Source organism: Aulonocara sp. 'chitande type north' Nkhata Bay, linkage group LG9 (assembly GCF_057382095.1).
Source record: "Aulonocara sp. 'chitande type north' Nkhata Bay isolate Kocher_YH1m ecotype deep benthic linkage group LG9, A_spYH_male_GT1.1, whole genome shotgun sequence".
Lineage (NCBI taxonomy): Eukaryota > Metazoa > Chordata > Actinopteri > Cichliformes > Cichlidae > Aulonocara > Aulonocara sp. 'chitande type north' Nkhata Bay.
The window spans coordinates 10,053,545-10,197,723 of record NC_141352.1 but is presented as its reverse complement, the minus strand read 5'-3'; the positions used below and the strand labels follow the sequence as shown (position 1 = coordinate 10,197,723).

The 144,179-nt window shown below is 43.0% G+C and overlaps 5 protein-coding genes and 1 pseudogene across 15 annotated transcripts; all 6 read left to right on the top strand.

Annotated features, from left to right (window-relative positions):
* The first annotated feature begins 6,943 nt into the window (after positions 1-6,943).
* LOC147321622 (uncharacterized) lies at positions 6,944-14,855 on the top strand. Its single transcript, XM_086305656.1, has 2 exons — positions 6,944-7,506; positions 9,281-14,855. Exons 1-2 carry the CDS (start codon positions 7,489-7,491, stop codon positions 11,720-11,722), a joined length of 2,460 nt encoding a protein of 819 aa, XP_086161782.1. The 5' UTR covers positions 6,944-7,488; the 3' UTR covers positions 11,723-14,855.
* A 15,186-nt stretch (positions 14,856-30,041) lies between these two features.
* On the top strand, positions 30,042-39,740 carry LOC147321621 (uncharacterized; annotated as a pseudogene). The gene is made up of 4 exons (XR_015130991.1): positions 30,042-30,311; positions 32,738-32,813; positions 33,024-34,292; positions 38,253-39,740. The product of XR_015130991.1 is annotated as an uncharacterized LOC147321621 (transcript).
* An 18,577-nt stretch (positions 39,741-58,317) lies between these two features.
* LOC147321620 (uncharacterized) lies at positions 58,318-89,993 on the top strand. 5 transcript variants are annotated; one of them, XM_086305698.1, is made up of 5 exons: positions 59,312-64,197; positions 65,438-65,513; positions 65,718-66,878; positions 84,771-85,971; positions 87,517-89,993. In XM_086305698.1, the coding sequence occupies exons 2-4, from the start codon at positions 65,496-65,498 to the stop codon at positions 85,968-85,970; spliced, it is 2,379 nt and encodes a 792-aa protein (XP_086161824.1). In that variant the 5' UTR covers positions 59,312-64,197; positions 65,438-65,495; the 3' UTR covers position 85,971; positions 87,517-89,993. The 5 variants fall into 5 exon arrangements, with proteins under 5 accessions (XP_086161821.1, XP_086161824.1, XP_086161822.1 ...); XM_086305695.1 differs by lacking the exons at positions 59,312-64,197; positions 84,771-85,971; positions 87,517-89,993 and adding exons at positions 58,318-58,956; positions 68,614-71,080 and having other exon boundaries at positions 65,718-67,068; XM_086305696.1 differs by lacking the exons at positions 84,771-85,971; positions 87,517-89,993 and adding an exon at positions 68,614-71,080 and having other exon boundaries at positions 65,718-67,068.
* A 2,608-nt stretch (positions 89,994-92,601) lies between these two features.
* Positions 92,602-119,958, top strand: LOC147321619 (uncharacterized). 2 transcript variants are annotated; one of them, XM_086305690.1, is made up of 4 exons: positions 92,602-93,019; positions 105,461-105,536; positions 106,737-107,585; positions 117,828-119,958. In XM_086305690.1, the coding sequence occupies exons 2-4, from the start codon at positions 105,519-105,521 to the stop codon at positions 118,401-118,403; spliced, it is 1,443 nt and encodes a 480-aa protein (XP_086161816.1). In that variant the 5' UTR covers positions 92,602-93,019; positions 105,461-105,518; the 3' UTR covers positions 118,404-119,958. The 2 variants fall into 2 exon arrangements, with proteins under 2 accessions (XP_086161816.1, XP_086161814.1); XM_086305688.1 differs by having other exon boundaries at positions 92,605-93,019; positions 117,825-119,958.
* Positions 119,959-125,417: 5,459 nt separating this feature from the next.
* Positions 125,418-135,187, top strand: LOC147321618 (uncharacterized). The gene is made up of 4 exons (XM_086305727.1): positions 125,418-125,722; positions 131,055-131,160; positions 131,597-132,277; positions 134,649-135,187. The coding sequence occupies exons 2-4, from the start codon at positions 131,143-131,145 to the stop codon at positions 135,051-135,053; spliced, it is 1,104 nt and encodes a 367-aa protein (XP_086161853.1). The 5' UTR covers positions 125,418-125,722; positions 131,055-131,142; the 3' UTR covers positions 135,054-135,187.
* Positions 135,188-137,707: 2,520 nt separating this feature from the next.
* On the top strand, positions 137,708-142,184 carry LOC147321617 (uncharacterized). Of its 5 annotated transcripts, XM_086305709.1 has the most exons (5): positions 137,708-137,888; positions 138,001-138,113; positions 138,435-138,558; positions 139,628-140,383; positions 140,519-142,173. In XM_086305709.1, the coding sequence occupies exons 3-5, from the start codon at positions 138,541-138,543 to the stop codon at positions 140,936-140,938; spliced, it is 1,194 nt and encodes a 397-aa protein (XP_086161835.1). In that variant the 5' UTR covers positions 137,708-137,888; positions 138,001-138,113; positions 138,435-138,540; the 3' UTR covers positions 140,939-142,173. The 5 variants fall into 5 exon arrangements, with proteins under 5 accessions (XP_086161835.1, XP_086161836.1, XP_086161837.1 ...); XM_086305710.1 differs by lacking the exon at positions 138,001-138,113; XM_086305711.1 differs by lacking the exons at positions 137,708-137,888; positions 138,001-138,113 and having other exon boundaries at positions 138,526-138,558; positions 140,519-142,178.
* The last annotated feature ends 1,995 nt before the right edge of the window (positions 142,185-144,179 follow it).

The window sequence follows — 144,179 nt, the reverse complement described above, 5'->3', positions numbered from 1 at the left end:
AAAAAAGTATTTAGTCAGCCACCGATTGTGCAAGTTCCCCCACCTAAAATGATGACAGAGGTCAGTAATTTGCACCAGAGCTACACTTCAACTGTGAGAGACAGAATGTGAAAAAAAAAATCCATGAATCCACATGGTAGGATTTGTAAAGAATTTATTCGTAAATCAGGGTGGAAAATAAGTATTTGGTCAATAACAAAAATACAACTCAATACTTTGTAACATAACCTTTGTTGGCAATAACAGAGGTCAAACGTTTACTATAGGTCTTTACCAGGTTTGCACACACAGTAGCTGGTATTTTGGCCCATTCCTCCATGCAGATCTTCTCGAGAGCAGTGATGTTTTGGGGCTGTCGCCGAGCAACACAGACTTTCAACTCCCGCCACAGATTTTCTATGGGGTTGAGGTCTGGAGACTGGCTAGGCCACTCCAGGACTTTCAAATGCTTCTTACGGAGCCACTCCTTTGTTGCCCGGGCGGTGTGTTTTGGATCATTGTCATGTTGGAAGACCCAGCCTCGTTTCATCTTCAAAGTTCTCACTGATGGAAGGAGGTTTTGGCTCAAAATCTCACGATACATGGCCCCATTCATTCTGTCCTTAACACGGATCAGTCGTCCTGTCCCCTTGGCAGAAAAACAGCCCCATAGCATGATGTTTCCACCCCCATGCTTCACAGTAGGTATGGTGTTCTTGGGATGCAACTCAGTATTCTTCTTCCTCCAAACACGACGAGTTGAGTTTATACCAAAAAGTTCTACTTTGGTTTCATCTGACCACATGACATTCTCCCAATCCTCTGCTGTATCATCCATGTGCTCTCTGGCAAACTTCAGACGGGCCTGGACATGCACTGGCTTCAGCAGCGGAACACGTCTGGCACTGCGGGATTTGATTCCCTGCCGTTGTAGTGTGTTACTGATGGTGACCTTTGTTACTTTGGTCCCAGCTCTCTGCAGGTCATTCACCAGGTCCCCCCGTGTGGTTCTGGGATCTTTGCTCACCGTTCTCATGATCATTTTGACCCCACGGGATGAGATCTTGCGTGGAGCCCCAGATCGAGGGAGATTATCAGTGGTCTTGTATGTCTTCCATTTTCTGATGATTGCTCCCACAGTTGATTTTTTCACACCAAGCTGCTTGCCTATTGTAGATTCACTCTTCCCAGTCTGGTGCAGGTCTACAATACTTTTCCTGGTGTCCTTCGAAAGCTCTTTGGTCTTGGCCATGGCGGAGTTTGGAGTCTGACTGTTTGAGGCTGTGGACAGGTGTCTTTTATACAGGTGATGAGTTCAAAAAGGTGCCATTCATACAGGTAATGAGTGGGGGACAGAAAAGCGTCTTACAGAGGACGTTACAGGTCTGTGAGAGCCAGAGATTTTCCTTGTTTGAGGTGACCAAATACTTATTTTCCACCCTAATTTACGAATAAATTCTTTACAAATCCTACCATGTGGATTCATGGATTTTTTTTTCACATTCTGTCTCTCACAGTTGAAGTGTACCTCTGGTGCAAATTACTGACCTCTGTCATCATTTTAGGTGGGGGAACTTGCACAATCGGTGGCTGACTAAATACTTTTTTGCCCCACTGTATACCCATTCTGGCTTCTAATGCTTTCAGACCTGAGCTTGTGTTAGTGTGACAGGCCTCAATTTCCGGAAATATCTTTTTTTTTTTTAGCTTGACCACTCTGAGTCCAGTCTTTCTCTGTCGCCAAAAGAATTCAAAAGAACGGAATTTAATAAGGCTGACACACTGACTGAAGACATTTAGTTTGAGTGGTCCTGACTCTTGGTGGCGCTGTCACTTGGTGTTCGCTCGCTCTGCGGTATAGTATCACTTCCTGTTCCTGCTCAAACACAGTGGTGTTTCTGAGTAGCTTATTTGCTTACCAATTTAATTAACAACTTTTAAATACATTCTTTTTCATAGTATAATCTTCACGTGCTTCATCCGAAGCACACTTTCTGTGTACTCACTACCTAATTTATAGCCAAAGTATTCACTCACTTTCTCTGTACTGTTTCGCTAGCTTAGCCTAGCTCGTAGCCGACTCGTTAGCACCATGGCTACTTCACCTGTCCCTCCTGCTCTTTCTTGCTCATTCAATTCAATTCAATTTTATTTATATAACGCCAAATCACAACAAAAGTCGCCTCAAACCCAACAATCATATGACCCCCTATGAGCAAGCACTTTGGCGATAGTGAGAAGGAAAAACCCCCTTTTAACAGGAAGAAACCTCCGGCAGAACCAGGCTCAGGGAGGGGCGGCCATCTGCTGCGACCGGTTGGGGTGAGAGAAGGAAGACAGGATAAAGACATGCTGTGGAAGAGAGACAGAGGTTAATAACAGATATGATTCAATGCAGAGAGGTCTGTGTCAGATGTTTAGTTACTCCTCGGCCTCCTTTAGCAATAATGATATCTGTAACAAATGTAGCGTATTTGCAGCTCTGGAGGCCAGGATTACTGAATTGGAGACTCTGCTTCGCACCCTTCATTCACCCATAGCTAGCCAGGCCCCTGTAGCTGGTGCAGCCGAAGATGGCGTAGGCCCCGCTAGCTGTTCCCCGGCAGACCCCAAGCAGCTGGGGAAAGATGGCGGCTGGGTGATGGTGAGGAGGAAGCATAGTCCTAAACAGAAGCCCCAGGTACACCGTCTAACCGTTTTTCCCCACTCGGCGAAACACCCGCTGGGGGTCAAACTCTGGTAATTGGTGATTCTGTTCTCAGACACGTGAAGCTAGAGACACCGGCAACCATAGTCAATTGTCTTCCAGGGGCCAGAGCAGGCGACATTGAAGGAAATTTAAAACTGCTGGCTAAGGGTAAACATAAATTCAGTAAAATCATAATTCACGTCGGCAGTAATGACACCCGGTTACGCCAATCGGAGGTCACTAAAATCAATATTGAATCGGTGTGCAACTTTGCCAAAACAATGTTGGACTCTGTAGTTTTCTCTGGTCCCCTCCCCAATCAGACCAGGAGTGACATGTTTAGCCGCATGTTCTCCTTAAATTGCTGGCTGTCTGAGTGGTGTCCCAGAAACGATGTGGTCTTGTTAGGAGAGACGGCATCCATCCCACTTTGGATGGAGCAGCTCTCATTTCTAGAAATATGGACCAATTTATTAAACCCCCCAAAATATGACTATCCAGAGTTGGGACCAGGAAGCAGAGTTGCAGTCTTACACGCCTCTCTGCAGCTTCTCTCCTCCTGCTACCCCAAAAACCCATCTCCATAGAGATTGTGTCAGCTTCCAAAAAGACAAAAAACAAACTAAAAACCAAAAACAAACAACTTAAACATAAACAATTACAAAGAAAGAACAATACAGTATCCACATCTGAACCAAAGAGTAAAACAGTGAAATGTGGATTATTAAATATTAGGTCTCTCTCCTCCAAGTCTCTGTTAGTACATGACTTAATAATTGATCAACAAATTGATTTACTCTGCCTTACAGAAACCTGGTTGCAGCAGGATGATTATGTTAGTTTAAATGAATCAACACCCCCGAGTCATTCTTTTTTTTTATTTTATTTTTTTTTGCCTGTCCCGTTTGGCTCTTTTGCCATCAGAATTGTTGTCTAAAGGCAAAGAAAGATGCCCAACGGATTTACTTTACCAAATTGACCATCCCAGCCTTGCCGTAATGGTCCATTTGATTCACCTTTTATTGTTTATTTTATTTTCACTTACTGAATACGGGACAGACTTGACTGGGGGAAAGAAGGGGAGAAAGAGAGAGGGAAAGAGAAACAGCTGAGAAGAGGGACGGGGGAGAAGGGCAAAAGACAAAAACCAACAGAACGGGCAGAGAAAAAAAAATGCATATATCAATCACCTGGGTCACCTGCTGAGAAAGAAAGAAGAAAACAAGCAGAAGAGAACAAGAGTAATAGAATAAACAACATCACAATGATATATGGGAATATGACAGTAAATACTAAATATTAAACATTATTGTGCAGCACATAAGATCAACAGAACACAGTGTGCTTTGAGGTAGGAGCCAAAAAGGGTGTAGTTTGTGGGTGTGATCACCCGTGTGTACACCTGTGAGCATGGACGCGCTTGTTTTTTTAAAAGGTTCCTTCATGTAATGATCTGCTAGAGGGTGTGGGGGGGCCACAGCCCCGTCCTCCAGGGCATGAAGCAGGTATGGAGGAGATCAAAACTCCAGACATCCAGAGGCCCCCAGAACACAAGAGACCAAGGAAGACCAACAGAGGGGCAGCCGCGCCACTGTCCCAGAAAGAGCTGAGGAGAGTCCCAGATGAGGGCTCACTCAGCAGCCGCGGAGCAGAAGCCCGGGGGAGTTGCAGTGACGCGCCCGTGAGCTCCGCCGGCAGCCAGCCGTGCCTGAGTGACCGAGCCCCAGGCCGAGAGGCCGGGGGCACCCCACCTCCGAAGTGGCCCGAGCCAGCCCCAGGCTCCAGGCCCCGATAAGCGGCCGTCAAGGAGTGAGCCGGTGTGTACCTGGACGCCCACCCCCGGACACAAAGAACCACCAACGCACCGATGTCTGAGGGGGTCCGCCACTGGCAGGGGAAGTGGTGGTAGGGGGAGATAGGCCTCCAAACCTTGGAGGGCCTGAGATGTCCCCAGAGAGGTGGCGCCTGACACCCAACCTGACATATAGACACAGAAATACAGGCACACACATATACAAACATCCATTCCCACCCTCATGCTCTCATGAATGACTTAGTTAGAATGACTCTCCCCCGAGTCATTCTAACTACCAGAAATCTCGAAGCACAGGCCGAGCGGGCGGTGTGGCAGCAATTTTTCACACCAGCCTATTAATTAATGAAAGACCCAGACAGACTTTTAATTCATTTGAAAGCCTGATGCTTAACATTGTTCACCCCAGCTGTGAAACTCAGAAACCAGTCTTACTTGTTATCATCTATCGTCCACCTGGGCCTTACACAGAGTTTCTGTCTGATTTCTCAGACTTTATATCTAATTTAGTTCTGAGCTCAGATAAAATAATTATTGTGGGTGATTTTAACATCCATGTAGATGCTAAAAATGACAGCCTCAACATGGCATTTAATCTGTTATTAGACTCAATTGGTTTCTCTCAAAATGTAAAAGAACCCACCCACCACTTTAATCACACTCTGGATCTTGTTTTAACATATGGCATAGAAACTGAACATTTAACAGTGTTTCCTGAAAACCCTCTCCTGTCTGATCATTTCCTGATAACATTTACATTTACAATAATTGATTACACAGCGGTGAAGAGTAGACTTTATCAAAGTAGATGTCTTTCTGAAAGCGCTGTAACTAAGTTTAAGAATATAATCCACCCACTGTTATCATCTTCAATGCCCTGTACCAACACAGAGCAGAGCAGCTATCTGAACGCTACCCCAACAGAGGTCGATTATCTTGTTAATAATTTCACCTCCTCACTACGTACGACTCTGGATACTGTAGCTCCTGTGAAAACGAAGGTCTCTAATCAGAAGTACCTGACTCCGTGGTATAATTCTCAAACACATACCCTAAAGCAGATGACTCGTAATCTGGAGAGGAAATGTCACAAATTTAGAGGATCATCATTTAGCCTGGAGAAATAGTTTGCTGCCCTCCGCAAAGCCAGAACATCTTACTATTCATCACTGATTGAAGAAAATAAGAACAACCCCAGGTTTCTCTTCAGCACTGTAGCCAGGCTGACAAACAGTCAGAGCTCTTTTGAGCCAACCATCCCTTTAACGTTAACTAGTAATGACTTCATGAACTTCTTCACAAATAAAATTTTTATCATTAGAGAAAAAATTACCAATAATCATCCCACAGATGTAATATTATCTACAGCTACTCTTAGTACCATTGATGTTAAGTTAGACTCTTTTTCTCCAATTGATCTTTCTGAGTTAACTTCAATAATTACTTCCTCCAAACCATCAACGTGTCTTTTAGACCCCATTCCTACAAAACTGCTTAAAGAAGTCCTGCCATTAATTAATTCTTCTATCTTAAATATGATCAACCTATCTCTAATGATCGGCTATGTACCACAGGCCTTCAAGCTATCATTAGAAGACATAGCATACATTTTCACTGCTATGCAGATGACACCCAGCTCTATCTGTCCATGAAGCCAGATGACACACACCAATTAGTTAAACTGCAGGAATGTCTTAAAGACATAAAGACCTGGATGGCCGCTAACTTTCTGCTTCTTAATTCAGATCAAACTGAGGTTATTGTACTCGGCCCTGAAAAGCTTATAAATATGGTATCTAACCAGATTCTTACTCTGGATGGCATTAACTTGGCCTCCAGTAACGCTGTGAGGAACCTTGGAGTCATTTTTGACCAGGACATGTCCTTCAACGCACATATTAAACAAATATGTAAGACTGCGTTCTTCCATTTGCGCAACATCTCTAAAATGAGAAATATCCTGTTTCAGAGTGACACTGAAAAACTAGTTCATGCATTTATTACTTCCAGGCTGGACTACTGTAATTCATTATTATCAGAATGTCCAAAAAACTCACTGAAAAGCCTTCAGCTAATCCAAAATGCTGCAGCAAGAGTCCTGACAGGGACTAGAAAGAGAGAGCATATTTCTCCTGTTTTGGCTTCCCTTCATTGGCTTCCTGTTAAGTCCAGAATTGAATTCAAAATCCTGCTCCTCACATACAAGGTCTTAAATAATCAGGCCCCATATTATCTTAATGACCTTGTAGTACCATATCACCCTATTAGAGCACTTCGCTCTCGCACTGCAGGCCTACTTGATGTTCCTAGAGTATTTAAAAGTAGAATGGGAGGGAGAGCCTTCAGTTTTCAGGCCCCTCTTCTGTTGAACCAGCTTCCAGTTTGGATTCGGGAGACAGACACTATCTCTACTTTTAAGATTAGGCTTCAAACTTTCCTTTTTGCTAAAGCATATAGTTAGGGCTGGACCAGGTGACCCTGAATCCTCCCTTAGTTATGCTGCAATAGACGTAGGCTGCCGGGGGATTCCCATGATGCATTGAGTTTTTCCTTTCCAGTCACCTTTCTCACTCACTATGTATTAATAGACCTCTCTGCATTGAATCATATCTGTTATTAACCTCTGTCTCTCTTCCACAGCATGTCTTTATCCTGTCTTCCTTCTCTCACCCCAACCGGTCGCAGCAGATGCCCTCCCTGAGCCTGGTTCTGCTGGAGGTTTCTTCCTGTTAAAAGGGAGTTTTTCCTTCCCACTGTCGCCAAAGTGCTTGCTCATAGGGGGTCATATGATTGTTGGGTTTTTCTCTGTATCTATGAAGCGCCTTGAGGCGACCTTTGTTGTGATTTGGCGCTATATAAATAAAAATTGAATTGAATTGAATTTGAGCTTTCCATCACAGCTTCTTTTGGTCAAGGATGAAATACATATAAATATATTTTTTGTTCCAGCTGATCATCAGGAGGCGATGAGCCATTTAGATTCAGCTCAGCCACTACAGAGGAAACAATGACTTCAACCCAAAAGGTGAGCAAAAATATCTCTGTTATTGAAACTGTGTGCACGTCACAACTCTCATTGTAACTCATAATTGTAATGTGATAATATCACCAGAAGGTGGTGGTAACACACCTACGACGTGTTTGTTGACATCTTTGATTCCACTAATGGAGTTTCAGTTTGTTCCACGACTGCATTTAACTTGAGACTGACATGGCGGGAGCATATTGACCGGATTGAAACAAATGCAAAAAAGTTATTAATGTTATGAGGTGTGTAGCTGGGAGGGGTTGGGGAGCGAGCTCTTCTGCTTTGAAAAGACTTTACCAGGCATTAATTAGGTCGGTCTTTGATTATGGGTGTGTGGCATATGGTTCAGCAGCTCCCTATGTGTTGAGAAGTTTAGATGTTCTGCAATCGGAAGCCCTTAGAGTGTGCTGTGGAGCTTTTAAGACGTCTCCAGTTGGTGCCCTACAGGTGGAGATGGGAGAAATGCCCCTAGATCTTAGGAGGAAGCAAGTATCGGTGAATTACTGGGTTCATCTTGGTGGTCATGGTGACGCACATCCCACAAAGGAGGTACTTTTGGAATGCTGGGAGTATGGAAGAAGTCAGAAGGATCATTTTGGAAAGGTGGGGAATCAGTGGGCTAAGGAGTGTCAGGTGTATGAATTTAAAATATGTCCTGCAGTAGTGTTCTCTGTGGTTCCCCCATGATTATTGGAGACCCCTCCTGTGGACTCCTGTATTCATGTGTTCACGGATGGTGCTAAAAGTCCAGTTACTGGAAGTACAGGGTTTGGAATAGCAGTTCCGTCAAAAAATATTGGAATACACAGACGCACTTCAGATGGACTGGCAGTATACTCGGTTGAAATGGTAGCAATTTTGGTAGCATTGAAATGGGTAGAGTGTTCGAAAATCAGGCAGGTGGTAGTGTGTTCTGACTCGGCAGCTGTTCTTTCAAGTCTACAATCATTTTGTTCGAAGACAAGGCAGGGCATGCTGTATGCTATTCTGGAGACTATCAGCAGAATAAGGTGTTGTGGTGGCAATATTCACTTTCTTTGGCTGCCAGCTCATGTAGGGATCAATGGAAATGAAAAGGTGGATAGGTTGGCGAAAAGAGCGTTGACTAAAAATAGGACTGAGATGGAAATTACAAGCAGCGGATCTGAAGCAAAAGGTATTGTTTGGAGGCAGGTTGTTCAGGAGTGGCAGAAGCGGTGGGATTCAGGGAGTACGGGCAGGCAATTGTATCATCTTAAGAGGGAGGTGGCAGTGAGTAGGTTTTATGGGGGTAATAGGAGAGATGAGGTGGTCATTACCAGGCTTAGACTGGGACATTGTGCATTGAATAAAACACTACAGATGATAGGAGAACATGAGACGGGGCTTTGTGGAGTGTGCCAGGAGGAGATGGAGACAGTAGAGCATGTAATACCCTTACACCGCAGTAAGGGTTATGATGTGCAGAGGAAAGTTCTGCAGAATAGATTGAAGGAGTGGGGAATTGGGGAATTTAATCTGAAGAGTGTGTTGGAGGGTAGTAGGGCACAGGTGAGGGAACTGGTGGGGTTTCTGAAGGATATAGGTGTTTATGAAAGAGTGTAGGGTTTTTTTTGTTTTTTGTTTTTTGTTTTGATACAGCTTGTAAACTCACTGTCTGACCCATACTCCGGAACAGTAAGAGGTGGTAATGCTCCTTTACGTTGGATGTCAACTGCCGTTAAACACAAAGAAGAAGAAGAAGTAGACTGCATTTCACTCACTGCCTCTGTTTGTATCTCTGTCACTGCAGGACCAACATGGAGCGAGAAGTCAGCGCTCTCAGGAGGCCGACAAACCTCACAGAAGAAAGGGAGAGAAAACATACAGCTGTGATGAGCGTGGGAAGGATTTTACCAAGGCTGAACACCTGAAAACACACCAACTCATCCACAGTGGAGTTAAACCGTACAGCTGTGACTTGTGTGGAAAATCTTTTACCCTGGCTGGAAACTTAAAAAAACACAAAATCATCCACAGTGGAGTTAAAGCATACACCTGTGACTTGTGTGGAAAATCTTTTACCCAGGCTGGAAGCTTAAAAAGACACCAACTCATCCACAGTGGAGTTAAAGTGTACACCTGTGACTTGTGTGGAAAATCTTTTACCCTGGCTGGAAACTTAAAAACACACCAACTCATCCACAGTCGATATAAAGTGTACACCTGTGACTTGTGTGGAAAATCTTTTACCCAGGCTTTTAGCTTACAAACACACCAACTCATCCACAGTGGAGTTAAAGCGTACACCTGTGACTTGTGTGGAAAATCTTTTACCTGGGCTGGAAGCTTTAAAAGACACCAACTCACCCACAGTGGAGTTAAAGCATACAACTGTGACTTGTGTGGAAAATCTTTTACCCAGGCTGGAAGCTTAAAAGCACACCAACTCATCCACAGTGGAGTTAAGGCATACGCCTGTGACTTGTGTGGAAAATCTTTTACCCTGGCTGGAAACTTAAAAGCACACCAACTCATCCACAGTGGAGTTAAGGCATACACCTGTGACTTGTGTGGAAAATCTTTTACCCAGGCTGGAAGCTTGAAAACACACCAACTCATCCACAGTCGATATAAAGTGTACACCTGTGACTTGTGTGGAAAATCTTTTAACCACACTGGAAGCTTAAAAAGACACCAACTCAGCCACAGTGGAGTTAAAGCGTACACCTGTGACTTGTGTGGAAAATCTTTTACCCACGCTGGAAGCTTGCAAACACACCAACTCATCCACAGTGGAGTTAAAGCGTACACCTGTGACTTGTGTGGAAAATCTTTTACCCACGCTGGAAGCTTGCAAACACACCAACTCATCCACAGTGGAATTAAAGCGTACACCTGTGACTTGTGTGGAAAATCTTTTACCCACGCTGGAAGCTTAAAAAGACACCAACTCATCCACAGTGGAGTTAAAGCGTACACCTGTGACTTGTGTGGAAAATCTTTTACCTGGGCTGGAAGTTTAAAAAGACACCAACTCATCCACAGTGGAGTTAAAGCATACACCTGTGACTTGTGTGGAAAATCTTTTACCCAGGCTGTTAGCTTAAAAACACACCAACTCATCCACAGTGGCGTTAAAGCATACACCTGTGACTTGTGTGGAAAATCTTTTACCTGGGCTGGAAGCTTACAAACACACCAACTCATCCACAGTGGGGTTAAAGCGTACACCTGTGACTTGTGTGGAAAATCTTTTTCCCACGCTGTTAGCTTAAAAAGACACCAACTCATCCACAGTGGCGTTAAAGTATACACCTGTGACTTGTGTGGAAAATCTTTTAACCGCACTGGAAGCTTAAAAAGACACCAACTCATCCACAGTGGCATTAAAGCGTACACCTGTGACTTGTGTGGAAAATCTTTTACCTGGGCTGGAAGCTTAAAAGCACACCAACTCATCCACAGTGGAGTTAAAGCATACACCTGTGACTTGTGTGGAAAATCTTTTACCCAGGCTGTTAACTTACAAACACACCAACTCATCCACAGTGGAGTTAAGGCATACACCTGTGACTTGTGTGGAAAATCTTTTACCTGGGTTGGAAGCTTAAAAACACACCAACTTATCCATAGTGGCGTTAAAGCATACACCTGTGACTTGTGTGGAAAATCTTTTACCCAGGCTGTTAACTTACAAACACACCAACTTATCCACAGTGGAGTTAAAGCATACACCTGTGACTTGTGTGGAAAATCTTTTACCCAGGCTGTTAGCTTACAAACACACAAACTCATCCACAGTGGAGTTAAAGCATACACCTGTGACTTGTGTGGAAAATCTTTTACCCACGCTGGAGGCTTAAAAACACACCAACTCAGCCACAGTGGAGTTAAGGCGTACAGCTGTGATCAGTGTGGTAAAGCTTTTGCTCGCCATACCTACTTACAGCATCATCAAGTTATCCACTCCGGATTTAAGGCGTACAGCTGCCACATTTGTGGAAAAACCTTCCGCTGGCTAAGTAGCCGAAATATTCACCTCCGCATTCACACTGGAAATGACGTTTACTGCTGTGACCAGTGTGGTAAACTGTTTGTGAAATATAAAGACTTACAACACCATATGTTTACCCACACTGTTGGGAGACCTTATAAATGTGACGTTTGTGATAAGACCTTTAAAGCTCCACGTTACCTTAAAATCCACCAACAGATCCACACCAGAAAGAAACTGCAAGTGCAGTTACTGTGAGTTATGTATGTATATTGTTATCTTCTTATTTAAGACTGACTTTTTGGATCAACTCTTCGCATTAAATTGTGTTTGCATGTAGGGCTGCGCCATATTATACCGTTCACGGTAATACTGGTACAATGCTAGGCAACGATAAGAAAATGAAATATTGCGGTAGAATATGGGTAGACCGTGCATGCGCAGTGACGAAAAAGCACGGTGGTAATTGAGAATGAGAATGGGGGGGAAAGCAGATTGTTGAGTGAAACGGATGAACCAGAATTAGTTTGTAAAAATGGTGCAACTTAACTGGTGTGGTGTTTGTTCGTCAGATAGACAACAAAGCACATTTTTTTTTGCACTAAGGTGCTTGTAAATCTGGGAGTAATCTGGGTCCTAAACTCCTTTAAGGTCCCGAAGTCAAACGAATATCACTAGGAGTTAAAAACTGTCTAAATTCTTCCATCTTTAATAAAACAATCAGCGCTGTTGCTTTACCAGGTGTAACTATGATGTTTAACACCCAGGCATCCATGAAAACAGAATTCATTACATTTAGCAGAGTTAGAAGTTAGCAGGAAGTTAGCGGAAGTTAGCTCGCTAGTTTCGCTAGTTACCTAAGCATGATATAGCATGTTCTGACTGAGAGATTTCTGAAAAAATTCAAACGTACAGCTCTGCTATCACTTCCAACATAAATGAAGACAGGAAACAAAACAGCAGTGACGTTTGTAGGGTTACTGAAGTTTGGCTAGCTGGTATGTAATGTGCTACATGATCGCTAGCGACACAGCTATGTTAGCATAACATAAACAGAAAAGCTGGAGGATGAACGCTAACACTTTTCCACTCAATAAAAGTTAACGTGAAGGTTCCTGATGGTTAGAGACAAATGCAATCGCATGGCAGGATGCTGTAAACAGACCAAACTTCAGTCAGGAGAACAACTAAGATAATCCATCCACAATATGAGGTTAGTCATTAATATACTGCAACAAGAATCAGAATCAGAAACTTTATTGTCATTGTCACAAGAACAATGAAATTAAGAATGGTCCCCGATCATTGCATCATCCCTAGCAATATCAAAATATAAATAAAACAATAAAATTCAATAAATAAAATAGATAGAATACTTAAAATACTAATAAGACGTAACAGTAAAACATTCACATACATTCCCACACACATGCTTCAGACCGTGCATAGATTAACACAAGAGTGGCGTGATGGACATTTTTTTGTAGTACTCAGATGTGTTATTGCAGTTGGATAACAACTGTGTTTGAGTCTGTTAGTCCTTGAGCTGATTGCCCTGTACCGTCTGCCTGAGGGCAACAGTTCAAACAGGGAGTGGCCAGGATGTGAGGTGTCTTTTATGATATTTTGGGCCTTTTTAAAACAGTGGACGTTGTGTAGAACTTCCAGTGTGGGGAGAGAGCAGCCAGTGATCTTTTGGGCGGTGTTAATGATCCCTTGGAGTGCTTTCCATGAACAACATGAGAATAGAGCAGCTGTGATAGAATACAGAATTAATGAATCAATGGTACAGAAGTAGAGGAAGCAAGAAGAATGAGTTGAATAGTTTGATTTATCTGACTGCTTTGTTTCGCTTAATGTGCCTAATAATCCCATGCACCTTGTGGTCCGAAAAATACATATTTGACTTTTTTATTTGGCACACTGCAGTTTAATGTAGCAAAGCACCTCTTTTTAACTTCAGTGGATGTTATACATGGTTATGCTCAGGATATGTCAGCCCATTTCTACTGGAAATGCCTTTTGGTTAAACTTTCAGAAAGGAATTTGCATTTGCACTGTTAAATATTTATATAGCTTTAATACACATAAAAAACAGCTGCTTGTTTAAGTAAAATAAATGGATGTTTGGGGGTTTTTTTGCACTGTATTTATTTGCCCAAGAGTAAGTTTGCTAATGATGTTGGTTGAAGCTAATAGAAGCAGTCACGAGAACTAAATAATAGCGCTGTTTTAACGGCACCCTCATCATAGTGCTCTCAAATGCAGCAGCAATCCATTTACTCAAAGTCATAACAGATAGAAAGCAAGGCAGTAGCCTGTGTTCAGAAAAACCCAAAAACATTTTATTCAAATATAATAACCACAATGGTGGAGAGGGAAACAAAGAGAAACTGGCTTCTTTTTCCAGTATAACCATGTTTACAGGCTGTTCTAGTGTTTATGTTTTACACGCTTGTCCAAACAACAAATAAGTTAAATTTCAAAAGGTCTTTTCCAGCGAACATAAGAAGAAAATAAAAGTCTGGCGTAGAGTTAAGTCTTCAGTGTGATTTAGTGCATCTCAAATAAATGAATAATCCAAAAAGTATTGTTAGGATTTAAATATATATATATTCTTAATGCTTATTTTCTGATTAGATTGTTTCATGTATTTTAATAATAGAGGCCTTTATAAACCAGGCCCAGAGGTGACAAAGATCTAGGTCGGAAGGTGACAAGTTGCCCTGGCAACAGACTTTAGAAAGGAGAAGTAAAAAAAAGAGGAAGTTTAGTGCAGAGCTGCACCTGAAATCTGACACAAAGAAAGAGGAACTGAGTAAACTGAGGGTGTGTGTGTGACGTGCAGCGGAAATATATATAACCATGCTGGCTGCTACTGCTTTCAGACCTGAGCGTGTGTGTTCATGTGTTCGGGTCTCCGTTTCCGGAAATGTAAAATAAAGATAATTTTTTTCAGCTTTCTTTGCTGCCAAAAGAATTCAAAGAACGAAATTTATAGTATCTTTATTAATACTGGAACAAACAAGCAAATAAGGTAAAATATTCCCTCCAAACAAAACGTTTAAAAACATACAAATTTGACAGGAAATCTATCTGCACCTTCCAGTGTGCAATGTGGCAATAAGTTCGCCCATGTTTGGACTTCTTCTGTGTTCCGCAAATCAGTCCGTGGATGATTACATTGCTCCGCCCATCAAAAAGTCTACGCATGCGCGAATATCTCAGTTAGTGGACTGACGATTGTTGGTTGGAAAATTTTTACATTTCACCCAACCTTACTGGGTAGTCTAAAGAGCACTGAAAGGAAGGCAACTGGACTTCCTTGAAGATGTTTCAACTATCTTCCGAGAAGCTTCTTTGGTCCTAAGAGCAATTAGGTCGGTTTACCAGGTCCCAATTCAATTTGATTTTGACTCTATCAGAAATATTATTCTTATATTATAATATTATAATTATGATCATATAGCTTGGATATATATAGTGTAGCCCTGACAGAGCCCATCACCCACTGGGAACGAGTCCTTATTGCCGGCAATGCGAACCAAGCTCTTGCAACGGTTGTATAGGGATCGAATGGCCCGTAGCAATGGGCCAGACACTCCATACTCCCGCAACACCTCCCACAGGACACCCCAAGGGATTGTTCCTCCTGTATCCGAGGTTCGACTAGCGGACGAACTCTCCTTTCCAGCACCCTGGCATAGACTTTCCCAGGGAGGCTGAGGAGTGTGATCCCCTGTAGTTGGAACACACCCTACGGTCCCACTTCTTAAAGATGGGGACTACCACCCCGGTCTGCCAGTCCACAGGTACTGCCCCTGATCTCCACGCAACATTGCAGAGGCGTGTCAACCAGGACAGCCCTACATCGTCCAGAGCCTTCAGGAACTCAGGGCGGACCTCATCAACACCAGGGGCTCTGCCACCAAGGAGTTGTTTAACTGCCTCAGTGACCTCGCCCCCGGAAATTGGCGGGTCATTCCCCTCATCCCCAGACTCTGCTTCCTCCTCGGAAGACGTGTCAGTGGGATTAAGGAGGTCCTCGAAGTATTCCTTCCACCGCCTGAAAATTTTCTCAGTCGACGTCAGCAGCGCTCCTCCAGCACTATACACAGTGCAGGTAGAGCACCGCTTTCCCCTCCTGAGACGCCTGACGGTTTGCCAAAATCTCTTCGAGGCAGTCCAAAAGTCTTTTTCCATGGCCTCTCCGAACTCCTCCGAACTGTTGAAGCTCTGCCGGAGGTGTGCGTGTGTGATCTCGCGGACTGGGGCCTCTGCTAGATGTTCCCAGCACACCCTCACTACGCGTTTAGGTGCACCAGGTCTGTCCAGCGTCCTCCCCCGCCACCTGATCCAACTCACCACCAGGTGGTGATCAGTTGACAGCTCAGCCCTTCTCTTTACCCGAGTGTCCAGAACATATGTTTGCAGGTCTGGTGATACGATTACAAAATTGATCATCGACCTACGGCCTAGAGCGTCCTGGTGCCACGTGCACTCTTATGTTCGAACAAGGTGTTCGTTATGGCCAATTTGTGATTAGCACAGAAGTCCAATAACAAAGCACCACTCGGGTTCAGATCAGGGAGGCTGTTCCTCCCAATCACGCCCCTCCAGGTCTCGCTGTCGTTACCCACGTGAGCATTGAAGTCTCCAGGTGGAGCACCTTCCAGCACCCCCCCATGGACTAAGGCACCACCAGACACTCGCCTTGGGCACCTTCCCCGGGCCTGGCTCCAGGGCGGGGCCCCGGTAACCCTATCCCGGGCGGGTTAACTGTTCGCTCGATGTTCTTTTCATAAGGGTCTTCTGAATCGCTCTTTGTCTGGTCCCTCACCCAGGACCAATTTGCCATGGGAGACCCTACCAGGGGGCAAAAGCCCCCAGACAACATATCCCCTGGGATCCCTGGGACACACAAACCCCTCCACCACGCTAAGGTAGCGATTCAAGGAGGAGATTTTCCAATTGGCTAAAAATTACAGGGGAGAGGGATGCTGCTAGCTAGCCAGTCCTGTATAATATGGCCTTAAAGCGAGCAAAAAAAGGTAATTCCTGGACTTTTATGCCAATTTGGACAGAAGACTGGGGTTTTGTGCAACAGAAAGATCATGCTATATGTGCCCTTTGCCTTGAGAGTGTTGGTTGCCAGACCTCCAATGTTAAACAACAGTTTGAGATGAAAGATCAAGAAGCTTCAAGTATGAGGCAGAGAAAGTTGAATCAATTACACGTGCTGTGTCAAGATATGAGAAGCAAGCAAGTACTCTTGCACGTTTTTACAGCTGCTAAACATCATGGACCATAAGTAAGTTTTCGTATTGGGCAGTGCATTGCTAAACATGGAGAGCTGTTTACAGACGGAGAATTTATTAAGGAGGCTTTTCTCTCAAGCTCAGAGATGTTATTTAATGGGCTTCCAAACAAAGATGCAATTAAAGCAAGGATTCAAGACATACCTGCATCAGCCAGAACTGTGGAATGATACATCCAGGAAATAGGTAACAATGTCAGAGCCCAACAAACAGCTGCTTTGAAAGAAGCCCAGGTGTTTAGTGTAGCTTTGGACAAAAGCGTTGATATCAGTGAGGTTCCACGTTTGGCTGTTCTGGTAAGATCCTGTGATGTGGAAGTACAAGAGGAACTCTTCTGCTTAACCCCGATGCCTGAAAAAACGTGATGTGGGGTGTGGTGAGGCGTGGTCGGCGACGCCGTGCAGGTCTGCAATCACGTCCGCCGTGTGAAAACACGCTCTAAATGATGATCTGTGGTCCCGCCGTGCCTTATTCACACCACGTGAGGGTATTGGCAAGGTTTTTAAGGAGTGTTTTGATGAGCGAGGCATTGGCATTACATTGTGCTGTGACAAATAATGATGCACCAGCCATTGCTGGAAAACACAGGGGTGCTGTTACCTTAATTGAGGAACAAGTTGGTCATCTCATCATTAAACAACACTGAATAAAAGAGTTAGAAAACCTTTGTGCCAAGATGTCAAATTCAGATCTTCATGACGCCATGGCCACAGTGGCAAAAATCGTGAACTTTATAGTTAAGCGATCTGCTTTGACACCGCCAATTCCAGTCTGTGCTCGACGAGATGGATAGCTCATGCATAGACATCCCACTCCACTGTGCTATCAGATGGCATAGCTGTGGAAATGTTCTGGAACAATTTGTGGATTGTTTTGATGTGGTTAGAAAAAATCCTGGCAGAAAAGGTGCAAAGCCGTCCGAAGTCAGAGACGAGAATTGGGTTGAAAAACGGGACACTTCAGCGAGTTACAAAATGTGATCCCCAGATAACACAACTGGCAAATACAAAGCAGCGGCAGGGATCACATTAACCTGCAAATCCCAACATAACTCTTCCAAAATTATTAGACACCCAAGCAATGGCACTGGATTCGCTACTGACGCCAGGTGAACTCCAGGAAGCTCTGATAAATATGCCCAATCATAAGGCTCCAGGTCCAGACGGTTTTTCAACAGATTTTTACAAAGAATTCTGGACGATTGTGGCACCAGCTTTTCACAGGATGTTGCAGGAAATCAAAGAAAATGGTAGACTACCACCATATATGAACTCTGCAAATATCAGTCTCTTACTAAAACCAGGCAAAGACCCTGTATTTCCTTCAAGCTATCGTCCAATATCCCTTATTAATGTAGACCTTAAAATAATCTGCAAAGCTCTCTCAAAAAGATTAGAGAAAATAACCCCCCTTTTAATTCATCCTGACCAAACTGGTTTTATAAAAGTTAGGCACTCATCAACAAATACACGTAGATTACTTAATTTAATAGACCACTCATGCAGTAAAAACATTGAAACCATAATCTTTTCTTTAGATGCAGAAAAAGCATTTGACAGAGTTAACTGGAAATTTCTATTTGCAACTTTACACAAATTTGGTTTTGGATCCTCTTTCATAAACTGGTTAAAAATATATAATTCCCCAACAGCTTGTGTCAGAACAAATGACCAAACATCCTCCAGCTTCCCTCTCTTGAGGGGTACCAGACAGGGATGCCCACTCTCCCCTTCACTGTTTGTAATTTTTATTGAGCCAGCAGCAATTAGACAGGCTACAACAATTACGGGCATAAAATGTAAGAATGTAGAACATAAAATCAGCCTTTATGCGGATGATGTGTTACTTTTTCTCCAAAATTCACAAACCAATCTCTCTGGGGTAATTGCATTGATAAATTCTTTCTCAAGTGTCTCAGATTATTCAATTAACTGGTTGAAATCAACAGTTCTTCCGATTAATTGCTCCTTCCATAAATTCTTCTCCTTCCCCACTGCAATCTGGAAATATAAAATATTTAGGTATTAATATCTCTCCTAAGCTTTCACACTTAACTAAATTAAACCACATCCCACTTCTAAAGAAAGTAGAAGGCGATCTGACTAGATGGAAATCTTTACCCATATTACTCATGGGAAGGGTCGCCGCTATAAAAAAGATGGTCTTGCCAAAAATAAACTATTTATTTTCAATGATCCCAAATAAGCCATCACAAGATTGGTTCAGATCTCTAGACTCGTATATTTCTAAATTCCTTTGGAAAGATAAACCCCCACGTATCAGCTTAAAAACACTACAAAAGACCAAGGATAAAGGAGGATTAGATCTGCCAAACTTTAATCACTATTTTTTAGCCAATAGGCTTCAGTTCATCTGTTTGAGTACTTGTTTGACTACTTACGATTGTTTTGTTTTTTTGTTGTTGTTTTTTTGTACTTTTCATATTTTACATTTATATTTATTATTGAAACTTGCACCAAGGGAGCGGCACTCCAATTTCGTTGTACTCTGTACAATGACAATAAAGGCTATTCTATTCTATTCTATCTCTAGATGGTTTAAACACACCCTCTTAGATGAACCTTGGATAGATGTAGAACAGGCACTATGTAATAATCTAGAAATTTCATACCTACCATTTTTCAGCTCAAACATCAAACGACATGAATGCTTTAAAAGCATCAACATCAGCTCTTCTCTGACAGCATGGTGGGAGATTCTAAAAATGACAGAGTCTTCATTAATCCCATGCAAACGTACACCTATCTGGAACAATCCGGACATATTACAAAACAATAATATGATAAACTTTCCAGTTTGGAATTTCAAATGAATTAAATACTTGGAACATATATTGGAAGGAACAAACTTTATTTCATTTGACAGACTAGTTACACAATATGGGATCAACAAGAAACGATTTTTGGAATATCAACAAATTAAATCCATAGTAAAAAGAAATGTAATCCTAGTGAAGCTGAATTACAAACACCATCGAGTGTGGTACAATTTTTTAGTCTAAAAACCCCCAAATTATTGTCTAATATATACAGAACACTTTCTAAAATAGATGAATCAATATCCCTTCCTTGCAAAATGGGAAGCAGATTTATCGATCAGCTTAGACCAAAACCTTTGGTCTCAGATATGCTTAAAAACCTTTCAATGGATCAGCAATCCTAGTTTTCAATTAATACAATACAAAATATTACATAGAGTGCAATATACTGGTCATGGGATGTTCAAGATGGGCTATACGCTGTGAAGATCAGAGAAATATTTTACTGCTATTGTTCATGGTCATCATCACTACCATTGCATTAATAACATTAATAACATAATCTACAGCATTGATATTGTATTCAGATGTTTAAACATATTGGCACCCAATTAACTTTTATTACAGGTGCAGTTATAACCACTTTAAAGTGTTGAGTTAAATCTATAATCTTAAATGCTTTTGAATGCTTCATAATGTTAAAAGTTTATATGCAGATTATATTGCATTATAAAAGAAAGCCCTAACTCTGAGTACACTCTGTGCCAAAGTAGACAGGAAACGTAGGCTTTTGCAGAGCGTGCTTGTGAAAGTGAAACTAAAGCAGAGTCTAAGTGTGAGTTACTTTGAGAAGCTGTTGGGAGGATGCTATTTGAATAATCAGGTTATTCATTATTATCTTTTATTCATTTATATCTTTTTATTAAGCTTTGAGTAGTGGCATTCATTTACAGCATTTATTCAATATATTACATATATATATAGTAGGGGTGCAACGATACACAAAATTCACGGTTCGGTTCGGTTCGATACTTTGGTGTCACGGTTCGATATTTTTTCGATACAAAAAAATGTTCATGCATTTTTAATTTGTCATTTATTAAAATTATAAATATATATTTTAACTCAAAAGTACAGTTTTTAAATTTAACCCTAACCCTTGTGCGTGTTTTTTATTTTGACAGCGAATGCGCACCTGCGGACCACTTATGTGCAGCCCTGGTTATTTAGCTCGTCATATCGCAGCCACAGAAATTCTTTTGTCCATGAAACCATAAAGCTGCACTTTCTTTTTGCCTTATAGTCTGATTTGTCATAACTTCTCCGTTTTGTGGTAAGCTTTTCTTTGGCTGTCACTTCTTCACCCTGACCTGTCTTATTTGGCTCAGCAGAACTGAAATGCTTTTACATGCACTCACATAAGCTCAGCGATTCTCTGCGCGATCAACCTCTCACATGTTTAAGCTTGCTGCGGGAGATTTCACTTGTCATGTTTGCATAGTAAGCTAACGATTAATAAGACGATGTCAGAGGAATTGGTGCACAAATTATCATCACTCACAGATCAGTACTGTCGCTCTCTATACACAGTTCGCACGATTGCAAAGTGAAAGCAAAAAAACGAGCGCAAATTCAAACGCGACTTTAATATGTCACATATTGACAGTGGCTCACCGATGCCAATGACATAATTACCCAGCTACATTTCTGAAAGAATGCAAAAGCATTGACATATATTTTTCCTACAATAGCCCGACGGGCAGGGCAGAGATAGATTTTGGTAGCCCGACTGAAAAAATCGCTAGCTCCGGGACGTCGGGCTAGCGATATTGCAAGCCCTGTATCTGATTGAGGAATCACTCATCTTTGGAAAAGAGAGTTTATTACAGAGAAATGGCTCTTTCCAAAATAAAAGCTATACTATCCGCTTCTTCTGGGCTATATTCTCAGCAGCATAAGGAGAATCATGTGCTAACAGCTGTCTAAATGACTCGGCTAAAGTTAGTAGCATGCTTGCTTTTTTTTGTCTGCTTCCACTTGTCTTTGCACTAGGATGATGTCGGCGTAAATGTGCAGTCATATTCGTTGTGTTCCCACTAGTGCTTTCAGGTTAATCTCGTTGAAATGACCTTAACGCCACAACACGGCAAATCTCCGTTAACGAGCTACCGCCGATCGCTCTGTGCATGGGGCTAGACGGCCAACACGTTAACGAGCTAACTGCGCTAGCACACTAGTTCACACCAATGTAATTGAGCATTGCATGGCACATCCAACATACTGTTTTACTTTAGTCCATGACTCGCTTACCTTCAGGGTCATACGTCACATGAAAACCAAAATAATTCCAAACGCCAGATCTGAATGAGGGTGGGGGAGGTGCCCTGCGCTCTTCCTTCTGACTATGCTGTCTGTGTTGAGCGCTCAGTGGATCTGCGCTGGACAGTGCAGCCTAGGCGGAGTAGTCGAACACAGATTCACTGAGCGCTCAACACAGACAGCATCGTCAGAAGGAAAATTGATAAAATAAATTACAAATGTTGTATTGTTCGATACATATGCGTACCGAACCGAAAGCACTGTATCGAACGGTTCAATATCGATACGAATATCGTTGCACCCCTAATATATAGTTATAGTAAACTGCTACACATCTGAGAGTGGCCTCTGTCTGGTTGTGAGCGTTAGTGGGTGAGGTGAGAGGTGACACAGAGTGCCAATTGAGGTCAGGACACACACACACATACACACTGTAGGTAGGCTTATGTTCTAGGTGAGAGTTCAGACATATTTTGCTTGTAACTGCATTTTTGTGCGTGCAGAATTTCTAGTTTGTTGCAGAGCATGGCCCGAGGTTTTGGAGAAGCGAGAGCGAGCTACCGGAAGCACCTGGCGTGGAGGCGAAGAAGATGCTCTTTCAAACAGTGTTAAAGTCGTTAACGGAGCATTTGTGGTTTTGAAACTTATGCATGTGATGATGCATGAGGGGGCGTCATAAAATTAAACCCTGATGGTATAAAACAACTGCTTGTGTATTGTAAGGGAGATCGATGCTGTCTGAGTACAGTGTTCATCTCCCACACGTGTGTTCATTAAAATCATCATTTGACTCCACCCGGCCGGATCAGTGTTTTATTTTGGAATTCCTCCTGTATCCCTCCTCAATATTTGAACCCTTAACAACGCCTTCCAACAACTGCTCACACTGTCTAGCAAATACACCGGACAATTACATCCACGCTCTTTGGTTCTGTCCACCAGTTCAGAAGTTTTGGCGCGAGATATGTGAAGACTTATCAAAGTGTCTGAAATGTAACATTCCAGCCTCCCCTTTAGTATGCGTGCTGGGCAACTTGGATGAGGTCACTGCAGAAATAAGCATGTTGTTTTTACGGCCCTATGCATTGCCAAGAAAATGGTCCTCATTAACTGGAAAAATAAAAATAATCCTAATTCTAACCAATATAAAAACCATCTAATAGATCACATTAGTCTTGATACAGCCTCTGCCATCACATTTGATCAATCCCTTTGGGCTCCTTTGATCGGCTTCATCACCTAGTGGGGGTGGGGGGTCATGGTTTGGTCCTGCCTTCGCTATTGTGGTTGATATGGGGGTAGGGAAGGTCTTAGGACGTCTGGGGAGTCCCTAGGGACGTTTCCCTAGAGGGACTAACCTGGGGGATGTGGCCATGACCTGGTTAGGGGCTCTGGTGGCTCTTAGATTGTGTTTTCCTTGTGGCTGCATACAGCGGAGATGGGGGAGGGTCTGTGCTGGCGGATGTTGGTTACTGGCCTGGTAGCCTGGCTGCTGCTGGGTGGGTCCGAGATGGGCGTGGAGGCTTGGGGGTCTGGGGGTGCTCGGCCCCCGGTCTGGGGTGCTGGCTGGGCCTTGGGGGCTTGGGTCCTGGCTGTTGTGTCGCCAGAGCTGTGGGTGGGTGGGTGGGTGGGTGCAGGTGGGGCTTAGCCCCAGTGCAGGGGACCTCTGATGCATCGGTCCAACTAGGGGGCTCTCTAACTGGTGGGGAGGCTGTTATATCTTTGCAGGTGGTCTCCTCTCTACAGGAGCTCACTCTGCAGGTGGGGGAGAGATATAGGAGAGGTGGAGAATGAACTCAACCTGGATGTCTATTGTGTTGTGTAGTTCGGGAGATGATTGGATGATGGGGTGCAGTTTTCTCCCGGGTGGAGTCGGGTGGGCTCCCCCGGATTCTGTGGGGCTGGGCGCTGCTGCTGCTGTGGGCCCCGGTCCGGATGGGCCTGGGCCCCTTTGCCCTTCCCTCCCCATCTCCAGCTGCCTCCCTCTTCCCGCTCCACCACAATCACCCACACATTCAGGGCCTTGGGTTAAAGGTGTGTCACCAGGGTGCAGGGGAGGCATCCCCCCCTCTGTCCCCTTCTGGCTGCCTCTGCCTGAATTTTATCCCACAACTTAGACATTCACATTACTCACACTCTCATTACACATACATATAGGATCTTGGGGGTGGGCACGCTACACTGTTTCCAAATTACCATCAGGGTGTACAACCTCACCCCTGGCGTCGTTGCCCACCTCCCAATTTTAAATACATGTAGACATTGAGAGCTAGCAGGAGGGGCTGTGCGCTTACCTGCTGCTCTCTGGCAGGTAGCTCCATGCCCTCCTTGGTTTTAAATGCACCTTAGAACACACATGCATCAACACTACAATGAGCGGGTGGAGGGAGGTTTGGAGTCTTCTCTCACCCCCGTTCTCTGCGGCCTGCTGGAGCGGGGGGGGGGGGCTAGGAGGAGTTGGCCGTCCGACTGCGGTCTGGAATGTGGGGCCTCCCTGCTGCTGCCGAGCCGGGGCAGTCTGCTTCTCTCCACCCCAGGGAAAAGGGTTACACTACCTGGGTCTTGGTGCAGTTTCCCCCTCCGGGGGCAAGGGTACCTAGCCCTGGGGCTTAGAGTACGCTTGGGGAGTGTGATTGTGTGTACAGCGTCTCTCAATGTCTGTCTCCACATTGGGTGAATGTTGAGTGCATATGAGAGCATGAGGGTGGGAATGGATGTTTGTTTCTGTGTGTGCCTGTATGTCTGTGTCTATATGTCAGGTCAGGTATCAGACGCCACCTCTCTGGGGACATCTCAGGCCCTCCAAGGTATGGAGGCCTATCTCCCCCCACCACTTCCCCTGTCAGTGGCAGACGCCCGCAGACATCGGTGCCTGGGGATGGGCGTCCAGGTACACACCGGCTCACTCCTTGGTGGCTGCTTGTCGGGGCCTGGAGCCTGGGGCTCGGTCACTCAGGCACAGCTGGCTGCCGGCGGAGCTCCCGGGCACATCACTGCAACTCCCCCTGGCTTCTGCTCCGCGGCTGCTGAGTGAGCCCTCATCTGGGACTCTCCTCAGCTCTTTCTGGGATAGTGGCACAGCTGCCCCTCTGTTGGTCTTCCTTGGTCTCTTGTGTTCTGGGGGCCTCTGGATGTCTGGAGTCTTGATCTCCTCCATACCTGCTTCATGTCCTGGAGGACGGGGCTGTTGCTCCCCACACCCTCTAGCAGATCATTACATGAAGGAACCTTTTAAATACGAGCGCGTCCATGCTCACAGGTGTACACACGGGGACTCACACACACAAACTACACCCTTTTTGGCTCCTACCTCAAACCACACTGTGCGCTGTCGATCTTACGTGCTGCACAATAATGTTTAATATTTAGTATTTACTGTTACACTCCCATAGATCATCATGATGTTGTTTTTTTATGTTGCTCGTTTTGTTCTTTCTTCTGCTTGTTTTCTCTTTTTTCTTTTTCAACAGGTGATCCAGGAGATTGATATATGTATTTTTTGTCTGCTTATTTTGTTTCTATTTTGTTTTTTGCCCTTTATCCCCGTCCCTCTTCCCCGTTGTTTTTCTTTCCCTCTTTCTTTCTCCCCTTTCTTTTCCCCAGTCAAGTCTGTCCCGTATTAAACAAGTAAAAATAAAATAAAATGAACAATAAAAGGTGAATCAAATACACCATTACTGGGATGGTCCATTTAGTAAAGTAAATCCGTTGGGCATCTTTCTTCGCCTTTAGACAATAATTCTGATGGCAAAAGAGCCAAACGGGACAGGCAAAAAAAAAAAGAAAAAGAAGAAGGATCTAAAACTTGGAGATATAGTCATTATAATGGATTCTTCTGCACCATGTGTTTCCTGGCCACTTGGAAGAGTTCTGGAAACCATTCATGACAAAAATGGACTTGTACAATCTGTACTTTTAAAAACAAAAACTAACATTCTTGAAAGACCTGTAACTAAACTTTACCTGTTACATTAGACATTGGTATAAAAGTGTATTTAAATGCTCTGTTTGCTTTTGGTTATTTATGTGACTTTATATGTCTAAAGTAGACTGTGTGAGTGGCTCCTTATTTTCTTTGTGATTAGAATTGCCATGTCTGATAGCCATTACAATTAGTGGTTGGGGCGTAGGAGCCATTTTTGGGTTAATAACATATGTGGCCACCAGAGGTCACCTTTTTCTGTTTTGGTATGGTTTGTTCATGTAAAGGTATTTAAGGTAGACACACTTAGTCGGCATCAGGTGTGTCGTTAATTGTAAGAAGGCAAACAGTTTGTGACCGGCAGTGTTGGGTAAGTTACTTTAAAAAAGTAATTAATTACTAATTACTTAGTCAGTACTCTACAGTACGCAGAGGTAGCATCTCTTCCACAATGTTGCCTGCAATCATTTTTTAAAGCTCACCTTCAGACGTTTTCTGTGCTGCTGAAGTAAAATCCAGCTTTGCCTGCTTAGCAGGAGTTGCCATGGTGTTATCCATGGATGATGAACAAGAAGTGTTCGTCTATGCTCTCATGTCATGCGCTTCATTAGATTACTCATGCTATTAACAGCTGCTGATAGTTTTTTCTCGCCAAGACATATAGCTTACATATTACTGTAATATTCTTGTCTGCTTGTTTCAGAAAAGTGAAGAGACGGGAATATGTCCATTTCATAAAACAGCCACTCGCTTCAGCCGAGTCCGACATCTTCCGCTTTAGAATACAACTATGCAGCAAACTGGTGCGAAATGACACGCACCTACACTACAGCAATGTTAAAGCGGCAGAGTTTACTTCTATGTTTAGAAGACAAATTATTGAAATTAAATAACAATATTCAGCGAGTTTAATTATTTTACAATGTAACGCAAGTACATTGAACAGTAATTAGTTACTCTACTTTTTCAGTGGAAAAGTAATTTAATTACAGTAACGCGTTACTTAGTAACGCATTACACCCAACACTGGTGACCGCTGCGCTGTTATGTTAAGATGATATTGGAATAAAGACCAAAAAGGAAGAGATAAGTACTGCTGGAGCTATTGGACTGTTTAATTAATTCATGCATACCAGGGACATCGTGTCACCCCCGTTAACGACCACCTCAGTGGCTTCAAGCGTAGGCTTTGCCTCTACAATTATTCCTGTTAAATATTAAACTCCACTGAGACAGCTGGTGACACAAATCTGAAGGCTAGACTGTCCCAGTTTCCAGCCTCGCATTTCCAGCCTTCTCAGTCTTCGAAGGATCCTGCCCACATAGACCGCGAAGGCTGGTTCCTCTGAACAATGCGGCTTATGTTTTGGGATACACAATTCATAGCGCGGCGGTGGGTGTGGATAATTTTTCCGCAAAATGCAGCAGAAGGGAGCGGCCGAAGAGTGAACTTCGCATTTATTCATGTGCAAATGTTTAATAATGAAGAACATTAAAACATTACTGTTGGCCACATGTGAGCAAAGTTATGAGACATTAGTGATGTTTGTGCTAGAGATGGCACGATACTACTTTTTTATGTCCGATACTAATATCTTAAATTTGGATATCTGCCGATACAGATATGAATCCGATGTAGTGTGTCTTTTAATTAATAAAATAGTTTTTTAATATCTTGCTGCATTTTGTATAAGTTCATACTCAAGTTTAAATAAACAACAACACTAAAGCTATTCTGTTATACCTGTATGTAAAAAATACACTGCACCCAAAATATTTCATAGTTCAGCAACAGTGATCAATCTAATAAACTTAAACCTGCTCCATCTGTTGGGTCTGTCTAGCACAGGCCCACCGCTGGAACGAGACAATTTAACTACACAGCAAAAGCACCGAACACCAAGTAAGCAAAGTTCTTTGTGTTACTCATGCATGAGGGAGACCGGAGCCAGATGTCGTTCCGCCCACTTGACCTCTGTCGGACTCTCAGCCAGGTTCCCCATAGCACTAATTTTATTGTGGTTAGATGAATATGCATAGGTTCATCAACATATGACGTCTACATACACACAAAGAGTACCTTGCCTGTGCGTTGTGCAAGTGTGTGTGTGTGTGTGTGTGTGGGGGGGGGGGGGGGGTCAGTTATAGTGTGACCCCATAAACGACTTCCCTAAACCTGCTGGCCTGGAAGTCCAGCAGTTCATCTAAAAACCATGGCATTAATTATACAACTATAAGCATACAATCAGTAGATATCTCTAAGCATAAATGACAATCAACAATACAAATCTAACACCATCCTTCCTATTCTGGTACGAATAGGGTTGCAAACTCCAAGCAAAAGAAAGAAAATAGGGAACCAGCCCCCACCCTCCACCTCGTGATGCTTAATCAATGTAATCAACTTTAATTTGATGCAGTGTGAAAAAAATGCACATAAATAAATTATTTTTCAACGATAATTAAATAGATTCAGCATCTTTCTTCAACAGAATTGCAGACTGCACAGATGGTACCTTCCCAAAGGAAATAGTACTATAACTTACTAGGGTATATTAGACTTAACAGTTACTATTTACAGTATTGGACTTCTATACATTTTACATCAGATTAAAACTTTGGGTGTAAGATTTAGATAATTATTTATTAAAAGCTAGACATTTTAAAACAGAATAAAAAAGAAAATTATGCCTTTGTGCCCCCCTTTTCCCTGTTAATGCCCTATCGGCCCCCCTGGCTAAACTTACCAGCCGTCAGTTACGTAGAAAAAGATCCTGGTCTAGAAAGTAATATTAAATAAATTCTAACAACAGCTTATCAAGCTTAAACGTTCTGCTGTTGTTCAGCCGCTGGTTTCCTCTTTCTGGCGCAAAGTGGACCAAAAACAAAGATAGAAGGACTCGCGACAGAAAAGCCGAAAAGCTGATCATTAATCAGTTTCACGATGGAATTAGCAGCAGGAGAGGGAGGGAGAAGAGGCACTTGCTCCATACATCGGTTGTTAAGCTTAACACGGGAATGCTTTACAAACATTCAGAGATGAACTTACTCACTTGCTTTACTTCTCTCTGGGATAACTTCCTCGGAGATGAAATGCCGCATTGCTAGCGAGGCCACAAATACACACAGCCGCTCTGTCACGAGAGCACACTGCTGTGTGGCCGGCATAGTGTACAGGAACATCTGTGCCGAGTATAACCTGGAAGTCCCGAGGTCAAAATGGGAGATGCCCCCAAGGGTGGTGGAGAGTGACCGAGCTAAGATCCTGTGGGACTTCCAGATACAGACGGACAAAATGGTGGTGGCTAACCAACCGGACATAGTGGTGGTAGACAAACAGAAGAAGACGGCCGTAGTGACCGATGTAGCGGTTCCGAATGACAGCAATATCAGGAAGAAGGAACACGAGAAGCTGGAGAAATACCAAGGGCTCAGAGAAGAGCTCGAGAGGATGTGCAGGGTGAAGGTAACAGTGGTCCCCGTGGTAATCGGAGCACTAGGTGCGGTGACTCCCAAGCTAGGCGAGTGGCTCCAGCAGATCCCGGGAACAACATCGGAGATCTCTGTCCAGAAGAGCGCAGTCCTGGGAACAGCTAAGATACTGCAGGACCCTCAAGCTCCCAGGACTAGAGGACCCGATATATATATATATGTATAATTGTTATTTACTAACTAATCTTGAAATGACTGTTCAGTACAGAAATAAAGCCCAACAATCATGTTTTTACAGTCTCGTGGTCTCAGCCTCAGATACTCAACTAATCAAAGTGATGTCATGACAAAAATGAATGACCAACAAAAAAAATTTTCTCCTTCATTTCTGTCAAACAAAGCTGTATCATCATCATAGTATCATGGTTGCTAGGCAACCTGAACGGCCCGACGAAGGCTAGACCGTCCCATTTCACAAGCCTCTCACTTCCGCGCACCGTACGTAGTACACGTAGTGCGCGTATTTCAAGCGTACGGTGTCTTAATTGGGATACAGCCATTGATACGGAGAGACTAGTGTAAGGCTGTTCCAATTCTCAGCACCGCTCTTCTCTTTTCCTGTGTCCTTAGCAATTCTCCTTCCCATGATGACGTTTTCAACGAGGCCCAGGAAAAGAACAGAGGAAAAGGAAAGAGGAGGTACTTTTGGAAAACACCCCACCTACTCACGATGTGTAGCGCAGTCACGTGACCACACAGTAACAAACCACAGCAGAGTCGGAAGAGTGGGGCGGAGCAAATGTGTGCAGGACGGGAGTCGAGCAGAGAGAGCTGCTTTGTCATGAAACGGGAGTAAAGTAGTGAACTTAGAGGAGAGAAACAAACTAAAGCATCGATCATAAACCACTACCAACGTCCTGATCGATATCTGCATCGATCTGCCCACCCTTGTCTCCTGGATCGTAGCTGAGATCAGCGTGAACCACGTGGGTCTCTGCTCCCTGATCTGTTTCCTGTGTTTGGAAAGAGTTGCAGCTTCATCGCGGAGTTTCTCTCGGTTTGTGGGCTCATCTAAAGGTAAACACCGAGTCTTTTCATTGTCCCTGAAGCTGTTTTTCTGCCTGCACCAAACCTCTACAGCCTCGTTTCTATTTGAAGTGATAACAGGAAGTCAGAGCGATCTGCTGCAGTATCAGGGTCACAATAAACTTTATTGTCCAGCTGTATGGGCTCAAAATGTGGTCATAAATATTTTGTACTTGTAAAAAAGATTTGTATGTGTAAAAAAGATTTGTGTGTGGACTTAGGGAAAAAGAACCCTCCAAGTTACAAGTACGGATTTTGACCCTATTTTTCTTCCTTTCATTTGATTGGTCAATGTCATGTCAATCACAAATGTAACAATCCAATCAGAGAACAGATGGGTTTGGCTGTCGGAGGGGCGCTTTTTTGAACTGCAGGTCCTTGAAGGGTGATACAGTTTGAAGCTGGAGGATCGCTATATAAATATCCGATAGCAGCTAGGTCCCCTAACTTTCAGTAGCTGTTGAAAGGAAAAAGTTGTGGTATGTCAGTGGTTAGAAATACCATTATTACTTTGGGATTAGTTTAACACAAAGTCAGGGCTGACCCAGGACCATTGCTGCTCACATCGGACGCAGGATGTGCTGCTAATGCTAACTGCTAACTAAGAGCAAAGGATCCAGAATTTGTTGCTGGCTGCTGGGCTCTGTGGGTTTTTGCAGCAGCTCTACCTGTACTAGATGCACCTGCTCCTTGTCTTTTCTATCTCTGACTTTATGTCCTCTACAAGAGTTTGTTTTTTTTGCTGGTTCTTCAAATGTTCAATAAAAACATGTATGCTAATTCATAACGAAGAAAGCTTTGTAATGAAGACTGTCATTTCCAAAACACTGCCCGCCCCCAACCCGCGGTCCGCAGCGCTGTTGAAAAGGCTGTGGAAGTCCCTGTATTAAACACGTAGTCCTGTGACACAAAAATCACCAAACTCGGACGACCACAGACTGTTTTCCTTCGTGGTGATGAAGGAAAACGCTGGGTTGGCATGTAAAAGGGCATTTATTCCCTTCAAAGACCTGCAGTTCAAAAAAAGCGCCCCTCGACAGCCAAACCCATCTGTTCTCTGATTGGATTGTTACATTTGTGATTGACATGACATTGACCAATCAGATGAAAGGAAGAAAAATAGGGTCAAAATCCGTACTTGTAACTTGCAGGGGTTTTTTTTCTAAGTCCACACACAAATCTTTTTTACGCACACACAAATCTTTTTTACAAGTACAAAATATTTATGACCACATTTTGAGCCCATACAGCTGCTGTGGATGAACACATGAGAGGAAGTGAACTCCTACAAAGTCTCATTTTAATGAGTGTGGCTGCTGTAAAGTGATGCACAGGAAGATGTTAACAAAAACTAATGAAACAGAGATGAAAGTTCATATTTGAAAGCGCTGTGAATTAAAATATAATGTGGTGGTTAATGTGCAGCTCTTGGTTAATGTGCAGCTCTTGGTGAGTTGGGAGAAGAAGAATGTTTTTAATCCTGTTGGGTATTGTTAGGATTTAAATATATATATTCTTAGCTGTGAACCAGAGCTGGTCATTATTCTAACTCACCCTGGTGTGTGATGCTGTGCAGCTTCCTCACAGAAGCTGATGTCACAGCATCTCTATAATAATCCAAATTGTTGTTAACAATCCTGAAAACCTGCCAGTCGGTGCAGTCCAGACACACCTGCAGATTCTCCACAGCCTCATCAGTCCACTGCTTCAGTGTCTTCACAAAAGCTTAAGACAGTTTCAGTTTGTGCCTGTTTGCAGGGATCAAGTGAACCATGACATGGTCTGAGAATCTTGATGTAGTGTCAGATGATGACCCTCTTACTATCAGCTCACCTTCTGTTTTGTAGAGTATTTTTCTTTTCCTTTTTTAAAATAAAATCTATGAGGTTCAAATGAAGCACCAAACTTCTTTTACTCAATCAGTGGAGGTTCATTAGTGCATTTTCTCACCACTGTTTTTAACTAGAGGCTGTTACGAAATAAATATATATCCTTAGTCCTTATTTTCTGATTATATTGTTTTTTGTGCTTTGTAATAAAGTCTGTGAGAAAGAACGAGGTTAGAGGGTGACAGGTTGCCTAGCAACAGAGGCTTCAGTAAGGGGACGTTAAGAAACAAGAAGTATAGAGCTGCTGCACCATATTAATAAAACACAGGAAACTAGATGGAAAAAGCGTGTGTTAGTGTGACAGGCCTCCGTTTCCGGAAATGTAAAATGAATATCTTTTTTTTTTTTTTTTTTTTAGCTTGACTACTCTGAGTCCAGTCTTTCTCTGTCGCCAAAAGAATTCAAAAGAACGGAATTTAATAAGGCTGACACACTGACTGAAGATATTTAGTTTGAGTGGATTTGAGCTTTCCATCTCAGCTTCGTTTGGTCAAGGATGAAATACATATAAATATATTTTTGTTCCAGCTGATCATCAGGAGGAGACGAGCCATTTAGACTCAGCTCAGCCACTACAGAGGAAACAATGACTTCAACCCAAAAGGTGAGCAAGAATATCTGTTATTGAACCTGTGTGCAGGTTACAACTCTCATTGTAGCTCATAATTGTAATGTCATACTATCACTAGAAGGTGGTGGTAACACACCTACAATGTGATTGTTGACATCTTTGATTCCACTAATGGAGTCAGTTTCAGTTTGTTCCACGACTGCATTTTAATCACTGCCTCTGTTTGTATCTCTGTCACTGCAGGACCAACACGGAGCGAGAAGTCAGCGCTCTCAGGAGGACGACAAACCTCACAGAAGAAAGGGGCAGAAAAAATACAGCTGTGACGAGTGTGGGAAGAATTTTACCCACGCTGGAAGCTTAAAAACACACCAACTCATCCACAGTGGCGTTAAAGCATACATCTGTGACTTGTGTGGAAAATCTTTTACCTGGGCTGGAAGCTTAAAAACACACCAACTCATCCACAGTGGCGTTAAAGCATACATCTGTGACTTGTGTGGAAAATCTTTTACCTGGGCTGGAAGCTTAAAAACACACCAACTCATCCACAGTGGCGTTAAAGCATACATCTGTGACTTGTGTGGAAAATCTTTTACCCAGGCTGGAAGCTTAAAAACACACCAACTCATCCACAGTGGCGTTAAAGCATACACCTGTGACTTGTGTGGAAAATCTTTTACCCAGGCTGGACGTTTAAAAAGACACCAACTCATCCACAGTGGAGTTAAAGCATACACCTGTGACTTGTGTGGAAAATCTTTTACCCAGGCTGGAAGCTTAAAAAGACACCAACTCATCCACAGTGGAGTTAAAGCATACACCTGTGACTTGTGTGGAAAATCTTTTACCTCGGCTGGAAGCTTAAAAAGACACCAACTCATCCACAGTGGAGTTAAAGCATACACCTGTGACTTTTGTGGAAAATCTTTTACCCAGGCTGTTAACTTACAGACACACCGACTCATCCACAGTGGCTTTAAAGCATACACCTGTGACTTATGTGGAAAGTCTTTTACCCAGGCTGTTAGTTTAAAAAGACACCAACTCATCCACAGTGGAATTAAAGCATACACCTGTGACTTGTGTGGAAAATCTTTTACCCTGGCTGGAAGCTTACGATCACACCAACTCATCCACAGTGGAGTTAAAGCATACCGCTGTGATCAGTGTGGCAGAGCTTTTACCCACAGTGGCCTCTTACAGCGTCATCAAGTTATCCACTCTGGATTTAAGGCGTACAGCTGCCACATATGTGGAAAAACCTTCCACTTGCTAGGCAGCCTAAATATTCACCTCCGCATTCACACTGGAAATGACGTTTACTGCTGTGATCAGTGTGGGAAACCGTTTGTGAGATATAAAGACTTAGAACGCCACATGTTTACCCACACTGTGGGGAGACCTTATAAATGTGACCTGTGTGAGAAGACTTTTAAAGCACCACGTTACCTTAAAATCCACCAACAGATCCACACCAGAAAGAAACTCTGCAAGTGCAGTTACTGTGAGGTATGTATGTATATTGTTATCTTCTTATTTAAGACTGACTGTTTCGACCAACTCTTCTCATTAAATTGTTTTCGCATGTTAATAATTCTACTGGACTCAATGGCATCTACTGGAATTTTGAAAATGTCAGTAAAGAACATAATAAGTCATCAAACTAAAAACCATGATTACTGTAACTTTGCATCCATATTTGAGGATTTGCAGTTGCACTTTCATTCAAATATAATAAACACAATGGTGGAGAGGGAAACAAAGAGAAACTGGCTTCTTTTTCCACTATAACTATGTTCACAGGCCGTTCTAGTGTTTATCTGTCTTACACAGATAAACACAGATATCTGTCTTAAAATGTGTTCAATGTGCTGCCCATTGTGTTGGATTGTCAATGCAACCCTCTTCTCCCACTCTTCGCACACTGATAGCAACACCGCAGGAGAAATGCCAGCACAGGCATCCAGTATCCGTAGTTTCAGGTGCTGCACATCTCGTATCTTCACACCATAGATAATTGCCTTCAGATGACCCCAAACATAAAAGTCTAAGGGGGTCAGATTGGGAGACCTTGGGGGCCATTCAACTGGCCCACGACAACCAATCCACTTTCCAGGAAACTGTTCATCTAGTGATGCTCGGACCTGGCACCCATAATGTGGTGGTGCACCATCTTGCTGGAAAAACTCAGGGAACGTGCCAGCTTCAGTGCATAAAGAGGGAAACACATCATCATGTAGCAATTTCAAATATCCAGTGGCCTTGAGGTTTCCATTGATGAAGAATGGACCCACTATCGTTGTGCCCCATATACCGTGTTGGGAAGGTTACTTTTAAAATGTATTCCATTACAGATTACAGAATACATGCCCCAAAATGTATTCCGTTACGTTACTCAATGAGAGTAAAGTATTCTGAATACTTTGGATTACTTAACATATTATCATGCTTTTTACAACTATGTGAATGTACTATTGCTGTGTGATTTATTACTGTTACTGAAGGTCTGCGGCTCTGAACCGTAGTAAAGGGACCTCTGACTAATATGGGTTCCGTGTCGGGCTCATAGCCGAAAAATAGCTTTACTTTTTTTTTGTGGGTCAACTTTTCTTGCGAGAGACAGAGAGAGGCGTTGAAAGGCTGCTCCAACAGAGCTTATTGTTTTGGAGGAAAACACGAACACAGTGTACATTCGAGTCTTAATAGCTTACTTGCACACAATGCACCCGACCCCTATTGCGCCTCCTGCGGGTGGTGGGCCTGCGGGAGGATAGGCCCATGTCTCCTCTTCGGGCCCCATGGACTAAGGCACGGCCACCAGACACTCGCCCTCGGGCACCCTCCCCGGGCCTGGCTCCAGGGCGGGGCCCCGGTAACCCTATCCCGGGCAGGGTAAACTGTTCCCTCGATGTTCTTTTCATAAGGGTCTTATGAATCGCTCTTTGTCTGGTCCCTCACCCAGGACCAATTTGCCATGGGAGACCCTACCGGGGGGGCAAAAGCCCCCAGACAACATATCCCCTGGGATCCCTGGGACACACAAACCCCTCCACCACGATAAGGTAGCGATTCAAGGAGGAGATTTTCCAATTGGCTAAAAATTACAGGGGAGAGGGATGCTGCTAGCTAGCCAGTCCTGTATAATATGGCCTTAAAGCGAGCAAAAAAAGGTAATTCCTGGACTTTTATGCCAATTTGGACAGAAGACTGGGGTTTTGTGCAACAGAAAGATCATGCTATATGTGCCCTTTGCCTTGAGAGTGTTGGTTGCCAGACCTCCAATGTTAAACAACAGTTTGAGATGAAAGATCAAGAAGCTTCAAGTATGAGGCAGAGAAAGTTGAATCAATTACACGTGCTGTGTCAAGATATGAGAAGCAAGCAAGTACTCTTGCACGTTTTTACAGCTGCTAAACATCATGGACCATAAGTAAGTTTTCGTATTGGGCAGTGCATTGCTAAACATGGAGAGCTGTTTACAGACGGAGAATTTATTAAGGAGGCTTTTCTCTCAAGCTCAGAGATGTTATTTAATGGGCTTCCAAACAAAGATGCAATTAAAGCAAGGATTCAAGACATACCTGCATCAGCCAGAACTGTGGAATGATACATCCAGGAAATAGGTAACAATGTCAGAGCCCAACAAACAGCTGCTTTGAAAGAAGCCCAGGTGTTTAGTGTAGCTTTGGACAAAAGCGTTGATATCAGTGAGGTTCCACGTTTGGCTGTTCTGGTAAGATCCTGTGATGTGGAAGTACAAGAGGAACTCTTCTGCTTAACCCCGATGCCTGAAAAAACGTGATGTGGGGTGTGGTGAGGCGTGGTCGGCGACGCCGTGCAGGTCTGCAATCACGTCCGCCGTGTGAAAACACGCTCTAAATGATGATCTGTGGTCCCACCGTGCCTTATTCACACCACGTGAGGGTATTGGCAAGGTTTTTAAGGAGTGTTTTGATGAGCGAGGCATTGGCATTACATTGTGCTGTGACAAATAATGATGCACCAGCCATTGCTGGAAAACACAGGGGTGCTGTTACCTTAATTGAGGAACAAGTTGGTCATCTCATCATTAAACAACACTGAATAAAAGAGTTAGAAAACCTTTGTGCCAAGATGTCAAATTCAGATCTTCATGACGCCATGGCCACAGTGGCAAAAATCGTGAACTTTATCGTTAAGCGATCTGCTTTGACACCGCCAATTCCAGTCTGTGCTCGAGGAGATGGATAGCTCATGCATAGACATCCCACTCCACTGTGCTATCAGATGGCATAGCTGTGGAAATGTTCTGGAACGATTTGTGGATTGTTTTGATGTGGTTAGAAAAAATCCTGGCAGAAAAGGTGCAAAGCCGTCCGAAGTCAGAGACCAGAATTGGGTTGAAAAACGGGACACTTCAGCGAGTTACAAAATGTGGTCCCCAGATAATACAACTGGCAAATACAAAGCAGGGGCAGGGATCACATTAACCTGCAAATCCCTGAATTAAGAAAAGTCATATATGCCCAGTTTACTTTTTTCTTATCATTGTTTTACCATCTGCATTTTCTGTTGTATATTTCCTTTGCTGTTATGGTTAAATGTTATGTTATGGATAAAAAGTGTTTTTTGAAATATAGCAAATATAGTTCTATAAAGTTGTTCTGTATAGTGTGCAACTGTTGATATGCAGCATTATTAAATTTATTGTTAATAATAATAATAGATACTTTATTGATCCCCATGGGGAAATTACTTGTTTTTCTCTGCATTTGACCCATTCACTCAGTGAAGCAGTGGGCAGCCCACTAAGCAGGCGCCCGGGGAGCAGTGTGTAGGGACGGTACCTTGCTCAGGGGTACCTCAGGGTAGCCGTTAAGTGGATTCGAACCGCCGACCTTCTGATCATGGGGCGACCACTTTACCTACTGAGCTATCCCTGCCCTGCGATGACACATTGACTTTTGAGGAAATTTTAGATGCCATTCATCATCAGAAAGGTTGCCTACGCCTGCTCTACAACAAAGACCTATTGAGTCTCAGTACCAGGTCACTTTACTCTAGCATGCAAAGTGCTTTACCGTGTTGTATAAAGCACTTTGAGTGCTCAGGCAGAGTAAAAAAGTGCTTTATAAGAATCAATCCATTTTACTTGTATTTACTAACTGAACAACAGGAGGGTCATCTAACTAAAACCAATCAGTGTATCCCACCTGACCCCCTCAGAATCAGCTTACTTTTAATAGTTTGTGAGTTTTATTTAAATGTCCTCAAAGTATGGTGAGAGTCTGTCTGCAGCCAGGGTACCAGTGCTTGTTGCTGTTCCTCTACATCAAAGACATTTATTGTATCCCATTAAGCTGAGTGTTATAATGAAAACAGTAAAGTGTAATTGGACATTGGCAGAGATGCTCTTTATTTCAGGCGACTTTCAGAATTAAAATGTTGAAGGAATTCCCCGACTTACACTGTCTTTGTGTCTTTGTTTAGAAGCAGAGTGACACAGATGGATCCAGTTCTCAACCCTGTCGTCGCTGTGGTGGTGGGAAAGACTTTGACTCTGCAACAGACCCTAAAAATATATCAACGTAGACACAGTGAAGACAGAACCAACTATTGCAAAGAACGTGAGAGGCTTCCCCACTCGAACTAATTTAAAAATACATGAACTCATTCACAGTGGGGTTAAAAAGCACATCTGTGACCAGTGTGGGTCATCCTTCACCTTTGCAGGTCACCTTAAAAGTCATAAACAAGTCCACACCGGAGAGAGACCATACAAGTGTAAACACTGTGACGGAAGCTTCTCACGATCGAGGCATCTTAACCTTCATGAACGTACACACATGTAAGATAATTTACCTGTGACCAGTGTGACCAGAGCTTCAGGAATCTCAGTTCATACTCCAAACACAAACGATCCCACACTGTAAATAAACGTTTTCACTGTTGCCAATGTGCAAAAACATTCACTTCATTATCTGCTCTGTGCAAACATCAGCGTGATCATGCAGGACTGAAATCAGTAAATCAAAATGAATCTGCAGAGGCAGAAAGATCCTCTTCTGGTTTTGGGGTCAGACTTAAAAACCTTGAGATCAGGCTGCACAGAGTTCAGATGGACTCCTGTAAAGAGTGTCAGCTGATGTCACACGTGGATGAAGTTATTCAGTGTTTTTATAGTTTTGTATTTTCATTGTTTTGAAGTCTTAATTTGTATTTTACTTTTTGAAATTTAGTTTAAAGCTGAACTGGGGCTGGGCGATATTTCTATGTAATACTAATTTATTCCACAAGGTGGAGCTTTATTTGATCAGCCAAAGACCACATTCATATTTACAGTGGTGGCCTGCAAAAGACAACACATCTTTAGAAAAATTGGGGTAAAGCAGCAAAACACTGTTAGAGGTTAAAGTTTGCAGATTATTGATGTTGTTCATCAGCTCTAACACAGTGAGACCAGTCATGGCCCAGTGCTCGGGGGTTTTCTTAAATGCTGTTTAATTGTTTCTACTCTGGTTTAGTGTGATGGCCATGAGTGATGTCTCTGTCAGCAAAAAGGCTGTAACACTGTCCGTGATAAAGATGCTAAATAGAACCTTCAACCTCCCCATTGTCTTTCTTCCTTCCTGCATTCAGATGAATAAATTAGCTTTTTGTTTTCTCTTATGTCTGTAAAGGTTCTCAGTCATCCAGGTCGTCGTAGTCTAAGGAGCTTGGAAAGAAAAGCATTTGGATTTCTTTAAGTTGCTTGAAGACGTTTCACCTCTCATCCTAGAATCTTCTTCGGGTCTAAGGTCAAATGGTGGAGAGTTCCAGATTTAAGCTCTGTGGGAGCGTCCCCCCGAGAGGGACTTCCTAATGATCCTCTACCTAATCACACAAGACAAGATGTGAAAACGGGTGTAGGTAGGATACAATTTAAACAAGTAGTATAAAAGAGGTGATATTTTTGGTGACAATGCTGGTGTGAAGATTGTGCTGTTTTGATCTCAGCACTGGAGCCCCCCAGGGGTGTGTTCTGAGCCCCCTGCTGTACTCTTTGTACACATATGACTGTGTGGCCACTACCAGCTCTACCACCATCATCAAGTTTGCTGACGACACCGTCGTGGTGGGCCTGATCTCTGATAACAACGAGACGGCCTACCTGAAGGAGATTAGGAATCTGGAGAACTGGTGCCAGAGGAACAACCTCCTTCTAAACGTCAGTAAGACAAAGGAGCTGATAGTGGACTTCAGCACTAAGCAGGAGAGGAACTACCAGACCCCCGTCATCAACGAGTGCCCAGTGGAGAGAGTGGACAGCTTCAAATACCTCGGAGTTCACATCACGCAGGACCTGTCATGGTCCTGTCACATCAACACCATGGTGAAAAAGGCCCGACAGCGTCTCTACCACCTCAGACGCTTGAGAGACTTCCAACTGCCCTCCAAGGTGCTCAGGAACTTTTACTCGTGCACCATAGAGAGCATCCTGGCGGGAAACATCTTAACCTGGTTCGGGAACAGCACCATGCAGGACAGACGAGCTCTACAGAGGGTTGTGCGGTCAGCTGAGCGCACCATCCGCTCCGAGCTCCCTGACCTGCACTCAATCTACAGCAGGCGGTGCTGGACCAAGGCCAGGAAGATGGTGAAGGACCTCAGCCATCCCAACAACAGACTGTTCTCTCTGTTGAGGTCAGGAAAGCGATTCCGCTCCCTGAAGACCAACACAGAGAGACTGAGGAGGAGCTTCTTCCCGCAGGTGATACGGTCTCTCAATCACACCACCACACAGTACTGACCCACACATATGGTTCTTACACACACACTGGACTTTCTGGACTTTGGTTTTGCACAACACTGGTCACTATATCCTTCATTTCCAGTTAATACTTGTACAGCTGCTGTTATTGTGTATATATTTATTTATATTTAGATTTCTTCATACATTCTTATATAGTTCTATATTGTGTATTGTGTCTTTTGTTGTACAGTTATTTTATTTTCAACTTTAATTTATATATTTATCTTTATCTTATTCTCCCAGTTAAATTTACCCTTCATTCTAATTTGTGTTGTACAGTTATTTCATTTTTAACCTTAATTTATATTTTATTCCTTCCTAGTTAAATTTACCCTTTTTAATTTTTCATATTTATTTCCTATCTTATTCATAGCCTTTTCCTTTTTTGTTCTCTTTAGGTCACGAGCAGTTGTCCAAGCATTTCACTACATATCGTACTGTGTATGACTGTGTACGTGACAAATAAAATTTGAATTTGAATTTGATGGCGTTGCAAATATTCCTTTCATTCCTTTAATATTCCTTTAAAACCAAGGAAATATTTGGTTTCAACGCTCAGTTTATTTTCAGGGAATATTCCAGCAGTTAAAAGTGTTGATAAATGAACTCGAGTGTCTAAAAATGGGCAAAAAGGGCAAATTGCAAACATATGTACATTGTGTGTAATGGGATTTGGCAAGATTGAGAGATCTGCCGGACATAAAGAAAAATGTAAATATGAGACTGACAAAAAATTGATAAAAAGAAAGACTAAATGAAGCAAAACACTGGATGGTACAGCTCATGAAGGCACAAACATGGCCTGCTACTGGATGTGTGAGAGGCAGAGAGAAGGGGGTGGGCTCCCAGACATCGCAGTGAAGGTCAAAGGTGAAAATAAGACATGCAGAGATTCAGCAGAGAGAAGACGCTCACTGTCTGTGCATGTTAAGAATATCATGATTAAATAAAGTTTGTTTAGGGATTTTTATACATTGCAACGCTCTATTAAGAGTTGGCCCTCCATGTAATAATGGGGTAAAAGCGTGAATTTAGCTCTTTGATTGAACTGAATTTTTGAGACTGACATGCAAAGCTGCAGAGGGATTTCCAAACATGCTTACATATCATAACCAGTTAAAGTCAGGGTGCAATTTTCCTGGGCTAAAGGAGTCTGAACACAATATCCCAGACTTAGATAATAAGTACAAAATAAGGTTATTTTGTACTTACCCTGACGCTGTACATATCGTAGCAGGGGACTTCAATCACGCAGACTTAAAAAGAGCAATCCCCAAATTCCACCAGCACGTCAAGTGTGCCACTAGGGGTGACAAGATTCTGGACAAAGTTTATTCCAACATCAAAATGGGCTACAGGGCCAGACCTTTGCCACATCTGGGTCAGTCTGACCACTTGTCACTGTTTCTAATCCCTGCATATGCCCCCCTCAAGAAAACTGCTCTTACCATCACAAAGAATATTACCATATGGCCAGAGGGTGCCTCTCAGCAGCTGCAGGACTGTTTTGACAGGACTAACTGGGATATCTTTGAACATCAGGACTTGGAAATGTTCACAGACGGTGTCCTCTGCTATATAAAACACTGCATAGACACTGTTACAGCAGTCAAACGGATCCGGGCTTATCCCAACCAAAAGCCCTGGATGACCCGGGAGGTCAGGCAGCTGCTGAAGGAGAGGAACATTGCGTTCAGGTCTGGCAACAGGGATTACTACACCACAGCCCGATCCAACCTGAAGAGAGGCATCAGAGAGGCAAAGGGGGACTATAGGAGGAGGATCGAGGACCATTTGAAGAGTAATACCAGCCGGCAGGTGTGGCAAGGCATCCAGCACCTAACCAACTATAAGATCAATCTCGGAGCTGCGGACGGTGACCTGGAGCTGGCAGAGGAGCTGAATATCTTCTTTGCCCGCTTTGAGACCAGGGTACCGGAGGTATTGGAGCCACAGCAGCAACACGCCACCCATCGCAGCACCACCCTCACCCTGGAAGAGCACGAGGTGAGGCGCATGCTGCAGGCTGTTAACCCGAGGAAGGCGGCGGGTCCTGATGGTGTGCCAGGTCGAATATTGAGGGATTGTGCAGGACAGCTGGCTGGGATCTTCACCAGGATTTTCAACAAATCCCTCGCACAGGCGACTGTCCCACTCTGCCTGAAGTCCTCCACCATAGTCCCCTTGCCTAAGAAGCCCCACATCACCGGCCTGAATGACTACAGACCGGTGGCACTCACCCCAGTGGTAATGAAATGCTTTGAGAAGCTGGTCCGCAGACACATCACAGCAGCCCTGCCCCGCAGCCTGGATCCACACCAGTTTGCCTACAGAGCAAACCGATCCACGGAAGACGCTGTAGCCACAGCACTCCATGCTGCATTAACTCACCTGGAAGAGCATGGTAGCTATGTGCGGATGCTCTTCGTGGATTACTGCTCAGCTTTTAACACCATCCTTCCACACAAACTGGTGGCCAAGCTACAAGACCTGGGGCTTCCATACAGCACCTGCATGTGGATCAATAGCTTCCTCTCGGGCCGTAGACAGAGAGTCAGAGTTGGCCATCACACATCCTCAGCCCTGAGTCTCAGCACTGGCTCACCCCAGGGCTGTGTGCTCAGTCCACTGCTCTACTCTCTCTACACACACGACTGCACTCCTCGCCACCACAGCAACATCTTTGTGAAATTTGCAGATGACACCACAGTGGTGGGGCTCATTTCCAAGGGAGACGAGTCTACGTACAGAGACGAGGTGGAGCAGCTGACGTCATGGTGTAAGGCCAATAACCTCCTCCTCAACACTTCAAAAACCAAAGAACTCATAATAGACTTCAGAAGGAAAAAGGCAGAGATCCAACCACTATTCATAAATGGGGACTGTGTAGAAAGGGTGGCAAGCTTCCGCTTCCTGGGAGTCAATATAGAGGAGAACCTTTCCTGGAGTGTGAACACCTCCGAGCTGCTGAAAAAGGCCCAACAGAGACTGTACTTCCTGAGAATTCTCAGGAGGAATAACATCACACAGAGACTGCTGGTGTCCTTCTACAGAGCCACCATTGAGAGTGTTCTAACTTACTGCATATGCATCTGGTACACTAGCTGCACAGGGGCTCAGAGGAAAGCACTCCAAGGGATCATTAACACCGCCCAAAAGATCACTGGCTGCCCTCTCCCCACACTGGAAGTTCTACACAACGCCCACTGTTTTAAAAAGGCCCAAAACATCATAAAAGACACCTCACATCCTGGCCACTCCCTGTTCGAACTGTTGCCCTCAGGCAGACGGTACAGGGCAATCAGAGCAAGGACTAATAGACTCAAACACAGCTGTTATCCAACTGCAATAACACATCTGAATACTACAAAAAAATGTCCATCACGCCACTCTTGTGTTAATCTATGCACGGTCTGAAGCATGTGTGTGGGAATGTATGTGAATGTTTTACTGTTATATCTTATTAGTATTTTAAGTATTCTATCTATTTTATTTATTGAATTTTATTGTTTTATTTATATTTGATATTGCTAGGGATGATGCAATGATCGGGGACCATTCTTAATTTCGTTGTTCTCATGACAATGACAATAAAGTTTCTGATTCTGATTCTGATTATTTTAGTTACTCTCATAAATTCTGTGTGATTATCTATAAACTCATATAAAAAAAAAAAAAAGAAACACCCAGCACGCCCCTGCGGGCGGTTTATCCTTCAAGCTCGGGTCCTCTACCAGAGGCCTGGGAGCTTGAGGGTCCTGCGCAGTATCTTAGCTGTTCCCAGGACTGCGCTCTTCTGGACAGAGATCTCCGATGTTGTTTCCGGGATCTGCTGGAGCCACTCGCCTAGCTTGGGAGTCACCGCACCTAGTGCTCCGATTACCACGGGGACCACCGTTACCTTCACCCTCCACATCCTCTCCAGCTCTTCTCTAAGCCCTTGGTATTTCTCCAGCTTCTCGTGTTCCTTCTTCCTGATATTGCTGTCATTCGGAACCGCTACATCGATCACTACAGCCGTCTTCTAATGTTTGTCTACCACCACTATGTCCGGTTGGTTAGCCACCACCATTTTGTCCGTCTGTATCTGGAAGTCCCACAGGATCTTAGCTCGGTCATTCTCCACCACCCTTGAGGGCATCTCCCATTTTGACCTCGGGACTTCCAGGTTATACTCGGCACAGATGTTCCTGTACACTATGCCGGCCACTTGGTTATGGCGTTCCATGTATGCCCTGCCTGCTAGCATCTTGCACCCTGCTGTTATGTGCTGGATTGTCTCTGGGGCATCTTTACACAGCCTGCACCTGGGGTCTTGTCTGGTGCGATAGACCCCAGCCTCTATGGATCTTGTACTCAGAGCTTGTTCTTGTGCTGCCATGATTAGCGCCTCTGTGCTGTCTTTCAGTCCAGCTTTGTCCAGCCACTGGTAGGACTTCTGGATATCAGCCACCTCCTCTATCTGCCGGTGGTACATACCATGCAGGGGCCTGTCCTTCCATGATGGTTCCTCGTCTCCCTCCTCTTTCTTGGGTTTCTGCTGCCTGAGGTATTCACTGAGCACTCGGTCAGTTGGGGCCATCTTCCCAATGTATTCTTGTATTCTTGGGGCTACATGAATAGGATGAGGGACCTATGGATTCTTCAATACCCAACATCCACAATGACGGCGAAACAACTAGTAGCTCAGTGTTCCAACATTCGAAAGAAGGGACTGCTCTCACAGCTAGAGATTGACGAGGTACAACATAAATGCTACGGCAAGGAGGAGTCAGGACGCCAGGTCAGGGGGGAGATATCATCACCCCCACCCGAGATTGGGTACATAGCCCCAAGTGCGATAGGAGAAGGATCGTTGAGTGCGAGAGGAACTGACCTGAAAAATAGGATCATGGCCAAGCTTGAAACCTGGATCCCCCGTAGCCGGTTACCAAGATTACGTGAAGTACCCTCAGAAGGTCTGCTAGATGATGTTAATGCAGCACTACGGGCAATACCTACAACCACGATTACCGACACTAACAAGCTGATCTACAATACGGCAGCAGTGATCAGTGAGATGCTTGGCTACAAGTTGAACAGCGACAAGGGGCAGTACCCTCCATGGAGAAGGAGGTTAGAGGACAAGATCAAAGTAGCACGGAGGGAGGTTAGCCAACTAACGGAGTTGCAGAAAGGTGCGACAAATAAGGTGCCTAAGAAATACAGCAAGCTGTCCATACCTGAGGCCTTGGAAACTGCCAAGCAAAGACTCACAGCCTTGGCCAGCCGCTTGAGGAGGTACACCAGAGAGATAGAAGGCAGGAGAATAAACCAGCTGTTCTCCACAGAACCAGCAAAGGTGTACTCTCAGTGGCAAGGGAACAATAAGAGAACAGCACCACCAAGGCTGGAGACGGAGCAATACTGGAAGAGCATATGGGAGAAGGACGCAACCCATAACGGCAATGCTCAGTGGCTAGAGGATCTGAGGGCAGACCACAGCGACCTCCCTGAACAGGGTCCAGTAACCATCACAGTGGCAGATATCCAAGAAAGGGTCTCCAGTATGAAGAGTTGGACAGCACCAGGGCCCGACATGGTTCACGCCTACTGGCTGAAGAAGCTGACTGCACTCCACGAGCGTCTGGCAGCACAAATGAACCAGCTGCTAGTTAACGAGAGACACCCGGAATGGCTAACTGAAGGCTGGACGGTCCTGATCCCCAAGGACCCCAAGAAGGGACCGGTCCCCTCCAACTACCGACCAATAACCTGCCTCAGTACTACATGGAAGCTCCTGTCAGGCATCATATCGGCTAAGATGAACAGGCACATGGGTCAATACATGAGCGGGACACAGAAAGGAATTGGCAAGAATACCAGAGGCGCAAAACACCAGCTACTGGTAGACAGAACAATCAGCCGAGACTGCAAGACCAGACTGACCAACCTGTGCACTGCCTGGATCGATTACAAGAAGGCCTATGACTCAATGCCCCACAGCTGGATACTGGAATGCCTAGAATTGTACAAGATCAATGGGACCCTAAGAGCCTTCATCAGGAACTGAATGGGGATGTGGCGTACAACACAAGAGGCCAACTCCAAGCCCATAGCACAAGTCACCATCAAGTGCGGGATCTACCAAGGAGATGCTCTGTCCCCACTGCTGTTCTGCATAGGCCTGAACCCCCTCAGTGAGATCATTAACAAGACTGGCTACGGATACCGACTACGGAACGGAGCAGTTGTCAGCCACCTCCTGTACATGGATGACATCAAGCTGTATGCCAAGAGTGAACGAGACATCGATTCACTGATCCACACTACCAGGCTATACAGCAATGACATTGGAATGTCGTTCGGACTGGAGAAGTGTAGTCGGATGGTAACAAAGAGAGGGAAGGTAGTCAGAACTGAGGGGATTGAACTACCAGAAGGCAACATTGCAGACATAGAGGACAGTTACAAGTACTTGGGGATCCCGCAGGCAAATGGGAACCATGAAGAGGCCGCTAGAAAAGCTGCAACCACCAAGTACCTGCAGAGGGTCAGGCAAGTCCTGAGGAGTCAGCTGAATGGTAAGAACAAGATCCGGGCCATCAACACGTACGCCCTGCCCGTGATCAGGTACCCTGCTGGGGTAATAGGCTGGCCAAAGGAGGAGATAGAAGCCACTGACATAAAGACAAGAAAGCTCCTTACCATGCATGGAGGGTTTCACCCCAAGTCCAGCACCCTGAGGCTGTACGCTAAACGGAAGGAAGGGGGCCAGGGACTGGTGAGTGTTAGCACCACAGTCCAGGATGAGACAACGAACATCCAAGAATACATTGGGAAGATGGCCCCAACTGACCGAGTGCTCAGTGAATACCTCAGGCAGCAGAAACACAAGAAAGAGGAGGGAGACGAGGAACCATCATGGAAGGACAGGCCCCTGCACGGTATGTACCACCGGCAGATAGAGGAGGTGGCTGATATCCAGAAATCCTACCAGTGGCTGGACAAAGCTGGACTGAAAGACAGCACAGAGGCGCTAATCATGGCAGCACAAGAACAAGCTCTGAGCACAAGATCCATAGAGGCTGGGGTCTATCACACCAGGCAAGACCCCAGGTGCAGGCTGTGTAAAGATGCCCCAGAGACAATCCAGCACATAACAGCAGGGTGCAAGATGCTAGCAGGCAAGGCATACATGGAATGCCATAACCAAGTGGCCGGCATAGTGTACAGGAACATCTGTGCCGAGTATAACCTGGAAGTCCCGAGGTCAAAATGGGAGATGCCCTCAAGGGTGGTGGAGAATGACCGAGCTAAGATCCTGTGGGACTTCCAGATACAGACGGACAAAATGGTGGTGGCTAACCAACCGGACATAGTGGTGGTAGACAAACAGAAGAAGACGGCCGTAGTGATCGATGTAGCGGTTCCGAATGACAGCAATATCAGGAAGAAGGAACACGAGAAGCTGGAGAAATACCAAGGGCTCAGAGAAGAGCTCGAGAGGATGTGGAGGGTGAAGGTAACGGTGGTCCCCGTGGTAATCGGAGCACTAGGTGCGGTGACTCCCAAGCTAGGCGAGTGGCTCCAGCAGATCCCGGGAATAACATCGGAGATCTCTGTCCAGAAGAGCGCAGTCCTGGGAACAGCTAAGATACTGCACAGGACCCTCAAGCTCCCAGGCCTCTGGTAGAGGACCCGAGCTTGAAGGATAAACCGCCCGCAGGGGCGTGCTGGGTGTTAAAATATATATATATAGGCTGGGGTCTATCACACCAGGCAAGACCCCAGGTGCAGGCTGTGTAAAGATGCCCCAGAGACAATCCAGCACATAACAGCAGGGTGCAAGATGCTAGCAGGCAAGGCATACATGGAACGCCATAACCAAGTGGCCGGCATAGTGTACAGGAACATCTGTGCCGAGTATAATCTGGAAGTCCCGAGGTCAAAATGGGAGATGCCCCCAAGGGTGGTGGAGAATGACCGAGCTAAGATCCTGTGGGACTTCCAGATACAGATGGACAAAATGGTGGTGGCTAACCAACCGGACATAGTGGTGGTAGACAAACAGAAGAAGACGGCCGTAGTGATCGATGTAGCGGTTCAGAATGACAGCAATATCAGGAAGAAGGAACACGAGAAGCTGGAGAAATACCAAGGGCTCAGAGAAGAGCTGGAGAGGATGTGGAGGGTGAAGGTAACGGTGGTCCCCGTGGTAATCGGAGCACTAGGTGCGGTGACTCCCAAGCTAGGCGAGTGGCTCCAGCAGATCCCGGAAACAACATCGGAGATCTCTGTCCAGAAGAGCGCAGTCCTGGGAACAGCTAAGATACTGCGCAGGACCCTCAAGCTCCCAGGCCTCTGGTAGAGGACCCGAGCTTGAAGGATAAACCGCCCGCAGGGGCGTGCTGGGTGTTTTTATATATATATATACACACACAGGGAGTGCAGAATTATTAGGCAAGTTGTATTTTTGAGGAATAATGTTATTGAACCCAAAAAACTCATTAATATCAAAGCTGAATGTTTTTGGAAGTAGTTTTTAGTTTGTTTTTAGTTTTAGCTATTTTAGGGGGATATCTGTGTGTGCAGGTGACTATTACTGTGCATAATTATTAGGCAACTTAACAAAAAACAAATATATACCCATTTCAATTATTTATTTTTACCAGTGAAACCAATATAACATCTCCACATTCACAAATATACATTTCTGACATTCAAAAACACAACAAAAACAAATCAGCGACCAATATAGCTACCTTTCTTTGCAAGGACACTCAAAAGCCTGCCATCCATGGATTCTGTCAGTGTTTTGATACCAGCCCAAACCAGTACTCCACCTCCACCTTGCTGGCGTCTGAGTCGGACTGGAGCTCTCTGCCCTTTACCAATCCAGCCACGGGCCCATCCATCTGGCCCATCAAGACTCACTCTCATTTCATCAGTCCATAAAACCTTAGAAAAACCAGTCTTGAGATATTTCTTGGCCCAGTCTTGACGTTTCAGCTTGTGTGTCTTGTTCAGTGGTGGTCGTCTTTCAGCCTTTCTTGCCTTGGCCATGTCTCTGAGTATTGCACACCTTGTGCTTTTGGGCACTCCAGTGATGTTGCAGCTCTGAAATATGGCCAAACTTGTGGCAAGTGGCATCTTGGCAGTTGCACGCTTGACTTTTCTCAGTTCATGGGCAGTTATTTGGCGCCTTGGTTTTTCCACACGCTTCTTGCGACCCTGTTGACTATTTTGAATAAAACGCTTGATTGTTCGATGATCACGCTTCAGAAGCTTTGCAATTTTGAGACTGCTGCATCCCTCTGCAAGATATCTCACTATTTTTGACTTTTCTGAGCCTGTCAAGTCCTTCTTTTGACCCATTTTGCCAAAAGAAAGGAAGTTGCCTAATAATTATGCACACCTGATATAGGGTGTTGATGTCATTAGACCACACCCCTTCTCATTACAGAGATGCACATCACCTAATATGCTTACTTGGTAGTAGGCTTTTGAGCCTATAGAGATTGACAGACCACGTGACTTTTGCGCATTGCATGCTGGGAACTTGTGGCAAAACAATCCAAGTGTCATGGTCCTGGGTCGGTGACCCAGCGCTTTTAGTTTGTTATCATTTTCTAGATGATGATTGTTTAAGTTCTGTGTTCTATTCAGTCTGCCTCTGAGTCTGCGTCTGTATCTGTCTGTCTATGGTGTCACCCCATCTGTTTGTGAATCTGTCTGTTTAGTTCAATGTCTTGTCTGGTTCCATGTGTCTGAGTTTCCTGTTTTATTGTGAAGGTCCGTGTCGTATGTGAGTGTGATCAGTTTACGTTTCCCCTGTCCCATCAGCCCAGATTCCTCCCAGCTGTGTTGCCCTCCTGTCTCTCATCCCATGATTACTGGTGTGTGTATTTAAGCCCTGTGTGTTCTCCTGCCTGTTGCCGGTTCGTCTGTGTAACTCCGCGTCAGTCTGTGGTCCTCGGTGTCCTGCTCGTCTCTCTGCCTCTCTTCCCTTTTTGTTTCATCTCAGGTTTGTCATTTAGCTTTCCCAGTTCAGGTCTTTAGTTTTGTCTTCCCTCTTGCCTGTTTTGCCTTCTCACCACTGTGTAAATAAACTCACCGGCATCTCATCCACTGCCTGCATCTTGGGTCCTTCTTCTAACTCCACACGGCTCGCCTCGGCAGCCGTGACAGTACGAACCGGCCAAATATGGACCCAGCGGCATTCGCACCTTCCAAGGGGCTTCGGGAGGAATTAACCGATTCAGTTTCCAGATGGACTAATCTGTGGCTAGAGCATGAGGGGGAGGAATTTTGTCATGCTCTGGAGGCCCGAATACAGCAGCTAGTTTCCAATCACCCCTGGCTGCTGGATTCACTTCACCCACTCCTACAGGACTTCATCCTCAACACGCTTCATCTTCACCCTCCAACTGCGACAGCTGACCTGCCTGGCTTACCGGAGGATTCTCTCCCCAGTCCACCAGAGGACTCTCAGCTGGACACAATGCCGCCCGATCAGTCGGCTTCCCCCTCCTTCCGGGCTAAACGGCGGTCACGCCGCCGTCATCCTTCGCTTGCCAAACCAGCTCTCGGGGTCAGTGAGAGTGACGGTTTCATGTACATGCAGCCCCCCAGTTGCCAGCTCACACCAGCCCAGGCTTTTTACAAAGCACTGGGAATCATCCTCATTCCACCCAGCCCATCCACCTCACAGCAGGAGCAGCCACTTCAGAGCTGCCTCATATCACCGTCCGCTTCCCCGGCCGCTCTCGCCCCCTCTCCCAGGCTGAAGCGACGTCCGCATGGCCGTCAGTTACCGGCGGATTCCGTGAGTCAGGAGCGCAGTGTTTTTTCTGCTCCATCTGAGCGTGCATTCATGAACACTCTGTCAGGTATTCCTGAATCTAGTAATTCAATACCAGTCAACTCAGGGTTATTCAAATTTGAAAAGAGTAATTCGGAAACGGTTAATTCTTTGTCTGATACTCCAAGGTCCGTTAACACTCGCTCTGAGGATCTAGAGGACTGCTTTCATTCTGCCTCTTCCGAGTCCTGTGTTATGCCAACCCGGACTTTCAAACCGAAATCTGGAAATAAGAAAGACTATCTACCAGAATCTCAGTTAGCCGCCCGGCCAGAAGCTCAGTTAGCCGCCCGGCCAGAAGCTCAGTTAGCCACCTCCACCACCATTGTCATCACAACCATTATGTCAGTCACCCTTAGTCCAGCCTCCTGTTCAGCAGCCGCTAGCCCGGCATCCTGTATCAATTGCTCCACCTGTAAAACAATACGAGTCAATTCAACCCGAAAAACACCATTCCTCGCCCGTCCATTCCAAGCAGAGGGACACATCTATTAATAATGTCAACACTCCTCAAAGGCTGGCCTGTTCTGAAACCGAGGTGCACTCCAGGGCCTCCCCAGAGGCTGGGCTTCAGCCCCCAGCAGACTCCGGACCCCTGGAGGTTAAGAAGCCAGCTGAGGGCCGCACCCGGCTGTCGCTGCCTGAGCAGCGTCGATGCTCTATGCAGCTGCAGCCTGCTATGTGTTTGCCAGAGGCCCGTGTGCCTGCTGGTCCTGTCCTGTGCCTGCCAGAGGCCCGTGTGCCTGCTGGTCCTGTCCTGTGCCTGCCAGAGGCCCGTGCGCCTGCTGGTCCTGTCCTGTGCCTGCCAGAGGCCCGTGCGCCTGCTGGTCCTGTCTTGTGCCTGCCAGAGGCCCGTGTGCCTGCTGGTCCTGTCCTGTGCCTGCCAGAGGCCCGTGCGCCTGCTGGTCCTGTTCTGTGCCTGCCAGAGGCCCGTGTGCCTGCTGGTCCTGTTCTGTGCCTGCCAGAGGCCCGTGTGCCTGCTGGTCCTGAGACTGTTCTCACTGGAGGGCCCGAGGATCCCGTCCAGCCTTTTGCATCATCAGCTGGGGGGCCCGAGGAGCCCATCCAGCCTCCTTCCTCGTCAGCTGGGGAGCCCGAGGAGCCCATCCAGCCACCAGCTGCTCCACCAGCAGCCTCATCCACGCTTGCAGCAGCAGTTTCATCCATGCCGCCACCTGCAGCAGCGCCTCCGTCTGCATCCTCCACGCCGTCGCCTGGCCCGGCCTCTGCTGCATCCTCCACGCCGTCGCCTGGTCCGGATTCAGCATCCTCAGCGTCGCCTGGTCCAGCGCCTGCTTCGGCTTCATCCGGTTCGCCTGGTCCAGCCTCCGTGTCTTCATCCTCGCCTGGTCCAGCCTCCGTGTCTTCATCCTCGTCTGGTCCAGCTCCCGCATCACCTGCAGTGGCCTCCTCTTCAGCTTCAGCTGCTTTGCCTGGTCCAGCTTCAGCATCCTCATCAGCTGCTGCCTCGCCTGGTCCGGCTTCCGCATCTTCATCAGCTGCTGCCTCGCCTGGTCCAGCTTCCGCATCTTCATCAGCTGCTGCCTCGCCTGGTCCAACTTTAGCTTCTGCTTCAGCCTCGTCTGGTCCAGCCTCCGTGTCTTCATCCTCATCAGCTTCGTCTGGTCCAGCCTCAGCTTCCGCCTCGTCTGGTCCAGCCTCCGCTTCGCCTGGGGCTGCAGGGGCCACGCAGCCTTCAGGTCCCCTACTACCACCTCCACATCATCGGTCATCTGCCAGGCCACTTGTTGGGCATCTCCGCCACCGTGGACGCCCTCCTGAACGCCCCCACTGCCTTCCGCGTGGCCGGCCTCCGGACTTGTTTCCACGCCGCTGTTGCCGTCCGCATGGTCGGCCCCCAGAACTGTTTCCACGCCGCTGTTGCCGTCCGCACGGTCGGCCCCCAGAACTGTTTCCACGCCACTGCCTACTGCGTGGCCGGCATCCGGACCTGCCCCGCTGCCATTCGCATGGTCGGCCTCCTGAACTTGACCATCTGGGCCTTTTTGGACTCTGTCCCTCCGTCCTGGGCCCCCTCCGCCCGCCCTGTGTGTTCTCCTGCCTGTTGCCGGTTCGTCTGTGTAACTCCGCGTCAGTCTGTGTTCCTCGGTGTCCTGCTCGTCTCTCTGCCTCTCTTCCCTTTTTGTTTCATCTCAGGTTTGTCATTTAGCTTTCCCAGTTCAGGTCTTTAGTTTTGTCTTCCCTCTTGCCTGTTTTGCCTTCTCACCACTGTGTAAATAAACTCACCGGCATCTCATCCACTGCCTGCATCTTGGGTCCTTCTTCTAACTCCACACGGCTCGCCTCGGCAGCCGTGACACCAAGTACCGCATCAAATGCAAGCATTTGCAGCACCGCAAAACGTTCATTCTTCGGTTCCAATAAATTCTTGCTTTTTCTTTGCCCCCCAAATAGGTATGTACAAAACGAAGGAGAACAATGCCGGTCCGTACAAAAACAGACTTGATGAAAAGTCAAAGAAAAGATACGAGGAAAAAAATCAAACCAGTGAAAGGGTTAGATCCTTACGAGCACACAGAGGGACAAAATACGTTAGCGTGCTGCCCAACTTTCACCATGCTCATATTTATAATTATACGGTTCTTGGAGTGAGTGCATACACTCATGAAGTTTAGTAACTTCAGGTCACTGCAACAAGCCCAGGTACAGTTTACCGACGGATGGGTACAGGACCTTGAAATGCACCGTGTAGAAAGTAAAGACCATCGTACGTATCATAAGTTTACCAGTCTCACAAATCGTCTTCATAAATACACATTCGTTAACAGTTTATTAATAGGACCTTTGAGCTCAATGGTAATTAATTAGTAGTGGAAATAATTTCTGGTACGCGTTACAGAAATGTAGCAGTGACAATAATATTGTATGCTGTAATCGTACTGGGCAATTAGTGATACAAAACAACTGTTTTATCCTGTGAATAAAAGTATGTTTTTGTCAATGTACCATGGTAATAACAGAAGCGAAACACAATATTGTGTCAGGACAATTTACTATTTATGCACAATAAACAAAGGAGCGACAATTTCTGTTCAGCGCCAGACTTGCTTGTAACCTATATCACCAATTATGTTATGAAAAATGACGTATTAACTACAACAGCAGACTGACGTCACATTTTCAATCTCTATACAGCTTGGAGTAAGACAGCATGCATGAAGAGGATGATGTGGACAAAATACTCATTTGCCTAATAATTCTGCACTCCCTGTATACAGTGGGGCAAAAAAGTATTTAGTCAGCCACTGATTGTGCAAGTTCCCCCACCTAAAATGATGACAGAGGTCAGTAATTTGCACCAGAGCTACAAATCAACTGTGAGAGACAGAATGTGAAAAAAAAATCCATGAATCCACATGGTAGGATTTGTAAAGAATTTATTGGTAAATCAGGGTGGAAAATAAGTATTTGGTCAATAACAAAAATACAACTCAATACTTTGTAACATAACCTTTGTTGGCAATAACAGAGGTCAAACGTTTACTATAGGTCTTTACCAGGTTTGCACACACAGTAGCTGGTATTTTGGCCCATTCCTCCATGCAGATCTTCTCGAGAGCAGTGATGTTTTGGGGCTGTCGCCGAGCAACACGGACTTTCAACTGCCGCCACAGATTTTCTATGGGGTTGAGGTCTGGAGACTGGCTAGGCCACTCCAGGACTTTCAAATGCCTCTTACGGAGCCACTCCTTTGTTGCCCGGGCGGTGTGTTTTGGATCATTGTCATGTTGGAAGACCCAGCCTCGTTTCATCTTCAAAGTTCTCACTGATGGAAGGAGGTTTTGGCTCAAAATCTCACGATACATGGCCCCATTCATTCTGTCCTTAACACGGATCAGTCGTCCTGTCCCCTTGGCAGAAAAACAGCCCCATAGCATGATGTTTCCACCCCCATGCTTCACAGTAGGTATGGTGTTCTTGGGATGCAACTCAGTATTCTTCTTCCTCCAAACACGACGAGTTGAGTTCATACCAAAAAGTTCTACTTTGGTTTCATCTGACCACATGACATTCTCCCAATCCTCTGCTGTATCATCCATGTGCTCTCTGGCAAACTTCAGACGGGCCTGGACATGCACTGGCTTCAGCAGCGGAACACGTCTGGCACTGCGGGATTTGATTCCCTGCCGTTGTAGTGTGTTACTGATGGTGACCTTTGTTACTTTGGTCCCAGCTCTCTGCAGGTCATTCACCAGGTCCCCCCGTGTGGTTCTGGGATCTTTGCTCACCGTTCTCATGATCATTTTGACCCCACGGGATGAGATCTTGCGTGGAGCCCCAGATCGAGGGAGATTATCAGTGGTCTTGTATGTCTTCCATTTTCTGATGATTGCTCCCACAGTTGATTTTTTCACACCAAGCTGCTTGCCTATTGTAGATTCACTCTTCCCAGTCTGGTGCAGGTCTACAATACTTTTCCTGGTGTCCTTCGAAAGCTCTTTGGTCTTGGCCATGGCGGAGTTTGGAGTCTGACTGTTTACGGCTGTGGACAGGTGTCTTTTATACAGATGAGTTCAAACAGGTGCCATTCATACAGGTAACGAGTGGGGGACAGAAAAGCTTCTTACAGAAGACGTTACAGGTCTGTGGGAGCCAGAGATTTTCCTTGTTTGAGGTGACCAAATACTTATTTTCCACCCTAATTTACGAATAAATTCTTTACAAATCCTACCATGTGAATTCATGGATTTTTTTTTCACATTCTGTCTCTCACAGTTGAAGTGTACCTCTGGTGCAAATTACTGACCTCTGTCATCATTTTAAGTGGGGGAACTTGCACAATCGGTGGCTGACTAAATACTTTTTTGCCCCACTGTATATATATATATATATGTGTGTGTATAACTAGACTTTTTGCATATTATGTAAGGTGTGGCTATATAAATATATGTACAACTCTGTGTATATGTGTTTATGGACAGGCATGCAATGTAGTGACAAGAAAGTAGCCTTGCAGGGAAGGAAAGACCTGAATCTCTCATGGTTGGGGGTTGGGGGATGGTGTGTTTGCACAACAAAAGCAGGAGAACAATGGAGCTGAAGACCTGTGAAAATCTCAGCGGGGTGCCAAGAGGTGTTAGGGTCGGGGGAATTTGCGCAGGGCTAGTAAATCTTGTAGTAGGGACTTGCACCAGGGAAAAAAAGGCTCAGTAATTCTAGTGTTATGGATCAAACCTCTACCAACATGACATTGATTATGCAACTCTAAGCATATATGAGTAGATATTTCTAAGCATAAATGACAATCAACAATACAAATCTAACATCTGCAGTTCCACACTCTCATGGGAAACTACATTCTCCCCCTCCAGTCTCTTATCCTCCTGCTCCTGCAGTAACAAAACAACACAAAGCATCCACCGTCTGTTGCAGGCTGGATGAATTGTTGCTCAACATTTACTACTCCTAAGGTCGGCTCGGGACTCATGTGATCAGTGTCCCCTATAAGTGAATTTCTCCCAAGCCCATTATAATCATGGAGAAGCACACTTTGTGACTGTTTTCAGTAAGAACATTTCATAGCGCTTTAAATTTCAATCTTTCAGGCCTGGTTTAAAGAGCTAATTATTAAATCATGAACTCACAAAATATCAAAATATCACCTCTTGTGGATCACACCTCTCAGTGCACTGTAACAAAAGCAAAAACAAACGTAACCAATAAAATACTAATATAATAACTTATACTAGGGCCCGTTGCAGACATGTCCAAACATAAAACCATCTCTCTCTCTCTCGTAGAGAAAGAAAACAACCCAAACCTCACTGATAAAATCAACCTACTACTCAGCAAAACCCAAAAATCAGTGAGACATTCACAGGAAGGTTTTGCTTCCTCCCGGGACAACATTGTGTGGGAATGAGAACATCAGGTACTGTAGCACCTTTTGTTCCTTCTTGAATTAAGTCTCAATCACAGAAAATGTGGCGCTCCGAAATAAAACTTACATTCAAACTTCATCATTTTCACTCTGTACCACTGCTCCTCATCAGGGCTGTGTCAAGCACAGTAAACATTTCAGTCGAGGCCTTGAGCCATAAAGAGACATCACGCACAGACATTCTTTTCATAACCAGACAATTTTAGACCTTGTTCCTTAAATCTACCTAAATGCCCCCTGGGTGACATAAAACACATTCTAAGTAATCAATGGCTTCTTGTAACAGATTCTGTATTTGGATGTTTGTGTGCAGCATTTCACATATCAGCATAAGCATTTGTTAGCAAAGCATTCTTCATTGCATCAGCGTGTGTGTGTGTGTGCATCACTCTTCATTGCACGAGCATGTGCACGTGTATTTGTGTGTGTCACTTCTCAGTGAATCAGCGTTTCGGTTTAGGTGTGTGTGTCATTTCTCACTCAATCAACGACTGCGCACGTGTTCATGTGTGTGTATCACTTCATTCTGGATCAGTGTGTGTGTGTGTGTGTGTGTGTGTGTGTGTGTGTGTGTGTGTGTGTGTGTGTGTGTGTGTGTGTGTGTGTGTGTGTTCATCACTTTCCTGTTTTTGTGTTTTGGGTAAACCACTGCCTGAAGCATACAGAGAAAAAACAAAAAACAAAACAAAAACAGATGGTCACATTCTTATGGGTACCAGCGCATCGTGGAGGTAAAGGAAATGAAATGGCAGATAGGACAGCAAAAGTCGCAACAAGGAGACCGATGGTAGATATGGTTATTAGTGTGAGTAGGACGGAGCTCAAGAGTACAGTACGATACAAAATGAAGGAAAGGTGGCAAAAGCAATGGGAGGAAGAGAGGAAAGGGCGATGGTTTTATAAAATCTAAAGGAAAGTGGGGAAAATGAGAAGTACAGGCCGAAACATGATAGAGGATACGATTATATCTCGACTGAGATTCGGACACACTGGTTCAAATAGCACCTTGTTTTTAATAGGTAAACACTGTACAGGGGAGTGACTGCAGTAGGGAACAGGAAACAATAGAACATGTTTCTTGAATTGTCAGAGGTTTGATATTGAAAGGAGACAACTGATCAAAAAGCTGGACGGTATGGAAGTGAAGTTGGACTTGATTGATCTGTTTTGCACGACCTCTTTAAGTGAAAGTTATCAGGCTGTATTTTGGTTTTTAAGGCAGACCCATTTGTTCGAGAGGATTTTATTTATTATTATTTATTTTTTTTGTCTTTTCTGTCCACACTCCACACCAGTTGGTGGCGGTAATGCACCATTTTGCTGTTTGCCAACCGCCAGTAAACCCTATACGGCAGAAGAAGAAGGGGGCGGAGCAAGATTTGTTAGCAGGAGAGGAGCCGAGCAGAGAGAGCTGCTTTGTCATGAAACGGGAGTAAAGCAGTGAACTTAGAGGAGAGAAACAAACTAAAGCATCGATCATAAACCACTACCAACGTCCTGATCGATATCTGCATCGATCTGCCCACCCTTGTCTCCTGGATCGTAGCTGAGATCAGCGTGAACCACGTGGGTCTCTGCTCCCTGATCTGTTTCCTGTGTTTGGAAAGAGTTGCAGCTTCATCGTGGAGTTTCTCTCGGTTTGTGGGCTCATCTAAAGGTAAGCACCGAGCTAACTTTACTGTGAGTTCAGTTCATGTTGAGTTTAGCTCCTGAATGAGGTCTTCTGCTGCTCTCCTCGGTGTCTGTTCACAGTTTATTGTGAACACGTTGAGAGAAGAGTGAGAGAGTGTTTGGAGAAAAACACCAACTAATCATTAGCTCAGCATGCTGGGAGAAGTTGGAGCAGAAAAGTCTTGTCATTGTCCCTGCAGCTGTTTTTCTGCCTGCACCAAACCTCTACAGCCTCGTTTGTATTTGAAGTGATGACAGGAAACCAGAGCGATCTGCTGCAGTATCAGGGTCACTATAAACTTTATTGTCCAGCTGCTGTGGATGAACACATGAGAGGAAGTGAAATGCCTGGCTGACAACTGTATAAAACAAAAAGTACACACAATATTCGAGGCACACAGTGTGTTACACCCCTGAAAACGAGAAATATATCAACTTTTAAACACTTTTACCTGAAAACAGGGGAAAAGAATCACGAGAGTGATCATGACTCATGCACTAGTTTATTGCAGTGAAAATGAACAGAGACGTTTCACATTCTGTACTGCTAAATGTAACGTGGTGGAAGAAAAACACTAAATAATAAACCAAAACACTAAAGTGATTACAGGACAGCTGTGGCTACAATGTAGCTGCCATTGCCAGTGTGTGAATGGGTGGATGACTGGATATGTAAAGCGCTTTGGGGTCCTTAGGGACTGAGTAAAGCGCTATACAAATGCAGGCCATTTACCATATATGCCAGAACAGGTTTCCTGACAAAATGGCTGACAATAGCGGCGTTTTTAGTTCCTGCCGTTATCTTACTGGCCATTACACAGTACAAAACTGACGCTCAAAACCGCCACGTATATGCGGACAAATACAATGTTTCTAAACTCTTACAAAACAATGAAGGATTACCTCTTAAATATCTTAACAGTGTACACATGGGAAATATATCAACTTTTAAACACTTTTACCTGAAAACAGAGGGAAAAGAATCACGAGAGTGATCATGACTTGCGTCTCTCATGCAGTCGTTTATTGCAGTGAGGAGAACGCACGAAACTCTTAACCATTTTCTTACCATATTTACATTATTTTTTCCTTATATCAGCTGATATGAATTAGTATTAACTGAACAGTTTTATATGCAGTAGTCCTTCAACCTGGCACAAGTGCACACTGTGGGAATTTACGACTGTGCGTAAATCCCCCCTAATTTTGGTATGATCCGAGCTCAGACACTAAGCGACTGAGCGAAGGGGCGGGGCAGCTGCTGCCTGCGAGTGGGCTGTTGGAGAAACGCAGACAGAGCAGAACTGAAGTTTGAGCAGGTACCAAAGCAAATCATTCGTGCCGTACAAATAATGTAAATATGACGGTGTAGCACGAAAGATTGATATCAAACTGATCACTTGACCAATATTACGTTACTTGCTCTTCAAGTGAATCAACAAATGGCAAAATGAAAAGCCGAACAACAACAATGCTGTTTTTTAGAGAGTCTTAGCTTACATGTGTGTTTATTTCATATTTTCAGTTGTTACCCTCCACGGCTAAATAAATCGGTTTCCGCTGTCTATTTTAATCACTTTCATCAAGTGTACATATGCACTAGGTTTATTGTTAATTAATAAGAAACTCCAGACGATTCCATTCTGAGCTGAAGAAGCTTCTGATTGGTTCGTAGAGTCCATGTGAGTAAACTGGTGGCACAGCTGTGGATGCATATAAGGCAAAACACAGAGCCTGTTTCTGTGACATGGGAACATCAAGAGATGTCAACAAAACACCAGGGCCCTATTTCAGGAAGCCAGTTTAGAAAACTCAGAGTGAAAAACGATACTCAGGGTTGAGTAACCCCGAACTGTCCAACTCGGAATATTCGGTTTCAGAAAGGCTGATAACAATCAGTTCAGTCAACGCGGAGTTGCTTTAACCCCAAGTGAAGCGTGCGCACGAGGATACATAAAGCCCTGATTAGTGGAGCACAGATTAAGCGAGTCACCATGGAGACGGAGGGAAAGAAGGCGCGGTCAATGAATTTTACAGCGCTTGAGGCCGAAATTCTGATGGCAGCATATGCCGATAACATGCAAATTTTGCAGAAAAAAAGGTAACACAGCCTCAGCTGCAAAAGAAAGGGAGCATGCATGGCAAAACATAGCCGACAGAGTCAATGCGTGAGTGTTAATTTAAACATTGATCTAGGGATTTCCACCCATTTAACATGTTATTTTATCATATGTTATTTTATTTGTTATTTTATACATTTTATGTTGTGATGTGATGTGAGCGCAGGTGCAACCCAACAGGCCCCAAATGTTCCTGGCAGCAAGTAAAAATGAAATATAAAAATATAGTCCAAACAGGTGAGGTGTAATTGTATTATGAGCCATAGTGCTTGGTCTGTTTGTCCGATGTAAATCAATTGCAGTTAGAGGCTACATTAATTTTCTTTCTGTAAGCACTTACTCTGTATGCTCAAATGTGACCCCGTTATAGCCAACAGAAAAAAAGCGGAGGCCCGAAAAACAGGTGGGGGTCCTCCACCACCACCACTCACAGAGGCTGAGCAGTTGGCCCTCAGCCAAAACAGTGGGCGCCCTGTGGCTGAAGGCATCTCTGCGGGGATATCCTCTGAGGCAATAACCCCGCAAGACACAAGTGCCTACATAAGGGGTAAATTCAAAATAATACATGATGTGCATACATCCTTTCTTCACAGTCACCTTTGCAGTGCTACTCATTCATTTGATAAACTCTTCACCATAATGAATTTGTTTGTAGTGAAGTTATTTTCCTACTGATTTTGCCTTCCCTCAGGCTTGGTTGTCTTTGAGAGCATAATGACAATGAAGTGTAAGGTGATTGGTATGTTTGTTAATTGCCATTTGGTCCCTTGTAAGTTATAAGTGACCTGTATAAACCTCATATTCTATCAGTTGATGGTGGTGGTGTACTGCATCTGGTGCAGCCTCCTGTTGAGCCAGACCAACATGCAGTTGTGAGTAATACTCCACAGATTATATGAGTTTACAGTAGAACAGCAATGTTGTTTATTTCTTTACTACAGGAAAATAATGAAGAAACATTGACAGCTGTTACAGAGGAGGAAGCAACAGAGACACTTTATGAGGTTCACATCTTTTAATACTTTGTGTACAGGAAACACAGGCGACCAATAAAGCCAGTTGAACAGAAAATCTGTTTATTCGTCTATCATCAATCAAACCCATCGAAGTCCTCATCCTCTGTGTCTGAATTGAACAGCTGCGCTAAATCTCCATCAAACATGCCAGGTTCACTTTCTTCACTGTCAGAGTCACTTTCCGTGCCGTGCGGCTCCTCGGAAATGATGCCGGCTTTTGCGAAAGCTCGAACAACAGTGCAGACATGTTAGCCCAAGCATCTACAATCCATTGGCAAATTGTGGCGTAACTCGCCCGGCGCTGCCTTCCACTCTTAGTGAAACTGTGGTCTCCACCGGTCATCCATCGCTCCCAGGCCGCTCGCAGCCTTACTTTGAACGGGCGGTTCACACCGATGTCCAGCGGTTGGAGTTCCTTTGTCAGGCCTCCCGGAATGACAGCAAGCTCACAGTTCATTTGCTTCACAAGTTTTTTCACATCGGCTGTGAGATGGGCACGCATAGAGTCACAGATTAAGAGCGATGGTGATGCGTGGAAAAAACCACCTGGTCTCCTTACATACACCTCCCTCAGCCACTTTTTCATCATTTCCTCATCCATCCAGCCCTTTTCATTTGCCTTAATGATGATTCCTGCTGGAAACTTCTCTTTAGGCAAAGTCTTTCGCTTAAAAATCACCATAGGCGGCAGTTTCTGTCCATTAGCATGGCAGCCAAGCACAACAGTGAAAGAAGACTTTTCATACCCCGTTGTGCGTATCGCTACCGTGCTGGTCCCCTTCTTCTCCACAGTGAGACTCACCGGGATGTCAAAAGTGAGCGGGACCTCGTCCATGTTTGTGATGTGGCTGGGCTGGATGTTTTTGTCGCCGACGTGTTTGCTGCAGTAGGAGCGGAAGATGGCCAGCTTTTCATTACCGGTATAATCCGCTGGAAGTTGCTGCGCTACCGTAGTCCTGGTCCGGATGGAAAAATGGCACCGTTTCATAAAACGAAAGCACCAAGACGGACCTCCTTGGAAATGTTCAATGTTCATCTCTTCAGCTAGTGAAACTGCTTTTAGCCGAATGGTGACCGTCGAAACGCTTCTCCCGCTCGTTCTTTGCTCGATGATCCACCGCTCGAGTCTTTCTTCCAACTCGGGCCACCTCGCCTTATGTCCGCGGAAACTCAGCTGCGTTTTCTTGACCTGCCGGAGCTTGTTTTCCAGCTTCCTCCATTTGCGAACCATCGATTCGTTAATCTTAAATTCTCTCGCCGCTGCTCGATTTCCATGTTCCTCCGCGTAGCTGATGGCCTTCAGTTTAAACTGTGCTTCGTAAGCGTGTCTCTTTGCCATTTTCAGGGTTGTTAAAACAACGATGTCCTGCATAATGCACATACCTGTTCTTTTATACAGGTATGTGCGATTGTCTGGTATATACGATCAACGCCCACACTTCAGCCTTTAACGTTCTCATGGTGTTCTCTACTACGTCCTCCTTACAACACATAGGGCGCACCGCGCTATAGGGCTTCACGATCTACTGGCTCTTCAAGGACGGGGCACGCCATGTCCGACACTTCCTACTGTCAGGTTTCCGACAAAGGGGCGGAGACAGTCAGGGTTAGTTGTAGTAAACCTGCTAGGGGGCAGGTTAGCTTCACGGAGTGTGTCGTCATAGTGACTCACTCAGAATTAATCTAAACTCGCTTTGTGAAACCGAAAACCCAGAGTTTTCGTTAACTCAGGGTATACTTACTCAGAGTTTGCACTAAACCGGCTTCCTGAAATAGGGCCCAGGAAGACAACTGTGGAGCTCCATAAGTGTGGCTCAAGTTTGAATACAATTTGGTGCCATTTACAATTAATACAGATAGTTTCTCTCTTTACTCTTAAAGTTAACAAATATGTTTTTTATATTTATCAATCTAAAAAAATAAACATTTAGTCTGATTTGATGTTACAATTAAGAAAGTGTTTTTATCCGAAGAGTGTGTAAATATCTGGTTTCCACTGTATATTTGATGATGTTGGTGTTTGGCTTGATTGTCAGCACAGAGAGGGAGAGAGAGGAGAATGAGGACAGAACAGAGATGGAACAAGAGCAGGTGAGACACACATGTTAGTCCAGGAGTGGGCAATCTCAGTCCACGAGGGCCGGTGTCCCTGCAGGTTTTAGATCTCACCTTGGGTCAACACACCTGAATCACATGATTAGTTCGTTACCAGCCTCTGGAGAACTTCCGGACATGTTGAGGGGCTAATTTACCCATTTAAATCAGCTGTGTTGGTTCGAGGACACATCTAAAACCTGCAGGGACACCGGCTCTCGTGGACTGAGATTGCCCACCCCTGTGTTAGTCAAATGGTTGTTTACCAAAAGTATCACTGTATCATAGGTCCTCATGTATCTCGTACCTAGTGTTTCTTTTTAGGTTTGTTATTTTTCAAATTCTATATTTATTAAGTTATGCAGCTTGTTTGCACAACAAGGCTAAATAATTATATAAACTTTTCTCAATCTAAATAGTGGACTTTGGTAGAATTAAAAAATAAGTGTAGTGCAGGTCTATGATGATTTTTAGTTCTACTATCATCTAGTTCTGATTCTGGTTCTGTCTTGGTTAAATCCTCATTAGTCCTGTTTTAATTCCGGATCAGTTCTGGGTCTGGTTGAATTGGGGTTTAGTCCGCGTGTCATGATACAGCCCTGGTTTTGTTCTGCCTTGCCTGCCAAAACGGAGCCGATTAATCTTTCAGTCATTTCTAAACCCCCCCCCCCCCCCCCCCCCCCCCACCCACCCTTTAGGGCTAAGCCCTGGGTGTATCAAATGTCTGCCTCCGCCTCTGCCTGAAACACTTCCTGCTTTTCCAGCCTCAGGCTCCTTTAGCTTAGCTGTGAACCAGAGCTGGTCAGTATTCTAACTCACCCTGGTGTGTGATGCTGTGCAGCTTCCTCACAGATGCTGATGTTACAGGACGTCACAGCATCTCTATAATAATCCAAACTGTTGGTAACAATCCTGAAAACCTCCCAGTCGGTGCAGTCCAGACACACCTGCAGATTCTCCACAGCCTCATCAGTCCACTGCTTCAGTGTCTTCACAAAAGCTTTAGACAGTTTCAGTTTGTGCCTGTTTGCAGGGATCAAGTGAACCGTGACATGGTCTGAGAATCTTGATGTAGTTTGAGATGATGATACTCTATCAGCTCACCTTCTGTTTTGTAGAGTATTTTTTATCCATTTTGTTTAATAAAATCTATGAGGTTCAAATGAAGCACCAAACTGCAGTTACTCAGTGGAGGTTCATTACTGCAGTTTCTCACCACTGTTGTTAACTGTTCCAGCTGATCATCAGGAGGAGACGAGCCATTTAGACTCAGCTCAGCCACTACAGAGGAAACAATGACTTCAACCCAAAAGGTGAGCAAGAATATCTGTTATTGAACCTGTGTGCAGGTTACAACTCTCATTGTAGCTCATAATTGTAATGTCATACTATCACTAGAAGGTGGTGGTAACACACCTACGACGTGTTTGTTGACATCTTTGATTCCACTAATGGAGTCAGTTTGTTCCACGACTGCATTTCACTCACTGCCTCTGTTTGTATCTCTGTCACTGCAGGACCAACACGGAGCGAGAAGTCAGCGCTCTCAGGAGGCCGACAAACCTCACAGAAGAAAGGGGCAGAAAAAATACAGCTGTGACGAGTGTGGGAAGAATTTTACCCTGGCTGGAAACTTAAAAAAACACAAAGTCATCCACAGTGGAGTTAAAGCTTACATCTGTAAGTTGTGTGGAAAATCTTTCAACCGGGCTGGAAGCTTAAAAACACACCAACTCATCCACAGTGGAGTTAAAGCATACAGCTGTGACTTGTGTGGAAAATCTTTTACTTTGGCTGCTAACTTAAAAAGACACCATCTCATCCACAGTGGAGTTAAACCGTACACCTGTGACTTGTGTGGAAAATCGTTTACTCACGCTGAAAGCTTAAAAACACACCGACTCATCCACAGTGGAGTTAAAGCATACAGCTGTGACTTGTGTGGAAAAAGTTTTACTTTTGCTGCTAACTTAAAAAGACACCATCTCATCCACAGTGGAATTAAACCGTACACCTGTGACTTGTGTGGAAAATCTTTTGCCCACGCTGGAAACTTACAAACACACCAACTTATCCACAGTAGATTTAAAGCATACAGCTGTGACTTGTGTGGAAAGTCTTTTGCCCACGCTGGAAGCTTAAAAACACACCAGCTCGTCCACAGTGGAGTTAAAGCTTACACCTGTGACTTGTGTGGAAAATCTTTTGCCCACGCTGAAAGCTTAAAAAGACACCAACTCATCCACAGTGGAGTTAAAGCGTACACCTGTGACTTTTGTGGAAAATCTTATACCCACGCTGAAAGCTTAAAAAGACACCAACTCATCCACAGTGGAATTAAACCTTACACCTGTGACTTATGTGGAAAATCTTTTACCCAGCCTGGAAACTTACAAACACACCAACTCATCCACAGTGGAGTTAAAGCATACACCTGTGACTTGTGTGGAAAATCTTTTACCCAGGCTGGAAGCTTAAAAAGACACCAACTCAGCCACAGTGGAGTTAAAGCATACAGCTGTGATCAGTGTGGTAAAGCTTTTACTCACAGTGGCCTCTTACAGCGTCATCAAGTTATCCACTCTGGATTTAAGGCGTACAGCTGCCACATATGTGGAAAAACCTTCCACTTGCTAGGCAGCCTAAATATTCACCTCCGCATTCATAGTGGAAATGACGTTTACTGCTGTGATCAGTGTGGGAAACTGTTTGTGAGATATAAAGACTTAGAACGCCACATGTTTACCCACACTGTGGGGAGACCTTATAAATGTGACCTGTGTGAGAAGACTTTTAAAGCGCCACGTTACCTTAAAATCCACCAACAGAGCCACACCAGAAAGAAACTGCAAGTGCAGTTACTGTGAGGTATGTATGTATATTATTATCTTCTTGTTTAAGACTGACTGTTTCGTTCAACTGTGCTCATTAAATTGTGTTTGAATGTTAGTAATTCTACTGGACTCAATTTTGGAATTTTGGAAACAGTGCATTTAGATAATGACTGAAACCAGCCCACTGAAGGAACAATGTGCTGGGAGTTCAGTTCCTTAAGCTTAATTATGCAGATTCTCATGACCATTGATCAACAACCACTGACCATTATGCAAATGTACTGTTTATAAGATTGGGGGAAACTTGCAGTCAGCTGAGACTGAAGGAGTCACTTGGATGAGTGACGAAACGTTTCTCCCACAAAATTATATGTCCAGATGAACAGAATCAATTTTTGGAGGTTTACTTACCTGGATGATTGAGCATGCATCAAGATGGGTTGACAATGTTTCTTTCTCGCTGATATAACGGGACACCTCAACGAGTTACAAAATATGATCCCCAGATAACACAACTTTCAAATACAAAGCAGCGGCAGGGATCACATTAATCTGCAAATCCTTGTTTAAAGATAAGTCATATTAGCCCAGTTTATTTTTTCTTATCATTGTTTTTGGGGCGAATGTGGCTCAAGAGTTGGCAGTTCTTCTTGTAATCGGAAGGTTGCCGGTTCGAGCCCCGGCTCCGACAGTCTCGGTCGTTGTGTCCTTGGGCAAAACACTTCACCCGTTGCCTACTGGTGTTGGCCAGAGGGCCCGGTGGCGCTAGTGTCCGGCAGCCTCGCCTCTGTCAGCGCGCCCAAGGCAGCTGTGGCTACAATGTAGCTGCCAACACCAGTGTGTGAATGGGTGGATGACTGAATGCAGTGTCAAGGTCCATAGGGATTAAGTAAAGCGCTATACAGGCCATTTACCATTGTTGTGAGGTGACCATTAATAGCATCTGCATTTTCTGTTTGTATAGTTCCTTTGCTGTTATGGTGTTCTTGTTATGGATAAAAAAATTTTTTTTTGAAATATAGCAAATCTATTTCTATGAAGTTGTTCTATATAGTGTGTAAGATAAGATGACCTTTATTAGTCCCACAGGTGGGAAATTTGTCTCGTTACAGCAAAAGTGCAAAGTTATGTAGCACTTAGCAGTTATGTAACTGTTGATATGCAGCATTATTAAATTTATTGTTAATGCAATTGTTGATATGGTAAATTGACTTTTGAGGAAATTTTAGATGGCACTCATCATCAGAAAGGTTGCCTACCACTGGTAGAAAGGTTGCTCTACAACAAAGACATTTATTGAGTCTCAGTACCAGGTCACTTTACTCTAGCATGCAAAGTGCTTTACCGTGTTGTATAAAGCACTTTGAGTGCTCAGGCAGAGTAAAAAGGTGCTTTATAAGAATCAATCCATTTTACTTGTATTTACTAAATGAACAACGGGAGGGTCATCTAACTAAAACCAATCAGTGTATCCCACCTGACCCCCTCAGAATCAGCTTACTTTTTATTTCAGGCCACTTTCAGAATTAAAATGTTGAAGGAATTCCCTGACTTACACTGTCTTTGTGTCTTTGTTTAGAAGCAGACCGACACAGATGGATCCAGTTCTCAACCCTGTCATCACTGTGGTGGTGGGAAAGAGTTTCACTGTGACCTTTTGTGGAAAAACTTTCACTCTGCAACAGACCCTAAAAATCTGGACTTCTTTAAATTGCTTGAAGATTATTTCACCTCTCAACCGAGAATCTTCTTCAGGTCTAAGGTCAAATGGTGGAGAGTTCCAGATTTAAGCTCTGTGGGAGCGTCCCCCTTAGAGGGACCTCCTAATGATCCTCTACCTAATTGCACAAGAGAAGGTGTGAAAACGGGTGTAGGTAGGATACAATTTATACAAGGAGTATAAAAGAGGTGATATTTTTGTCAATGCTGGTGTGAAGATTGTGCTGTTTTGATTGCTTTGCAAATATTCATTTCAATAAATCCAAGGAAATATTTGGTTTCAACGTTCAGTTTATTTTTAGGAAATATTCCAACAGTTAAGTGTTGATAAATGAACTTGAGTCTCTAAAAATGGGCTAAAGGAGATGTGAAGTGCAAACATATGTACATTGTGTGTAATGGGATTTGGCAAGATTGAGAGATCTCCCGGATATAAAGAAAAATGTAAATACGAGACTGACAAAAAAATTGATAATAAAGACTTAATAAAGCAAAACACTGGATGGTACAGCTCATGAAGGCACAAACATGGCCTGCTACTGGATGTGTGAGAGGCAGAGAGAAGGGGACGGGCTCCCAGACATCGCAGTGAAGGTCAAAGGTGAAAATAAGACATGCAGAGAGAAGTCACTCACTGTCTGTGCATGTTAGGAATATAGTGATTAAATAAAGTTCATTTAGTGAATTTTTTTTTTAATTTTTTTTATATATATATACATTGCAATGGTTCTCATTAAGAGTTGGCCCTCCATGTAATAATGGGGTAAAAGAGTGAATTTGGCTCTATGATTGAACTGAATTATTGAGACTGACATGTAGAGCTGCAGAGGGATTTCCAAACATGCTTAGATATCATAGCCAGTTTAAGTCAGGGTGCAATTTTCCTGCGCCAAATTAGTCTGAACAGAATATCCTAGACTTATATAGTAAGTACAAAATTACAGGCTGAGAATTGTTAGATAATAGTGTAACCCATGTGAAATACAGGGCCGTAACCCCCCCCCCCCCCCCTTCTTTTTTTTATCTAAGGCTATAGCCTGTTATTGTCAGAAGGGGGTGCTGTAATGCAGTTTTGTGTTCTGACAACCGTGCGTCTAGTGCGCAGGAAGCATTACCTGTCTCTTCCTATGAGATCTTCCCTCTCTGATGGCAGTCAAGTGTGTGTCGGAGCTCACCGAAAAGTATTTGGTATGCAATGCTGCAACCTGATTAATGAGACCAGATTGTTTTACGTATAAATGCTAATAAGCTACTCTTTTATTAGGCCCCGAACTCTGACCACAAAGGGAATAACGTCTGTCCAGTTATTTGTGTTGGAATATCCCAGTGAGTGACATGCCGTTTGTTCATCAAATTTGGTGTGTTGTTTTACTTTTCTTGTTGTTCTTTACAGTGTGTTATAAGTGTTGAATGCTTTGAGCTAAAGGTGTTTTACTGCCGATGCTAGCTGCTAATAGCTGTTAGCTACCCTACCCCCACGAAGCCATATTCCGATCGGGGAGGTATTCAGATAGAAGCACTAGCTCTGTTTATATTAGAATGGTTAAGTCTTAATAGAAATGAGCATATTTCAAGTTCATTAGTACTTGCACTGTGAATTAAGTTACCTTTGCTTGTTAGCCTTATGGATGAATGTCACCTTGATTGCGATGACTATTTACATTACTGTTTAAGCTGCTGATGTTCTTTATTGTGATATAATTGTGATAAAATAGTTGATACTGGTACAAACAAGTTACTGTAACTCTTGTAACTTGGTAAAGCTAAATGGAATGCCATTTGTTATTAATACATTTGGAAAAGAAGTTCATGAGCTCATGTTAAGAACACAAGATGGAAAAGAAATTCATTGTTCTGCACTGTTTGTGTAGATTGGTTTTTTGTACTAGAAAGGATTCTGGAGAACCACTGACGGCGAGAACAGCCCAAATGAGATCCTGAATGATCATGAAATGATGTGGCCAGCCATGCGATCGGATTGTAGGATTTGCCTGAGAAACTGATTCAAGCATCCCTGTATTTCAGACAAGCCCTATCCCAGATAATAGGGTTTGCACACTGACACTTCCGCTACAGGTTTCAACGACTTTAAAGGACAATTCAGACTGGACAATTCAAACTTCACAATGGGAATACTTCCATCCGTTTTATTCATTCAAAAGAGTTCTGATACAATTCAGTATAAGTCTTTCATTCGACTGTCTTTATTTTATTTGTTCTGCTTTATATCTATTCACCTTTAAAATGCACTATTAGTGTGCAGTTTGGTTTATTGTGCTGTATATGTTTATGAATGGTACTGAGGCAATAAAGGTCTCAGTTGTTCATTTCCAAGCCAATTCCTTTTGTGAGTCTCCAAAACAAAACCTCCTTCTGAACGTATTAAGATGTCTAGGGTCTCTATTTGAAGTGAAAGTGTACTGGTCCTGAGTAGAGGTGCTACACAAATGTGGCGCACCAGCCAGGAGGTTTAATTCCTTTTATTTTTGGAAGTTTAGCAACTGGTGCTTTCATGCCTTTTGGGTCAAATCATTACATTTGTCAATGACATTCTGGGTTGGAGTAATAAGAACATGGATGTAATCCAAACTGAAGGTGTCAAAGTACCTAACTCTGTCCTAGTAGGAGGGTAACAGGTGATGAGGTTGACAATGAGGTTATTGATTACTTAGGGTAGTTTGGTTCCATTGGAAGAGTAATTAAAATAACTAGCACAGAGGCACATTTTAAAAACACAGCCATTGTGGAGTTCCAATCAGGTGAACCAGTCCAGTTCCTTAAGGATAGCTTACCTTGCAAAAGACAAAGCCGTAACCCAAGTGTTGTCCATCATATCCAGCTTCTGTCTGGCTGTATGCTGCAGACAGGGGTTCGTGTTTAATCCATTCTTACCTACCTGAACTAAAAGGTCTTGCCGAACTGAGTGGTGCAGATTTTGAGGTTTTATTAGGTGAGCTGGCCAAAATGAAGAAGTCCACTGAGAGTAACCCCACAGTTGGACCAAATGCATCAGTGCCTAGTCAAAATCCGCAGTTCACTAGTGACACAGACTGAGATGAACCAACCATCATTGAGGATCAAAGTCCTGTTAAATTGGGCAGTGGTTCAACCCACTCGCCTGAGCATGGCTCTCACTCATCCTCTCCAAGTGTAGAGGTGACTGCCTCGCACAGAACAACCACTATCTACTTACCACCTGAACAGCTCACTCCACCTGAAGTACAGAGAGTAGTAGTTGAGGATGTCATTATGAACAATGAAATGCCTTCTCAAGGTCACGCAAAGGCCCTTCTCGGAGAAAACCCCTTGCTCTACTTTCGAAGCTGATTATGATACGTGGCGCAACAATGTTGAATTCCCCCTCACAGATCGTACCATATCTGACAAACTTAAGGTAACGAAAATAGTTGAGAGCCTTCTTCCGCCAACTGCTGACATTGCAAAGCACTGTGGTCCTAACGCTTCATGATTATATCAGCCTTCTTCAATCAATCAATCAAAATTTATTTATATAGCACATTTTTAAGACCGAAGTACACCAAAGTGCTTTCCAGTAAAATCGCAGTACAAATAAAATCACAATAAAATATAAATTACAAATATCTAAAATATAAGATAATTCCATAATCTAAATACAGAGCCAGATGTAAATTACCCTAATTCGCCTTAAATGCCAGATCAAACAAATACGTTTTTAAATGTGATTTAAAAGACTGAATGGAATCTGACACGCGAATATGAAGAGGGAGAGTATTCCATAGCCTGGGTGCAGCAACGGCAAAGGCACGGTCTCCTCTGGTCTTCAGCCGAGACCTAGGTTGCACCAAGAGCAGTTGGCCCGATGATCTTAGTGCTCTCTGAGGGCTGTACAGACAGAGGAGATCAGCTAAGTAGTCAGGTGCCATATTGTTTAAAATTTTCTAAGTAAACAATAGGATTTTAAAATCAATTCGATATTTGATAGGAAGCCAGTGTAAATTTTTCTTGACATATCCTATGGCACTGTTGATGATGGGGGTGAGCTTTTTGCCAAATTCTTGAGCACAAACCAGAACTCAGGTGAAAAGCCTTCTGCCTATTTACAGCGGTTGCAGATAACCCTGAGTAAAGTCATTAAAAGAGGCGGCATCACTACAAATGATTCACTTCCGCTTCCGGCTGCATGGAGTGAAGTAGTGGGTGTGTCCAGCTCCGCTTATTAATTCTAAATATTGCATTTTCCAGACAACGTAATTCTTATTCTTGGTTAGCTGAAACCACACTAAAATGGATACTAAGAAGACCAGAAAATGTCTGTGAAGGTTCTCAGTCATCCAGGTCATCGTAGTCAAAGGAGCTTGCAAAGAAAAGCGTCTGGACTTCTTTAAGCTGCTTGAAGACGTTTCACCTCTCATCCGAGAAGCTTCTTCAGTTCTACACATCAGAAAATACACACAAAAGACCATAGACATCGATTCGACCACCTCAAGGACCTGAAGGACAGAATTGTTTAATTCCATGTGTGTGTCTCTTGCAGTCCTCCATAAGAGTCCTTCCGGGCGTAACATTGTTACAGAGAGACGGGTGTAAGGCTGTTCCAATTCTCAGCAGCGCTCTTCGCTTTTCCTGAGTCCTTAGCAATTCTTCTTCCTACGATGACGTTTTCATCAAGGCCAATGAAAAGAAGTTAGGAAAAAAGGAGAATGGAGGAACTTTTGGAACATACCCCATGTGGTTAAGATGTGCTGCTGAGTCACGTGACTGCACGTGACTGGGACATTGTGCATTAAATAAAACACTACAGATGATAGGAGAACATGAGACGGGGCTTTGTGGAGTATGCCAGGAGGAGATGGAGACAGTAGAGCATGTAATACTGCGGTGTAAGGGTTATGATGTGGAGAGGTCAGTTCTGCAGAATAGATTGAAGGAGCGGGGAATTGGGAAATTTATTTATTTATTTATTTATTTTTGGATACAAATTGTAAACTCACTGTCTGACCCATACTCCGGAACAGTAGGAGGCGGTAATGCTCCTTTACGTTGGTTGCCAACCGCCGTTAAACACAAAGAAGAAGAAGAAGAGAAGAGGGCGGAGCAAAGTGTGTGTGCACGAGAGGAGCCGAGCAGAGAGAGCTGCTTTGTCATGAAACGGGAGTAAAGTAGTGAACTTAGAGGAGAGAAACAAACTAAAGTATCGATCATAAACCACTACCAACGTCCTGATCGATATCTGCATCGATCTGCCCACCCTTGTCTCCTGGATCGTAGCTGAGATCAGCGTGAACCACGTGGGTCTCTGCTCCCTGATCTGTTTCCTGTGTTTGGAAAGAGTTGCAGCTTCATCGCGGAGTTTCTCTCGGTTTGTGGGCTCATCTAAAGGTAAGCACCGAGCTAACTTTACTGTGAGTTCAGTTCATGTTGAGTTTAGCTCCTGAATGAGGTCTTCTGCTGCTCTCCTCGGTGTCTGTTCACAGTTTATTGTGAACACGTTGAGAGAAGAGTGAGAGAGTGTTTGGAGAAAAACACCAACTAATCATTAGCTCAGCATGCTGGGAGAAGTTGGAGCAGAAAAGTCTTTTCATTGTCCCTGCAGCTGTTTTTCTGCCTGCACCAAACCTCTACAGCCTCGTTTCTATTTGAAGTGATAACAGGAAGTCAGAGCGATCTGCTGCAGTATCAGGGTCACTATAACTTTATTGTCCAGCTGCTGTGGATGAACACGTTGTTTTTGTAGATCTGGGGTTTATAATAGCAGCAGTATTAATGAGACAAGGACAGCTCTGTCTTAACATAGTGAGTCCCTTTATTGGCAGGCCACAACAAAAAAAACCAGACGGTGCTGCATGAACATTTAATTAGTCCCTACCATAACACCCCTCCTCTGAGTATTCAATTCAGTTATATTTATATTTTTTTTTATATATAGCACCAAATCCTCAAGGCGACTGTTGTTGTGATTTGGCTTCTAGGATATCTTCTTTCCGTAGTTTGGTTACTTGGTGGTATATGAGACTTGGGTGGGTGGGGGATTGTCTCAATGAGATAATATCGTGGAGAATTCCGCTCTGCTTTATATTGTCCCGTTTTCTTTCATGTCCCAGATCCAAACTTGATCTCCTGGTTGTAGTCCAGTGAGGTCTTGTGCTCTCTGTTGTTGAACCATTTCCACTGTTTCTATCTCTCCTCTCTCTCTTTTTTTCTTTTTTATGTCTCTCAGCATAGTGATGTTTATCCTGCCTGGTTTGAGGCAGGATGGAAGTATAGGGGCTGTGGTACGAAGTTTCCTCCCCATTAGAATCTCTGCAGGGCTATGTCCATTGGCAAGTGGTGTGGTGCAATATGCCATGATGGTGAGAGATGGGTCTGCTTTCTGTAGAAGGCTTTTTACTGTTCTCATTTCTCTTTCAGTCTCACCGTTTCTCTGAGGGAATCTCAGGCTGGAAGCGGTGTGGGCAAAGCCCCACTCTAGAGCAAACGTTGGGAAGAGTTCTGAGGAGAATTGTGGGCCATTATCTGACTTTAATTATGTTGGTATGCTGTGGCGTGCCAATACGGACTTTAAGTGTTCAATCATTGCTGCTGATGTGTTAGAAGACAGCTCAGGTATTTCTGTGTATCTTGAGAAATAGTCCACTACAACCAAATACTGGCTGTTACTCCAGTCAAAAAGATTTTGCAGTAGAGTTGGACATGTTTTATTGTTTCATCTCTGTGTTGCTGCTGTCTTATTTGTTGTTGTCTGTCCTCTATTTCAGGAAGGCCTGATGTGCATACAAGTCCATTTCATCTCTTAATGTCGTGTTAGAAACCGCTCTTTCTGGCACTCTGGCAGCACGTCTGCAGTTGCTGTGTGTATGACATGTGAGATGGTGAAAGAGAACCTCATTACCGTATTTTCATGACCATAAGACGCACTGTACTAAAAGGCGCAGTCTCAGTTATGTGTGCCATTACTGTATTTAACACACACATAAGGCGCACTGGATTATAGGGCGCATACAAGTACCGTATGCGTATTTAAAAATAAAGCGGGAGCAAACCTGAGTTCGGTACCTTACTCACATTTCTATTACCGGTAATCGTCATCATCAACAACACACAAGCATACAAGTGTGCATATTTAAAAATAAAGCAGGAGCAAAACAAAGTTTGGTACTCACATTTTTATCATCAATCAAACCCATCGAAGTCCTCATCCTCTGTGTCTGAATTGAACAGCTGCACTAAATCTCCATCAAACATGCCAGGTTCACTTTCTTCACTGTCAGAGTCACTTTCCGTGCCGTGCGGCTCCTCGGAAACGATGCCGGCTTTTGCGAAAGCTCGAACAACAGTGCCAGCAGACATGTTAGCCCAAGCATCTACAATCCATTGGCAAATTGTGGCGTAACTCGCCCGGCGCTGCCTTCCACTCTTGGTGAAACTGTGGTCTCCACCGGTCATCCATCGCTCCCAGGCCGCTCGCAGCCTTACTTTGAACGGGCGGTTCACACCGATGTCCAGAGGTTGGAGTTCCTTTGTCAGGCCTCCCAGAATGACAGCAAGCTCACAGTTCATTTGTTTCACTAGTTTTTTCACATCGGCTGTGAGATGGGCACGCATAGAGTCACAGATCAACAGCGATGGTGATGCGTGGAAAAAACCACCTGGTCTCCTTACATACACCTCCCTCAGCCAGTCTTTCATCATTTCCTCATCCATCCAGCCCTTTTCATTTGCCTTAATGATGATTCCTGCTGGAAACTTCTCTTTAGGCAAAGTCTTTCGCTTAAAAATCACCATAGGCGGCAGTTTCTGTCCATTAGCATGGCAGCCAAGCACAACAGTGAAAGAAGACTTTTCATACCCCGTTGTGCGTATCGCTACCGTGCTGGTCCCCTTCTTCTCCACAGTGTGACTCACCGGGATGTCAAAAGTGAGCGGGACCTCGTCCATGTTAGTGATGTGGCTGGGCTGGATGTTTTTGTCGCCGATGTGTTTGCTGCAGTAGGAGCGGAAGATGGCCAGCTTTTCCTTATAATCCGCTGGAAGTTGCTGCGCTACCGTAGTCCTGGTCCGGATGGAAAAATGGCACCGTTTCATAAAACGAAAGCACCAGGACGGACCTCCTTGGAAATGTTCAATGTTCATCTCTTCAGCTAGTGAAACTGCTTTTAGCCGAATGGTGACCGTCGAAACGCTTCTCCCGCTCGCTCTTTGCTCGATGATCCACCGCTCGAGTCTTTCCTCCAACTCGGGCCACCTCGCCTTATGTCCGCGGAAACTCAGCTGCGTTTTCTTGACCTGCCGGAGGTCGTTTTCTAGCTTCCTCCATTTGCGAACCATCGATTCGTTAATCTTAAATTCTCTCGCCGCTGCTCGATTTCCATGTTCCTCCGCGTAGCTGATGGCCTTCAGTTTAAACTGTGGTTAATAAACGTGTCTCTTTGCCATTTTCAGGGTTGTTAAAACAACGATGTTCCACATAATGCACATACCTGTCCTTTTATACAGGTATGTGCGATTGTCCGGTATATACGATCAACGCCCACACTTCACCCTTTAGCGTTCTCATGGTGTTCTCTACTACGTCCTCCTTACAACACACAGGGCGCACTGCGCTATAGGGCGTGCCGTACTTTTTGAAGAAAATCTAAGACTTTTAAGTGCGCCTTATGGTCGTGAAAATACGGTAATCTCATTCTCAGTCTTTGTACTCGTGGCGGTAGTTCATCTAAGTTCTTGGAGACTAAAAGTAGCTCTAAAGGCTTGCGATCTGTCACAACATGAAACTTGATGCTGATGAGAAAATCACTTGCACGCCCAGGTTATGGCTAATAGGGCTGCCAAAAATGATTCTTTTGATAGTCGACTAGATTATTTTTGCGATAATCACGTCATGCATCCATTGGATGGAAAATGAACTGCTATTTGCACCAGCATGCATCTGCTCTTATATAATTATCATTAGCTTATAGTGTTTAAGGTATGTGCTAACCAAAAATAAAGACAAGATGACAGTTTATTAAACTTTTAATGAAATTTGCAGATTGCCTCTGTGGAGTTCTAACCTCAGCCTCCTGCTTCTTGCTGTCTAAAAAATAGCAGGACACTGGAGTAAATTCTACCATCTTACCCTTCTGTTTAACCAGTTTTCTGTTTGACGTTTATTCAGCTGTGTGAAAACTGTAACTTTAATCTCAGCCAAACCGATTTACCAAACGGTAACATTTTTACAATAATCTTTATTCTACACGAGGTAGTTTAGATGAACAGAAATTTGAAGCATTCTTTACTGATTTAAACCTGCCACAGCTTTCTGCTACTGACCAGCAGATTATAGATGCTCCAATTACAGTGGAGGAGATTACCCGTGCAATTAACAGTATGCCACTTAATAAAGCTCCAGGATTAGATGGGTTACCATTGGATTTCTATAGAGGATTTGAGGATATGTTAAGTCCCCTGTTGCTTGATGTTTTTAATGAGGCTTTTAAAGTAGGCTCATTACCTCAGTCAATGCACTCTGGACTTATAACATTTATTCCTAAAACTGGGAAAGACCCTTTAGACCCAAGTGGTTGAGCCCCATATCTTTGCTGAATTCTGACCAAAAAATCTTGTCAAGGGTCTTCGTGGGTCGATTAAAAGTAGTAATGACGAAAAAATTATATATATGATTCAGTATATCCAAAAGTGGCCCTATCGCTGGATGCTGCTAAAGCTTTTGATTGTGTTGAGTAGGATTATTTGTTTAAGACAGACCTTCCCAAAGTGTGGGGCCCGCCCCTAGGGGGTCACAGAGCCATTGCAGGGGGAGAGCGGTATGAAAAGGGGGGAAAAAAAACAAAAAAACCCAATGTAAAACCTGAAGATAGAGACAAAATACTGTTAATCTGACTACCTGCCATTCTGCAATTCATCTCCTGTAAACAATAACGTGGCGCACAGCGTGACGTGAAAAAAAGGCACATACCTTTGACCTCTGTATTCCTTGTCCACACGTAAACAGAAAAAAAAGAGTTTTAAAAAAAATCTGTTTTCGGTGATTCGAAACGCCGTTTACGTGTGGACGAAACAGCTGCGTTTTCAAAAATACCCGTGTAGGTGCGGACGTATTTGGAATTTCGATGGTTAATAGTCAACATAAGCTTCTATGATATGCAGATGATATGTTGTTACTTATGACCCAGTCTGGGAAGTCAATTCCAGCCCTATTAGAATGTATAGAAAGCTTTACGCTGCTTTCAGGGTATTGCGTCAACTGGGATAAATCAGAGGCAATGCCTATGTCAGGACACTGCCCTCATACTTTATTTAAACAGTGGGAGTTTGGGTGGTCTGTGAATGGTTTGAGGTATTTGGGGATACAAATGACCTCAGATTACACTAAGATGGTCTGAGCAAATATGGAGCCAATGTTTGAAAGAATAAAAATGGAATTTGGTAGATGGTCCGGAATACGTCTCACAATATGTGGTAAAATGAGTTGTATTAAGATGATGACTGCACCCATGATCTTTTATATTTTATCCAATATTCCATTACACATTCCAGATAAGTATTTCAAAGATCTAGATTTTTTGATTCGGCAGTTTCTTTGGGGTAGCTCACCACATCGTTTAAGTATTAAGAAACTTCAAGCGAGTACAAAACAAGGAGGTTTTTCATTGCCTAATTTCCAGTGGTATTATTGGGTGATGAATGTGAAACAACTTAGAGCTTGGTTACCTACTGCACCAGTTAAACCCATCTGGTCCCATATGGAGACGGAAGTTAATGGCGGTATTTCTCCTTGGAGGGAGCTGTTTGATACCAGTCATAAACGTACCCATCCTATAATTGCAAATGCAAAGACATTGTGGTGTAAATTACATAGGGTGGGTCGCTGGGACTTTATTAAATCTCCTTCGGCATCCTTATGGGGAAATAAAATAATTTTAATTGGAGGGACATCGGTTGACTGGTTACAGTGGTGTAAGGCAGGCATCCTTAATGTATCAGATTTATTTGATTGTGGGACTAAATGTTTTTTAAGCTTTGATAAAATTGTGGAATTATATAAGTTGCAGCGTAATCAATTCTGGAGATATGTCCAAATACATAGTTCATTATCAAAGTGGTTGGGAACCTGTCCTGTGGGCAGCCCTGTGGAAGTCCTGCTCTCAAGACCATTACCTCTAAGATTTATCATTTATCGCAAGAACGGTCGGCTGACCCTCTCCTTAAAGTTAAGGGCTACTGGGCCCAGGACATGGCATTGGCCATATCTTCAGTTGAATGGGATTCATGTTTTCAAAATGTTAATACTAGTTATAAAGAAACAGGCAGTAGATTTATTCAACTTAAAATAATCCATTGGTGGCATCGAACACCGCAACAATTGTATAAATGGAACCTGGCCTCTACGGACGAATGTTGGAGATGTGATGGTCAAAATGTTTCGATTTTACATATCTTATGGAGCTGTTCGGGACTTCGGAATTGGTGGGAAAATATAATGGAGGTAATTTTCAGTGTTTTGAAAAGGAGATTTGGTATCTCACAAAAACTGTCCATACTTGGCATTTTCCAGTTATACAAAAAGATTAGGCCAAAATGCAAAACACTGTGTGGCTGAAAACTAACACTGCACATCACTCTCAACACACCATCCCCACTGTCAAATATGGTGAGGCAGCATCATGCTCTGGGGGTGCTTCTCTTTAGCAAGGACAGGGAAGCTGGTCAGAGTTGATGGGGAAATGGATGGAGCCAAATACAGAGCAATCTTGAAAGAAAACCTCTTGGAGTCTGCAAAAGACTTGAGACTGGGGCGGAGGTTCACCTTCCAGCAGGGCACCCACCCTATACATAAAGCCAGGGCAACAATGGAATGGTTTAAAACAAAACCTATCCATGTGTTAGGATGGCCCAGTCAAAGTCCAGATCTAAATCCAATCGACAATCTGTGGCAAGATCTGAAAACAGCTGTTCACAAACACTGCCCATCTAATCTGACTGAGCTGGAGCTGTTTTGCAAAGAAGAATGGGCAAGGATTTCTGTTTCTAGATGTGCAAAGCTGGTAGAGACAGACCCTAAAAGACTGGCAGCTGTAATTGCAGCAAAAGGTGGTTCTACAAAGTATTGACTCAGGGGGCTGAATAATTACGCACACCCCACTTTGCAGGTATTTATTTGTAAAAAATAAATAAAAAAAATGTTTGGAATCATGTATGATTTTTGTTCCACTTCTCACATGTACACCACTTTGTATTGGCCTTTCACGTGGAATTCCAATAAAATTGATTCATGTTTGTGGCTGTAATGGGACAAAATGTGTAAAAGTTCAAGGGGCCAAATACTTGTGCAAGAAAAACTGGTGATCTCACTGATAATGTGGTCCCATTCAGCAAAATGGGCCAAAAAATTGCACAAAAAGCTTAATATCTCAAAGTATAAAAGTTATGTGCACCAAAAGATATAGCAGGCATTAGCAGAAGGAGCAGAACAGTTTAAAGTGTGAATGGTGAAAATCAGATGAAAACTGAGGGAGTAGTTAACCAGCAAATGTCTGAGCAACTAGAATAAGGTAGAACTAGAAAAGTTGCATTTCCTGCGAAAATCCAGTGTGAATGCTGTGTAGTGGAATCTGAAAACAGCAGAAGAAGGAGAAACCGCTGAAAAAACACTGCGTAGAAGCTGATTTTTTCTGAAAGCTGCTGCATTCACACAAGAAAGAATAAAGAGAAACAGGAACACAATCGTTCACACTTCTGCTGTTTTAATTGTGTGAATGCCGTGTGGCATTCACACAATTAAAACTAAGTAGCTGCCACCATAGTTGAAAACTGGAATTGGCTGAGCCACGCTATGAATTCTGGGATAGGCTGGTCACGAAGAATACACCTGACCCATCCTTCAAATCTAGTGAAATGAAGCACGCATTTGTCGACTGCATTTGGAGAAGTCTTCTAGTTTGGACAGCCTTTGTTGCGTCACTGTAACGTTATCACCTACGATACTGGAAACTGCTTCTTCTTCTTTGGCGTTTAACGGCAACTGGGATTCTTGTAGATGCAGTGCTGCCATCTTCTGTTTCAGTCCGTTAGTACACTCTTGAATCCTACGTATTCCTGTGTCTTTCAGGATCTTACAAAGCTTCAAAGGATGCGTCAACTATTAAATTAGTTGTCAGCAAATTTAATAGTCGAAGTAATCGTGACTAGTTGACAAATCCTGGCAGCCCTAACGGCTAATGCCTCCTTCTCTATTTGAGTATATCTTTGTTGTGTGGGGGTTGATGCTTTTGAAGTGAAGGTCACTACCTTGGTTGAGTCTTCCTCTTGTTTCTGAAGTAGCACTGCTCCCAGTCCATAGGAGGATGCTTAATGCTGATACTGTTGTTTGTGCTTTGGGACTGTAGACTGCCAGGTACTCAGTACTGACTTAATGCTGTCAAACACTGTTTGTTGAGCCTCACTCCAACAGTACTTTTTTGCTACGGCGTAGTTCTCTCAATAGCTGTTTTTTCTGCTTGGTGGGGAAACATTGCCTTGATGATTAACCATTTTCAGAAATTGTCTCGCTCCACTTACATCAGCCTCCATGTTGCTGACCATGTTCACTTTTTCTGGGTCTGCTTTGACGCTTGTACTGTCAATGATCTGTCCAAGCAACTTGATCAAGGTTTTTGCAAAGTCGCATTTCTGCTTGGAAAAAGGTATTTTCCACAATTCTGAGTTAGCATCGAGTTTTGAGAAGAACTTTGCGCCTTCTAGCTGTCCTACGGTGTGCTATACTGATTGCAACATGTGTCTTTCTCTTTTCACAGAATTGTTACGTTTGGTCAAGTCAATACACACACTTCTTCTCTGTTTGGTTTGGGTACTGGAAAGATTCCTGCACAGCAGTCCAGTAGACCGCTACACTCTGGAGATTACCCCTAACTCTTCTATACAAGCTAGCTCCTTTTTGATTTTAGGCAGTAGGGAAGTGGGACCCTTTTTGGGGTCAACAGATAAATGGCTTAGCATCTGCTTTAAGCTCAATTTTGTATTCCCCCTCCATTTGTCCTAAACAGCTAAGTAGCTTCAGAAACTGCTGCTTTACCGCCTCTGCTGAAGGGAGTGACGCTGCTTCTACTCTGTCCACTAACCCAAGCTCTACACTTGTTGGGCAGCTAAGTAACCCTTGTGTCAGGTCTGCTACTACATACACAGTATTGTAGTGTTGCCCGGAGTACTCAGGTTAGCTGTAAATTTCTCTGTAACTGCTAACTGCTTTCTTTTGTAACTGCTTTTTTCTTTCAGGCAAGACTGTTACATCCGCTCTTTTGTCAATTTTGAGCCAACAGGTCTATATTGTTAACTTTTTTTTTTAGTCATCCATGCATCCTCAGTTCTATCAGATGCTACTGTGCTACTTCCCTCTCTTCAATGTCACCACCTGCTGCCCATATTTCTCCCAGTGCCCCCGACCTGCACACTCTTGCATAGTGACCTTTCTTTTTACTCTGATTGCAGACTACCTCTTTGGCTGGGCACTGCTTCACTGAGTGAATGGGTTAAATGCAGAGAGGGATTTTCCCCACGGGGACCAATAAAGTACACTTTCTTTTTCTTCTTCTTCTTTTTGCTGTGAGGTGTTGTCTTTCCACATCGATTGCATTGCCTTGTGTCATGTTTCATGTTCCTCTCTGTGTTTTGTGGCACAGTCTGTTCTGGTTTGAAATGTTTTATCTTTGCTAATGATGTCCACGTTGCAAGGATTCTCCTGCTTGAAGTTGTTTTTAAGAAGATGCTGGTGCTTCTTAACAAGCTCACTTTGGGGAATCCCTATCACTGCTTTTTCTAACATGAGCTCTGCATCCACTTGCAGTTCCTCCGAGAGCCTCTTGTCTCTCATTCCGACAGCGAGTCTGTCAATTATCATTTCACTGTACAGCGCCCCGTAGTCACAATGCTACGCCAAGGCATATAGGGATGTAATAAACCGATCTGCCGTCTCTCCCACTTCTTGCTGCCTTCGGTTGAACTTTTCATGTTTAAAAGATAATGTTTCTTCTGACTACAAAGTGTGCCTTAAGTTTGTTTTTGAGAGTGTGGTACTCACTCACCTCCTTTTCGGTCAGGTTCATTGAAGTGATCATGTCTTCAGCTTTATAGCCCAATGAATATATTAGAGAACCAGGGCTGGCCATTATTCTAACTCACCCTGGTGTGTGATGCTTTGCAGCTTCCTCACAGAAGCTGATGTCACAGGATCTCTATAATAATCCAAACTGTTGATAACAATTTTGAAAACCTGCCAGTCGGTGCAGTCCAGACACACCTGCAGATTCTCCACAGCCTCATCAGTCCACTGCTTCAGTGTCTTCACAAAAGCTTTAGACAGTTTCAGTTTGTGCCTGTTTGCAGGGATCAAGTGAACCATGACATGCTCTAAGAATCTTGATGTAGTTTGAGATGATGATACTCTTACTATCAGCTCACCTTCTGTTTTGTACTGTGTGTTTTTTATCCATTTTGTTTAATAAAATCTATGAGGTTCAAATGAAGCACCAAACTGCAGTTACTCAGTGGAGGTTCATTACTGCAGTTTCTCACCACTGTTGTTAACTGGAGGCTGACACACTGACTGAAGACATTTAGTTTGAGTGGATTTGAGCTTTCCATCTCAGCTTCTTTTGATCAAGGATGAAATACATATAAATATATTTTTGTTCCAGCTGATCATCAGGAGGAGACGAGCCATTTAGACTCAGCTCAGCCACTACAGAGGAAACAATGACTTCAACCCAAAAGGTGAGCAAGAATATCTGTTATTGAACCTGTGTGCAGGTTACAACTCTCATTGTAGCTCATAATTGTAATGTGATAATATCAGCAGAAGGTGGTGGTAACACACCTACGACGTGTTTGTTGACATCTTTGATTCCACTAATGGAGGCAGTTTGTTCCACGACTGCATTTCACTCACTGCCTCTGTTTGTATCTCTGTCACTGCAGGACCAACATGGAGCGAGAAGTCAGCGCTCTCAGGAGGCGGACAAACCTCACAGAAGAAAGAGAGAGAAAACATACAGCTGTGATGAGTGTGGGAAGGATTTTACCCTGGCTGGGAGCTTAAAAAGACACAAAGTCATCCACAGTGGAGTTAAAGCGTACAGCTGTGACTTGTGTGGAAAATCTTTCAACCGGGCTGGAAGCTTAAAAACACACCAACTCATCCACAGTGGAGTTAAAGCGTACACCTGTGACTTATGTGGAAAATCTTTTACTTTTGCTGCTAACTTAAAAAGACACCATCTCATCCACAGTGGAATTAAAGCGTACACCTGTGACTTGTGTGGAAAATCGTTTACCCACGCTGAAAGCTTAAAAACACACCGACTCATCCACAATGGAGTTAAAGCATACACCTGTGACTTGTGTGGAAAATCTTATATCCACGCTGAAAGCTTAAAAAGACACCAACTCATCCACAGTGGAGTTAAACCGTACACCTGTGACTTGTGTGGAAAATCTTTTGCCCACGCTGGAAGCTTACAAACACACCAGCTCGTCCACAGTGGAGTTAAACCGTACACCTGTGACTTGTGTGGAAAATCTTATATCCACGCTGAAAGCTTAAAAAGACACCAACTCATCCACAGTGGAGTTAAACCGTACACCTGTGACTTGTGTGGAAAATCTTATACCCACGCTGAAAGCTTAAAAAGACACCAACTCATCCACAGTGGAATTAAACCTTACACCTGTGACTTATGTGGAAAGTCTTTTACCCAGCCTAGAAACTTACAAACACACCAACTCATCCACAGTGGAATTAAACCTTACACCTGTGACTTGTGTGGAAAATCTTTTACCGAGGCTGGAAGCTTAAAAAGACACCAACTCAGCCACAGTGGAGTTAAAGCATACAGCTGTGATCAGTGTGGTAAAGCTTTTACTCACAGTGGCCTCTTACAGCGTCATCAAGTTATCCACTCTGGATTTAAGGCGTACAGCTGCCACATATGTGGAAAAACCTTCCACTTGCTAGGCAGCCTAAATATTCACCTCCGCATTCATACTGGAAATGACGTTTACTGCTGTGATCAGTGTGGGAAACCGTTTGTGAGATATAAAGACTTAGAACGCCACATGTTTACCCACACTGTGGGGAGACCTTATAAATGTGACCTGTGTGAGAAGGCTTTTAAAGCGCCACGTTACCTTAAAATCCACCAACAGAGCCACACCAGAAAGAAACTGCAAGTGCAGTTACTGTGAGGTATGTATGTATATTATTATCTTCTTGTTTAAGACTGACTGTTTCGTTCAACTGTGCTCATTAAATTGTGTTCGAATGTTAGTAATTCTACTGGACTCAATTTTGGAATTTTGGAAACAGTGCATTTAGATAATGACTGAAACCAGCCCACTGAAGGAACAATGTGCTGGGAGTTCAGTTCCTTAAGCTTAATTATGCAGATTCTCATGACCATTGATCAACAACCACTGACCATTATGCAAATGTACTGTTTATAAGATTGGGGGAAACTTGCAGTCAGCTGAGACTGAAGGAGTCACTTGGATGAGTGACGAAACGTTTCTCCCACAAAATTATATGTCCAGATGAACAGAATCAATTTTTGGAGGTTTACTTACCTGGATGATTGAGCATGCATCAAGATGGGTTGACAATGTTTCTTTCTCGCTGATATAACGGGACACCTCAACGAGTTACAAAATATGATCCCCAGATAACACAACTTTCAAATACAAAGCAGCGGCAGGGATCACATTAATCTGCAAATCCTTGTATAAAGATAAGTCATATTAGCCCAGTTTATTTTTTCTTATCATTGTTTTTGGGGCAAATGTGGCTCAAGAGTTGGCAGTTCTTCTTGTAATCGGAAGGTTGCCGGTTCGAGCCCCGGCTCCGACAGTCTCGGTCATTGTGTCCTTGGGCAAAACACTTCACCCGTTGCCTACTGGTGTTGGCCAGAGGGCCCGGTGGCGCTAGTGTCCGGCAGCCTCGCCTCTGTCAGCGCGCCCAAGGCAGCTGTGTCTACAATGTAGCTGCCATCACCAGTGTGTGAATGGGTGGATGACTGAATGCAGTGTCAAGGTCCATAGGGATTAAGTAAAGCGCTATACAGGCCATTTACCATTGTTGTGAGGCGACCATTAATAGCATCTGCATTTTCTGTTTGTATAGTTCCTTTGCTGTTATGGTGTTCTTGTTATGGATAAAAAAAATTTTTTTTGAAATATAGCAAATCTATTTCTATGAAGTTGTTCTATATAGTGTGTAAGATAAGATGACCTTTATTAGTCCCACAGGTGGGAAATTTGTCTCGTTACAGCAAAAGTGCAAAGTTATGTAGCACTTAGCAGTTATGTAACTGTTGATATGCAGCATTATTAAATTTATTGTTAATGCAATTGTTGATATGGTAAATTGACTTTTGAGGAAATTTTAGATGGCACTCATCATCAGAAAGGTTGCCTACCACTGGTAGAAAGGTTGCTCTACAACAAAGACATTTATTGAGTCTCAGTACCAGGTCACTTTACTCTAGCATGCAAAGTGCTTTACCGTGTTGTAAAAAGCACCTTGAGTGCTCAGGCAGAGTAAAAAAGTGCTTTATAAGAATCAATCCATTTTACTTGTATTTACTAAATGAACAACGGGAGGGTCATCTAACTAAAACCAATCAGTGTATCCCACCTGACCCCCTCAGAATCAGCTTACTTTTTATTTCAGGCCACTTTCAGAATTAAAATGTTGAAGGAATTCCCTGACTTACACTGTCTTTGTGTCTTTGTTTAGAAGCAGACCGACACAGAAGGATCCAGTTCTCAACCCTGTCATCACTGTGGTGGTGGGAAAGAGTTTCACTGTGACCTTTTGTGGAAAAACTTTCACTCTGCAACAGACCCTAAAAATCTGGACTTCTTTAAATTGCTTGAAGATTATTTCACCTCTCAACCGAGAATCTTCTTCAGGTCTAAGGTCAAATGGTGGAGAGTTCCAGATTTAAGCTCTGTGGGAGCGTCCCCCTTAGAGGGACCTCCTAATGATCCTCTACCTAATCACACAAGAGAAGGTGTGAAAACGGGTGTAGGTAGGATACAATTTATACGAGGAGTATAAAAGAGGTGATATTTTTGGTGTCAATGCTGGTGTGAAGATTGTGCTGTTTTGATTGCTTTGCAAATATTCATTTCAATAAATCCAAGGAAATATTTGGTTTCAACGTTCAGTTTATTTTTAGGAAATATTCCAACAGTTAAGTGTTGATAAATGAACTTGAGTCTCTAAAAATGGGCTAAAGGAGATGTGAAGTGCAAACATATGTACATTGTGTGTAATGGGATTTGGCAAGATTGAGAGATCTCCCGGATATAAAGAAAAATGTAAATACGAGACTGACAAAAAAATTGATAATAAAGACTTAATAAAGCAAAACACTGGATGGTACAGCTCATGAAGGCACAAACATGGCCTGCTACTGGATGTGTGAGAGGCAGAGAGAAGGGGACGGGCTCCCAGACATCGCAGTGAAGGTCAAAGGTGAAAATAAGACATGCAGAGAGAAGTCACTGTCTGTGCATGTTAGGAATATAGTGATTAAATAAAGTTCATTTAGTGAATTTTTTTTAAAAAATTTTTTATATATATATATATACATTGCAATGGTTCTCATTAAGAGTTGGCCCTCCATGTAATAATGGGGTAAAAGAGTGAATTTGGCTCTATGATTGAACTGAATTATTGAGACTGACATGTAGAGCTGCAGAGGGATTTCCAAACATGCTTAGATATCATAGCCAGTTTAAGTCAGGGTGCAATTTTCCTGCGCCAAATTAGTCTGAACAGAATATCCTAGACTTATATAGTAAGTACAAAATTACAGGCTGAGAATTGTTAGATAATAGTGTAACCCATGTGAAATACAGGTCCGTAAAATCCCCCCCCCCCCCCTCCTTCTTTTTTTTATCTAAGGCTATAGCCTGTTATTGTCAGAAGGGGGTGCTGTAATGCAGTTTTGTGTTCTGACAACCGTGCGTCTAGTGCGCAGGAAGCATTACCTGTCTCTTCCTATGAGATCTTCCCTCTCTGATGGCAGTCAAGTGTGTGTCGGAGCTCACCGAAAAGTATTTGGTATGCAATGCTGCAACCTGATTAATGAGACCAGATTGTTTTACGTATAAATGCTAATAAGCTACTCTTTTATTAGGCCCCGAACTCTGACCACAAAGGGAATAACGTCTGTCCAGTTATTTGTGTTGGAATATCCCAGTGAGTGACATGCCGTTTGTTCATCAAATTTGGTGTGTTGTTTTACTTTTCTTGTTGTTCTTCACAGTGTGTTATAAGTGTTGAATGCTTTGAGCTAAAGGTGTTTTACTGCCGATGCTAGCTGCTAATAGCTGTTAGCTACCCTACCCCCACGAAGCCATATTCCGATCGGGGAGGTATTCGGATAGAAGCACTAGCTCTGTTTATATTAGAATGGTTAAGTCTTAATAGAAATGAGCATATTTCAAGTTCATTAGTACTTGCACTGTGAATTAAGTTACATTTGCTTGTTAGCCTTACGGATGAATGTCACCTTGATTGCGATGACTATTTACATTACTGTTTAAGCTGCTGATGTTCTTTATTGTGATATAATTGTGATAAAATAGTTGATACTGGTACAAACAAGTTACTGTAACTCTTGTAACTTGGTAAAGCTAAATGGAATGCCATTTGTTATTAATACATTTGGAAAAGAAGTTCATGAGCTCATGTTAAGAACACAAGATGGAAAAGAAATTCATTGTTCTGCACTGTTTGTGTAGATTGGTTTTTTGAACTACTAGAAAGGATTCTGGAGAACCACTGACGGCGAGAACAGCCCAAATGAGATCCTGAATGATCATGAAATGATGTGGCCAGCCATGCGATCGGATTGTAGGATTTGCCTGAGAAACTGATTCAAGCATCCCTGTATTTCAGACAAGCCCTATCCCAGATAATAGGGTTTGCACACTGACACTTCCGCTACAGGTTTCAACGACTTTAAAGGACAATTCAGACTGGACAATTCAAACTTCACAACGGGAACACTTCCATCCGTTTTATTCATTCAAAAGAGTTCTGATACAATTCAGTATAAGTCTTTCATTCGACTGTCTTTATTTTATTTGTTCTGCTTTATATCTATTCACCTTTAAAATGCACTATTAGTGTGCAGTTTGGTTTATTGTGCTGTATATGTTTATGAATGGTACTGAGGCAATAAAGGTCTCAGTTGTTCATTTCCAAGCCAATTCCTTTTGTGAGTCTCCAAAACAAAACCTCCTTCTGAACCTATTAAGATGTCTAGGGTCTCTATTTGAAGTGAAAGTGTACTGGTCCTGAGTAGAGGTGCTACACAAATGTGGCGCACCAGCCAGGAGGTTTAATTCCTTTTATTTTTGGAAGTTTAGCAACTGGTGCTTTCATGCCTTTTGGGTCAAATCATTACATTTGTCAATGACATTCTGGGTTGGAGTAATAAGAACATGGATGTAATCCAAACTGAAGGTGTCAAAGTACCTAACTCTGTCCTAGTAGGAGGGTAACAGGTGATGAGGTTGACAATGAGGTTATTGATTACTTAGGGTAGTTTGGTTCCATTGGAAGAGTAATTAAAATAACTAGCACAGAGGCACATTTTAAAAACACAGCCATTGTGGAGTTCCAATCAGGTGAACCAGTCCAGTTCCTTAAGGATAGCTTACCTTGCAAAAGACAAAGCCGTAACCCAAGTGTTGTCCATCATATCCAGCTGCTGTCTGGCTGTATGCTGCAGACAGGGGTTCGTGTTTAATCCATTCTTACCCAACTGAACTAAAAGGTCTTGCCGAACTGAGTGGTGCAGATTTTGAGGTTTTATTAGGTGAGCTGGCCAAAATGAAGAAGTCCACTGAGAGTAACCCCACAGTTGGACCAAATGCATCAGTGCCTAGTCAAAATCCGCAGTTCACTAGTGACACAGACTGAGATGAACCAACCATCATTGAGGATCAAAGTCCTGTTAAATTGGGCAGTGGTTCAACCCACTCGCCTGAGCATGGCTCTCACTCATCCTCTCCAAGTGTAGAGGTGACTGCCTCGCACAGAACAACCACTATCTACTTACCACCTGAACAGCTCACTCCACCTGAAGTACAGAGAGTAGTAGTTGAGGATGTCATTATGAACAATGAAATGCCTTCTCAAGGTCACGCAAAGGCCCTTCTCGGAGAAAACCCCTTGCTCTACTTTCGAAGCTGATTATGATACGTGGCGCAACAATGTTGAATTCCCCCTCACAGATCGTACCATATCTGACAAACTTAAGGTAACGAAAATAGTTGAGAGCCTTCTTCCGCCAACTGCTGACATTGCAAAGCACTGTGGTCCTAACGCTTCATGATTATATCAGCCTTCTTCAATCAATCAATCAAAATTTATTTATATAGCACATTTTTAAGACCGAAGTACACCAAAGTGCTTTCCAGTAAAATCGCAGTACAAATAAAATCACAATAAAATATAAATTACAAATATCTAAAATATAAGATAATTCCATAATCTAAATACAGAGCCAGATGTAAATTACCCTAATTCGCCTTAAATGCCAGATCAAACAAATACGTTTTTAAATGTGATTTAAAAGACTGAATGGAATCTGACACGCGAATATGAAGAGGGAGAGTATTCCATAGCCTGGGTGCAGCAATGGCAAAGGCACGGTCTCCTCTGGTCTTCAGCCGAGACCTAGGTTGCACCAAGAGCAGTTGGCCCGATGATCTTAGTGCTCTCTGAGGGCTGTACAGACAGAGGAGATCAGCTAAGTAGTCAGGTGCCATATTGTTTAAAATTTTCTAAGTAAACAATAGAATTTTAAAATCAATTCGATATTTGATAGGAAGCCAGTGTAAATTTTTCTTGACATATCCTATGGCACTGTTGATGATGGGGATGAGCTTTTTGCCAAATTCTTGAGCACAAACCAGAACTCAGGTGAAAAGCCTTCTGCCTATTTACAGCGGTTGCAGATAACCCTGAGTAAAGTCATTAAAAGAGGCGGCATCACTACAAATGATTCACTTCCGCTTCCGGCTGCATGGAGTGAAGTAGTGGGTGTGTCCAGCTCCGCTTATTAATTCTAAATATTGCATTTTCCAGACAACGTAATTCTTATTCTTGGTTAGCTGAAACCACACTAAAATGGATACTAAGAAGACCAGAAAATGTCTGTGAAGGTTCTCAGTCATCCAGGTCATCGTAGTCAAAGGAGCTTGCAAAGAAAAGCGTCTGGACTTCTTTAAGCTGCTTGAAGACGTTTCACCTCTCATCCGAGAAGCTTCTTCAGTTCTACACATCAGAAAATACACACAAAAGACCATAGACATCGATTCGACCACCTCAAGGACCTGAAGGACAGAATTGTTTAATTCCATGTGTGTGTCTCTTGCAGTCCTCCATAAGAGTCCTTCCGGGCGTAACATTGTTACAGAGAGACGGGTGTAAGGCTGTTCCAATTCTCAGCAGCGCTCTTTGCTTTTCCTGAGTCCTTAGCAATTCTTCTTCCTACGATGACGTTTTCATCAAGGCCAATGAAAAGAAGTTAGGAAAAAAGGAGAATGGAGGAACTTTTGGAACATACCCCATGTGGTTAAAATGTGCTGCTGAGTCACATGACTGCACGTGACTGGGACATTGTGCATTAAATAAAACACTACAGATGATAGGAGAACATGAGACGGGGCTTTGTGGAGTGTGCCAGGAGGAGATGGAGACAGTAGAGCATGTAATACTGCGGTGTAAGGGTTATGATGTGGAGAGGTCAGTTCTGCAGAATAGATTGAAGGAGCGGGGAATTGGGAAATTTATTTATTTATTTTTGGATACAAATTGTAAACTCACTGTCTGACCCATACTCCGGAACAGTAGGAGGCGGTAATGCTCCTTTACGTTGGTTGCCAACCGCCGTTAAACACAAAGAAGAAGAAGAAGAGAAGAGGGCGGAGCAAAGTGTGTGTGCACGAGAGGAGTCGAGCAGAGAGAGCTGCTTTGTCATGAAACGGGAGTAAAGTAGTGAACTTAGAGGAGAGAAACAAACTAAAGTATCGATCATAAACCACTACCAACGTCCTGATCGATATCTGCATCGATCTGCCCACCCTTGTCTCCTGGATCGTAGCTGAGATCAGCGTGAACCACGTGGGTCTCTGCTCCCTGATCTGTTTCCTGTGTTTGGAAAGAGTTGCAGCTTCATCGCGGAGTTTCTCTCGGTTTGTGGGCTCATCTAAAGGTAAGCACCGAGCTAACTTTACTGTGAGTTCAGTTCATGTTGAGTTTAGCTCCTGAATGAGGTCTTCTGCTGCTCTCCTCGGTGTCTGTTCACAGTTTATTGTGAACACGTTGAGAGAAGAGTGAGAGAGTGTTTGGAGAAAAACACCAACTAATCATTAGCTCAGCATGCTGGGAGAAGTTGGAGCAGAAAAGTCTTTTCATTGTCCCTGCAGCTGTTTTTCTGCCTGCACCAAACCTCTACAGCCTCATTTCTATTTGAAGTGATAACAGGAAGTCAGAGCGATCTGCTGCAGTATCAGGGTCACAATAAACTTTATTGTCCAGGTGCTGTGGATGAACACGTTGTTTTTGTAGATCTGGGGTTTATAATAGCAGCAGTATTAATGAGACAAGGACAGCTCTGTCTTAACATAGTGAGTCCCTTTATTGGCAGGCCACAACAAAAAAAACCAGACGGTGCTGCATGAACATTTAATTAGTCCCTACCATAACACCCCTCCTCTGAGTATTCAATTCAGTTATATTTATATATTTTTTTTATATAGCACCAAATCCTCAAGGCGACTGTTGTTGTGATTTGGCTTCTAGGATATCTTCTTTCCGTAGTTTGGTTACTTGGTGGTATATGAGACTTGGGTGGGTGGGGGATTGTCTCAATGAGATAATATCGTAGAGAATTCCGCTCTGCTTTATATTGTCCCGTTTTCTTTCATGTCCCAGATCCAAACTTGATCTCCTGGTTGTAGTCCAGTGAGGTCTTGTGCTCTCTGTTGTTGAACCATTTCCACTGTTTCTATCTCTCCTCTCTCTCTTTTTTTCTTTTTTATGTCTCTCAGCATAGTGATGTTTATCCTGCCTGGTTTGAGGCAGGATGGAAGTATAGGGGCTGTGGTACGAAGTTTCCTCCCCATTAGAATCTCTGCAGGGCTATGTCCATTGGCAAGTGGTGTGGTGCAATATGCCATGATGGTGAGAGATGGGTCTGCTTTCTGTAGAAGGCTTTTTACTGTTCTCATTTCTCTTTCAGTCTCACCGTTTCTCTGAGGGAATCTCAGGCTGGAAGCGGTGTGGGCAAAGCCCCACTCTAGAGCAAACGTTGGGAAGAGTTCTGAGGAGAATTGTGGGCCATTATCTGACTTTAATTATGTTGGTATGCTGTGGCGTGCCAATACGGACTTTAAGTGTTCAATCATTGCTGCTGATGTGTTAGAAGACAGCTCAGGTATTTCTGTGTATCTTGAGAAATAGTCCACTACAACCAAATACTGGCTGTTACTCCAGTCAAAAAGATTTTGCAGTAGAGTTGGACATGTTTTATTGTTTCATCTCTGTGTTGCTGCTGTCTTATTTGTTGTTGTCTGTCCTCTATTTCAGGAAGGCCTGATGTGCATACAAGTCCATTTCATCTCTTAATGTCGTGTTAGAAAACGCTCTTTCTGGCACTCTGGGCAGCACGTCTGCAGTTGCTGTGTGTATGACATGTGAGATGGTGAAAGAGAACCTCATTACCGTATTTTCATGACCATAAGACGCACTGTACTAAAAGGCGCAGTCTCAGTTATGTGTGCCATTACTGTATTTAACACACACATAAGGCGCACTGGATTATAGGGCGCATACAAGTACCGTATGCGTATTTAAAAATAAAGCGGGAGCAAACCTGAGTTCGGTACCTTACTCACATTTCTATTACCGGTAATCGTCATCATCAACAACACACAAGCATACAAGTGTGCGTATTTAAAAATAAAGCAGGAGCAAAACAAAGTTTGGTACTCACATTTTTATCATCAATCAAACCCATCGAAGTCCTCATCCGCTGTGTCTGAATTGAACAGCTGCGCTAAATCTCCATCAAACATGCCAGGTTCACTTTCTTCACTGTCAGAGTCACTTTCCGTGCCGTGCGGCTCCTCGGAAATGATGCCGGCTTTTGCGAAAGCTCGAACAACAGTGCCAGCAGACATGTTAGCCCAAGCATCTACAATCCATTGGCAAATTGTGGCGTAACTCGCCCGGCGCTGCCTTCCACTCTTGGTGAAACTGTGGTCTCCATCGGTCATCCATCGCTCCCAGGCCGCTCGCAGCCTTACTTTGAATGGGCGGTTCACACCGATGTCCAGCGGTTGGAGTTCCTTTGTCAGGCCTCCCAGAATGACAGCAAGCTCACAGTTCATTTGTTTCACTAGTTTTTTCACATCGGCTGTGAGGTGGGCACGCATAGAGTCACAGATTAAGAGCGATGGTGATGCGTGGAAAAAACCACCTGGTCTCCTTACATACACCTCCCTCAGCCACTCTTTCATCGTTTCCTCATCCATCCAGCCCTTTTCATTTGCCTTAATGATGATTCCTGCTGGAAACTTCTCTTTAGGCAAAGTCTTTCGCTTAAAAATCACCATAGGCGGCAGTTTCTGTCCATTAGCATGGCAGCCAAGCACAACAGTGAAAGAAGACTTTTCATACCCCGTTGTGCGTATCGCTACCGTGCTGGTCCCCTTCTTCTCCACAGTGTGACTCACCGGGATGTCAAAAGTGAGCGGGACCTCGTCCATGTTTGTGATGTGGCTGGGCTGGATGTTTTTGTCGCCGACGTGTTTGCTGCAGTAGGAGCGGAAGATGGCCAGCTTTTCCTTATAATCCGCTGGAAGTTGCTGCGCTACCGTAGTCCTGGTCCGGATGGAAAAATGGCACCGTTTCATAAAACGAAAGCACCAAGACGGACCTCCTTGGAAATGTTCAATGTTCATCTCTTCAGCTAGTGAAACTGCTTTTAGCCGAATGGTGACCGTCGAAACGCTTCTCCCGCTCGCTCTTTGCTCGATGATCCACCGCTCGAGTCTTTCCTCCAACTCGGGCCACCTCGCCTTATGTCCGCGGAAACTCAGCTGCGTTTTCTTGACCTGCCGGAGCTCGTTTTCTAGCTTCCTCCATTTGCGAACCATCGATTCGTTAATCTTAAATTCTCTCGCCGCTGCTCGATTTCCATGTTCCTCCGCATAGCTGATGGCCTTCAGTTTAAACTGTGCTTAATAAACGTGTCTCTTTGCCATTTTCAGGGTTGTTAAAACAACGATGTCCTGCATAATGCCCATACCTGTCCTTTTATACAGGTATGTGCGATTGTCTGGTATATACGATCAACGCCCACACTTCACCCTTTAGCGTTCTCATGGTGTTCTCTACTACGTCCTCCTTACAACACACAGGGCGCACTGCGCTATAGGGCATGCCGTACTTTTTGAAGAAAATCTAAGACTTAAGTGCGCCTTATGGTCGTGAAAATACGGTAATCTCATTCTCAGTCTTTGTACTCGTGGCGGTAGTTCATCTAAGTTCTTGGAGACTAAAAGTAGCTCTAAAGGCTTGTGATCTGTCACAACATGAAACTTGATGCTGATGAGAAAATCACTTGCACGCCCAGGTTATGGCTAATAGGGCTGCCAAAAATGATTCTTTTGATAGTCGACTAGATTATTTTTGCGATAATCACGTCATGCATCCATTGGATGGAAAATGAACTGCTATTTGCACCAGCATGCACCTGCTCTTATATAATTATCATTAGCTTATAGTGTTTAAAGTATGTGCTAACCAAAAATAAAGACAAGCTGACAGTTTATTAAACTTTTAATGAAATTTGCAGATTGCCTCTGTGGAGTTCAATAACCTCAGCCTCCTGCTTCTTGCTGTCTAAAAAATAGCAGGACACTGGAGTAAATTCTACCATCTTACCCTTCTGTTTAACCAGTTTTCTGTTTGACGTTTATTCAGCTGTGTGAAAACTGTAACTTTAATCTCAGCCAAACCGATTTACCAAACGGTAACATTTTTACAATAATCTTTATTCTACACGAGGTAGTTTAGATGAACAGAAATTTGAAGCATTCTTTACTGATTTAAACCTGCCACAGCTTTCTGCTACTGACCAGCAGATTATAGATGCTCCAATTACAGTGGAGGAGATTACCCGTGCAATTAACAGTATGCCACTTAATAAAGCTCCAGGATTAGATGGGTTACCATTGGATTTCTATAGAGCATTTGAGGATATGTTAAGTCCCCTGTTGCTTGATGTTTTTAATGAGGCTTTTAAAGTAGGCTCATTACCTCAGTCAATGCACTCTGGACTTATAACATTTATTCCTAAAACTGGGAAAGACCCTTTAGACCCAAGTGGTTGAGCCCCATATCTTTGCTGAATTCTGACCAAAAAATCTTGTCAAGGGTCTTCGTGGGTCGATTAAAAGTAGTAATGGCGAAAAAATTATATATATGATTCAGTATATCCAAAAGTGGCCCTATTGCTGGATGCTGCTAAAGCTTTTGATTGTGTTGAGTAGGATTATTTGTTTAAGACAGACCTTCCCAAAGTGTGGGGCCCGCCCCTAGGGGGTCACAGAGCCATTGCAGGGGGAGAGCAGTATGAAAAGGGGGGGAAAAAACAAAAAAAACCCAATGTAAAACCTGAAGATAGAGACAAAATACTGTTAATCTGACTACCTGCCATTCTGCAATTCATCTCCTGTAAACAATAACGTGGCGCACAGCGTGACGTGAAAAAAAGGCACATACCTTTGACCTCTGTATTCCTTGTCCACACGTAAACAGAAAAAAATGAGTTTTAAAAAAAATCTGTTTTTGGTGATTCGAAACGCCGTTTACGTGTGGACGAAACAGCTGCGTTTTCAAACATACCCGTGTAGGTGCGGACGTATTTGGAATTTCGATGGTTAATAGTCAACATAAGCTTCTATGATATGCAGATGATCAGAGATGGGCAGTAACGCGTTAAGTAACGCGTTACTGTAATCTGATTACTTTTTTCGAGTAACGAGTAAAGTAAGGGATTACTATTGCAAAAACGGTAATTAGATTACCGTTACTTTCCCGTAGGAACGCTGCGTTACTAAAACCGTGAATTTTTTTGCAAGAATGTCTCATGACAATGACGTAAGCGAGTGCGACGTTCGTGGCAACAGCTGTGTGCAGATCAACAATGAATAATATATCGAGTGCGGGAGAGAGCATGAGTGTGCAGCGTTTAAAGCGTGGAAGTACTGACCTTACTTTGAGTTTGATTCCATAAAAAGTGACAAAAACATTAGCGTCCATTGTGCGTGGGAAGAAAAATTATTTTTACAGCGAAAAAAAGCCCTAGACTTCCAAACAAGCACCGAATGCACAACGACGTAATGGGAAACTCACAGAGAAACTCGCGGATTCTTCCACTGACCGCTGCGGCACACCTGCACCAGGGCAACCCTCCGCCTACCCCAGTCCTGCTTTACAGGTGAAAATAGAGCAACAGGACCGCTGAGTCTTTGACTTTATTTATTTTCTGCTGTGTTTTACTTGCATCTATTTGAAAGAGTGAGTGTAAACACAAAAATAAAAAATTATTTTATGTGCTGGAATGTGCAGAAAATAGGTTTAAATATTAAAAAAAATTTCTTCCAGTCAGAGAATGTTGCATATAATTAAATTTTTGCTTGATGCATAAAGTTAAAAGATTAAAACTGATAAAACAAGTTTTAAAAAGAGACTTTTCCATTTGATTACATTTTGTATGATGGATTATGTAGAAAAAGTAGAATTGGGCTGAAAGATCTATCGCTTTATCACCTCTTCAGGTTGTAAATCGTGTTTTTAAAAAGTAACTAAGTAACTAAGTAATTAATTACTTTTGAAAATAAGTAATCAGTAAAGTAACGGGATTACTTTTTTGGGAAGTAATCAGTAATTAGTTACTGATTACTTTTTTCAAGTAACTTGACCAACACTGCAGATGATATGTTGTTACTTATGACCCAGTCTGGGAAGTCAATTCCAGCCCTATCAGAATGTATAGAAAGCTTTACGCTGCTTTCAGGGTATTGCGTCAACTGGGATAAATCAGAGGCAATGCCTATGTCAGGACACTGCCCTCATACTTTATTTAAACAGTGGGAGTTTGGGTGGTCTGTGAATGGTTTGAGGTATTTGGGGATACAAATGACCTCAGATTACACTAAGATGGTCTGAGCAAATATGGAAGAATAAAAATGGAATTTGGTAGATGGTCCGGAATACGTCTCACAATATGTGGTAAAATGAGTTGTATTAAGATGATGACTGCACCCATGATCTTTTATATTTTATCCAATATTCCATTACACATTCCAGATAAGTATTTCAAAGATCTAGATTTTTTGATTCGGCAGTTTCTTTGGGGTAGCTCACCACATCGTTTAAGTATTAAGAAACTTCAAGCGAGTACAAAACAAGGAGGTTTTTCATTGCCTAATTTCCAGTGGTATTATTGGGTGATGGATGTGAAACGACTTAGAGCTTGGTTACCTACTGCACCAGTTAAACCCATCTGGTCCCATATGGAGACGGAAGTTAATGGCGGTATTTCTCCTTGGAGGGAGCTGTTTGATACCAGTCATAAACGTACCCATCCTATAATTGCAAATGCAAAGACATTGTGGTGTAAATTACATAGGGTGGGTCGCTGGGACTTTATTAAATCTCCTTCGGCATCCTTATGGGGAAATAAAATAATTTTAATTGGAGGGACATCGGTTGACTGGTTACAGTGGTGTAAGGCAGGCATCCTTAATGTATCAGATTTATTTGATTGTGGGACTAAATGTTTTTTAAGCTTTGATAAAATTGTGGAATTATATAAGTTGCAGCGTAATCAATTCTGGAGATATGTCCAAATACATAGTTCATTATCAAAGTGGTTGGGAACCTGTCCTGTGGGCAGCCCTGTGGAAGTCCTGCTCTCAAGACCATTACCTCTAAGATTTATCATTTATCGCAAGAACGGTCGGCTGACCCTCTCCTTAAAGTTAAGGGCTACTGGGCCCAGGACATGGCATTGGCCATATCTTCAGTTGAATGGGATTCATGTTTTCAAAATGTTAATACTAGTTATAAAGAAACAGGCAGTAGATTTATTCAACTTAAAATAATCCATTGGTGGCATCGAACACCGCAACAATTGTATAAATGGAACCTGGCCTCTACGGACGAATGTTGGAGATGTGATGGTCAAAATGTTTCGATTTTACATATCTCATGGAACTGTTCGGGACTTCGGAATTGGTGGGAAAATATAATGGAGGTAATTTTCAGTGTTTTGAAAAGGAGATTTGGTATCTCACAAAAACTGTCCATACTTGGCATTTTCCAGTTATACAAAAAGATTAGGCCAAAATGCAAAACACTGTGTGGCTGAAAACTAACACTGCACATCACTCTCAACACACCATCCCCACTGTCAAATATGGTGAGGCAGCATCATGCTCTGGGGGTGCTTCTCTTTAGCAAGGACAGGGAAGCTGGTCAGAGTTGATGGGGAAATGGATGGAGCCAAATACAGAGCAATCTTGAAAGAAAACCTCTTGGAGTCTGCAAAAGACTTGAGACTGGGGCGGAGGTTCACCTTCCAGCAGGGCACCCACCCTATACATAAAGCCAGGGCAACAATAGACTGGTTTAAAACAAAACCTATCCATGTGTTAGGATGGCCCAGTCAAAGTCCAGATCTAAATCCAATCGACAATCTGTGGCAAGATCTGAAAACAGCTGTTCACAAACACTGTCCATCTAATCTGACTGAGCTGGAGCTGTTTTGCAAAGAAGAATGGGCAAGGATTTCTGTTTCTAGATGTGCAAAGCTGGTAGAGACAGACCCTAAAAGACTGGCAGCTGTAATTGCAGCAAAAGGTGGTTCTACAAAGTATTGACTCAGGGGGCTGAATAATTATGCACACCCCACTTTGCAGTTATTTATTTGTAAAAAAATAAAAATAAAAAAAATGTTTGGAATCATGTATGATTTTTGTTCCACTTCTCACATGTACACCACTTTGTATTGGCCTTTCATGTGGAATTCCAATAAAATTGATTCATGTTTGTGGCTGTAATGGGACAAAATGTGTAAAAGTTCAAGGGGCCAAATACTTGTGCAAGAAAAACTGGTGATCTCACTGATAATGTGGTCCCATTCAGCAAAATGGGCCAAAAAATTGCATAAAAAGCTTAATATCTCAAAGTATAAAAGTTATGTGCACCAGAAGATATAGCAGGCATTAGCAGAAGGAGCAGAACAGTTTAAAGTGTGAATGGTGAAAATCAGATGAAAACTGAGGGAGTAGTTAACCAGCAAATGTCTGAGCAACTAGAATAAGGTAGAACTAGAAAAGTTGCATTTCCTGCGAAAATCCAGTGTGAATGCTGTGTAGTGGAATCTGAAAACAGCAGAAGAAGGAGAAACCGCTGAAAAAAACACTGCGTAGAAGCTGATTTTTTTTCCTGAAAGCTGCTGCATTCACACAAGAAAGAATAAAGAGAAACAGGAACACAATCGTTCACACTTCTGCTGTTTTAATTGTGTGAATGCCGTGTGGCATTCACACAATTAAAACTAAGTAGCTGCCACCATAGTTGAAAACTGGAATTGGCTGAGCCACGCTATGAATTCTGGGATAGGCTGGTCACGAAGAATACACCTGACCCATCCTTCAAATCTAGTGAAATGAAGCACGCATTTGTCGACTGCATTTGGAGAAGTCTTCTAGTTTGGACAGCCTTTGTTGCGTCACTGTAACGTTATCACCTACGATACTGGAAACTGCTTCTTCTTCTTTGGCGTTTAACGGCAACTGGGATTCTTGTAGATGCAGTGCTGCCATCTTCTGTTTCAGTCCGTTAGTACACTCTTGAATCCTACGTATTCCTGTGTCTTTCAGGATCTTACAAAGCTTCAAAGGATGCGTCAACTATTAAATTAGTTGTCAGCAAATTTAATAGTCGAAGTAATCGTGACTAGTTGACAAATCCTGGCAGCCCTAACGGCTAATGCCTCCTTCCCTATTTGAGTATATCTTCGTTGTGTGGGGGTTGATGCTTTTGAAGTGAAGGTCACTACCTTGGTTGAGTCTTCCTCTTGTTTCTGAAGTAGCACTGCTCCCAGTCCATAGGAGGATGCTTAAGGCTGATACTGTTGTTTGTGCTTTGGGACTGTAGACTGCCAGGTACTCAGTACTGACTTAATGCTGTCAAACACTGTTTGTTGAGCCTCACTCCAACAGTACTTTTTTGCTACGGCGTAGTTCTCTCAATAGCTGTTTTTTCTGCTTGGTGGGGAAACATTGCCTTGATGATTAACCATTCTCAGAAATTGTCTCGCTCCACTTACATCGGTGGGTGCCTCCATGTTGCTGACCATGTTCACTTTTTCTGGGTCTGCTTTGACGCTTGTACTGTCAATGATCTGTCCAAGCAACTTGATCAAGGTTTTTGCAAAGTCGCATTTCTCACTTTTCAATGTCACACCTGCTTTTGTGAACCACACAAGGACTGCGACTAGTCTCTTGTCGTGCTGGGCCTGTGTGTCCAAAATGTCATCTATTTGGCAGACAACTTCGTCCAGCCCCTCCAAGACTTGAGACATTCATTTTTGAAAATGCTCAGGAGCTGAAGATATGCTGAAACAGAGTCTATTGAAACAATACCTTCCAAATGGCGTGATGAAGGTTGTGAAAAGAGCTGACTGCTTGGAAAAAGGTATTTTCCACAATTCTGAGTTAGCATCGAGTTTTGAGAAGAACTTTGCGCCTTCTAGCTGTCCTAGGGTGTGCTATACTGATTGCAACATGTGTCTTTCTCTTTTCACAGAATTGTTACGTTTGGTCAAGTCAATACACACACTTCTTCTCTGTTTGGTTTGGGTACTGGAAAGATTCCTGCACAGCAGTCCAGTAGACTGCTACACTCTGGAGATTACCCCTAACTCTTCTATACAAGCTAGCTCCTTTTTGATTTTAGGCAGTAGGGAAGTGGGACCCTTTTTGGGGTCAACAGATAAATGGCTTAGCATCTGCTTTAAGCTCAATTTTGTATTCCCCCTCCATTTGTCCTAAACAGCTAAGTAGCTTCAAAAAGTGCTGCTTTACCGCCTCTGCTGAAGGGAGTGACGCTGCTTCTACTCTGTCCACTAACCCAAGCTCTACACTTGTTGGGCAGCTAAGTAACCCTTGTGTCAGGTCTGCTACTACATACACAGTATTGTAGTGTTGCCCGGAGTACTCAGGTTAGCTGTAAATTTCTCTGTAACTGCTAACTGCTTTCTTTTGTAACTGCTTTTTTCTTTCAGGCAAGACTGTTACATCCGCTCTTTTGTCAATTTTGAGCCAACAGGTCTATATTGTTAACTTTTTTTTTAGTCATCCATGCATCCTCAGTTCTATCAGATGCTACTGTGCTACTTCCCTCTCTTCAATGTCACCACCTGCTGCCCATATTTCTCCCAGTGCCCCCGACCTGCACACTCTTGCATAGTGACCTTTCTTTTTACACTGATTGCAGACTACCTCTTTGGCTGGGCACAGCTTTTTGCTGTGAGGTGTTGTCTTTCCACATCGATTGCATTGCCTTGTGTCATGTTTCATGTTCCTCTCTGTGTTTTGTGGCACAGTCTGTTCTGGTTTGAAATGTTTTATCTTTGCTAATGATGTCCACGTTGCAAGGATTCTCCTGCTTGAAGTTGTTTTTAAGAAGATGCTGGTGCTTCTTAACAAGCTCACTTTGGGGAATCCCTATCACTGCTTTTTCTAACATGAGCTCTGCATCCACTTGCAGTTCCTCCGAGAGCCTCTTGTCTCTCATTCCGACAGCGAGTCTGTCAATTATCATTTCACTGTACAGCGCCCCGTAGTCACAATGCTACGCCAAGGCATATAGGGATGTAATAAACCGATCTGCCGTCTCTCCCACTTCTTGCTGCCTTCGGTTGAACTTTTCACGTTTAAAAGATAATGTTTCTTCTGACTACAAAGTGTGCCTTAAGTTTGTTTTTGAGAGTGTGGTACTCACCTCCGTCAGGTTCATTGAAGTGATCATGTCTTCAGCTTTATAGCCCAATGAATATATTAGAGAACCAGGGCTGGCCATTATTCTAACTCACCCTGGTGTGTGATGCTGTGCAGCTTCCTCACAGATGCTGATGTCACAGGATGTCACAGCATCTCTATAATAATCCAAACTGTTGATAACAATCCTGAAAACCTGCCAGTCGGTGCAGTCCAGACACACCTGCAGATTCTCCACAGCCTCATCAGTCCACTGCTTCAGTGTCTTCACAAAAGCTTTAGAGAGTTTCAGTTTGTGCCTGCTTGCAGGGATCAAGTGAACCATGACATGCTCTAAGAATCTTGATGTAGTGTCAGGTAGGGCTGCCACAAACGATTATTTTGATAGTCGACTAGTCACCGATTATTTTTGCGATTAGTCGACTAATCAGATCATGCATCCATTGGACGTAAAACGTGGAGCTTATTGCACCAGCAGCATCTGCTCTTATATAACTATCATTAGCTTACAGCTTTAAGTGTTTAAGGTATGTGCTAACTAAAAATAAAGACAAGATGATAGTTTATCAAATTTTAATGAAATTTGCAGATTGTTTCGGTGAAGTTTAATAAACTCCTTGCTATCTAAAATATAACGGGACACCGGAGTATATTCTCGAGCATCTCACACTTCTGATAATCAGCTGTCTGCTTGACGTTTATTCAGCTGTAAAAAAAAAACAAAACTATAACTTTAATCTCAGCCAAACCGATTTACTCAGGAACAAATAAAATACTAAAAAAAAGCCAAACAATAACATGTTTAAGTTATCTAAGTGACTTATATATCATGTTTAACCTGAGTAGCGAAAGACGGCGGTGGGTTTGAAAACGATTTGCCGGGAGTCCGGTGTTCCCACGGGCTCTAGTGAGCCTTGCCCCCGGCTAGCTATTGAAAATATGTGGTGTCTTGATAAACTGAGCAGATATTTGAGGTTTCCACAGCTACATTCTCGCCTGAAAATATGTTAAACGTTTATTTTGTGACCCAGAAAGAATAATAAGAGTAATATTTGCCATTGTTGGAAACTGAGCTGGGCTGCGCTATGAATTCTGGGACAGAGCTACCTCTTTTTCGGGGTTTAACGGCAGCTGGCATCCTTGTACATGCAGTGCTGCCATCTTCTGTTTCAGTCTGTTATTACACTCTTAAATCCTGCTACTTATTCCTGCGTCTTTTGGGATCTTACAAAGCTTCAAACGACTCGTCGACGATTTTGATTTTCGACGTAATTGTGACTAGCCGACTAATCGTGGCAGCCCTATTGTCAGATGATGACCCTCTTACTATCAGCTCACCTTCAGTTTTTCAAAGTTTTTATCCAATTTGTTTAATAAAATCTATGAGGTTCAAATGAAGCACCAAACTAAAGTTATTCAGTCAGTGGAGGTTCAGTAGTGCAGTTTCTCATCACTGTCGTTAACTGGAGGCTGACACACTGACTGAAGATATTTAGTTTGAGTGGATTTGAGCTTTCCATCTCAGCTTCTTTTGGTCAAGGATGAAATACATATAAATATATTTTTTGTTCCAGCTGATCATCAGGAGGAGACGAGCCATTTAGACTCAGCTCAGCCACTACAGAGGAAACAATGACTTCAACCCAAAAGGTGAGCAAAAATATCTCTGTTATTGAAACTGTGTGCAGGTTACAACTCTCATTGTAGCTCATAATTGTAATGTGATAATATCAGCAGAAGGTGGCAGTAACCAGTGTTGGTCAAGTTACTTGAAAAAAGTAATCAGTAACTAATTACTGATTACTTCCCCAAAAAAGTAATCTCATTACTTTACTCATTACTTATTTTCAAATGTAATTAATTACTTAGTTACTTAGTTACTTTTTAAAAACACGATTTACAACCTGAAGAGGTGATAAAGCGATAGATCTTTCAGCCCAATTCTACTTTTTCTACATAATCCATCATACAAAATGTGATCAAATGGAAAAGTCTCTTTTTAAAACTTGTTTTATTAGTTTTAATCTTTTAACTTTATGCATGAAGCAAAAATGTAATTATCTGCAACATTCTCTGACTTGAATAAATTAGTTTAACATTTAAACCTATTTTCTGCACATTCCAGCTCATAAAATAAAATATTTTTTTTGTTTACACTCACTCTTTCAAATAGATGCAAGTAAAACACAGCAGAAAATAAATAAAGTCAAAGACTCAGCGGTCCTGTTGCTCTATTTTCACCTGTATAGCAAGACTGGGGTAGGCGGAGGTTTACCCTGGTGCCGGTGTGCCGCAGCGGTCAGTGGAAGAATCCGCGAGTTTCTCTGTGAGTTTCCCATTACGTCGTTGTGCACTCGGTGCTTGTTTGGAAGTTTAGGGGTTTTTTCGCTGTAAAAAGAAGTTTTCTTCCCACGCACGATGGACACTAATGTTTTTGTCACTTTTTATGGAATCAAACTCAAAGTAAGGTCAGTACTTCCACGCTTTAAACGCTGCACACTCATGCTCTCTCCCGCACTCGATATGTGATCCATTGTTGATCTGCACACAGCTGTTGCCACGAACGTCGCACTCGCTTACGTCACTGTCATGAGACATTCTGGCAAAAAATCACAGTTTTAGTAACGCAGTAACGCAGCGTTCCTACGGGAAAGTAACGGTAATCTAATTACCGTTTTTGCAATAGTAATCCCTTACTTTACTCGTTACAAGTAACGCGTTACTGCCCATCTCTGGTGGTAACACACCTACAATGTGTTTGTTGACATCTTTGATTCCACTAATGGAGTTTCAGTTTGTTCCATGACTGCATTTCACTCACTGCCTCTGTTTGTATCTCTGTCACTGCAGGACCAACATGGAGCGAGAAGTCAGCGCTCTCAGGAGGCCGACAAACCTCACAGAAGAAAGGGAGAGAAAACATACAGCTGTGATGAGTGTGGGAAGGATTTTGCCTGTTCTAAACACTTGAAAACACACCAACTCATCCACAGTGAAGTTAAAGTGTACAACTGTGACGAGTGTGGAAGATCTTTTACTGATCCTAGAAACTTAAAAACACACCAACTCATCCACAGTGAAGTTAAAGTGTACAACTGTGACGAGTGTGGAAGATCTTTTACTGATCCTGGAAACTTAAAAAGACACCAACTCATCCACAGTGAAGTTAAAGCATGCAACTGTGACTTGTGTGGAAAATCTTTTGCCCACACTGGAAGCTTAAAAACACACCAACTCATCCACAGTGGAGTTAAAGCATACACCTGTGACTTGTGTGGGAAATCTTTTGCCCAACCTCGAAACTTAAAAGCACACCAGTTTGTCCACAGTGGAGTTAAACCGTTCACCTGTGATCAGTGTGGTAAAACTTTTGCTCGCAGTAGCCAGTTACAGTGTCATCAGGTTACCCACTCTGGAATTAAGGCGTACAGCTGTGACATTTGTGGAAAAACTTTCAGTCGTGTAGAGACCCGAAATAAACACCTCCGCATTCACACTGGACATGACGTTTGGTGCTGTGATCAGTGTGGCAAACTGTTTACAACACATGCACGGTTACAAAACCACAAGTTTACCCACACTGAGGAGAGACCTTATAAATGTGACCTGTGTGAGAAGACTTTTAAATCTCCACGTTACCTGAAAGAACACCAACAGATCCACACCAGGAAGAAACTCTGCAAGTGCAGTTACTGTGAGGTATGTATGTATATTCTTGTCTTCTAATTTAAGACTGACTGTTTGGATCAACTCTGCTCATTAAATTATGTTCGCATGTAGTAATTCTACTGGACTCAATGGCATCTACTGGAATTTTGAAAACGTCAGTAAAGAACATAATAAGTCTTCAAACTAAGAACAATCATTACTGTAACTTTGTATCCATATTTGAGGATTTACAGTTGCACTTGTTCTGATTCATTATTTAAATTATTTGTAATTTTCAAATCTCAACAGGACATAAAAACTTTATGCCAGGGGTGTCAAACTCATTTTAGTTCAGGGGCCACATGGAGAAAAGTCTATTCTCAAGTGGGCCGGACTGGTAAAATCATTGTATATACTAACTTAAAAACAACAAGTTCAAATTGTTTTCTTTGTTTTAATACGATCAACATAAAAAATAAAGCTAGAGCCTGTGGACAGTATGTTCAAAATAGTACAGGCACAACATAGCTATTAATTACAAAACACCTCAAGTTATTTGAAAATTCTGAGGACTAAGAACACACAAGCACACAGTGCCTCAGTGATTCACAGAAGTATATCACAGATCACAGAACTACATCAGGGTGTCTCATGCAGCACTTTCAGTGGGGTTGCATAGTTTATTTGACTCCTAATACCTGGCATCTTTTAGCTTTCACCAGCTCATCAATATCAGGCTTCACATCCTGAGCGGCAGCTAACTTCAGGATGTGATTCGAGTGCCTGTGCGTGAGCCTTGAGCGCAGTTTTGTTTTATTTATGCTCACTACAGAGAAAACTTGCTCACAAAGATACGTGGTTCCGAACATGCACAACAGTTTTGCAGCGAGGGCTGTCAAGTTGGGGTAACCTGGCAAGAGATTCTGATAGAATGTGTTCAAGCCAGCTGCGGCAAATTTGCCCTTCAAATCCGAGTCACACTGCAAGTCTATTATTTCAAGTTGGATCCTGACAGGCAGATCAAAGGGATTCACGGTGAACAGCGAGCAAAAAACTTTGAAGTCTTTCTCCAGTTCACCAAAAATCTGAAATCGTTGCTCAAACTAGTAACAGTCCCGTTATTTTATCTTTAAACCGCTTCATATCTGCCACACTTTGGAAGTGAGCTGCATCACCACCAGCGAGCTGCGTCTCCCACAATAACAGCTTCAACTTGAAAGAACGTATGCTGTCATAATACTGCGTGACAACGTGCAGCTGTTTGTTCAAGTTATTCAGGTCCTCTGTAACATCCACCATAAATGCAAGGTGCTGCATCCATTCTGCGGAATGAAATTCTAACACTGGTTTGCCCTTTTCTTCCATAAACTGTTCAATTTCTTCTCGTAAATCAAAGAAGCGCCTCAGCACAGCACCTCGGCTCAACCATCTTGCCTCAGTGTGGCATGGCAGGCCATAGATGTGGTCTTTCTCTCTGAGAAGACTGTCAAACTGACGGTGATTGAGGCTTCTGGATCGGATGAAATTAACAGTTTGGATGACCACCTTCATGACGTTATCCATTTTCAGTGACTTGCAACACAAAGCCTCCTGGTGCCAAATACAGTGAAAAGTCCAAAAATCACGTCCTCCATTTGCAGATTGCACTTTATCTCTGAACTTTTTTACAACGCCTGCTTTGAGGGCGCACCATCTGTAGCCAGGCTAACAGCGCGCGACCAGTCCACCCTGTCCAGTGCGCCGACGAGTGCAGTGAAAATATCAGCTGCGGTCGTTGTATCTGTCATCGGTACCAACTCCACGAACTCCTCGGTGACGGTCAATGTGTCATCAACTCCGCGGATGAAAATTGCCGGTTGTGCAACATCTGTAATGTCCGTGCCTTCATCAATTGCAACTGAAAACACAATAAATGACTTTATTTTTGGCTTCAACTGGCTGTCCAAATCCGCTGAAAGATCAGGAACCCTGTCGGCAACTGTGTTTCTTGTCAGGCTGATATTTGCAAAGGCCTGGCGCTTTTCAGGGCACACAATCTCCGATGCCTTCATCATACATGTTTTTACAAATTCACCCTCACTAAATGGTTTTGAAGCTAGTGCAATTTCGTTAGCAATGAGGTAGCTAGCTTTCACTGCAGCATCACTGATGTCTCGGCTGTGAGTAAACACAGACTGCTGTTTCTTCAGACCCGCCAACAGTTCATTCACCTTCTCTCTTCTCCGCTGTCCTTGAAAGTTGTCGGCATGAAGACTCACATAGTGGCGACGGAGGTTATATTCTTTCAGCACTGCAACATGCTGGGAACACACCAAACATACAGCTTTCCCATTCACTTCCGTGAATAAATAGGAGGATGACCATTTTTCTTGGAACACTCTGCACTCTGCATCCACTTTTCTCTTTTTTGACAGAGACATATTGGGGCAATAAGGGTGCCAAAGCACATCAGGTTTAAATTTCGCGGGCAAAACAAAGTAGCTCACAATTGCTATTGCGCCATCCAATGGACACAATTGGAACAGCAGCTTCTTTATTGAAAAATTGCTGCTCATTTTTATACTTTACAAAATCATCTCACGGGCCGTTTTAAACCCGTTTGTGGGCCTGATCCGGCCCGGGGGCCGTACGTTTGACACCCCTGCTTTATGCACAGCACAGGTGTCCAAACTTTTTGTAAAAAGGGCCAAATTTTATAAAGTGAAGATGCACGGGGGCCAGTGGTTGCTTTTGACATTTTTTCTTCATAACAAGGTTACATGTAAAGACAGGGTGGGCCATTTATATGGATACACCGTAATAACATGGGAATGGTTGGTGATATTAAAGTCCTGTTTGTGGCATATTAGTATATGTGAGGGAGCAAACTCATCAGGATGGGAGGTGACCATAGTGGCTATTTAGAAGTCGGCCATCTTGGATGCAACTTTTGTTTTTTCAATAGGAAGAGGGCCATGTGACACATCAGATTTATTGGTAATGTCAGAAGAAAAACAATGGTGTGCTTGGTTTCAATGTAACTTTATTCTTTAATGCATTACTTTTAATAGTCTATAGGTGTTATGTTACTGCTTAGTTAATTTCATGTTTTAAATGTTAGTAAGTGCGCCGCCCTGCGGTCCCTTTAAGTCGATATTTTGTGACAGTAGAAGAAGAGTTAGACAGGAAGTTCATGTTTGCTTGCGATGCTGCTTCAAGATGGCTGCTCCACATTCATGTCCTTCTTTGGGTGTTTGTTAAAGCATTGTCTGTAAGTACTCAATGGTAAAGCAACGAGGCATTCAAAGTGCTGTCTTTATGTGTGATGGACCACAGTTAGCAAGTTTTCTATGTGCTATTCATATGTAAATGAGATCGCCAGTTCATATGCTAATTAACGGTGCTAATCGTCATGTTAGCTCTTCGAATGCATTGTTAGATCATTGGCACATGTTGTTGTTAACAGTACAGATTATTAATGTACATTTCCACATATGTTTTATTGTTACAGTTTCACAAAATGAAAGAACCAGTAAACTTCTCAAGATCTGATCTATTGTCTGGAGTTCCTGGGTTCATGTTTAGCTGTGTGGATAGCTAGTCAGACTTCTAGCGAGGCCATTTACAGTGAAAAGACAGCACCACAGCAAACATCATAGCTACAGAAGCCACCGCGTGGAGCTACGACCATCCTATAAGCTAAGTAAAGTATACGGACGGACACAATCAAAATACAACAAATCCAAAATGTCTGAAAGTAAATCCTCCAAAGCCGAGACAGAGTCAGTCCGTTCCCACAAACCACCATCAAGAGCAGGCTCGTCAGCTAGCATTGAACTGCTCAGAGCAAGAGCAAAGGCTGAAGCTGCTCAAACAAGAGCCTCATATACAAAGAGAGAAATAGAAATCAAAGTCGAGCAAGCACGCTTACAAGCTACTCTTGATGCGCTGAGAGCAGAACAAGAGAAGGAAGCTGCCATAGCAGAAGCTAATTCTTTAGAAGCTGGTCTACTTGAATTAGGCTTCGAAACACGCAGTGTAGCTTATGGGCCATCCCTATCTGAGAACAAAGAAAAACGCACTGCGCAGTATGTTTTGGAACAAACAGCCATCAATGCAGCAGAATCAACAGCCCCAGTAAAAACTGAATACAAAGACCCTGCACCCGCCTTTCAAGAAATTGCTATAAAAGAAGGAAACAAAACAAACTGTGCTGCTACTCATAACGAACTGTACAAGCCTCTATCCACCAACTACAAAGAGTTTACACCTCTTGTTCAGACACCACATAAATCCAGTTGTACTCAGGGCAATGAACATGCCCCGAGTCAACCCACTTACGACCTCGCCAAATATCTAGCCCGCAGCCAGCTCATTACTACAGGCCTTACCAGCTTTGATGACCAACCCATGAGCTACTGGGCATGGAAATCATCTTTCAAAACCGCAATAGCAGGGTTAGACCTTTCACCAGGAGAAGAGCTGGATTTGCTGGTGTGCTACCTTGGTAAAGATTCAGCTAAACAAGCCAAACAAATGAGAGCTGTCAATATCAGATGCCCTGAAGTTGGTTTAGCTATGGCTTGGGACAGACTTGAAGAAATATATGGCTCCCCAGAAGCTGTAGAGCAAGCTCTCTTTCAAAAGGTCGACAGCTTCCCTAAAATCACACTTAAAGAGCCTTATAGACTCCGTGATCTTGCCGACCTAATGTTAGAGCTAGAGACAGCCAAGTTGGACGGTTACTTACCTGGCTTGACCTACTTAGACACATCAAGAGGGATCCAAGCGATAGTCGAAAAATTGCCGTACAATCTACAAGAAAGGTGGATGAATATTGGTTCAAGGTACAAGCACGATTATGGCGTCAGCTTTCCCCCCTTTACTGTGTTTGTCAACTTCATTCGCACTGAAGCCAGAACACGAACTGACCCTAGCTTCAGCGTCCACAGCCCTAACCAACCCATAACATCAGAACGAAGACACATGCACGAAAGGTTCTCCAAAGGACCCATATCTGTTCACAAAACTCAAGTACAGGACAAGGCAGATGCAGAAAAGTCTAAGTATGCTGTGAATCCAAATAAACAGTGCCCAATTCACAGCAAGCCTCATCCTCTGAAAAGGTGCAGAGGGTTCAGAGAGAAACCCTTGGAAGAGCGCAAACAGATCCTCAAAAAATTAAACGTCTGCTTTCGCTGCTGCTCATCTACTGACCATTTAGCCAAGAACTGTGAATCAGAAACCACGTGCACTGAGTGTGACAGCAAAAATCACATTTCTGCCCTCCACCCAGGTCCAGCACCATGGGAGTCTAAATCGCCCCCTTCCCCACAGCAAGGCGGGGAGAGAGACAAAGCAGACACCCAAGAAGTCACGTCTCGGTGTACTGAGGTGTGTGGGGAAGGAGTGAGCGCCAGAGAATGTTCAAAAATCACACTAGTGAATGTATACCCTGCTGGACACAGAGATCAAACAAAGAAAATGTATGCAATCTTGGACGATCAGAGCAATCGATCGCTGGCACGTTCCCAGTTCTTTGATGTTTTTCAGGTCCAAGGAGAGAGTCGCCCGTACATGTTAAAGACGTGTGCCGGACTCACAGGAGTATCAGGGAGAAGTGCTTCTGGCTTTATAGTAGAGTCAGTGAATGGAAAGGCAAGTCTTCCTCTGCCAACACTCCTCGAATGTAACGAAATTCCAGATAACCGCTCTGAGATACCAACTCCAGAAGCTGCCCAACACCACGCCCATCTACGACAGATTGCCAACTTGATCCCGCCATTAGACCCAAATGCTGACATACTACTACTGCTGGGACGAGACATGCTTCGAGTCCACAAAGTCCGGGAGCAGATAAACGGCCCAGACGACGCCCCATTTGCTCAGAGACTCGACATGGGTTGGGTCGTGGTAGGTGACATCTGTCTCGATGGAGTGCACAGACCCCCACACGTGAACAGCTATAAGACTTTCATACTGGAGAATGGCCGTGCAAGCCATTTTCAGCCATGCAACGGTCAAATAACTGTTAAAGAGACATTTACCAAAGCTCCTGAGCGCAGTCACAGCCTCCCAAGCCTTCCTGTGTCAGGATGTAATGTGGACAGCATTGGTCAGCAGGTCTTCACACGAACAGCGGATGATCACAAACTTGCACCATCAGTTGAGGATATGCAGTTTCTCCAAATAATGGACTCAGAGTTCTATCAGGGCAGCGACAATAGCTGGGTTGGTCCTCTGCCTTTTCGATCGCCTCGACAACGGCTCCCGAACAACAGACAACTAGCCTACGATCGCCTTATGTCACTCCGGCGCACTCTTGAAAAACGACCTGAAATGAAAACACACTTTCTGGAGTTTATGGAGAACATGCTCACCAGAGGACATGCTGAAGTGGCACCAGCTCTCAGTCAGAACCAGGAATGCTGGTACCTCCCTTTGTTTGGGGTTTACCATCCAAAGAAACCCGCCAAAATTAGGGTCGTGTTCGACTCAAGCGCCCCACATGAAGGAGTCTCTCTCAACGACGTGTTGCTAACAGGCCCCGACCTCAACAACAGTCTTGTTGGGGTGCTCATAAGATTCAGAAAGGAGCAGGTGGCCATAACGGCGGACATTGAACATATGTTCCACTGTTTTGTTGTCAAAGAGAGCCACAGAGACTTTCTCCGCTTCTTGTGGTACAAAGATAACGACATGTCATCTGAAGTTATAGAGTATCGCATGCGAGTGCACATTTTTGGGAACAGTCCCTCCCCCTCTGTCGCCATATATGGGTTGAAGAAAGCAGCAGCGACTGGTGAGCTAGATTTTGGGATTGAGGTGCGGACATTCATTGAGCGAGATTTCTATGTCGATGACGCTCTCAAGTCATTTCCTACTGAAGAAAAGGCCATACAAGTTCTCCAACAAGCTCAACGGGCTCTTGCTTCTTCAAACCTCAGACTACACAAAGTAATCTCCAACCGCCCTACAGTCCTAGAAGCTTTCCCACCAGAGGACAGGGCAAAAAACATTGGAAACTTAGACCTGTGTGCTCAAGACTCGCCAGTGCAACGCAGTTTGGGGCTGCTGTGGAATGTTGACACAGACACCTTCACATTCAAAGTTGACAATGAGCAAAAGGCCTTCACACGTAGAGGTGTCCTCTCTACTGTCAACAGTCTCTACGACCCTCTGGGGTTTCTCGCTCCAATCACAATTCAAGGCAGACTGATTCTTAGAGAACTTACCAGCTTGACGGACGACTGGGATGCAGCACTCCCAGACAACATGAAGGCAGAGTGGAGCAATTGGAAGGACTCACTTCAAGATTTAGAAGATCTCCAAATACCACGCCCCTACACTTCTCTCTCTACATCTGGCGCCCAAACCAAAACACTTTGTGTATTCGCTGATGCATCCGTGAAAGCCATTGCAGCTGTCGCTTACATCAAACTGTCTACTTCGAACAAAACAGAAATCGGCTTTGTGTTTGGAAAAACAAAGCTAGCTCCTCAAGCCGGCCTCACAATTCCAAGACTAGAGTTATGTGCTGCAGTGCTTGCAGTTGAAGTTGCGGAGCTGATAGTAGCAGAAATAGACATCATGTTTGACGACATTGAGTACTACACTGACAGTAAAGTCGTGCTAGGCTACATCCACAATCAGTCACGAAGGTTTTATGTGTACGTGCATAACAGGGTCCAACGCATCCTCCAATCAACATGCTCCAACCAGTGGAGGCACGTTCCATCCGAACTCAACCCAGCAGATCATGGGTCCCACTCCGTTGCAGCAGCGCAACTGAGCAGCACAACATGGTTTAAAGGGCCAGCCTTTCTCCTCAAACCGTCCGCACAGTCGCAATCTCCAGTCACGTTTGACCTTGTGGATCCCACTCTTGATACAGAAATACGTCCGCTGGTGACAACAAATCTGACACAAATCGCAAGGTCAACAGTAAGTTCATCCCATCTTGAGAGGTTTTCCAACTACAGTCCTCTCCTCAGAGCAGTTGCCCGCTTGACCCACATTGCTCGTTCCTTTGGTCGATCCAACCAAGCATCCAGCTGTCGTGGTTGGCATCTCTGTCAACCCACAGTGGAAGAATTGGAAAATGCGAAGGTCTGTATCATAAAGAGCGTTCAGAGTGAGTGCTACGAAAAGGAAATAAAGTGTATTCAGGAAGGGATCCCTATTCCCCCCTCAAGCAGTCTTTGGAAACTGCATCCTATTCTAGATAGCAATGGACTCTTAAGAGTTGGAGGCCGAATCATACAATCTGAACTGGGTATCGACACCACTCACCCTCTCATCATCCCTGCCCGACACCACTTGGGAACGCTCTTAATACGGCACTATCACGAGACTGTGAAACACCAAGGAAGACATTTCACGGAAGGTGCCATTAGAGCTGCAGGATTCTGGATGGTAGGAGCCAAAAGGGCTATCAGCACAGTGCTTTTTAAGTGTGTCACATGCAAGAAATTGAGAGGAAAAGCGGAATGTCAGCAAATGGGAAACTTACCATCTGAACGAATGCAAGTTGCACCCCCCTTCACATATGTGGGTGTAGACGTGTTCGGGCCATGGGACATTGTAACCCGGCGCACGAGAGGAGGACAAGCTAGCTCTAAAGGGTGGGCCGTGATGTTCTCATGTCTGTCAACAAGAGCAGTCCATATCGAGTTGATCGAATCAATGAGCACAGACAGCTTTATAAATGCTTTAAGGCGACTTTTTGCAATCAGAGGCCCAGCAAGACAACTAAGATCGGATTGCGGTACGAACTTTATCGGCGCCTCTCGGGAACTGAAAATGGACGGATCGAACATGTCAGTCAAGGATGTCGAAGGCTACTTAAGCAAACAAAACTGTTCATGGATCTTCAACCCACCTCATGCATCCCATATGGGCGGTGCCTGGGAGCGGATGATTGGGATTGCGAGGCGTATCCTCGACTCTATGTTACAGGACTGCAAAAGAACACTACTAACACATGAACTGTTGTCAACATTCATGGCAGAAGTCTGTGCCATCATGAATGCTCGCCCCCTGATTCCTGTGTCCACCGATCCTGAGTCACCCCTCATCCTCACGCCGTCGATGCTGCTCACGATGAAACCAGACTCAGCAGCGCCACCCCCTGGTGACTTTGGAAAGGGGATATTTCTGAAAGAACAATGGAGAAGAGTACAAGGTCTCGCTGACATGTTCTGGTCCAAATGGAGACGGGAATACCTTCATACTCTTCAGTTGCGACACAAATGGCAGGACAAGAAACAAAGTCTCAAGGAAGGAGACATCGTTCTGCTCAAAGACATTCAGGTGAAGAGGGGCGATTGGCCCATGTGTATCATAACCAAGACTTTCCCAGGGAACGATGGACTTGTCCGGAAAGTCGAAGTAACTACTTCGCACTCAGGCGATAAGAAGACTTTCTGTCGTCCTGTAACAGAAGTGGTTTTGCTGCTGTCCCCCGAAAAGTTTAGTGACTGACAGTTTAATGTGGGATTGTTATAATCCCAGGCGGGGAGTGTTATGTTACTGCTTAGTTAATTTCATGTTTTAAATGTTAGTAAGTGCGCCGCCCTGCGGTCCCTTTAAGTCGATATTTTGTGACAGTAGAAGAAGAGTTAGACAGGAAGTTCATGTTTGCTTGCGATGCTGCTTCAAGATGGCTGCTCCACATTCATGTCCTTCTTTGGGTGTTTGTTAAAGCATTGTCTGTAAGTACTCAATGGTAAAGCAACGAGGCATTCAAAGTGCTGTCTTTATGTGTGATGGACCACAGTTAGCAAGTTTTCTATGTGCTATTCATATGTAAATGAGATCGCCAGTTCATATGCTAATTAACGGTGCTAATCGTCATGTTAGCTCTTCGAATGCATTGTTAGATCATTGGCACATGTTGTTGTTAACAGTACAGATTATTAATGTACATTTCCACATATGTTTTATTGTTACAGTTTCACAAAATGAAAGAACCAGTAAACTTCTCAAGATCTGATCTATTGTCTGGAGTTCCTGGGTTCATGTTTAGCTGTGTGGATAGCTAGTCAGACTTCTAGCGAGGCCATTTACAATAGGTTTTACTTACATTTCCTCAAAGTATGGTGAGCCTCTGTTTGCAGCCAGGGTACCAGTGCTTGTTGCTGTTCCTCTACATCAAAGACAGTTATTGTAGCCCAGTAAGCTGAGTGTTATAATGTAAACAGAAGAAATGTAATTGGACGTTGGCAGAGATGCTCTTTATTTCAGGCAACGTTCAGGATGATAAAGTTGAAGGAATTCCCTGACTTACTCTGTCTTTGTGTCTTTGTTTAGAAGCAGAGCGACACAGATGGATCCAGTTCTCAACCCTGTCGTCACTGTGGTGGTGGGAAAGACTTTCGATGTGACCTTTGTGGAAAAACTTTCACTCTGCAACGAAACCTAAAAATACATCAACGTAGACACACTGGAGACAAAATGAACTACTGCAAAGAATGTGGGAAAGGCTTCCCCACGTTAGGTGATTTAAAAAAACACGAACTCTTCCACAGTGGTGTTAAAAAGCACATCTGCGACCAATGTGGGTCATCCTTCACCACTGCAGGTGAGCTTAAATGTCATAAACGAGTCCACACAGGAGAGAAACCATACAAGTGCAGACACTGTGACAGAAGCTTTTCACATCCAGGGTCTCGTAACAAACATGAAAATAGACACATGGACGAGAACTTCAGCTGTGACCAGTGTGACAAGAGTTTTAGGAATCTCACTACATACTCCGATCACAAACGATCCCACGTTTCAAATAAACTCTTTCACTGTTACCAATGTGTAAAAACGTTCACTTCATTATCTGCTCTGTGCAAACATCAGCGTCATCATGAAATCACTCCCATCTCTGGATCACAATGAATCTGAAGATCCTCTTCTGGTTTCTGGGTCAGACTTAAAATCAGATCAGGCTCCACAGAGTTCAGCTGGAATCTGCTGCAAAAAGTGTCAGCTGATGTCAGACTTGGATCTGATGATGTAGCTTTGATTTCTGGACCTGCAGGAAGTAATCCTGAATGTTTAATTTGGGAAGGTGTAAGTAAAGATATGCACATCAATTTTCCTTCTTTTAATTTTGCATAAATAAGATAAGATAACCTTTATTTGTCCCACGCGTGGGAAATTTTATTGCTCTAAAATGTTATCCCTCTTACATTCAAATAATTTTCCTTCAGGAAACAATAGTGTTTAGCAGTAGTGCTTGTAATATAAATCTATAGAAATATATTTTACATCCAGTTACTATTACAGCAAAAGTTCAAACTTCATGTTTAAAGAAGAACACTGCAATAATCTAATCAGTTCAATATTTTTCTAGTTTTATATTTTCATTGTTTTTGAAGTCTTTATTTCTATTTTACTGTTTAAAATTCTGTTTGAATCTGAATTGGCTTTGGCTGCATTTCAATGCAATAATTTATAAAGAAATTTATACCACAAGGTGGAGCAGTGAGTCTATTTATGCTTTATTTAATCAAGCAAAGAACACATTCATATATACAGTGTTGGCCTGCAGAGGGTAAAGTATTTTTAGAAAATTTGGATAAAGCATCAAAGAACTGTTAGAGATTAAAGTTCTCAGAGGACTGTTGTTTGTCAGCTCAGGGCTTATTTCTAATTGGTTCTTTAATTGTTTAGTGTGAGGGACATGAGTGATGTCTCTGTCAGCAAAAGAACTGCAAAGCTGACAGTGATAAAGATGCTAAAGAAAACCTTTAAAACATTTTTTCAGTAGTCAAATGAATAAATCAGTTTCTATATTCTTATTGTGCAGTGTGGAGGTTTTTTTTTCTTCTTTTTGTTTTTTCTTGAAGGATAAAGTGTCATGGTCCTGAGTCTGAGGACTCAGTGTTTTGTGTTTCCTTATGCTTTTGTTCATTCCGAGTATGTATTCTGTTGTGATTTTGCCATTTGTTAGGTTTCTGTTCTTTGCCTGGCTGCTCCCTTCTCTGTGTTCCCTCTGTCTGTCCATGGTGTTATTGTGTCTGCTCATGAGTCTGCCTGTCAAGTTCAGTGTCCTGTCTGGTTCTGTGTCTGTTAGTTTCCTGTTTTATTCTGAAAGTTCATGTCTCATGTCAGTGTGTTCAGTTTTACCTCTCCCTGTCTCGTTAGCCTAATTGCTCCCAGCTGTGTCTCCCTCCTGTGGCCCATTCCCTGATTACTCCCTGTGTATTTAAGCCCTGTGTTTTCCTGTGCTCTGTCACGTCGTCTGTTTAGTTCCATGTCAGGCTGCATTATTCTGTTACCCGGTATTCATTCTGCGTCTCTCTGCCATCTCTCTTTGTTCATTTTGCTCCTCCTCCCGTGAGTGTCTGCTTTAAGTTTTGTTCTTTAGTTTTCCCAGTTTAGGTTTGTTTACTCCCTGCTCTGCTCTTCCTGTTTTGTCACCTTCTCACCGCTGTAAATAAAAACTCACTCGCACCCCAGCCAGTACCTGCATTTTGGATCCTTTTTTCAATACACCACACGACTGCCCCCAGCCGTGACATAAAGGTTACTCTTTCAACTTTGGTAAATGACTCTCCAAAGGAAACGCTTGTACTATAGCGTAAAATCTGGGATCTCCATCAATTGGTCTCAGAACTGAAGAAGTCCCTCAAATTATAGGTGAAAATGCTTGAAGAAACACAAAGAATTCCAGTCACAATTCTTTCAGTCACCATTGCCTTTTCCTCTGGTTCCTCTACAAATATTTGGATCGGTATCTGCATCGATCTGCGCACCCTTGTCTCCTGGATCGTAGCTGAGATCAGCGTGAACCACGTGGGTCTCTGCTCCCTGATCTGTTTCCTGTGTTTGGAAAGAGTTCCAGCTTCATCACGGAGTTTCTACCAGGGTGAGATGCTGGAAGCAGATGTGACCTACCTAGCTAGAGAAGCTCTCGTGGAGGCTGGCTTAATTTTGGAGGAAGAAGGTAGACAGCAGTTAGCATAAGCTGGCCTTTGACTGGACTACAATGAATGAATTGACGACAATGAAAGTCTGGTTGGAACGCTAAGTTGGAAACAGGCGATAGGGGAAATTGGTTCAAATGAAGCGAGTGCTTCAAATAGTAAGAGAGGAATTCAAATTAATATTGAACCTTAAGAAGAAGAAGAAGAATGAGAACATGCGATTAAGTCCAATTGTGGTATCAAGAGAACTGAAAAAGATGATAGGAAATGTCAAACAAGCAAGAATTCTAAGGTATGGGAACCTGTTGATGTCAGGTAAGACAGAGGAGGAAATAAAATAATGCGTACTGAGAGGATATGTAAAAAGACTGTTGTAGAAAGGAGGCTTGAGGGAGAAAATAAAACAGTCATTTATGAGATCAGTCGTTGTTGATCAATGGACATGATAATTTGCATATTAATGATCAAGGAACTGACCTCACAGAATATTGTTCAGCTGAGACTGAAGTCACTTAGATGAGAGATTAAATGTTTCTACCGCTGAAAACACTACGTTCAGATAAACTTTTTAGGATTTACTTATGTGGAAGATAAATTAATATCATTAACAAGCTCTGTGACATAATATTGGGTCTGTTCTTTAGATCTGTTGTTTAACTTCTTTCACTTGGGATATCACCTCTCTCGCGACATTCATCATACTCCAGCCTCTCATTATCACCTTGACTGCATCCCAAACTAAAGTGGGCTCAACCAGGCTATTCTTATTCTCTTGTAAATATCCAATGATTTCTCTCCTAGTGTCTTTTATAATACTTTCATTGTTTAGTATACTCATGATCAGTCGTTTTACTCCTGGATAAATGGATTGATTGTCTTATGGTCAGAGACATCTGCTGTGTTGGTAGAAGACTAATTGTTCTGATGCCTGTTCACTACATTCATAAGAAAGTAATCAATACCAGAGCATATATAATGAGTAACTGAGAAGTGTGTATCTCCAACAGTTGATTCTGTTCATCTGGACGTAGCGTTTTGTGGAACAAACGTTTCATCACTCATCCAAATGACTTCTTCAGTCTCAGCTGACTGCAGGTTCCAATCTTATAAACAGTACATTTGCATAATGACTGAAACCAGCCCACTGAAGGAACAAATGGGCTGGGAGGTCAGTTCCTTAATCATGATTATGCAAATTCTCATGACCATTGATCAACAACCACTGACCAAAACCCACTGATCAAAGAGTACCGAGCCATGAGTACCGTTCACAGAGAATTGTGGAATGGCTGAAATCACAGCATTGTAAGATGGGGAAAGATGTACCGTTAGGCCCCCTCCTCGATTCAGAGATGGTCTTTCCCTTTTCACATAAATGGCCTCCTTGACTCCGCGGCTTTGGCTGCATTTCAATGCAATAAATGCAGCTGGCCGCTGTGTCAGTGGGGATGGTGTTCGCTCTGTGTTGTAGCGTCCTAATGACACCCAGTTTGTGCTCCAGTGGATGATGAGAGTCAAACCTTAAATATTGATCCGTATGTGTAGGTTTACGGTGCACGCCAGCTTCCATCAGTATGGGGGACATCTAAAAGCTGACGTGTACCGTAAACCTACACATACGGATCAGTATTTAAGGTTTGACTGACTAAATGTATTTATCCCAGCTGGACTTTTGTCAAAGCTGGAAAAGCACCTAAAGAAAGCTCCAGCTGATCCAGGAGAGAAGGACAACCGCTGCCTAAGCGAAAACCTGTAGTGATCCCATATGTGTCAGGAGGATTGGAGCAGTTGAGACACATTTTTTCTAAACACCGGGTCTCTGTGGCTTTTAAACCCCAAACACGCTGCACAAAAAATTGGTCCGCTCCAAGGATCGGGTCCCCCGACACAAACAGAGTAACATAGTGTACGCTGTTAAGTGCCAGGAGGACTGCCAGGATTTATACATCGGGGAAACCAAACAACCTCTGGTCTATTTACACCTACAGGCCAGTGGACACTCTTTCAAGGATGAGGATGTACACATCTTGGACAGGGAGTAGGGATGGGTATCGTTTTGGTTTAATCCGATACCAGTACCAAACCGGTACTTTTGAAACAGTGCCGGTGCTTAAATAATGGAGAACACACAATTTGTCCAAAAAACTCTCACGTTTAGCTGGGGGGGGGGGGTTTGTGAAAAGATAACAATGTTAACCTTTTCTGCAGATATGGGGCATAAATAGTATCACTTTCGGCTGGAAGTTGTGCATAATCAATGGAGAAAAAAACACAAACTTTGTCCAAAAACCTCTCATGTTTAACTGTTTTCCACTTTTTCTTTGGTCATTTCAGCCTTTTTAGCCAGGGTGAAGGGAGTATCTGCCATCAAACAAGAAGACAGCCGCATGTAGCTATGATGGTGTTTGCTAGTTCACCTTACATGCATTAATGTAATAACGTGGTTAGCCTACTCAACGTAAATTACACACGAACAACATTAAGCTACTCACGTAGAGAAGAACGGCTGCTGCTGCATCATCATCCTCATCATTTCTGCTACACTGGCAGGGCTAGGGGCCAGGACTCTCCTCTTCGGGTTTTTGGGGATGTTGCTAACTCCGGGTCCGATAACAGGCAACCCACCCACAGTAGATGTGCTCGGTGTGAGGTCTCGCAGCAAGCTATCAAATACGGCGCATTTCTCGGCTTTTAACAAAATGCTATACGTCACCAGGTGTTTCATCAGATTCGAGGAGTTACCTCCTTTGCACAGTGTCAGCTTGAAGCACTTGTTGCAGGCTGCTGAGTTTGCATCTTTTGCTGTGAAGTACAGCCAGACTTTTGACCGCTTCGCCTTGGGCATTTTTAATCTGTAGCTCTGCTCTAAAAGAACGTACGTACCTGTGCCCGCCTACTACGCTCGCAAAGGTAAAATGATTGGCTAGAATTCAAAGCATATTACATCTCGGGGGGGGGGAGCACTGAAAGAAAGCACAGAAATGTGCTGTGAATGTGTAACACAGTCATGTGTGTACAGAGTGTACAGTAGGGGACTCAGTACACAGCCTTGTTGAGAGCCGGTGTTGAGGCTGAGGGCTGAGAAAAGATGAGGCCCCACCCTAACTCTCTGTACACGATCTGAGAGGAAGTCTCTGATCCAGCGGCAGGTGGTGGAAGGAAGTCCAATTTCCAGCAGTTTAACTATTAGTCTGTCTGGAAGTATCGTATTGAAAGCAGAGCTAAAGTCAACAAAGAGCAGCCTGGCGTAAAGGCCCTGCACTTCCAGATGAGAGATGGTGGTGTGGAGCGTTGTAGCGATGGCATCTTCAGTTGATCTGTTAGCTCTGTATGCAAACTGGAGCGGGTCGAGTGTGGGTGGCAAGCAGGACATTTTGTGACATCGGACTAGTTTCTCGAAGCACTTCATTATAACAGGTGTTAGAGCAACTGGTCGGTAGTCGTTGAGGCTGCTAATGTTAGTACGCTTTGGCAGTGGGACAATTGTGGCTGACTTTAGGCACGGCGGGACGCAGGACTGGGACAGTGAAGTGTTGAAGATCTTAGTGAAGACCCCAGCCAGCTGGTCTGCACACTCTTTTAGGACCCTTGCGGTTACCCCATCTGGTCCGGCGGCCTTCCTGGGGTTCACAGCCCTCAGTGTGCGCCTCACCTCATATTCCTGTACTATGAGGCTTGGGCTGCTGTTGCTGTCTGATGTTTTTGCTGCTGCTGCCTCTGGTCCCTTCACCTCTAAGTGTGCAAAGAGCAGCACAATTTAGTGGTTCAACAATACAGAATAAGCTCATGATTCATATATGAGTCTCTCCCCGACAACAGCGAGGAAATTGAGATAAATACGAGGAGGCTGAAGGAGAACCAAAATGCTTTTGATATAAGAGACAACTGTTCTGATAGAAATCCCTGAGCACTGTGCAAAGTGTTCTGAGGATTAGGACCCAGGTACAGATTTATCCAGAGGACAGATGCATCAGTACAAACTGTTTCATCCTATAAACCTGAACTCTATGAAAACTGACTGTTCAATGTGCTAAAGAATGGAAAACATTATTTCCCATCATACCATGAGCAACATTCAGGCATGTAACACAGTAAAACTTTTATTTTTTACATATTCAGCAGAGAGAGTTAGCTGTGTGCACTGCAAAAACAAAAGAAGTGTAACTCATTTCTGCTTGATTTCATTAAAAACTGTGTTATTAAGAAATAATAAATGGGGCTAGCCTCAAAACACTCAGCGTTGGGACTGACTGGAGAATTTCAGGACAGAGCCAAAGTTTTGGAACTGAAATAAAAACTTAAGCCAAATTACACAGTTGTTCCACAAACATTTCCCATCATAAAGTTAAACTGTCCTAACACCTACAGGCATAAGACAGGATACGTGTTTTTTTTTCAATGTTGGATTTTGTGCAATTTGCAGTAAATTGTGTCCCACAGACTTTGTAATTTACATTTGTGTGACTTATTTAATTATTTTTCTCCTGAAAGTGAACCTCTTACAAAAACATATGCCAAAACTTTTAGTCGCAAACTAACACTGCTCCAGAAGTTTTTTAACATCAAATGAAGTCTTTGCTGCTGCAGACGTTAGTAAATCTGACCCAAAATGTTACTTCCTCTTTAAAATTCAAACTTTGTAAAGGAATATTTTTAAGAGACGGTTCTCATTTATATGACCACCATAAAACAACAGGGTTAGAACATATTGTGGCGAAATAAGATGTTTGTTTTGTAATCTTCAGCACATTGTAGTTTCAACAGGGCGGACAGCCGGTGTCACATTGTTAAAGAGAGATGAGAGTAAGGCTGTTCAAATTCTCAGCCCGCTCTTCTCTTTTCCTTAATCCTTAACAATTCTACTTCCAACGATAACTTTCTCAAGAACACAAGGAAAAGAAGAAAGGGGGTCGCTTTGGAACACACCCCACGATGTTGCGCTGTGCAGCTGATTCACGTGACCGGACACCAACAAACCACGGCAGAGCAGGAAGAAGAGGGCGGAGCAAAGTGTGTGAGCAGGAGAGGAGTCGAGCAGAGAGCGCTGCTTTGTCATGAAACGGACGTAAAGGACTGAACTTAGAGAAGAGAAACTAAAGCATCGATCATAAACCACTACCAACGTCCTGATCGATATCTGCATCGATCTGCCCACCCTTGTCTCCTGGATCGTAGCTGAGATCAGCGTGAACCACGTGGGTCTCTGCTCCCTGATCTGTTTCCTGTGTTTGGAAAGAGTTGCAGCTTCATCGCGGAGTTTCTCTCGGTTTGTGGGCTCATCTAAAGGTAAGCACGGAAGCAGGGCTAGCGATTTTTCCAGTCGGGCTAACAAAATCTATCTCTGCCCGTCGGGCTGTCATAGGAAGGAAAAATATATGTCAATGCTTTTGCATTCTTTCGGAAATGTAGCTGGGTAATTATGTCTTTGGCATCGGTGAGCCACTGCCAATATGTGACATATTGAAATCACGTTTGAATTTGCGCTTGTTTTTTGCTTTCACGTTGCAATCGCGCGAACTGTGTATAGAGAGCGACAGCACTGATTGGTGAGTGATGATAATTTGTGCACCAATTCCTCTGACGTCGTCTTATCAATCGTTAGCTTACTATGCAAACATGACGAGTGAAATCTCCCGCAGCTTAAACATGTGAGAGGTTGATCGCGCAGAGAATCGCTGAGCTTTACAGGGAGTGCAGAATTATTAGTATTTTGTCCACATCATCCTCTTCATGCATGTTGTCTTACTGTATAGGCTCGAAAGCCTACTACCAATTAAGCATATTAGGTGATGTGCATCTCTGTAATGAGAAGGGGTGTGGTCTAATGACATCAACACCCTATATCAGGTGTGCATAATTATTAGGCAACTTCCTTTCCTTTGGCAAAATGGGTCAAAAGAAGGACTTGACAGGCTCAGAAAAGTCAAAAATAGTGAGATATCTTGCAGAGGGATGCAGCAGTCTCAAAATTGAAGCGTTTCATTCAAAATAGTCAACAGGGTCGCAAGAAGCGTGTGGAAAAACCAAGGCGCAAAATAACTGCCCATGAACTGAGAAAAGTCAAGCGTGCAGCTGCCAAGATGCCACTTGCCACCAGTTTGGCCATATTTCAGAGCTGCAACATCACTGGAGTGCCCAAAAGCACAAGGTGTGCAATACTCAGAGACATGGCCAAGGTAAGAAAGGCTGAAAGACGAGCACCACTGAACAAGACACACAAGCTGAAACGTCAAGACTGGGCCAAGAAATATCTCAAGACTGGTTTTTCTAAGGTTTTATGGACTGATGAAATGAGAGTGAGTCTTGATGGGCCAGATGGATGGGCCCGTGGCTGGATTGGTAAAGGGCAGAGAGCTCCAGTCCCACTCAGACGCCAGCAAGGTGGAGGTGGAGTACTGGTTTGGGCTGGTATCATCAAAGATGAGCTTGTGGGGCCTTTTCGGGTTGAGGATGGAGTCAATGGTGAACAGATCAAAACACTGACAGAATCCATGGATGGCAGGCTTTTGAGTGTCTTTGCAAAGAAAGGTGGCTATATTGGTCGCTGATTTGTTTTTGTTTTGTTTTTGAATGTCAGAAATGTATATTTGTGAATGTGGAGATGTTATATTGGTTTCACTGGTAAAATTAAATAATTGAAATGGGTATATATTTGTTTTTTGTTAAGTTGCCTAATAATTATGCACAGTAAGTCACCTGCACACAGATATCCCCCTAAAATAGCTAAAACTAAAAACTACTTCCAAAAACATTCAGCTTTGATATTAATGAGTTTTTTGGGTTCATTGAGAACATGGTTGTTGTTCAATAATAACATTATTCCTCAAAATACAATTTGCCTAATAATTCTGCACTCCCTGTATGTGAGTACGTGTGTAAAAGCAGCAGGATATATATTTCAGTTCTGCTGAGCCAAATAAGACAGGTCAGGGTGAAGAAGTGACAGCCAAAGAAAAGCTTACCACAAAACAGAAAAGTTATGACAAATCAGACTATAAGGCAAAAAGAAAGTGCAGCTTTATGGTTTCATGGACAAAATAATTTCTGTGGCTGCAATATGACGAGCTAAATAACCAGGGCTGCACATAAGTGGTCCGCAGGTGCGCATTCGCTGTCAAAATAAAAAACGTGCACAAGATAAGAAGTTGCAACGCCTGTTTGCGTACATAAGATTTTCTGGAGGAGGACAGACATTTGTTTAGAACTCTTAAAGATGTCGAAGAAGCTCCTTTAAGCAATTACTTTGGTTTTCCTCCACCTCCAAAGAAATGTCAGGAGTACAAACCACAAAAGAAGCGCGTATTCTCGGAAAAGTATTTGCAGGAGGTGAGCTGGCTTCAAACAAATGATGAACGCACAGAGATGTGGTGCAGAATGTGCCGTGAAAATCCCACTCTAGTGGACAAAAACAGTGCTTTTTATATGTACGCAAACGCGCGCTGCAACTTCTTATCTGGTGCGTCTTTTATTTTGACAGCGAATGCGCACCACTTATGTGCACCCGTGTAAATAACATAATGTTCTGCCGGGTGTGTTGTTGGTTTTCCCTCAATTTCTGAGTCAAGTGCCTTTGTTACTGGGACCAATAATTTTAAGAAAGGCCCCCATTAAGACCCATTAGAAATGCACGAAATGCATTATTGCTCAGTCTGCAATATCTTTCCCAGAACAAACACAATTGCAAATAACATACTAAAAATACCTTTAGAACTAATTATTGTAACTCAAATTGGCTTGGTAAGCTCAGTGACCCCTGACCTACATACACAGGTGAATCCAATAATGAGAAAGAGTATTTAAGGGGGTCAATTGTAAGTTTCCCTCTTTTAGTTTGCTCTGAAGAGTAACAACATGAGGGTCTCAAAACAACTCTCAAATGACCTGAAGACAAAGATTGTTCACCATCATGGTTTAGGGAAAGGATGCAGAAAGCGGTCTCAGAGATTTAAGCTGTCTGTTTCACAGTTAGGAACATATGGAGAAAATGGAAGACCACAGGCTCAGTTCAAGTTAAGGCTCGAAGTGGCAGACCAAGAAAAATCTTGGATAGACAGAAGCGACGAATGGTGAGAAGAGTCAGAGTCAACCCACAGACCAGCACCAAAGACCTACAACATCATCTTGCAGCAGATGGAGTCACTGTGCATCGTTCAACCATTCGCCGCACTTTACACAAGGAGATGCTGTATGTGAGAGTGATGCAGACGAAGCCTTTTCTCCGCCCACAGCACAAACAGAGCCGCTTGAGGTTTGCTAAAGCACATTTGGACAAGCCAGCTTCATTCTGGAATAAGGTGCTGTGGACTGATGAAACGAAAAGTTATTTGGGCATAACAAGGGGCGTTATGCATGGAGGGAAAAGAACACAGCATTCCAAGAAAAACACCTGCTGCCTACAGTAACATATGGTGGTTCCATCATGCTGTGGGGCTGTGTGGCCAGTGCAGGGACTGGGAATCTTGTCAAAGTTGAGGGACACATGGAGTCCACTCAGTATCAGCAGATTCTGGAGACCAATGTCCAGGAATCAGTGACAAAGCTGAAGCTGCGCCGGGGCTGGATCTTTCAACAAGACAACGAACCGAAACACTGCTCAAAATCCACTAAGGCTTTCATGCAGAGGAACAAGTACAACGTTCAGGAACGGCCATCTCAGTCCAGACCTGAATATTATTGAAAATCTGTGGTGTGAGTTAAAGAGTGCTGTCCATGCTCTGAAGCCATCAAACCTGAATGAACTAGAGATGTTTTGTAAAGAGGAATCATCCAAAATACCTTCAACCACAATCCAGACTCTCATTGGAACCTACAGAAAGCGTTTAGAGGCTGTAATTTCTGCAAAAGGCGGATCTTCTAAATATTGATTTTATTTCCTTTTTTGCAGTGCCCAAATTTATGCACCTGCCGGATTTTGTTTAAACAATTACTGCACACTTTCTGGAAATCCAGTAAACTTAATTTCACTTCTCAAATATCACTGTGTGTCTCCTATATGATATATTTAACTGACATTTTTAATTGTAGCAACCAACGATTTATACAGGAAAATAATGACTATTAACAAGTTGCCCAAACTTTTGCATCCCACTGTATATGACTTCATAGTTTTATGAGTTGTCCAACTGAAATGTAGATGTTTTGTATAGACAAATGGTCCTTCAACCAGAATCCAGACTCTCATTGGAAGCTATGGGAAGCATTTAGAGGCTGTTATTTCTGCAAAAGGAGGATCTACTAAATATTGATGTCATTTTTCTGTTGAGGTGACTAAATTTATGAACCTGCCTAATTCAGTAACTATTGCACACTTTCTGTAAATCCTATAAACTTCATTCCACTTCTCAATATTACTGTTTGTCTGCTATATGATATATTTAAATGAAATTACTGATCCAAAAAAACAATGAATTATGAAGAACAATCCTGAATATTATCAGGGGTGCCAAAACCTTTGCATACCGGGAGAAACGTTTCATCACTAATTCCAAGTGACTTCTTCAGTCTCAGCTGACTGCATAAACAATACTTTTGCACAATGACTGAAATTCACCCACTGAATAAACAATGGGCTGGGAGGTCAGTTCCTTGATCATTAATATGCAAATTCTCATGACCACTGACCAAAAACCACTGATCAATGGCCATGAGTACCATTCACAGAGAGTTGGGGAATGGCTGGAATCACAACATTGTAAGATAGAATAGAATAAACCTTTAATTGTCCCACAAGGGGAAATTTAGTGATCATGAAAGATGTGCCTTTAGGCCCCCTCCTCGATTCAGAGATGGTCTTTCCATTTTCGCGTAAATGGCCTCCTTGACTCTGCTCAAACTAGCGTTCCTCCCGGTCCAGGATGTCTCATCATTGAAAGAGTTCCCACTGGCCTGTAGGTGTAAATTGACTGGAGAGTCCTGGCCCTACTAAAGAATGTTATCTTGTTTCAGGATACATAATACCTGCCATTATCCAACCCATTCACAGTGTTGAGGAAAGCCTAAGCTGAGAAGGCACCTAAAGTAAGCCCCAGGCGGTAGAGAAGGACAGCTGCTGGTTAAACGAAAACTCTTAGTGATCCCTCATGTCAGCAGTATTGAAACAGTTCAGACATGTTTTTTTCTAAATGTAGTCTAAGTGTCAGGAGGAATGCCGTGATTTATACATTGAGGAAACCAAACAACCTCTGGCAATGCAGATGGCACAACACAGAAGAGCTACCTATGTTCACATCCACAGGTCAGTGTGGCCTGTAGGTGTAATTCTTAATTCCACTCTGCCTAGATGATACCCATAAATCAGGTGATGTTATGCCATCATTTCTTAGTACACAACAAACACTTCACATTAGAATGAAAAAAAAATCCCAAGTGTGCGGAAGTAGAGGCACATTTAATTATTTACAAGCATAATGTTTGTTTATTGACATACATGGGCAATCAGAGCAATCTGCTGCAGTATCAGGGTCACAATAAACTTTATTGTCCAGTTGTGGATGGTGGAGAGTACCAGCTTTTTAAACCCTGGTAGGGGTTCTCCCTAAAGAAGTGTAATTGACCCACTTTTGATCACATGCCTTATCACATAAGGGATAAAATGCATATCTATACTTTTGTGTCCCAGCTGAGTAACAGGAGGAGAAGAGTCTGGTGGAGCAGCAGAGGAACAGTTTCAGCCATTTGGACTCAGCTCAGCCACTACAGAGGAAACGATGACTTCAACACAGGAGGTGAGAAAAATATCTCAGTTACGCTGTTATTGAAACTGTGCACAGCTGGTTGTTAACAGCAGCTTTATCTTTTCCATCCTGGGCTCCTCCATAAATAGAGAAGCTACATTCACAAACAAAAACCACAGAAGTTACAAGAAAATACAAAGATCACATTTTATCAGAACACATTGAAACAACAATGTCATCAGTTGGACTCAGAATTTGTTATGAAGTACAAGATTTTCTCAAGTAATCAATATTTCTTTAATAATGTCATTTTCAGTCCAACTCTCATTGTAGCACATAATTGTAATGTGAAACTATCACCAGAAGGTGGTGGTAACACACCTACAATGTGTTTGTTGACATCTTTGATTCCAAAATGGAGGCAGTTTCAGTTTGTTCCACGACTGCATTTCACTCACTGCCTCTGTTTGTATCTCTGTCACTGCAGGACCAACATGGAGCGAGAAGTCAGCGCTCTCAGGAGGACGACAAACCTCACAGAAGAAAGGGAGAGAAAACATACAGCTGTGATGATTGTGGAGAAGATTTTACTGGAAAGTCTAACCTGAAAATTCAACAACTCATCCACACTGGGATGAGACCATTCAGGTGTGACTTGTGTGGAACGTCTTTTACCAAGACAGTAAACTTAAAAAGACACCAACTCATCCATAGTGGAGATAAACCGCACAGCTGTGACTTGTGTGGAAAATCTTTTACCCAACCTGGAAACTTAAAAAGACACCAGCTTGTCCACAGTGGAGTCAAACCGTACGCCTGTGATCAGTGTGGTAAAACTTTTAATTGCAGTGGCAACTTACTAAAGCATGAAGTTACCCACTCTGGAATTAAGGCGTACAGCTGTGACATTTGTGGGAAAACTTTTAGCCTTTTAGGGAACAGAAATAGACACCAACGCATTCACACTGCAAATGGTGTTTACTTCTGTGATCAGTGTGGGAAACTGTTTACAACAGATGCACACTTACAATTCCACATGTTTACCCACGCTGATGAGAGACTTTATAAATGTGACCTGTGTGATAAGGCTTTTAAATCTCCACGTTACCTGAGAAAACACCACCAAATGCACTCCAGAAAGAAACTCTACAAGTGCAGTAATTGTGAGGTATGTATTTATATTTTTATCTTCTAATTTCAGTGTCACTGTTTGGATCAACTCTGCTCAGTAAGTAAGTAACTTGTTAGCAAGTTAGTAATTCTGCTAGCTATAACAGCAGTGCTGGCTGATGATCAGATTTCAATCATTATTTCTTTTCATCCATGATCATGAAAAAAGTTCATTATTACTTTTCTGTATTCACAATATCCACGTTGTACCATATTTAGGCCCACATTACATTTGCCATGGCTGCTGGAATTTTGACAGTGTCAGTAAAGAACATAATAAGTCATCTAATTAAAAACAACGGTTACTGTTACCTTGTAGCCATATTTGAGGATTTACAGTTGCAATTCTTTTGAAGCGTTATGTTAATTAACCTTAAATTAAAATCTCAATGGGATATAAAAATACTTCATTTACAGAATATTCAGTCAACTCTCACAAATCTCTTAAAACATTCCTAATATAATACAAAGTGAAAATTTCTCCCTCTTCTATCTAACATTCACACTCCATTGGATCCATCGGAGAACAGCTTGGGGTTAGTATCTTGTGACATGCAGAGTGGATTATGTAGATCAGCAGTCGCCACTAATCATTTTTATCGTTAACTGGGTTTCCCTGGGTCTTTTCCCGTTTTTTTTTTGGGTACTGGTTTTATTTTGTTGCATTTATCCTCCCCTCCTTGAAGGCCGATTCGTGAAAATATACACAGACATCAAACAGTCCGTGGCACAAAAAAGGCTGGGGACCGCTGAAGTAGATGACCTGCTCTACCTTCTGAGCTACAGTCACCTTGAACAGTGGTTCTTAACCTTGTTGGAGGTACCGAACGCTACCAGTTCCATATGCACCTCTTTAGCGAAAAATAAAATACAATTTTTTTTTTTCAAATTCAAGACATAGATGAGCCGTGCATGTCACGGCGGAGGCTTTACCGAAACCCTGAAACAGACTCACCGAACCCGTAGGGTTCGATCAAACCCAGGTTAAGAACCACTGCCCTAGAAATTCCTCAAGTATAGAAAAACTATCTGTATTATATGGTGTCCGTAGAGGTGTTAAAGATGGGAGGCAAAAGCAGAGAGGGGCTTTTTCTTCTAGTCCCGAGCCGGTAAGTAGGATGCGAGAAGACTGAAGATCTGCGGTGAAAAGACTTAGAGAGAGGGACAACAGAGGAGAAGTCATAGCCCTTCACTGTGGATCGATTGATTGGATTATGAATTTTAAACTGCGTACTCATCGTATGCTGAGTTAGGATCAGAGTCAAGAAGGTGAAGTCGGGGAGCCTTGTACTGGAAACTGGATTCTATCAGTGCGCACGATGATCCTCCTTCCCTCCTAAAAGAAGACACACCTCAACAACGGTTGTAGTCACTCAGCAACAAAATAGTTAGTTTATAGTGTGATAAATTGATTATTTGGATTTGATTGATTAAATTGCAATTAAGCTGTTTGCTAACGCCTGCTGAAATCTTGCTTTAATAAAAATTATTTATCTTAATTCAAAGTCAGAATTGTGGACATTGATTCTATTACCTTCTTAAAACAGTAAATGGTAAGACTTTGTGTGTTAACCCATAACATCAGATTTAGGTTCTTATAGGTTATTCTAGTACTTCATTATAATACGTCCTTGGGATGTACTGTCCAGGTCACAAAATTTTACTCAGCACAATAACAAGTGCTATAGATCATTAGAGGAGAGCTGCCGTTAATAACTGTGGCTTACAAATATGTTTCATTAAGGTTGCAAATGAGAGCATAGAGTCAAAGGAAGTGCAGGGCGGGCACTTAGATGAAGGCAGTTAGAGGCTGAGCGAATCTCCTCGCCGCCGGCTTAAACTAGTCTCAACTTCACCTATCAGGATAATACCCGTAGGGAGTAAGCGACTCTGATCCAAAGGATGGAGAGCTGTCCAGACCACCTGTACAGGGGTAACTGGGATCTAACAGTGTGAATGAGGTATGTTGCATAAAGCACTTTGAGTGCTCAGACAGAGTAGAAAAGTGCTCTGTAAGAACCAGTCCATTTTACTTGTATTCACTGACTGAACAACAGGAGGGTCATCTAACTAAAACCAATCAGTGCATCCCACCTGACCCCCTCAAAATCAAATTCTTTTTAATGGTCTGTAAGTTTTATTTACATGTCCTCATAGTATGGTGAAAGGATGTCTGCAGACAGGGTACCAGTGCTTGTTGCTGTTCCTCTACATCAAAGACATTTATTGTAGCCCAGTGAGCTGAGTGTTATAATGTAAACAGTAAAATGTAATTGGATATTGGCAGAAATGCTCTTTATCTGAGGCGACGTTCAGGATAAAAATGTTGAAGGAATTCCCTGACTTACACTCTTTGTATCTTTGTTTAGAAGCAGAGCAACACAGATGGATCCAGTTCTCGACCCTGTCGTCACTGTGGTGGTGGGAAAGACTTTTGTTGTGACCTTTGTGGAAAAACTTTCAGTCATCAGTGGAACCTTACAATACATCAACGTAGACACACTGGAGACAAAATGAGCTTCTGCAAAGAATGTGGGAGAGGCTTCCCCACTCCAAGTGAATTAAAGCGCCATGAATTCATTCACAGTGGGGTCAAAAAGAACGTCTGTGACCAGTGTGGGTCATCATTTTTCACTGCAGATGATCTTAAAAGACATAAACGAGTCCACACAGGAGAGAAACCATACAAGTGCAGACATTGTGAGAAATGTTTCACACAATCAAGTAGTCGTAACCTTCATGAAGGTACACACGGAAGAGAACTTCAGCTGTGACAAGAGCTTCAGGAATCTCGGTTCATACTCCGAACATAAACAATCCCACGCTGTAAATAAACTGTTTCACTGTTACCAATGTGCAAAAACATTCACTTCATTTTCTGCTCTGTGCAAACATCAGCGTGATCACGCAGGACTGAAATCACTGTATCACAATCAATCTGAAGATCCTCTTCTGGTTTCAGGGTCAGACTTCAAAACCTTGAGATCAGGCTCCACAGAGTTCAGCTGGAATCTGCTGTAAAAAGTGTCAGCTGATGACACACTTGGATCTGATGCGGTAGCTCTGATATCTGGACCTGCAGTGAATAAACCTGAATGTTATAACTAGGAAGGCACAAGTATAAATATTTACATTAGTTTGTGTGCGTGTGTGTTTTAAAAGGAATTTTAACACTTATCCCCCTACAAAAAGTAGTGTTTAGTCTCAGTACTTCCATGGATGCTTTTGGTGTTTAATAACCAGTAACCATCATGGCTTGATAAATAGACAAATAGATATATTCCCACTCTTAATACACCCAATCACTGCAGTGTCATTAGATAAACATTTACAGGTGGCATGTTTCTGCTTTCTACTAGAAATCTGAGGTGTATAAGGTAAACGGCAATGGAGATCAAAATCCTTCGGCACTATTATTTGCCCTGCAGTGAACTGGAACCTGTTCAGCATGTACTATTAGAATGTCAGGTCTATGTTCAAGAAAGGAACAAGGCATTAATAGCAATTTTTAAGAAGCTGAATGTGACTAGGCTCTTTGACATTCATTTAAACACGAAGCTTCAGAAGGATTTCATAAGATGATCTATACCGCAGTTAGACTTCGGTCTAGCAAAGAGGTGATAAAGATGATTGTGTTACTAACTCTATTGTGTCTTTTTCTTTTACTGTCTGTTGAATTCCCAGTGCGACCAATCTAGGCAACACAGTGGTATAGGATAGTGATGTGCAAATGAAGCAAAGAACCATTTCATCAACTGAACTGAAAATGGGTTCATTAATTCAATGCTTTGTTTCAGCGCATCTAGTGGCGAAATGGGAAACAGTGGGGAAAAAAGTCTAAATAATCATGTACTAAGCATAACTGGGGGTTGTGCAAAAGATACAAATATACTTGTGTAAAGATGGATTTACTGGTCAGTTGATTCTGTAAATGTACGTACTGTAGCTGAAGGAAGGATGTGCTGGGATGGTATGGTGTGCTCATGTAACTAGGGCAGGGTGTGAGAAGGGATGAGGTGCCGAACATTTAGTTTTTATTAAAAAATAATATTTTTTCCTCTTTTTAGAATTGCTTCATTTTTTGCTGACAGTTTCTTCATGGCACTGATGAGGCTTGGTGTTGCTTTGCTACCACAAACAAATGTAAGGAATTGCTTGGACATGTTCTCTCCCATCAGTTCTGCTGTCATGTTGGTGGTATTGCCCATTATGGCCATCTTAATAAAGATCTATCTGTCTATCTATGTCTCCGTGACTCTCTTCTGCTGGAACATTTCCACTGTTACCATGTAAAATGGGTTGAGCAATGCTAAATAAGATGCTATTTTTCATGGTCCTTGGAAGAGAGAAGATTAACTTCTGTTCTGAGTGATGCCGTATGTGTTAACAGACCTCTCTGCATTGAATCATATCTGTTATTAACCTCTGTCTCTCTTCCACAGCATGTCTTTCATCCTGTTTTCCTTCTCTCACCCCAACCGGTCGCAGCAGATGGCCCCGCCCCTCCCTGAGCCTGGTTCTGCTGGAAGTTTCTTCCTGTTAAAAGGGAGTTTTTCCTTCCCACTGTCACCAAAGTGCTTGCTCATAGGGGGTCATATGATTGTTGGGTTTTTCTCTGTACCTATGTAGCGCCTTGAGGCGACTTTTGTTGTGATTTGGCGCTATATAAATAAAATTGAATTGAACTGAATGCCCGAAGTCCTTGAGCTGTCTGCCTCTCATCAGGTAGCGCTGTAGCATTAAGAAGGTGCTGTTCCAGGGCCTGTACATAGGAACATGCAAACAAACATTTTTAAACATTTGATACATAACTATCAAGGTACATAAGCTGTGTCCAGCCTACGAATCCGCCCGACAAATGTGTCCTGTTTTTTTCCCCAGATTTGAAGGATGGGTCGTTGTGTCCTTTGTGGTCCACCATATTCCAGAATTCATAGCACGGCCCAGCCAATTCCAGTTTCCAACAACGGCGGCCACTACTAAGTTTTAATATTACTCTTATTAATCTTTCTGGGTCACAAAATAATCTTTTAACATATATATTTTTATTTTTAAACCCATGAAAGCATCCTTTTTCCCAGTAGCTAAATCACTTTTTTTTTTATCTTAAATTGTGTCGAGTGGAAAGTTTAGATTTTTAATGTCATGTGTGATGTTCTTGTATGTGATTTATTTACTCAGAAATTCCACAAATGTGCCTCTTTTGACAATAATCATTGTATATCTCAGTTTTAACTTTCAGTTCAGTTCCAGTTCAGGGTCACCTACACGGTATCTGCCCACCCCGAGTCCATCACAGGGTTAAATAATTTTGGTCTAATTGAGTAGGATTAATGTGAACTCATCATAAGAAGGTTTTAGGTTTATTCTTTAGTCCAGGCACTAGGACTACCTCAAGCCTTACTTGAGTCAGGATTCAAAGTTCTGTCTGTCATTTTCCTTAATTATGTTCAGCTGTGTCCAGTTCCCAATTAGCCCTGAGTGTGTGAGAGAGTATTTGTAGCCCTGTCTCATATCTTTTTAGTTAACATGTTAGTTTATGCTTCCTGAGATTCTGTTGCTCTTCGTTTTCCTTGCATTGTGGACTTGAGTGGATAACCCAAATAAAGGTTAGTTTGTGTTTATTCTGTATCCCTGTGAGTCCTGTGCTTTGACTTATGCCTTGCTGAGCCCTGACAATGTAAGAACTTCTGAATGTGCCAGAATCTATTTGGGTCTTAGTTACAGAGAGTTCACTCTGTTATGGCGAAGCATGTGGTCATCATCATGACTGGTCCTTAAAAACGCAGCATCCAACAGGAATACATGCCTTCTCCAGAAGTCTGCACTAAAAGGCAAGATTTTTATTGTTGTTAGGTTTTTAAAAAACCCAAGTTTTCTGTGTCATAAGAGTGGTTCACCCGTTACTGGGTTACACTGGCATACTGTCACTAACTGGCTCAAAGCAATTTATGTTCAAGTTTGGGGGCAAATAAGCATGAAACACTGCCTACAGACCAATAAATTCTCTGATGATGGTCAAAATCTGTAGAAGATCACTGAGACCTGTGATTGGATAGTAGGTGGGTCTAAAGTCTGTTCTGTAGAATAAGCATGTGTTTGAAATATTTTCATATTTTTATTTTTTACATGCCTCGATACTGAAACGCCACCAGATCTGTTTGTGTCCCTGCTGGTTAGCAAGTGGAGAAGAGTCTGACGAAGCAGCAGAGCAACATTTTTGAGTCATTTAGGCTCAGTTTAGCCACCACAGAGGAAACGATGACTTCAACAGAAAAGGTATGGAAAATATGTTTCACTACTATTGAAACTGTGCCCTTCATCGTCTTCGGTTGGTTTGCTTGATGATGGTCACAATTTGCTCAAAAGTTGACACAAAGATGACACAAAGTTCATTTTAATGGGCACCAAAACACAGGCTAGGTTTATATTAAGCCCCCAATAGTACATCATGTAATGTTATTTGTATATATTACTCTTTCTATAATATAATTTTAATTACTGTTGTAGCACACATTACATTTACACTTTTCCTTCATTAGATATTATTGTATTGCAGTTTGGAAATGTTATACAGTAGTTGTTGTAATCCCTAGTCTCTCATCCTGTAGTTCAGCAGACTTGAACGCCACTGTGTTGGAGTGCAGCTGGTGGCAGTAGTACTTGCTCTGCTCTGCTACATGCTTTAGGGTCACTCTAACCAGAACCTGCAAAAGTTCCACATTTTACTATTGTAATTCTTTATAAAATTCTTGTCAAAATAATGTGAAATTATTTTAGGGTTTGGCCTAGTAGTCTCATTAAATGTAACTCTAGGGATAAACAAATGCTGGTGTAATGACGGTGTCAGCAGTCTAAGGTGTTCTAGAATACAATTTAAAAACCTGTAGAAATAGACCTCTCCCTTTCCTATCCCCCAGCCATGTCTGCCCAGTCTGTAACAACTGAAAATAAAATGAAAAATAACAACAAAGGTTGATCAAATGGACCAAAACGGCAAGGCCGTGATGATCCGTTGGGTATCCTTGTTGGCTTTCAGCTAAATTTGTCTAATCTAAGCAGTCAAATCAAAGACAAGAACAAGACTGAATATTTGTGTGTACAAGCACTAGGAATGGCGATGACGTGAGAATATTTAAATACTTAAATCTGATAGTTCCATAGACTATACTACCAAATTATTGTTTGGTTCTTCTGACCATTTGTATATAATGTACTACCACTAGTAGATGGTTGAAATGGGCCTCTGGTTTAAAATTATACAGAAAACTGGAGGGAGTTTGACTGTTCAGTTTGTTCCATGACTGTATTTAACTCAATGCCTCTGTTGGTATTTCTGTTACTGCAGGATCGAAATGGGCAAAGATGTCAGCCCTCTCAGGAGGCTGACAAACCCCACGGGGGAAGAAAATACAGCTGCAATGAGTGTGGGAGAGCTTTTACTCGAAAGGAGTCCCTAAGAAAACACACAGACTTCCACACTGCAGAGATTCTGTTCATCTGTGACTTGTGTGGAAAATGTTTTACTTGCTTTGGTAAATTGCAAAGACACCAACTAATCCACAGGGGATATAAACAGTTTAGATGTGACTTGTGTGGGAAGTCCTTTACTCAGCAAAGTGCCCTAAAAAAGCATAAAGTCTCTCACAGTGATATTACAGCATACCGTTGTGATCATTGTGGGAAGCGTTTTACTCAGAAAGAAGGCCTGGAAAACCACAAGTTCATCCACAGTGGAGTTAAACCATACAGATGTGATCAGTGTGGTAAAGATTTTACTCGAAGTGGTAGCTTACGGAGGCATAGAGTTACCCACTCTGGAATTAAGGCATACAGCTGTGACATTTGTGGGAAAACTTTCAACCATTTAGGGAACAGAAATAGACACAAACGCATTCACACGGGACATGATGTTTACAGCTGTGATCAGTGTGACAAGCAGTTTACAGAAAAAAGATACTTACAACAACACATGTTTACCCACACTGAGGAGAGACCGTATAAATGTGAACTGTGTGAGAAGACTTTTAAACTTTCATCGTCCCTTAAAATGCACCATCAGATCCACACCAGAAAGAAACTCCACAAGTGCAGTTACTGTGAGGTATGTATTTTTATTTTTTTTTTCCTTTCTGGGGTGTCAACGCTCGTTTCTGTTCCTCTACGTCATAGAAACAAAATTTATTTTAAAGTTTATTTAAACGTGTAACTTATGTTAAATGTATTTGTCTTTGTTTAGAAGCAGAACAACCCAGAAGGATCCAGTTTTGAACACTGCTATCGTTGTGGTGGTGGGAAACCATTTCGTTGTGACATTTGTAAAAAACCTTTCAGCCAGGAAAGGACCTTAAAATTACATCAACGTAGACACACTGGACACAAAATGAACTACTGCAAAGAATGTGGGAGAGGCTTCCCCACTCCAAGTAAATTACGACGACATGAACTTATACACAGTGGCATTAAAAAGTACCTCTGTGGCCAGTGTGGGTCATCATTCGCCACTGCAGGTAACCTTAACATGCATAGACAAATCCACATGGGAGAGAAACCATATAAGTGCAGTCACTGTGAGGAAAGCTTCTCACATTCAAGTACTCGTAACTTTCATGAAAGAACACATAAAACTACACCTGTGACTAGTGTAACAGGAGTTTGATCTTAAAAGTATTTTAAAGTGTAAATAATTTGTTTTATCTTTGAGGAATTAAATGTGGTATAACCTCCACACACTGTCCTGCTTACCATTAAAGTTGAATATTGGTAAGTGTGGCTGTGTGGTGCTTATACTATTTTTCTCCACAAAGAGAAGGTTCCCAAGTTTCTTTAAGAATTGGTTTTTTTTTGTTTTTTTTTTTAAATGAATAGAAATTTCCTACTAATTTTATTTTTTATCTTGTATAGAACTTTTTAAATGCTTATTTAACCTGCTGTGGTAATCCCCACTACTTTTCACAGAACTGATCCAGAAAGGTCAAATGCAACGTAAGAAAATGTTAGCGAATGGGGAGAACTGCTGATACAACGGTAGAATACAAAATCACAAAAGACAATGCGCTTCTGGGGAGACAATTTTGCCAACGAGCTTCAGAAGGGGAAAACTACAAATAATGGGACATATTACACTTAAACACATTTAGAAAGGGTGGCGAGTTCTCAAGTTCTTTGACGGGGGAAAAAAATAAAAATTTGGCGTTTTTTCATCACAAAATTTATGTAGTATTGTAGATGTTTAATGTTAGTGGTTTACTGTTAGCCTGTTACTTTTGCAGCTTTGCCATTACATGATTGTCTTCTCACAAACGCTTCCATTGAGACTTGTCCAGGATGCTGGGTGTAATTTATTTATTAACATTTCTAGGCCAATTTAAGATTTGAAGACTTTTTTTTTTTTTTTTTTTTCTTCTTTTTAAATGTTCTGGGGATGTTCATCAAATATGACTAAGGTAACACTAATTTGGTGTAAAAATAAATAATTGGTTTCATAACAAATATTTGAGCCATGATTTCACTTCCACCGTCTGAGTAAATACTGACATGACAAATGGTAACATTTAACAGTCTGAATCCAATTTTTATTTATTTTTTTTATTTTTCTCCCCCTGACACAGATGGACGATTATTGGAGATTGTTGTGTTTTTTGTTTTGTGTGGGGTTTTTTTTTTTTTTTTTTTTTTTTTTTTTTGGGTCCCATTTGAAATGAATGAGAAACTTTATAAATTCTGCTAAAACTTGCTTGATTAGATTATAGCTTTTCTGCTAAGACAAAGGATTTCATGTAAATCATAGTATTTTTACAGAGTCAGTGTTTCTGCTAAATCATTGTATTTCTGCAAATTCATAGTATTTGACACTGCAAAGTATTTTTATTTTTTAGCACAATCAATCTTTATTTATAAAGCACTTTTCATACAAAAAATGTAGCACAAAGTGCTTTACATAGTTAAAAGCAGCCCACCCCACCCTCCAACTCACTCCCCACACTCTCATTAACATAAATGATGTGAATATACACACACACACACACACTTAAACAGTAAAAATTGGGCTGGGTCAATCAACGTATTTCACCCAAATCACAATATTTAAGCCAAATCATAGTATTACTGCTAAATTGTAGTATTTGAGCCAAGTCATAGTGTATATAGGCTAAAACATAGTATTTCTGTCAATAGCAGCAATACTATGATTTCACACAAATACTATGACTTAGCAGACACACAGTTGACTGATCTAGAAACTGCCAAATTATATTATTTCTGCTAAATCATAGTATTTGTGCTCAAACATAGTAATTCTGCCAAAGCATAGTATTGGTGCCAAATGGTAGTATTTTTGCTTAATCATAGTATGACCGAGAAGGTTAAGTGTCTTAACTTCTTTTCAGCACAAAGTTCTGCTTCACCTGTTTCAAGCACAAATTTAAGTTTATTCACCTCATTTCTGCAGAAAGTTCAACTTTGTCAGCTAATTTTTCAGCTCCTTCAGTTGAAGCCTGCTATATCTTTTGGTGCTCATAACTGATATATATATATATATATATATATATATATATATATATATATATATATATATATATATATATATATATATATATATATATATATATATATATATATATATATATATATATATATATATATATATATATATATATATATATATTATTTTTTTTTTTTTTAAGATCAGTTTTTCAGCAGATTGTTCTCCTTCTTCTGCTGTTTTCCGATTCCACTACAAGGCATTTTCGCAGGAAATGCAAACTTTTCTAGTTGCTTCTTTCTTCTTTGCCATGGAACTACTTTCGCAGTTTTTGTGCGATTTTCACCGTTCAAATTTTAAACTATTATGCTATTTCTGTTAATGCCGACTATGACTTTTGGTGCTCATAACTTCTATACTTTTCGAGATAATTCGTTTTTGTGCTTTTTTTTTTTTTTTTTTTTTCTCCCCGGTCCCATTGAAATAAATGGACCACATAATCAGTGTGGTCACTGATTTTGTTTGTGGGGTTGAGCTGTGTTCTTAGCTTGGTGAGATGAGCAGCTGTTCTCAGAGCGGGAGGCCCGGGTTCAAATCCCGCTTATGGTAACAATTTTTTCAGTTTAACATTTAAACTTTTTAACTGTTTTCAATACAAATTTCAGCTTCTACACCAGTTTTCAGTGGATTTCTTTCCCCCTCCCTTCAGCACACAGTTTTACTACTTCTGCTGTTTTCAGCAAATTCCACTACAAGGCATTCACCAGAGGTGGGTCGAGTATCCAGAAATTGTACTCAAGAGTAGCATTACTTTTAAATATTATTACTCAAGTAAAACTGAAAAGTAGTTGTCAAAAAAGTTACTCAAGAGTAAAAAAAGACTACTCAAGTAGCGAGTAACTGTTTGAAACGTCAGATTTATTTATTTATTTTTAAACTATTGTCACAACCTGCGGGATCGGCAAGGCGCTGGTCAGAATCTCTCCACTCCTAGCCCCCCTTCTCTTTTTCCTCTCCCTCTCCCCTGTTTTGCCGGGGCAGAACTCATGGCGGGTTCACGCCCTCGGTCCACGCCTTCCCGGATCGTGCACACCTGGGCCTCATCAGACCAGCCGGTATATGAGAAGGAGATCAGCTGTTCAACGCTGGATTGTTGTGAAGGCTCTTGTCAGTACACACCTAGCTCAAGTTTGCCGTGCCTCTGCCTCAGACTTAACGTGTTCCTTTGTTCCTAGATTCCCCGGACTCGTCCCCGTGTTTCCCCGTGTGGAAGGTGTGACAGGTCGCTAGCGGAGTGGAGAGAGGCTGTTCTGAGCACGTGTGTGTGTGTGTGTGTGATTTCCCCGTTTTCCCTGGAGCCCTGGACCCCTGCCCCTCACGTCTTGTATATAGCACTAACCTTGCACTGTCTGTACAT

Bases quoted from the DNA above. Each gene is read 5' to 3' on its own strand.
- LOC147321620 (XM_086305698.1), top strand. The intron at 66,879-84,770 runs GTTTACTGCTGT...AGAAAGAGAGAG, and splicing joins GCATTCATAGTGGAAATGAC to AAAACATACAGCTGTGATGA.
- LOC147321617 (XM_086305707.1), top strand. From the start codon at position 139,580: ATGACTGTATTTAACTCAATGCCTCTGTTGGTATTTCTGTTACTGCAG. The intron at 140,384-140,518 runs GTATGTATTTTT...GTCTTTGTTTAG, and splicing joins ACAAGTGCAGTTACTGTGAG to AAGCAGAACAACCCAGAAGG.
- LOC147321619 (XM_086305688.1), top strand. The intron at 107,586-117,824 runs GTATGTATGTAT...GTCTTTGTTTAG, and splicing joins GCAAGTGCAGTTACTGTGAG to AAGCAGAGCGACACAGATGG.
- LOC147321618 (XM_086305727.1), top strand. The intron at 132,278-134,648 runs GTATGTATTTAT...ATCTTTGTTTAG, and splicing joins ACAAGTGCAGTAATTGTGAG to AAGCAGAGCAACACAGATGG.